Source organism: Corvus hawaiiensis, chromosome 26 (genome assembly GCF_020740725.1).
Source record: "Corvus hawaiiensis isolate bCorHaw1 chromosome 26, bCorHaw1.pri.cur, whole genome shotgun sequence".
Lineage (NCBI taxonomy): Eukaryota > Metazoa > Chordata > Aves > Passeriformes > Corvidae > Corvus > Corvus hawaiiensis.
This window is the reverse complement of record NC_063238.1, coordinates 10,722,338-10,866,516: the sequence shown is the minus strand read 5'-3', so window position 1 is coordinate 10,866,516 and position 144,179 is coordinate 10,722,338.

Genomic DNA, 144,179 nt, shown 5'->3' with positions numbered 1-144,179 from the left:
GTCAGTACATTTATTTGGGGCTTCTGATTTAATTTCAAAGTGAATTAGGTTCTTGGTTCAGAGGAACTATTTGACTCTTCCCAGGATCTTGCTGCTCATTAAAAGATCACTGCATACAGGAGTGTCATTAGCTATTCTACATATCATAACAGGAGCCACTCAAAGTGTTGCTAGGTGCAGACAGATGGTTCAGCAATGCTCTTGTCAGAAAATGTTTCTCACAGAAATAAGCAGTTGGACATTCCAAATAATTCAAAGCTTACAGAGGAGCATGTGAATCCCATGTCCCAGAAAAATCAGGCAGTCATATTTTTTGCAAATGCTGACTTCCCTGCTTCTAGTAGTTTGGCTGATGTACTTGTGCTTGAACAGAGCACTGGAGCCCTACTCACTTCCAAATGAGGCCTGGAGCCCTACAGGTCTGTGGTGATCTGAAGTTTAACCCTTTCTTGCTGCTGAATTTTTGTGCCTTGGCAAGTATCCATTAGAATGCATAGATATCTTAAGGTGTACCAGGACTTAATTATGCAATTATGCTTACCTTAATGCACAAAATTTAGGACCCTGAAACCCATAAGATAGTTTCTGCTTTACAGGTCCATGATTGGAGTGAGGAGTGGGCAAACAGCAGTGCCAGCCCCTGCTGACAGGGAGCACCTGACAGGGGTGATGCCATTTAACCACTGGGAAGTTTTAGCTAGGACCACCTGCCATGGCAACACTCTCACCCCATGGGAGCACTGTTGTAGAAGCTTTTCTTGTCTCTGACCCCAAAGTTTCATCTCAGCTCTAGGTGTTTTCACATATTGGTGATGCAACTTAACATTACAATCCTGTAAATGGTGTTTAACCACTATGCATCTAAATAAATGTATCTTGTTCTTTTCTTTGCTGAATCAGCAAGCTACCATGGCCTGAGTAACAGCTACTCAGACTTCTCCTTCCTTCTGCCTCCAAGTTGTTTTCTTTGGCGAAACCAGAAAGGCAAAGATCAGGGGAATGGGAAAAGGCACAGGGCACTTCCAAAGCTTCCCTAAAGCTTTACATTGTGTTTAATGTCTGTTGCAGAGAGCAACAGACGACTTCTCATGGCTGCCTCTGCACCAGCCCCTCACCCACTTTTGGGGCTGAGATGTTACAGAGACCCTGAAGTGTCACTCAGGTTTCCCAACACTGTGCCAGCTGAAAGGCATCCGGATAAATGTTGAGGATGTTCTCTTGCTTTGGATATTACTGCAGTGCAAACTACCTCCAGGAAAAGCTAATAGGACAGTGGGAGCAGGACTTCAAACAGGCCCATCAGAGGCTACATCTGCACTACAGCTGGTGGCTGCAGAATACCAAATAAGTTTAAAACTGCTGCTAAGAGGGGGGATGGTGCTTATTGCAGCAGTGAGATACCAGGACCTGGTCTATTTGATTGTTGCAAGTACTTCACTGTTATCAGTACAGAAGACCAACTGCAGCTCTAATATAGGTACATAGCTCTGATTGCAATGTGGTCAGTAAGTGAATGTCAGGACCTGAGAGTTGTTTAGCTCAAGTCTATTGCTCTCTGATTATCTCGGTAGAAAAAGCAAACCTGGCAAGTTTTCTGTGGAGATTATGTTGAAGTTAGTCAGATTTTCCATCCAATAAATCTGTGGAGAAGGATCTTTAGGCTAATTTACCTAAAGCTGTCAAATTTAACCCTTAAGATATCACAGTATTTTACCTCGGTAAGGCTTGTTAATAGCTAAAAATCAGGGCCTGGCAAGAACTACCACACAATTACTTGGTGTTTCACTGATGGTATAAGAACAGAAGTAAAGCATTTTTAGTAGCAACTGAAATACCAACATGTATTTTTAAGATTTATTGACTAGGCAATAAGGATGTCAATCCCTCTATCCGTGACTTTGCACTTATCCAATATGCATTAGTGGAACATACATATGATTTGAAACATCTGCATCACACTTGTGGAGTGTCAGCTGGACCCTGACACTTCTCTATATGCAGTTCATAAGTTTTCCCTTGAAGCTTCTTCCAGAGACCATCTTTAACTCAGAGGTGAAACAGAGAATATGGTCTCTTCAAAAAGAGTTTGGGAATGGCTTCCTTAGTCCATAGCATAGCAAGAAGCAACACATCATACAGTTGTTTAAAACAGAAATATCCCTCACTGAAATAAACACCCATATCCTGTTCGCAAGATAAGCCAAAATTTCCTTTTTCTTTGTCCCAGATCCAAGTTACTCATCTTTTTTTGAGGAAAAAGGAATGTTATAATTAAAGTATAAGTGTTCCCAACACAGTGGCAGATTTCTTAAGAGGCTCTTTTTTCAGGCCACTGAAGCTGGGCAGAGCATAGTGTGGTGGACCTTCTCTGCCTCCAGCACACATTCCTGCTGTAGTTTCAAGTGCTAAGCTGGCATCACTTCCTGCATGTTCTCTTTTGCTCCACTCCTTTTGCTGTCTGGCCCTCTGCTTCTTTCCATCTTCATCTCTCACCTTCCTCCCACACTTGCCTTGTGTCAGAGTCTGTTAGCTGAGAGATTTAACTCACCAAAACCAGGAGGGAAATGGCCATGTTTTTGCTGTCTTTCTTGTCAGCCTGGGACATTGAGCTGTCTCAGCCAAAATGCTGCCAAATTGAAGCAGTGGTGCCAAAATGAAGTGGTGGGAGAACGTGGCAGGGAGGAGGCAAGGAAAGAGATTTGTGAAAGGGAAGCAGGGCCTTCCCCCTTGGTAGTGTTAAGAAATGTTGTGCCTAATTCCACTTCCTTCAGGTCTGTCACCATCAGAAGCAGAAGTGAGACTGGAATCATGTCCCCACTGGATTTTACACACTTTCTGCTCCAACTCTTTAACCACAACAAGGTCTCAGTTTCAACAAGGAGCTGCTGACTAAATATACTGTCTGAGTGCCCAGGAAGCAACAACATTTTTTTTTTCCAGTGTTCCCTCTAGAGTTATTAGTATTCCACAATGGCTCCATGGAGTAATAATAGTATTTAGACAAAACACCATAGATTTTTAAGTGCACACCTGAGAGCAATTATGTCACCATTTGCTTCTAAGTGTCCTCAACCTGCCAAGCCTTTCTAGCTGCTTTTCTTTCACCTGCCAGTACCACAGGCAGCTAGGAGAGCCATAGGCATGACAAGGTATGTGATGAACTTACCATCACCTCCCATTTTTAACTCTGCAAATTCAGAATGACCCCCATCATCGTTGAATATCATTTGGAAAGTCAGTGCACAGTTAACTTAAGTGATTAGCCACGTCTGTGTTAAGGCAGAAAAGCTAAGCCTGTGTCACCTAAAATCCTAATTATATATTTACCTGCACAAATACAGGCAACAAAAGTGTATATACCAGATTACATGGCACCTATTAATACATTCCAAGTCTAAACCATAGTTGCCCATGCTCTTGCAAATTATAAAATAAGAATGATTGTCCTTTTTCTCATTTTCTTTGAGAGCTATGAGGTACTTTGGGGGAAAAAAAAAAAAAGTAGTGAGTTGAATGAAATCATTTTATTCCAGCTAAAATGCACCACATATGGCCATAGGTACTTACAGATACTTGGGAGAAAGGCCCAAAGGGAGAAAAATTAATTTAGAAATCTTTTGCAATGGGATTTTGTAGAGAAGTGTAAAATGACTTCCATTTAACAACTCCCTATAAAAATATGGTGGATTAAAGCTTGATAGTTGGCTACAAAGTGACTTCAGTACTTTTCATATAGCCTGGCAGTCCATAAGTAGGATTCATAAATGTTTAGGCACCCCAATATCTCCAAGTATCCTCTGATTCTGTCTAAAGGACCCATTTCATGCAAGATTGCCTTTCCTACATTAGACAAACTTACTGTCTTTCTACAGCTCTGAGTTCTGGTTTTCAAGGCCTTTGGATATTTGGAGATCCTGTTGACATCTCTGGCTCTTCAGCACTGCCTGTCACCACATCTTACTCCCATTGTGGAGCTGTCAGAATGGCTCTAACCCTCTGTCAAGTTACGCAGAGGGACCACAGGCTAAGTGGGTAGCACTGACAGATATGCATTGATGTTGATCTTGCTGGCAAAGTTAAGAACTATTGTTGACTTTTCATTTTTAATATGCACAAACCAGCAAGAATTAAACTGGAAAGTGAATAGCCTTCTCCAGTAACATTAAAAGGTTATACTCCCCAAAATGTTTTCTTTTTTTAGAAATATGAATACATACATTTCGATAACTTAGCTCATAATACCCTATATGTGAGCTCAAAGTTGAGAGCATCAGTAAAACCATTGTCCATTAAAAGTGTCTAAGTGCTTTCTTGCTTTCTTCTGGCATCTGTCCCACAATAAAGTACCTTACTTTGAAGTAATCTCCCTTTTACTGGTAGGGACCACCACTTTGACTGGGAGGATGGAGTCGCTCAGGCAGTACCAAAGCCTATGGCCATCATAAGCATATTTGTATATTTGCATATTTAAACAGAGAACGGAATGGAAAGCATTCCCCCACCCCCCCCTTTTCAGTGGCTGTCGTTTTGAGCATGGCTAGAGGTAGGATGAGGTTAAAAGTTCAGGAAAGAGCGAGAACACAGAATAACATTCTATGCATTCACTGAAACTACAACAAGGGGCTTAAAACTCTTCCCACATATTGTCTCATACAGTACTCACCACAAGCAGCCCCCTAAACTGTCTGGCTGTGGTTAGAGTTCATTTCGGAGCCAGGAATGGGGTAGGACAGTGCTGAGCCCAGGCAGGCTGCTGTGCTTTCAGCAGGCTTTGCTGGATGGATGAGACCCGGCATTCCCAATTAGGGCACTCGCACAAAGCGCCGGCCAGGCCGCGGCATTGCCATGCAGCCCAGCTCCGCAGCGCCGGCTCCGCTGGCAGCGCCGCGCCCCCGGCGCAGCCCCTCCGCGGGACGGGCTGGGCGCCCGGCCCTGAGCCTGGGTGCCATAACCGCGAGGGAACTTATGCTTATTTTCTGTACACACTCTCCTCCTCACAGGGAACTGCACATGGGGATTTCTGTACGGCACCATATGGAGAGAATGTGGAAGGACGACTGGTTTCTCCCAGGCTTGTGAGGAGCTGCCATCAGAAAGCATCATTTCAAAAGGGAAGGAGTGAGTAACTGCGCCTCAGCCACAGCAAACACAGTGGCCCAGCAAGGCAGGGAGACGCCTGCCTGCAGAGCCAGCAGGTATTTGAGACGGCTTGTACGGGAAAAGGGATCTGCTTGTACTTTGCTTGTGGTGGTCTCATCCTTTATTCTGTTACAACTAGAGTAGATTTAATAACGCTCATCAAAAAATAACAAATTATTTGTTTGTGAGTGAACAACACTGAAACACAGTCATTTAGATATCTCCAGATTTGCTAGCCTTGATGTTCTGAGGTTAGAAATAAAAGAATTAGCATACATTGGCAGCAAGGAGGCCAGAACATAGATTCTGTATATTACTGAGTTTCTACATTCCCATTTCCAGCAATAATCATAGAACCCCTGCCTTTTATTTCTGCTTAATCTGTATGTGAGGAAATAATTTTTGATTTCAGTTACTGTCAGGGATTTGTATAGTATCATAATTCACTGGATTAATCTAATCCTAATCTCAAAACTTTGCATGGTAATACGTAGCTGCTGCCACTCCAAGCCTTCTTGCAGCTATCAAGAAAACTGCTCTGGGCTCATGAGTTTCACCAGCTTTGTGGGTCACTCTAAGAAGCCTCATATGCTGGAGAATTCTATTAAAAATAAGCTGATCACTTTCATCTACAGCTCCCCACCTGCAAAGTCCCAGATTTTAGTGGGCACTTTATCTGTTACACTGCTTCCTGACCTCTTTACCAGGTAGGGAATCTGCCAGAATTTTTTAAAAAATCAATATTATTGAGGTTTTTGTTCATTGATAAGAGGAGATCTGCTGTACTAAAATAACCACAGTAAGCTTCTAACAGGTGCTGTGATAATTGTTTCTGCAAGCAAAGATCTAATTCATATGATAACCTGTCATCATCTGGCATTTCATCCTAACTGGTTTTTAATGCTATATTGATCTCAACTTCCATAATTGGCCTCTTCAAATAGTTCACTTTCTTCTTCACAGAGAAAGAGAAATGCAGGTTTTGTTTCTTTTAGTCTCTTTTACTATCTGGTATATGCTGCCGTGGAATTTAATTCTCTGTAATTTAAACCCCACAAAACAAAAGCCAACCCAGAATCTACACTTCCGGAGTCTGAATAAAATATAGTCAACCTGCATTTGATCTTGAAATCCTTATGTAAGCCAAAATTTCTTACATGAGAAAAGAAATAATAAGTGAAGAAATTGAAAGGCTTTAATTTTCCTATCTTTAAAAAGCACTGATTTGATTACTTCATACAAAGGGTGTCACTCCTCATAATATCTCAGCTGGAAAAAAAAAGATAAAGAATTGTCAATTAAAAAAAAGAAAAAAAGAAGAAAAAAGAAGAAAAAGAGAAAAAAGAGATGCTTGCAGGCTTTTGTGGCTATCTTTCTGAACAGTTGTATTCTAACCTGTATAAATCAGCAGCCACAGATGCAGGAGGTAAATTAACAAAGACGTATGGTGCTCTGTGACCCTCATCATCCCAGTGCATCTGGAAACAGAACTCAGAACTATAAGGTTACTGTGAATGTGGAAAATGGCAGGCAGTCAGCTCTTTCACCAGACTTAGCAAAATTGTAAGAATAAACAAAAAGAAAAGTAAAAACATGTAACCAGTACTTTGCACATGGATGGGGGAGAGAGGAGAATTTTAGGTCATCTATCAGCTAATGTAAACTACAGGGTGGACTCCTTCCAGAACTAAGCTTGTGATTACATTAATCAGCTACACTAGAGCTAATGCTATACATTACACTTCCAGGATTTCAATAGAGGGTTAGAGCTACAAAAGAGGGAAACAGTCCCCAATATTGGGCACACCATTAATAGAAATAAAGAACTGGAAAATAATTGCTGAAACAGCCAGTCGGCTGAACACCGGGGAAATAGTGAGTGAGCAATTACCAGTTCGTAATCGATGTGACCATTACCCTCTTCTCTTTTACAGCACATCTTTTGCACCTGGCACTTCAGGCAAACAGCAGCTGAAAGAGAACTCTGTAACATGTCCATAATAGCCTGCTCCCCTGCCTTCAGGAGCAAGTGGCCATTTCAATGGCTGCAGATGTTTGTGTAAGAATGGACACTGCTAGGTACCATTCTCTGGTAATGCCGGAGTCCTTGTAGTCAACAGCTTGAGCTCTTTAATTCACGATACAGTCTTTATGCTAAAAGGTCTCAAGGAAACACTGATAGCTTCTGCTTCAGATGTTCTCTGCAGACTGTGTAAGGGCGGTGTTGGTTTAGAAGGTCACATTGATGTCCTATATTTACTTACAGTAAGGCCTTCACTGTATTTTTCTGATTCTGTCTGCCTGAATGGATATGCATGTTAGCTGTGTAGCTTACTGAATTCTGAACACAGAAAAAAAACCCAAGTATGTTATAGCTGGTTCTCATTAAACTGTTAAATGGAATACTAAAAGGTAGCTTAAAATCAGGTGCGTTTAATAAAGTTATATTTGAATTGGCACACGCATGGGTCCCATGTGTTTTTCAGTTTGCTAATGTTGCAAGTTTATCATGTGTATTACCTATGCTTAAATGTTACTTCACTCCAATAAAAACAGGCATCATTTACTATTTCTCTCAAACATTGCTAAGTCCATGACCCAATTCGTTAGCTAACTGTTTGAGCAGCCTAACACACCCATTGAATTTACTGAGTCTTGGAAAGTGATTTAGGCCTTTAGATTAGATATGGGTTTGGAAGATTAAATAAAACCATACAGGGGCATGAAGTGGGGACTTTTGTAGAAGATACATTTTTAGTTTGTACAGAGCTCTCATTCACCACAGAAGTTGTTCCAGAAAATAAATCACAGGGAGGAGTTTCATCAATGTAATTATATAAAAATTCCACATTGAAGAAATGTGTCATGCGATCTGTCGTGAGAAAGAGTGTTTTCCTGTTTCTTCACCAAAATTTCTTTGGGCGAGAGCACAGACACCTCTGTGACAAGCAGACCTCTGAGTCTCCCAAGAACTCCCTGCCCAGTCCAGGAGGGGGGCTGGAAACCATCCAGGTCTGGCCTCTTCCGATTCTCCGGATGGGCTGTTATGACTCAGGCATGGGCATGCCCCAACTCTGACACAGATCCCAAAACAGATCGGTATCCCAGCAAGACTGTGTAATACTCATTCATAAACAGACAGCCTTGGCCATAATTTGGTGTCCCTGCAAGTCCAGAGACATTGCAATCCTCAGATATGATAGATCTGTTGAAATAGGAATTTTACAGATTTGTCTCATGCTGCCCTTCACATCCACAGTCAGAGAAACCACTCGGGTCTGGAACATCACCATACCTCCACAGGACTTTATTTGGTTGCTTACATGGAAACACAACAGTAGGAAACTATTTTACGTAATCCAGCAGTGAGAAAGAGAGCAAAGGAGCCAGCATTGTGGGATCATCCAGCACTCTGGACCACCATCAGGTTGTGCCTAGAATAAACTTTGGCCACCTCTGCTTTACAGAAGCACCAACATGCAACAAGTTTCTACCTTTCTTTATTCAGGAATGAAATGAAGCTGAAATAATTTATTAGGAAAAAAAAAAGAATAGAACATTTCTAATAATTTAATTTATTAGAAAAAAGAATGTGAATTTTAATCAAGAATCATGCCCATGGTAAGATAAATTTATACTTGCAAAGGCTTCAACAGATGTTTTTCATTGTAATGGCTGCAATCCAGAGTCTTTCTACATTCTTATTTTCTTTCCTCAAACTGAAATAAGACCAGAGGTCACTCCACATTCTCTTTTTGTGTGTGTTTTTGTGTGTGAAGAAAGTGGACATACGTAAAAAAAAAAAAAAATATTCCCTCTAAATAGGAAAATAAATCAGAAATACCACAAACCAGGACAAACTCAGATTTTGTGAGTGATGCAGACACTTGGAAATAGAAGCCAGCTGAAACAGTAATTTAGAAAACATCGCAACTTCTTTTGAAGTGAGATTTCTCAATGAGGAAAGCAACTTCTTTGGCTCAAGGAAGGTGCAGTGGCACCATGAAGCTCGTGCCTTTCCCAAATACTTTAGGAACCTGTACAAACTCATCCAAACCAAAAAGAAAAAAATAAAACAAGGTATTTGACTCACAAACTAGCCACTAAATGTCAACTGGTTACAGAATGCTCCACCTGCCAAGGCTGAAATCTAGGACAAAGATCCCAGAGGGGTCACAATCCTGCAATCCCTACTCAAACCAAAGGCCTGTTAGCTCTAACACTTCCCTAAAAAAGAGAGAAAATACATATATTATGCAATCAGACTAGAGTGGAATATTTTTTATGAAAACAAGATGTTTGTAGAAGGTGCCAGACTGCTAGTTCCAGAAAATAGAAGGCAACTATAGCTGAGGCAGAAGTAGGACTTGCTTGTTCATCAACCTGCCATGACCTGAGGCCAGGACAAAGAGTTCAGTCTCCCTGCCTGCTTAAATCCTGGGCTTGGGAGCTTTCGTAGCCAGCAAGGGTGCTAATTAGAGTCAACTGTGGTGTTGACACACATGTACTGGGAACCAGGAGGAGACCAACCTCAATTTTACAACAGCTTTGCACAGAAAGAGGTTTTGCTTCATTTGATTTAATGACTTGATTAGAATTTGAGCTGGTGATTTACAAGGGATAGGTGTTGTATCCACTGCCAGTCCTCTAAGCCAGTCAGCTTTGTATAGGATCAAATTTATATTACAAACCAGACTCAGCAGTGTCATAAATGAGGGTCTGAATTTCGTGCCAAGTGTAAATGAGTAATAAAGTAGTTACAAAGTAGTATGTCTGTACACTGATTTGGCATTCCCTGTGTGTGCAGAAGCGATTTGGTATGCTATGGGGACAAAATTCAGTCCTGGCATAAATCAATGGGACTCACATCTATTGAACACCAGAACTGAAATAGGACTCAAAGGCATTTTAGACAGCATAGGAATTAGTGATGGGGGGGAAATGTGAAGGGCATATGGATGTGGAACAGCACAGAAGTGCAAAAGAGCAGGAAAGAAGCAAAGAGACAGGAGTGTAGAAGGTGAATAGCACCTTCTCTGTTCTATTTGTTGTTCCTTTTCTTCAGCTGGAACCTGAATATCAAATATTTGAATACTTTTTCCCCTGCATCCAAACTGTATGATAAGTTGGGGAACAGCTTGGAAACGCTTAAAAGCCTTTTAATGATCAGTCACACATGATGAGTAACAATCATTCAGGCCAGTTCTGAACGAGATCCAGAGATCTCTGCGGAATTTCCATCTGCTCGCCACAAAGAGCTACACAGGAATTTGGCCACCAAGTATTCTTGAATCCACAGTGTCCTACTGGAGGTGAACTAAGCCCAACACACACGGGTTTCCCCCCAGGTGATAAAAGCACAGTGACACACACACAGAGACACATGGAATAAAGGATCCTGCAAACCTGGGTGAAAACAGTGTACCACCAAGATGTGAGAGTGGTAGCTGAAGGCAGGCATGGTTTTACCAGGTGGCTAAGACAGCCCAATTGCAACTCATTTTGCCAGGCACAGTTGCATTGCAAAAAGCGAGGGAGAGCTGCACTTCTCTGCCACTCCCCAGTATAAACTGAAGCATTCCTAGCAGTGTTTACTACTGCACTGTGCAGGCCAGGAGCAGAACAGCAAACAATGGTGTATGGTAGGCATTGCCTAACAGGTTCCAGATTATCCAAATAGTTTGTAAGTGGGCATGAGGGAGCAATGCAGAAGTTCTGCAAATTGTCACCATACATTTCAGACATTTATAAGCTCTCAGGTGTTGATCACAGTGGTTTATTTATATACTATGTGCACAGTGCTAAGGTCCTTGGCACTAACAGGGAACAGAAAGCAGCTTTTTTGTTATTTTCTGGTTAGTTTTGTTTCAGACTGAGGACTTGCTACCGGTTTGAGACAGCAGTTTTCCATATTTTAGTAAGGTCTTATGTCACTTTTGAACAAATTTCCACTATTCAAACCTCTACACACACTACAGGCATGGCACTTGTCTCATCATTATGTTTAAATGCATTTGGATTATCAAAATACTCTATGATACAATTTCTGAGGCTTCCCAGATCAGGACACAATACACTTCAGGATAAGGTATGGGTATGTGAAATCTCCACTGTCAGCAAGCTGTACAATTTCATTGCACTTTTTTTGTGCATATCACCTGCATTTTGTTACTAAACCCAGTAGGATCTAATTTACTGTATTCAAATTACATTTAAATTAAGTATCACAATATCTGAAAATATTTTGTCCACAGCATACTGAAACGATAATGCTTATAATTGATGTGGTAAGCCTAAATTTATTACAATTATTCACCTGTTTGATCAATATCCACACACATTCTGTCACTCCTTGTTTTAAGTTTTATCCACACATACTTTGAGAAAAACACTTATACCCACAAAATAATGCCAGGTTTTATCCCAGTGCAAAATCTCTTTTCTTCTGCATTACTGCAACAATTTGTAGAATAAATTAAAATTGCTCTTGGTCCTTAACATCACTCAGACATAGGCTTCCAAAGGCCATCAGAAACATAAACAAACATATTGCTGCACATCACCATCACCTACCAAAACACTGGCTGCTGAGATTTATGAATACTTCCATGGCAACAGGTAAAAACTGGTAACTGAAAGTGAAACAATGATAAATACTTTCCACTGATATAAGGACACTTAAGAATTCTTTTAGATCCTCTGAGAACAGAGAGTATGGAAACTCCAGGGGCAGTTCTTCTTTCTTGTGGACTAATTCACCAGAATCAGGCTGATAAGATTGCCTTTGGTTAAGTTCAGGACATATACAAGCCAGTTTCAAGTAATATCCAGTGTGTCTAGCTCCTGGTAAGACTCCATCAGAGGAAAAACACTGGGTTAAATGATATGTCATCTAAACACTTGCCTGAATTAGAGAGATCTAGGTTAGAATATGCAATACAGTAATCACAAGTTTTTAGCTTGTTAGAGTCTAGGGCAAGGCTTATGCGTGAGCACACAGTAAAGCATGTGCTTTGTCAGAACTGGGCTAGGAATTGTTGCAGAGCTGCCTTGACTCCCAGAGGGCTCCATGCATTATTGACCTTTCTTAGCAGTCATACCAATACACAGAGCCAGAAGAAATTGGGATGAAAGATCATGCAGGATCCTTCCTAACTGGCTCAGTTCTGCACAGCACAAGTTCTGTGCAAGAGTGTATGTGACTCCCCTGCCAGTCTCACAGGTGGTGTTAAAATTCAGTCATAATGGATAGGACAGGGGAGAAGAAGAAATTGGTTGGCATAGAATTATGTTAATCATGGCACCCGTGCATTTCATTCAAGACTGAATCTCGGCAGCTGTGTAAATTAGCTGTTGAAAAGAAAATAATTTGGTGACTAGCCTTGAATCTACTGTCTTTAAGCAAACAGATTTACTTATCAGAGACACACTATCATTTGTTAGAGAATGCCATAAAAAGGTGAGAATTCATTATTTGAAAGCCCTTGCACAGCATTTTAATAAAATATTCTGCCAGTTGTACAGCAAAGTTTCAAGCATCCCCTTTAGATCAGACTTGATTTACTCAAGACTAATGGTTTCTTTTCCTTCACCAAAAAATGTATGTATTACAGGTGTCTTGAGAAGTGAGTTCCTGTGTCATCAGATTAATTATCTACTCCCAAATCACTAAATGCCTTAATGTGCACATTGTCCCTAAAATCAGAAATATCTTTCCCCTCTCCCCCTTATTCTGACTGTAGGTTTGTTGCAGAAGTTGACTGCTCAGTTTTATGCTGGGCTTGCTCCTGGCAGAGAGCAGTGTAGGAGGAGTGTATATTAGAGTTAGTTCAGCTTTAGAAAACACAGAATTATGCCGCTGGCAACTGGGGCCCAGCAGGTAAGACAGCCCAAGAGTGAAAATGGTGGAAATCCTCCCCTTTCTACCATCTCACACAGTATCCTTGTGAAGGCCACGGGACAGAGGAGATGCAGTGTTCAGTTTTCCATTACCACAGTGGGGCATAGTTTGTCAAAGTCTGCCAGGGATCCCTGATTTAGTTTCCCAGGAGAAATCAGCAACATATTCTGAGAAAATCTTATCTGCTCCTGGCTATATAGCATCCAGCTGAGGAACAGATGGTATGATCCTTTAGGAAAATGGACATAGATGGGCTGAGGCAAATGAGACCGTTCAGATCTATTTATTTGATGAGAAATGAAGCCCTGAGCTGGCATCAACCTTTCCTGAGGTGGCAGGGGCAGGAGCAGATGTGAAGATGAGTTGCTGAGATGACAAGATCAAAAGACGCCTAGCCCTGGATGGTACATCTCCATTAAAGCAAGGTTGTATGACTGGCCAGCTGTCTAGCTGAAATTAACACCTTCTTGAGGTTTAGCTATCAAATCTGGAAGCTAGGTAAGACTGTGTGATGCTGGCAGAAAAGAGAGAAATCTGCTGTTAGAGTACCTTTCCAGGGATTATCCACTAACAGGGTTTTGTTAATCTTTTTTGGATTCTTGGCTGTAGCCACAGCAACACCACTTTCTCCTGTGACCAGGCAAAGTGCTGTTCACTCTTTGTTAGTGGGGGTCTGGGCAACAGCTTTTATGATTTGGTTATTTCAGTTCCTACTGTTGAGCAATCCCTGAAAAAGCTCTAGTGAATAAGGAAGTAACATCCTTGCTGAGGTGCTCCTAAAATTATCTTCACCCTCTGAAGTGCCTGTTCAAGATGTCCTTGAATACCTCCACAGAGCTGGTCCTTTGCACTGACTGTAGGTGTTTGTTATAAAGAGAGGCTCCTCAGGTGATTCCCATCTCTTCATCCTGGTGAAGCAGAGTGGTACATAGGGTTACAGGATCAGACCTTGGAGGCTGCATGAGAGCTCTTTCAGAACTGAATATCTGTGTAGGACACTGCACTAGCAAAGCTCCTGCCTGTCCCTGAACCAATGTGTGCAGCTGGGCTTGGGACTCCTGTTTTGTCATAAGTATCTGGCTTTTCCATTCATCTGGATTTAGCTGTGCCATGAGGAGGGTGGCTGGGATGGCACACTGAATCAGGCCCTGTCCCCTTTGCTCAGAACCTTCCATTTTCGGCTGCCCAGTTGGGTAAATGGGGAGAGCAAATGCAAGGACAGAGATGGGTTTCTCCCAAACAGTCTCAGTCCCCTCTCCACTTCCATGGGAAACTAAAACAATTTTTAAAAAAAGGGAAAAAAAAAGGAGAGAGAGAAGAAAAAAGGAAAAAAAGGAGGAAAAAAAGCAGTTGTCTTCTCCCCACAGCAGGAATCACAGTGCGAACAACCACTGAGTGACAGAGAGTAGGAGGTTGGGCTTCACTGTGTATATTCCTCTTTGTGAGCATGGGGCTCACAACAAAGCCCATATGCCCTGATCCTAGACATCTTTAGTCTTTTAAGCAGTCTTCAGCATGCAAGTAGCTCTATTAAGCAGTATTAATTATTACAGCATATGGCTGTAAAGATAAAAATGAGAAATATCTTATCAGCCCTTTAATTAAAATAGCTATACAGCTAACCACTTATTCAATGTTTGCACACAGGAAAAAAAGATAAATTAATAGTCTTTTTGGTGGGTGAGTGATTTGAAAGGCACTCCTGATTTCTGCACAAGCACTCATTCTTCATGGAGATTGAAACAAGAAAGAAGATTTAGAAAAATACCTGTCAAAGTATGAGGTTATCTGTGAATTGTTCATTTTGACCATTCACTATCAATGACATGCAATTTGTCCCATTAAATATGTTCTACTACCTCAATGGATGAGATAGTTTTATACAAGAAAGCAGCTGAGGAAGGCTAGGACAGGTTTGTGAATGCCACCAAGTGAACTGCTATTCAACAAAAGAAATGAGACAGTTCTGCTCCTATTACTCTTGTATTTCTAAGGGACTATTCAATGCAAGATTGATCAAGTTGTCAGTTACAAATGACATCAAACAAAAACCTGTGTGGCTTATTGATGAGTTTATTTGCAGTGCTGCGTTTTCTTTTTCAGTTCTTGCTGAAAACCAAAGCATATTGAATTGCTTGACATAATGAAACTGATTCTTTATCTGCCATATTTTGGTACCGAGCAATTTTATGTATTCATTTACAAATGAAGTTCTAAGGTACAGCTCATTTCTCATTTTTCCTACTTGAAAATGGCAGAAGGTTGTATACTTTTTAGAAGTCAGTTATACCAATGAGCAGTAGAAGTGTCTGATGAGATCTCTTAAATTTTTATTTAAAAATTGACTCAAGAAACAAATCCTTGATGCAGGAAAGCAAGTTTACTCCATATATACATATTGGCACAGGCAGCCCACTCGAGTAGCAAAACCAGTTGTTTAAAGTATTAATCTCATTAGTTAAAACAAAGGAAACTATTACTTCTTGTCCTTGCACTTTAAGAGAAATGCTCACTCCAATACAGGAAGACAGAGACCTGAACATTTCAGTAAAAGCAAATGATAAAAAAATCCAATCCGTATTTTGAAATGTGCCTCAAATTTTGGAAAGAAAATACAGCTGGGCCCTCTTCAGTCTAGTCTGTTAACTAACCTCATCAGGTTGAAATCCAGCCCTTTCCTACAAGCACCAGGCTTTTGTAGTGTTTTCTCGACCCACAGTCAGCCGCCCAGCTCACTAAGTGCTTGCATATGCCTAAACAGAACAAGGCATCCTTCCCCCCGTCTGCCCCCTGAAAGCCTCCACGCTGAAGTAAAGGGGAACCTTTTAAGCAGGGTTTTAATTAGCACCCATTGTTCCCTGGCTGGCAGGACAAGCAGAATGGCCCAGTGGTTTGAAAACGGCTATCACAGTCGGAATCTAACTTTGCAATTGAATCAATCTGCGAACTCCACAGGACTTGTACACTGAAAATAAAAAACAAAAAAGAGGGAGTAGACCAGGGCATTAATTATAGTGGTGTACTCATACTGCTACATTTAAGGGTCTGTGAGCTTTTCTCTCACATATTTTTAAGAGTAAAATAGAATCATATAAATCCACTAGAGAATGAGACCTGGTCATACAAGTCTAAACATAAAAGTGAAATTCAGCATTATGTCTACCACTTGAACTTTAACTTCTAGCATCTGTACTACAGATGGTTATTTCTGTAGATGTCTGAAATGGCTAAATGGGAAAGAGGGATTTTGGGAGGAAGATATTCTTTGGCTTTAGTAGGCTTGGTATATAATAAGCAGGGGTTTAGGTTTAACAGAAATTCCTCCATTTTCAGTAGAGAGGTGCATGTGTGATGATGCATGACATGATGCAGCTGTTTCAAGAAAACCAGACTGTAATCATTGACTTGAACACCCCAGATAAGAAGTTGTACAGGAGGCTATCTTTTCAAAATTGAATGGGTAAAACCCGTCTGACTTTTTTGTGGTTCCGCACCAGCCCAGGCAGGGCTCAGTCCCAGTCATCCTGGCAGGTAATTCACCTAATCATATCAGCTAGTTATCCCCTTTTCAGGGACAAAACAAAAGTGTACCTCTGACTCTTACTTTAAAAAAAAGATGGAAAACAAACACGACCAGTGAAAACAAACCATACCCACGCTTATTATTCAGTACCATTTCTTTGACAGATATACGTAGACTGCAAAGATTTCTGTCTAAATAGAACATAGAAAAAAATTATATGAAGTAAAATCTCACCTTGTTATAGTTATGTTTTTGAAAGATTCATTCTGCATATTTGTTTCATTTCTTGATATCCTTTAGGAAGGATAGGTCTTATATTCCATATGAGAGTTTGCACCATGAACAATGCTGTTTTCAGGACAATAGTCACTATAACTCAGAGACAAGAGGACACTGCAAGCAAAAACCTGTCAGTTAAACTTTGGACAGAATAAAATAATTTTTTAAATGAAAATAAAAAATCATTGGGAATAAACCAGAGTTCTTCAAAAATCTGATTTATGTTGATTTCTGCAGCCAGTTCTACAAGGAATTGTGTCTACTTTCAGTGCCAAAAAATACAATAAGGTTTTCTTATTAGCACAAGTTTTCTTACTTATGTCAGCTGAGGTTCTTTGACATCAAGATGAGGGAGCAGTGAAAAGGCCTGCTCTGAGGAACAGATATATTTATGGACCCTTTTCAGCTGCCTAGAACCTGATCTAAATCAAAACATGGATGTAGCCAGGAGCAATTTGGGAGCTACATGCAAAGCAAACCTCCTGTTGATTTGAAGAACACTCTTTTAATTGCATGTTAAATATATCTTAAAAGTTCACAAGAGCTGGCAAGGAAAGCTTTCACAAGGTGAGAAGTATCAAAAGTAAAATTTTCTAAGTGAAGGTAAATAGAAAGAGGAAAATCAGCTCTTTTCTTCCATTCCTCTCTTTTCATTCAATGCACAGGATGGGCAGAGTTCAAATAATGAGCAGCTACACAGTATTTGTGCCCAGAGGCCTTATTTACTATACACAATTCATATCCTGCTCTGAAGACAGAGTTATTACATTCCCCATGAACTTTTTCATGGCTCTACTCACAGTATTGTATCTAAGGGCTTTGTGAACAAAATGAATTTATTTTTACAGCATGTTTCTGAGGACAGGGACATATTGCAACAGGAAAGTGTTATCATCCTTTCATTGGGGGGGAACTTTAGGTCAGAAGATCGAAAGGATTTTGGCCATATAATTTAAAGAGGCAGGACATGATATTTTTGAGAGTCCTTCACATTAAGAAGAGCTTTATCTATTTGAAGAATTAATTACTTTTTTTACTGCATGTCCAAGAGGGAGTATTTTTTTACTTTATAAATCTGCCCACATCCCTCTAGAAAGGCATGCCAAAAATAAGTGACCATCTGAATATTTTTGTCTTCCTTGAATGGTCACAAATCATAGAGCAACCCCAAATTTAACAACAGGGTTCATTTCCCCTTCTCGCCATTCCTTCTTGCCCTTAGCAAATCAAGAAGTCCCACAAAGAGCAGTGTCTTTGTTAAATAATTTTGATGATATCTCAGAAGAGGTGTAGGTTCTCTGTACAGCGCAGATGATGTTGTGTGGGATAACAGTAGAATCAAGATCATCTGGATACCTTTACATTTAGGCACCTATCTTACAGCTGAGAACCAAGCTCCTCCATAGCCAAGGAAGAGAGGTAAGTGCCTCCAAAGGGAAATTCTGTACACCTCACTGGGGTGGAAGGCTAGTGTCAGTCAGTGTGACTTCCCCTGGATGCCCCTATGAGCCCATTGAATTGGAGGAGGATGGGGTTGTGTACCCAAAGTTCCAGGTTGTGGTACTTGAGAGAAAGAAATCATGCAGGCAAACTGCCTTCTGGCATCTTTCTTTGCTTGGCTTTGCAACATTATAGTCTTCCAATCTGGTATTTAAAATAGAAAATACTTTGGGAATTTACTTTCCTTCTGTTGTAATATCAAAACTTGTGCTGGACATGCCCAGAGCTTGAAGGTTTAGTGCCATCACAGCAACTACTTATACTTGGGGTGTGGAAAACTGCTTGCTGCTATGGGATCTGCACCAGCCGGGGCATGTCCAGCATGGGCAGTGTTGTGGGGTGTGAGAGCTGTGTCCTGCCTGTAGGCAAGCGAGACAGAAGCACCGTGATCTTTTCTTAACCCCCAGAGAAAAGTGTAATGGGGTGGGGTGTGCACAGACCTCCGTCTGTTCCCTCATTTTATCTACCCTGCATCCCATGCAGGCCCAGTTACCTTAAGTCCAAATCTCCTGCCCATCCCAATTCCTCTTGTGGTATTATTTTCCAACCAATTTATTTCCCTCTTTAATTCCTTTTGCTATCTCTTTCTAGTTTTCCCATTGCTGCTCAAGTGTACAAGCCTTTTTTTTTCTTTCATTCAAATACAACACCTTCTTTTTCCATGTTGCTGAGACCTGGCAGGAAATCCTTAGGGACATGGTTAAATGGATTTCATAGCCTAAACAGCCCCAAACAGTCTATTTCAATTACATATCCAACTCAAGTGCAAAAATATTCTTTGGAAACAGAGTTACCAAAAGCTTAGAAAGTTTCAACTGAAAGTACTTAAACTACATTTTAAAAAGGCTTAAAAATTGCCTGGATTTGGGCAATAGAAAAGCAGAGCCCTCTTCTGACACAAGGCTGGCCTGAGTCACTTCACTTTGTGTCAGAAATGTGCGTTGTGGGATGGGGTCCTTTCATATGGGCAACTGAGGGTAGTTTACCTCGGAATACCCTATATGACAACGTCATTGTTTTAGAAAGCTGGAGAACTTTTAGCTGAAAATCATCCCACCTCTAATCTTTGATGGCTGAGATACTGAGAATATGGGACATACATGTTTAAATCCTCTGGAGGAGCAGAAAACTGATTTCAGCTTTCCAGTTCTGGTAGGCTCTCTGAAAAAAAATATGGGAAGTTACCAACCTGTAACTTGCTTAAAACTCTCCTTTATTGTCTTTCCCCAATTAAACGCTAATTAGGAAAACCCCAATTTTCTTGGATTACCTGCAGTCCAAATCCCAAAGATGTTTTCTATCCTTTCTCCTCTCTTCAAGGATAACGCAAATGTTAGGGGTACCTATGATTTCCCACAGGAGGTGACATCTAGATGCAAACCTGGTTCATATGGGACAAAAAAGACTTTTGCAGCAATTCCAATGAACCTGATTTGGAAAATGGATTCTAACACAATACTTGAGAACCTTAAGAAAGGAGGAGTGGAGACAATTTCACAAAAAGCAAATATTTCAGTCACAATTTGTTGAAAACTTGTTTTCCATAGGAAAACGGAAGCGGTGGAAAGTGTTTGACCAATCCTAATAACTACCCTAGTAAAATATACCTTAGCATTGAATTTGACTTTTCCCACCTGAAACACAGATGCACCACTTTTCTTTCTGTCTTATATTTAATTTTTTTTCTATCACATAGTCTGAAAGTAAAGAAAAAAATCAAATAATATCCCTGTCTTTCCTTTGGAAGAAAAAATGCTAAGGAATATTTCATCTTTAGTTCTCTTAATACAGATGGCAACACGTGGCTTTAAAAGTCAAAGTCACATTTAGCTAGTTGTCATGGTGAATGAAAACACGTGGGAAATTGAGCATATAGCATTTAATTTGACTTTCTGGGAGAAGTAACATACAAGAAACCCTGTCACTAAGAGTCTGTGTTTAGCCAGCCCCTGGTACCTTTAACAGTCATCTTTTTGGCACTCGTGTTTAAACACAGTAATGAACCTTTTCCTCTCCTCAGCTGTAAATCAATACCACCAATGTGTCCCTTAAGAAAATCATTAACAAATTTTATAAATGCCTGACCATTCTATAGAAAGATTTCCATTTCAATTGCCCCTGGAAAGGAACAAAACTCTTTTTGCAACATATTCAATGCAAGCTCTGGTTGTGCATTGCAGCTGTTTTCAAGATACATATTTAATAAGACATCACTGACTCAGTGCTAAATCTTTTTTTTTTTTTTAATAATAATAATTTATGTATCTGAGACTTTAAAATGACTGTTTTCTCCAAAGAAGAAGCTGAAATTAGCTAAAAAAAAAAAATAGGGAAATACAATTTCTAGACAAATATTTCTTCTTTTTAAGTACCTTGAAAGGATGCCTGAGAAAAGCTTTCTTCGCAAAGTATCTGAACTACTGTAGATTAGGTTCCCCTAGAGGAACTGTTCTGGTAACTGCCTGCTCTAGGTATTAAATTAAAAAGCTGCCCTGGAAAGCACAGGGGTAGCATTATGAGGAAAGGACAGTGATAGGCATCAGCTGAGGAAGCACCAATATACAGTTGCTGCTTGAATATTCTCTAGAGGCCAAAAACCATTTGAAGACATCATAAATTGGAAAGTGAGGCAGTTTGAATTTTCACTGGTAAAGTCAAGAAAAAGAGCACTTGATGAAAAAAAGACAGAAGAGTGCAATTTTTACAGAGCAGTACAGCAGTTCACAATGAAGTCCTTCTCCTTGAGGGACCGTGGCAGGCTTGAGAGATGATTCCATGAGAACCTGATGAAGTTTAACAAGGTCAAGTGCAAGGTGCTGCTTATGAGCTGAAACTCCCAAGCACAAACGCAGCGTGGTGGAGAATGGATTGAGTACAGTCCTAAGGAAAAGGGATGGGGCATCCACAACTTCCCTGGGCAATCTCTTCCAGTGCTTTACCACCCTCATAGGAAGGATTTCTTCCTAATATCCAATCTAAACCTGCCCTCTTCAGCTTAAAGCCATTCCCCCTTGTACTATTGCTATGTGCCCTTGTGAAAAGTCCATCTTTAGCCTACTTGTAACATCCGTTTAGGTACAGGAAGGTGCTCTAGGGTCTCTCTGGGTTTCTAGGGTCTAATGTCTTTCAGTCTTTCTTCAGGCTGAACAACCCATCTCTCTCAGCCTGTCAATCCTCTCATTTTGCCCCCTGCCCTCAGGAAGGAGAATGTTCCAGCTCTGCGTCAACAGCTCCTTCCAACTTGCTTTGCAGTTTGGTTTGTCCTTTGCTTCTTAAAAAATGATTCAAGAGATAATCTGGCACTATATTTATGTAGGACCACGGTAGGGATAAAGGGACCCTGATTACTAGGAGTACTTCTTAAAATCATAAAACTCCGTATTCCTAGATGGAGTAAAACAGGGAATGAAGAGGAAAAGTGGAATGCAAAAACAAACACCAAACTGCAGTTTATGATGAGATGGATTGAGGAAATACTATTTTCTAAGGCAGGCTCACAATTCTGTATCAAGCTCAGTATTTTAATATAGAAGTGATGAACCCCACATTTTTCCTGGTTATGAGGAGTGCCGCAGCTGACCCATGGTTGTGCAAGAGAAATAACAAAGCTGGTGCTCATGTGAATTCCCTGAGCATGCAGAGACAGAGCGAAGAATGAGCAGGTTTAAATTATAACATCTAGTGACCCCAGAGCACCCCAAGTAGGCAAAAGAAAAATAAGAAAAGAATGAGAACACGGATTTCTAACAGCAGTGGCAGATTCCTATTAATGTGTGCAGACTGCCTCACGTGTAGTAGTGACTTTGGAGCCCTGCTTTCTGACAGCTCGTGCCAGAGCCATTTTGTAATGTTAAAGCTAATTAGTCAAGAAGAGGGAGAAGGGAGCAAGGCAGACTATTGCAATAATTCCAATTAGTCTTGTAATACTTTCTATCATGTACTGCTCATAAACAATAAAGAAAGAAATTTTGTCACATTGTCCTATGCTATACGACCATGCAGAGAGAAGCTCTAATCAGATGTGTGAGCACATAGCAGGGTCCTATGGCTGCTGCTGGAAACAACTAAAAATGCCTTTTGGTTTGGGCATACTGAGCATAGCAAAGGTCCGTTTCATGATATCTCTGTGACTAATATGGGTGTAGGTACCATAGATAACTAGCTATTTCTGTAGTACAGAAAGTGTAGAAAAAAATCGTTTACACAAAGGCAAAAATAACAGTTAACTTCTTCTAAACTGTAGAAGTCCTGTCTCTTTCCATATTTTTAATATCCTTAAACAGTGACAGAACAGAGACAGAGAAATCATTACAACTCTACCCGTGTGGTATTCAGGAAAGGGCCCAGATTCTCCAAGGACAATGTGCTTCAGGTGTTTAAGTGTGACAAGAGGACATAACCTTGATATTAATTGCTCCTCCAAAGTGACTGCTTCTTCCAGCAACTGCAAAAGGAGATAGTTAAGCTTCATTAGCTAAATCCCAACTCTACTTTGCATGCTAATAAAGGATGTGGTATAGCTGTCAGACAGTAATTTTTCCTCCTTGAAATCAATACAGCATAAATTGCCCAAACACTGAGGCTCTGGTCTGAGGGGAAAGTCTTTATAGATGAAGTGTGAGATCAGTGCACAACTTTTCATCTTTCATCCCAGCAATACTATTTCTACATGGCACTTTCAACCATAGTAAAGAAAGGCCTCTCCATCAAGAGAAAAAAGATAACCATGAAGAGAAAAAAAGTAAGAGCATTTTTATTGAAAATGGAGATGTGATGAAGAGTTTGTGCAGGACACAAGAACCTGAGGATAACATGAGCAATGAATCAGAGAGCATGGGCTAGGAAACACATCTCATGGAGGCACAAGGACTGTTGGGGACCAGGATGCAGATGCAGGAGCAGTTGTATTGGGATTAAATATACACGGATAAAGAAATCAAAATATGTAACTTCCTTGTTCCCAAGACTTACTGATAAAAAATATTCATTGAATGGGCATGTTTCTGGTCATGTTGGCATGAAAACTAAATCCAAATACTATTTAAATTAATAGCTTGCAAATACAAAGTATTTCAGACAAAATCTGCACGTAACACCAACATTAGCATATATTAATGAAGACAGAGCACATATACAAAGTGATGTCAACTGTTGGATGAAAAAATCTTTTCAAAAGACAAAATTGTTATGAGTTTTGGCTATTGCAGAATTATAAACCTGGGGCATATGTTAGAATGGCATTCTGAAATCAAGTTAGAGTAGTATCTTGGAAAGCAATCTTTCTGAAATAATTTAGTGTCAAAGTGGGTAAGCAATAAAACGTAAGTGTTCACTACAAGGCTATTACAAAAGGGCTAATATAATCCATGGATGTATAAATGTAGGAAAAATGGGAGACATCTTCATTTTTCTCTGTAGCAAAGATGAATTCATTAGAAAGGAAGATATACTGAAAAAAAAATCGAGCTTTTAAAAGCAGAGTCACAGACTTATTCAAAAGCCATAGAAAATACCCGACTGGGAGAGACTTAAATACTTCAACTGATTTAGTCCATTAAAAATAAAACTGAGAGACACTTGACTACAGTACAGTTAGAAAAGAAAATTAGAGGACCCTTCACACTCAAGAAGGTGTGATAAAGGTTAAATGCTAAAGCTGGACATATTTGTATAAGAAATTATGCACTTTGGCTTTTCATACAAAGTGAGTCATCAGCCTCTGAAACAAGAGACATTTTGAAACTTTTGCTGTTTGAAATCCTCATGTTTTTCAGAGAGGTATGATTGTCCTGTGTGTGTGTGTATTATGGACTAAGTCTAGAACAAAGAAAAGAGAAATGCCACTTTCACAAGTAAACCAACACATGGTACACTTAGTCAAAGCTGAAAAACTGTGGAAAACAGCACTTCAATTTTAGATGTTTTCTCTATTTTTAAAACTTAATGAAGGTATATTTGACCCAAAGCTATAAGGCTTCTGTCAAGCTGAATTGCATCTTTTGTTTCATGTACTGCTTTACCAACATGTTTTGTCTAGCTCTATTCAGCTCAGAGGTAATACTGTGAGATTTAGCGTCTTTGATTTACAGGTCTGATGAGACAATCAAATGATCTTGCCAAATTTACAGTCTATAAATCTATCAATTTATTCTTATTAACAAAGGAACTTTGCACGCTGATGTTTATCTACTGAGGTTTAATAACTTCTTCTTTTCCTAACAATAATCAATGAATACATTTTCTCATATATTTCACTTCATTAGAAAAATATTCTCTTTATCTGCTTATCTGAATTTCTGGAAAAGCACATCCATTCATGCATAAACTATTCAATTAATTTGAAAATAAAGCCTTATGTTTAAATTAACATCCCACGGTCTTATTCTGATGATTCCCTGTCTTCCCTGTAAGTGACATGAATTGTAATACTGGATAATGTGGACTAGTCTTTTAATGACACCACATCCTTTGAAGCAAAAGTAGTTTGACAAAAGTGTCATCAGACTTGTGAGTACCCTGGCAGCAAATACTGATGCTTCTCATGAGAAATTTTCTTACGAACCTGAAAAGCAACAGGAAGAATTTAAAAGCTGGGAAATGCAACACTAAGCACTCAGCAAAGTTCTCTTTTTATACTTAAATTCTGCTCTTCAAGATACCCCTCTGTGAGACAATGCAGGCGTCAGACTTCGCTGTCTGTTATTGGAAAACTGGGTTGCCTAATCTGTATAGGCAGAAGGCATAGCAGAGTTGAGGAGTTTCTATGGAGATGGGAATTGGTGAGGAAGTGCATTTTCTCCTGATTCATCCTGTCTTCCTGATTTCATAAGAGGCCATTATAGCCATTTATCTCTCTCTGAAAAAATGGGAGCAATAGCAAAAGCAAGGTTTAAGTTTCACCTCGAATGAGGATGTCTGGTCTATTTTCACCAGGTCCAGCATTTCAAAATATAGTTCACAACAGGTTTTAGTTCTCAGATCTGACAGTGTCTACTAAATATATATAAGCTTGCAGGCTGGTTTTGACACACAGTAAGAGGTAATAGAAAATAAGAAGCATTTTTCAAGTGACAGTAATCTCATTAACACTAACCATGCTATCAAACAATTGTACCCTACTCAAACTCCCTGCAGAGCAAGTCTGTTGAACACAACTTATTTTTGATAAGTACATGTAGATGCCAAAAATGTCTGAGTTACTAACTAGGGCACACAAGCATGCAAATTAGAGGTGCTTTACATCTGTGTACCTGAGGGATGGCTGGAAAGTTTGAGTCAAATTTCTCCAGTTTCAGAATATATAGAGTTACTTGAACTCTTATTTCCCTGTCTCCTCTGCTTCTTCCAGGGAAGTTTTTTTTAGGAACTGAAATTTGTAACTGGAAAAGGAAATTGTTTGCAGGAAGAGAGTTCTACAAGGCTGTCTTTTTCTTTTGAAAGCCATTTGTTTGGCTGCTGTTACTGTGCTTGAGTTTGAGGCTCTTCCCTTATCTACACATGTATCTTTTGAGAGACTGAAAAACTGGGGAGAGGAGTTAAAACATACCTTGATGGAGTCATCAAAGAGAAATATATGTCTGGCTTCAATTTAGCTAATTTCAGAGATATAATATATGTGGTGGACATAATATATGTGGTGGGTGACACTCATTTTCAAGGGCTTGTAAAGAAATATGTTTCCCAATTTGTATTCTTATGTACAAGTTTTTCCTTTCGAATCTGTAAAGACCAGATGTTTTCTCAGGCTTTGTAGCACAAGCTGAAGAGGCTGAAGGGAGCCCTTTGCCTTCCTCCCCCATGCTCTCCTTCAGCAGCAGTGGTGCAGCAGAGTGGGATGTGAAGCTGATGCTGTGCTCCTCCTGGAGAGCACCAGTGCTGCCCTGCACCCCCACGGGCTCCTTTATTAACACTCCCAGCTCTGCGAGCACGTTCGATACGCTTTTGAATCTAAGCTTGATTTATTTAATAAAATAGGCTTTGCAGAAGAAAAATGTGAAAGTCCCAGTGGGAAGGAGGGAGGTGAGGAGAGGAAGCCCAGAGAATTGCAAATTCTGGTCCACCTCTCTGAAAACTCACACCAGAGCTCAGGGAAGGTAAAGGGCCATCACATAAAACAAGTTCCTCAAAAAGTGGAAGGAGCCAGGGTTAAGAATTTCCATAAAGCCATGTAAATCTTGAGGACAGGAATACATATGTGTATATATAGATACATATCTCACAATGACAGATAACCTGATCGCAGTAGTTTTTTCTGAGCTTATTCTTAAATTGCACATCCCCCTTGGTTTTAACCTTCTGCAGTATTGTTTCACTTCAAATAGAAGCATGACTGTAAAATAAGCTTAGATAATACAAAATAATCCATATATATTTCAAGGAATATAATTTCATACTTTACTTCAGTGTGCAGAAACAATAAAATTGTGGACCATTCAGCTCGCATTAATAGCAACTAATAACTCATTACTGTTTCCAGTAAAACAGATCCTTTTTTAGTATAAAGAAATGATTTTATACTGAGGCATTTTCAAAAGCAGAGAAGAAACAAAGATTATGACCACTGATCTTATTACTAGTTCACAGATTCAGAAGGTACTATTTTCAGTGTAATAGTCTCTGTGTGTTTTAAACAAACACAATAAATCACTTATTATTTACTTATTAAAGCATTTTTCTTTTGGCTCTATTTACTTCAGATTTTTACAACTACACAAAAAGATTTTGAAGCTCTTCTAAATTAGATTGCTACCTTTCCCTTCTTTTTAATAAATCAAAGATACTTCAACTGTTGTAGGCATACAGTGGCTTTTTTGCCAGATCCATTCTCTCTTCTTCCCCTCTCTTCACAAGCCAAGTCCTCAGCTTGCTTGCCAGGACAATTCAGGAGCCACGTTCTCCTTGGGCGATGTGCATCACCTCAGCATTTTGTGGTCATACACATTGTACATACTAAAAGATGCCAAGCAAGCCATTACTAGCTTTTTGTTTGCATGTTTGATTGTTTCTTGGGAAACAGGGACAGCAGGCCTAACCTCATTAGAAGTTACACAAAAATTAGCAGGTCAGCAGGGGAAGAAAAAGTATACAGGAAAATCTGACCTCTAGTAGATACCGATGACAGCATTTTAATATTTTCCAACACAGATATTCACAGTAATATCACAGCATGTTTAAAGAAAACAAGGTGTCACTATGGTGTTCAGACATTGCTTTTGCAACCTACACCCCTCACATTCTAAGAAGCTCTAGCTTCCTACAGCTGTGACCCAGGACAGTCCCCAGTCAGGGGCAGAAAATGGGGGCAGAAGGCAAGGGAGGGGAAATCCAGAACAGGGCAGAAGATGGGTATTGCAGATGACAGAGCTGTATGATTGTGCCTAGTAATCTTGATATCAGATAATAGCATACCATTTTAGAATCACTTCACTTATTATAATAGGTTTCATTATACAGATGCATACACATTGCTGTCTTCTAGTTTCCACATGCAATTATGAAAAAAAAAGTCTAATATTAGATCTTGATGCAGCAGCCAAAACATATGTCACTAACCCAAATTTATAATCAAATTGAAGGAGCTAGAAGGCGTAAAATTAATTGTTACTTCCTATAATTTCTTCAGGATGTGACACCAGAAAAGCCAAAGCAATAACAATTGTTCTAGTCTACATGCAGGAACCATCCATGGAAAAAAATTAAAGCAGTCCATGCTCCAGTCTGATTAAAGATGTACTACGTGAAAACATACTGCAAATAAGCCAAACTCTGCTACGCATGACTGAGAGCAGTAAAATGGACACGTCTCAGCTATACATGTAAATATTTGTAACAAGAGGTAAATGTCATCAGGTTCTGATTTTCTGATAAGGTGTCAATTTTAAAAGATAGAGTATCTCATCCTTTTGTGATGAGCAAACTCTTGAGGCAGCTGCTGTCCTTTATGCCTTACTCATCTCTGCCAGACTAGAGAAGTGTTTGTAAGAACAGCAAACACCAGGAAGAAGAGTAGGCAAAAGGAGGAACTACAGCTCTAGATGTGGCAGAGGTTGGTTCCTGAGTCTCAGTAAGGTATTTCTGCTACCTGTGAGCAAGAGGAATGCCTTCTGGGTCTTCTTCCAGGAAAGTATTGGGGGAACCCTGCAAGGGAAATGCACAGCATGGCAACTTGACCGAGTTATGCTCAGGCTTTCCAGTTCCCTTTGTATCGTCTCTTTCTTCCGTCTCTTCTTTCTCAGCTGGGACTTTTAACAGCTTCTCCATCCATCTATCTTGTCTTATTTCTCCTTGCTTTTCTGTGTCCTCACCTTCCCTCACCTTTCCATCGGTGTATTCTCCTCACAATCTTTCACAGCTTCACTGCCCCTCTAAACATACCATCTTTCTGTTCCCTTCACTTTGCCATTAAACCTCTACTCTGACAAGTCTCTTGTCCGTGTAGTTGGCAAGCTCTTCAGGAGAAAACCACTGGGCCTTCTGAGACCATGTTACCATGAAAAATAACAGTAGATCTGTGATCAGTGAGGTTTTGAGCCAGAAGAGGTCACACGACTGAGCTTTGAGAGCACCTGATCTGGGGTTTATGCTGACTCTGCCAGTGCTGAGAAAACAGGCTGCAGTTGGTTTGGTACCACAGTGGATGGCTGGGGGAAGCATTATTTCATACAGCATCAGCATTTTGGCTCCTGTGGCTCTGGTGCTTTTGATCCAGTAGTGCAAACCCTGAAGCAGGATTTATTGTATTCTTGAATGACAGCCCAAAATTGTGGGGCACCTAGCAAGATGAAGTTTACCTCAGCTTGCTCCTTAGGCACTTTTGGAAGCAGCATTATTTTATTACTAATGGTAATAGTAGTAATAATATTAATAATTACTCTGTTTTTTAAGCCAACAGCCATTCAGGTGGTGCCTAAGTTATTGAAAATAACCTGGAAACCTAATCAACTCAAACCACTCTCTGTGCTTCCTGGAGGTGAAGGCTTCTACCTCCAGCATGGTGCTAGAGAAGGTGAAGAAGTTTCTGTGCCTGAGCTGATTTTATATACCAAGCCCTGCTGAGGAGAGCAGGGCCACTCTCTCACATGGAAATCAGCCAGACCATGTATTTGTCCCAACATGCCTGGAAATTGCCAGGAAAATGAAGGTGGAAGATTGCTCCCTGTCTCTGGAGCTGCTTCACTCCACTGAAATCTGTGGATCAAAATTTCACCATCATTTCCCTGCAATAAATACCAAAAGCCTATAAAAGGCTACAAACATTGTGTAACAGGAAAAAGATTGAACTAAGAGCCCTGCAAGATTATCTGTACTGATGCTGTGCTTGGAAAGGAAGCTCCTGACTAGGTGGCAGAGCATCCTGTGGTTTCAGCCTGCTGGGATTCAATACTTGTTTGAACACAGAGCTGACCACAGAGCTTACTGCTTTCAGCCCATCTCCTTTCCTCTAGACTCCCATACCTCTGTCCAGGGTCACCCAACAGAGCTGGACTATCTGTGCCCTGTGAGGTCTGTGGTGTATCTGTGAGTGCCAAGCACATGGTCCTAGCAATCTGCGGCTGGCCCTGATAAGCAATCATGTTAGCTAAGGGACAGTGTCTCCTTTTTCCATTCAGACAATGGTTCTGCATGGGGGGGAAAGAAAGAAGACAACAACAACAAAAACAACAAAATCCAGAACCCAAAAGGGGTCTCTGAATCTAATCTGCTGTAGTGTCAATGACAATACACGGTGTTGAAGGCAAATGAACTTAACTGTGCTCAGCACATAAAAATCAGACCTTTCCTATGACTAAGATATGAGTTGATTAACCACAAACCCCAGAATCTGTGACAGTTTCAAGCACAGTCAGATTTTATATGTCTGAGTTCTTGGATGGCTGGATCTTGGCTGGGCTGCACTGTGGGTAAAATTAATTGCAGTCCTTTGTCATATTACCTGTGCTGAGGGGTAACACCCTCCTTTGAGGGGGAAACAGATGACCTGAGGGAACAAGCTGTGGCATAGCTCAGAGCCACAACAAATTCTAAGTAACCATGAGCTTTTTCTAGCATATACTTGCATCTGAACTGTGGTACAGAGTACAATGGGATTTAATAACTGCCATTAAATTGGCAGACAGCCCTGCTCCTAGAGAGGGTCCATATATTTAAGAACTATGCAAATTATGCAGTATGCATGTGACCAAATTCTTTGTAGAGGAAAATCCCTGGGACTGTGTTAAATTAAATAGGATTATGGCTTTCACTAATCTGTATCCAGTGTGACCATACAAGGGTATTAGTTTGATAATATTTAAGGACTTAGCTCTACAGCAGCAGCAATCAGCTGTCTAAGCTCAGCGACTGTGTTGTCAGTGAAAATCTTAACTATTAAAGAGATTATTATTTACATTGCCCAAATTAAACATGTGACACTCACCAGCTGGCAAATTAAGCGCAGGAAAGTTATGCATAGGTCAAGCCATTTTTTCCTTTTGGAATATGTAGAAAGAGCAAATAGTGTGATGTGACTCCTGTGAGCAGCACTGCTGAGCCCTGCTCTTCTGAAGCTGTGGGCAGTGCTCCCATCAGCTCGGTGGGAGTGGAGACAAACCAGTTTGATGCTACCAAAAACCTCACCCTTTTGACCGAAGTCTTTTCCCTGAGTGGCACAGATGGATTTTTAGATTATTTAGCAATACAGCATGGTTCCTAACTTGGAAACAGTACTTGTCAACATGGTACTTGTTTGCCAGGAGTTACAATGTTCAGCTGTCTCCAGTCGCTGAAATCAGAGGTAACTGTGGTATACGCTGACAAACACTTTCACTGTAATGGCTCTCTCGAAAAAAAGCAAACAGGTAACTCTCTTCAAGTCCATTTCTGCACAATCACACACATATGTGTATAAATATATATACATATATACATATGCTCAACTGGAAAATACTAAGAGCCCTCTCAAATGTAAATTCTAGTAATGAAATTCAAAAACAATCGGAGTAGGAAAAAGATCTAAGTCACAGCTCAGTTTAAAAGCCACAGAAATTTTCCCACTGATTTCAGTGAAACAAAGATTTTCATTACCTGTATTTAAAGTAATATTATTTCAATAAATGGATGACATAATCGGACTATTTTTTCTATTTTTTCCCATATTGTATTGTGCTAAAGCTATAAAAAGTCTAATATTATACCTTCAATTATCTTGTGTGCATGGAGATTTTACCAAAAATAAAATAAAACTGATTATCTGACTGCTTGAAATGACTCTTACTCCAGGAATGGGTTAAACATGAAAACAATACCTTTTCCATTAGGATGGTGTTCTTAAGGTAAGAAATCTGCAGGTTTTTAACAGGAGAGAAAAAACATTTTTTAGTATTTCCATTACTTCTACAGCCAGCACAGCTACAATAAAGCAGTATGTTTAGCATCTTCCCACATCTCTTTTGTTGTTACTCTACCTGAAGGTCGCAATTTTAAAAGAGACATCTATATAAATCCTATTGAGGATGACTGTGTGATTGTAGCGTGGGCTGCAGAACGATCACTCATAAAAATACAGAGCACAAAAGATGTAGTGGGTTGATTCTTTACCACCCGACAAGGCTTGCAGGACTGCCAGGACAAAATATCCTTTGTGTTTAAATGGAACAGCCATGCAGCAAAGGTCAGTCAGGGACACAAGCACAGGAGAAGCCCAGAGCACCCTTCCAGTCCCTCCAGTTGGGTCTGTCCTTTGCCTAGAGCTATCAAGACAGATCTAATCTGTCTCATCATACTAAAATTCTCATGCAGCTGGCTATGTCATATTAACAGGAAAGATACAATGCCCAAAATAGCCTTACTCATTTGGGCACCACAGGTGAATTTTTCAAGTTGGAAGTTCCCTGCAACATAGAGTGTTCTTTGATCACCTTGCTGAATCACCTCTCTTCTAACTGCACATACAGTTCATATAGCAAATATAGCTATGATCCATCCAGTTACTCTGCACATGCTTCATAATTTTACAGTGAACTCTCTATGATTAAAATCCAGTTTCTTCATTTTTTTATTTAACTCATTTTTATTCTTATCTTAGGATGAGTTGATTGGTTTGCTATGGGGTTGAGTGACCCAGATGAAGTAGCTAGGAAATGTTTGAATACACCCCAGCTAATTTTTCTTCTGGCTTAGTCAGCCAGGCAGGATTTTAAACAAAAGGGGTTAAAGAAATGCAAACGTGAGTTGGAGTCTTACCAAATTTCCTTAGACAGTTTTTCCTAAAATCATCAGGAACGCTGCTTATGCTTCCTTAAGCTTTCAGTATGCTTTCCAGATGGATGTTTTGGGATCCCAGCTCTGTAAGCAACACCATCCAGCTGCAATAAATGTGTGTCTGGACAGGTTCTTCATTGTACCCCGGAGCCACCTGAACTTATGACAACTCCCAAGGATTCATACAGCTGTGCCAATGCTAGGGCTCTTCTCCAGAAGTCACACAAGCTGTGTCTGCTCCTGTTCTATTTTTGGTGGTAAAACTCAGAGAAAATTCTAGCCTAGACAGCACAAGTGTAAGCTAGAAATATTTTGTGATCACATTGACAACAACAATGTCAAATGGCTACATGATAAACTACATTTATTTAAAATAATACTCAACAAGCTATTTGGGAACTCTTTAAAGTTCACATCACTACATTTTTAAAACACCATTAGGCATTTTATAAAGGCCTCATCCTGACTTGAACCACAAAAGTATCTGGCTTCTAAGTAAATTACTATACCGTTGCAATGGCACAACAGTAATACTAGTGAGGGCAGTTTCCAGAGCCGTGTACTGTAGGTGTGGAAAAGGGCTTTGGGCAGGATCATCTCTCCTGGTGAGGAGGGATTCCTAGATACTGGAAAATCTTCATATTGGAGTCACTGCAATGGTGCCAAGGTTCACATTGGATCTCAATGCAGCCAAATACCACAGAGATAGAATATTTTCTCATGTCAATATTGTAGGTTACGGGGGTTCTGGGGGTCCAGTCGGGACGGCCGGACGTAGACGGTGACGGATGGAGACGAGAGATCTCTATAGGCAGGTCTTGGGACACAGCCGGTTTATTGTAAAGGGCGTGGGTATTGGGGCACTGCTCAGAGCTGGTAGACTCAGCTCTGAGCAGGCCCAAGAGAGCAAGAGAGTGAACGGGTGAGAGAGAGAGTGTAAGAGCAAGAGTGGAAGAGAGAGCAGGAGAATAGAATGGAAGAGAGAATGAGAATGAGAATGTCTGAAGTCCTGGTTACAATACAATAAATCATCTTCTGTACTGAATATTCTAATTGTCACTAACCAATCTAATACAAGATACAAATCCTATAGCATTTACATACAGCCTATAAGAGTTCTTATATTACCATAGAGTGTTACATCTTAACTTCTAAAAACTACTCTTTGGACCCCTTCTGCTGAGCTAGTAGGGTCTGCTCTGACCCTTGGACCTGCTTGCAAGCAGAGGGTATTGTTCCATCAAGAGGGGATTACTTCAGTCGGCCATACCATTGTTTTCTAGTTGTTCAGTAACTAAGACCTGGTATTTCAAAAGTGGCTTTCATTTCGATGTTGCCTGTAGTTTTCATATTCCCAAAATCTTTTGTCAGGCAATCATATTTCCAAGGCTTTCCTGTTTCATCTTCCCCAACAAATATTTATGTATTAAATTCTCTGAATTAAGAGAAGAGAATCTGGATAACTCCAACTGGTGTTGTGCATTGATGTATATTCTCTATTAATTACTTTATCTGGGAAAAGATTGCAGTCATTTTGCTAAGACAAGTAGAAAATCCTCTGCCTCCATGCCTGAGAACTTGAACAGAAACACAACAGCTTATTTACATTAAAAAACTACTATCTATCAATTCATTTGCAGCACTGTCACTTACCTGAACAGGAACAGGGCAGAGGTTATGACTGTATGCCTCTTTGTAATTGTTTTTGTACATCAAGCATACTGCCAAGAAACATCTCTGTGTTTTGGCTTAATGGCTTTATCCTTAGGAGATTTTCAAATACCAAGAGAACAACAAAAAAGAAGAGCATCAAACATATCTATGATCTCACATCTAATGTGTCAAAGCAAATCCTAAAGACATGGTGGTAGCTCATAAGTAATTTTGAACATGGAAAAATTGACATTCAGTATTATGCATATATACTGTTAAACTGCAAGAATAGTCTCTGCAGTGCTTTCAGTCCAGGCCAGCTTGAATTCTCCTGGCAGTTTTTGGGCAGAGTCTGGGAGCTGGCACAGTACAGAGACAGGTAGTTTGCAGGTGGTCATTGTTCAGAAAATAATGTAATTGGGTAGATGTGGAATGCTCCATGCCACGCTCTTCAATGCCAGAGAGCATTTGCTGGCACTTTTGAATTTATTAGAGTAAGTATAAGCCATGTGTTCCCTTTTCTCATTGTCAAAAGAATAGGATGAGGAAAATTAAAAACAACTGCCAATATATCAATCTATACTGAGTTTTAAGGTGCAAGGGAAAAACAGGCTGCTAATCACATTGTTATAGGCACAGCTTAAAGGCCAAATTCATCCTTGTTCTAAATTCACTGACCTTTCTTTCTATTTCAGATCAATAATAATAAAATATTGGCAAGTAACATAAAATAAGTTCCTCACAACCTTTGAGCAATGTTTTGTCATCCAAAAAGTTAGGCTGAAATTGAAGTAGTTTGATAAGAATGAATCCTCATAAGATGAATAGGTGTGTCTAAGTCCACCTCCCACGGTGTAATATAGTTGTTTACTTCATTTGTAAAAAGGCTACCATAATTTTTCCTGGTGAAAATTAATTCTCAAGACATTAAAAAAATCAATTACCTAGCACAAAGCTTTCTTCCTAATGATGTTATGTACTGAAAATTCAATCTGGATCTTGAAATTATGGTCAGGGCTTCTTCTAGATTTATGTGTGTACTACTTAAATGTTTTGCAGGTAACCATTTGCTCAGTCCCATTGAAAACGACAGCACAAAAGAGAATCTGACTTTGTAAGCACCACTTGGGTGTGAAAGACAAAATGGGGCCCATTTTTCAATCATCATATTCCTTCCCCCACTGCCACATCTATCATTCACGTTACCAGCTGTAACTCCACAGAACAGTAATAACCTCTTTGTTAAAAAGCCATTTATAAATCACCATTTTTCTGATTCAAACAACATTTTTTTTGCATAAGATTCTTATTCTAGCTATGAATTCCCAGCTGTTTGAAGACAGTTTTATACCCAAGTTGAATGTCATGTATTACTTATAGAGTTTGTTAAATATGCAAAAGACCAAAACTGACTAGCAGTGATTTATGGGTACAGTATTTCTCATGCAAAATTACACAAAGAAACCACAGAATGTCACATGTTATTTAAACTTAATTCATTTGCAATGTGACTTTGGCTTTTTGGATGTGTACATACAAAACAATTCTACGCAGGAATTCCATCAGAGCATGAACTCAAAGGACTTCAAAAGATGTCAATTGCAAGTCATTGTAACTCATTTTACCTTAAGCACAAAGCTTGGTTTCACTGAGTTGTCTCCACTGGTAGGACCTCTCTAAACCACAGTACTGGCATCTCCCCTGGTAAAACTAAACAAAATACTCCAGTATTTTATTATTTATATAAAATGTTCCAGTGTGAGCATGATTCAAGCAGTTATCTGGACCTGAGGACACACTATCAAACCGACACAACAGGAAATGTGAAAAATTACCAGAGATCATAGCAAACAGTGGTATTTGTGAAACAATAACTTCTTCTTAGACAGTGTTTATAAACATACACTGTTGATCTGAATACTTCAACAGTGACCTAACATTTACAGAACAGAGATATAAATACTAACTCATCTTCATGCCACAAAGTACATCATTTACCTGTTGATTTACTAAGATGAACCTCTTGGCATTCCTGTGCTCTCAAAAGACAAAAAATTTAGAAAGATGTGGGATTATAATGACGAGTGATTAAAGACAGAAGTAAAAGATGGGACTTTCTGATAAACTACTTAGGAATTTTGAAATTTAGGGGGAAAATAAGGATAGATTTTAAAAAAACCAAAATCACTGCCTGAAACCTAGAGCAATTATTAGGAACACATCACACTAAATCTCTGTACCAGAAGATTACAACAGCTCTACTTAAAAGTCAACTTAAATCCACTGTAAAAGGAGTCTTAGTTGAGACTAAGAGGGATAAAAACATAGCACCATTTCATTATCAAATTCTATTAGAATAGTTAATTGCTCACATTTACAGTGATTTCATAATCTCCCATTATGGCAGCTGCAGGGAGGAGACAGAGCAGAGTGACACGTGAAGTCTTGGCACTGAAATCACAGAATCTATGTTAAAGGCTTATTAAGACTATTTAATCCCTTTCCCTGCTGATTATGGATTGTCTTCCATTGTACACTTCCTAGTGTTTTGTCTAACCTAGTTTTAAATATCTCAAGCAACAGGAACGTCTTCAGTTCTCATAGGAGATTACTTCAAGGCTAATGGATTTCACTGGCAGAGATGCCTTTTCATCTCCTGCCTACATTTGCCCTTACTTTTTTCTTTTTGATTAAGAAAGTTTCTTTCCTTCCCTCTTTTTTTTTTTGTGTGATAGATACATGATAACCCATGAATATTTTTACAGTGATAGGCATTTTTTGAGTGAGGGATCTAGAGGATTTCTATCCCGATAAAGCTAGTAGCAAGCTGCCAGCAGTGCTAACAGTCAGTATAGTCATACTTTGGCTGCTTCTGTGCCACTAGAAGTGGTTTCCATATGCAGCCCTCAGCCAGCTACTTGTCACCACCCTCTTCCTGGAGGTTATGCATACCCTCCCACTCCTGATTTTCTGGCTGAACTATTGCTAGAATAGCTGCTTAAAATGAGCCAACTTACTTAAAGTCTGTTTAAACAGTGAATTATTGCTTACCCATCTCTTTCTGGCTGACACGGGCTAGACAATCCTCCCAGCTCCATCTCATCTTGCCCAGGGAGAGATGGTAATCCTCAGCAAGGCAGTGGTGACCTTTGATGAAGCAGAAAGGGAAATGCAAAGCAAGCATTCACATTTGCCTTCCTGCTCCTGGTGTTCTGTGGAAACTGGGAATAACTAGTGATGAGACAGTTAGAGACTGCAAGGAGACAGCTGAATTTTTTCCAGACTGAAGGTGCCTACCTGAGCTTTGCACAAAAGTCACTCCGGTTTGTGTTGTGTAAACAACTTGCTTTTTCACCTACTTTAATAAGATTACTTACAGTAAAATTACTTTCTTTTGAAAAAAAAAAATCCATTTTTTGTTCACTACAGGTGCTGACCATAACTCTGAAAAGGAGGACACACAGAGGGTTAGGTGGTGCAGTGCCAGGTACCATGGTTGTTCACACTGTACCCCCAGCCTAGCCAGACTGAGGATAGGAGACCCAGATTTCAGCCCAACAGAAGATTCAGTCTGCCCCTCAAAGTGTTATGCTTCTGTAGAACAGTCAAACTGTATTGAGTTATTAACATATTTTATAAATACTCTAGATGCCATCAGCAAAACTATGAGACACCTCAGTGACAGAAATCACTAAGAATAGGAAGCAGTGCATTTTTAATAAATGTAACAACACACTGTCCCTCTCACTGAAATAAGAATTTCTGTCTGCAAAGTATAACTATTAAGAAAAATGTAAGTATTTAGGACTCTTTAATGCTTTGCAAATGGCTGAGGATGGGGTGATAAATGCATTTTTTTCCCTGGCCTGTTCCAAATTATAATGTTTTGCCAACATAGCTATGTCAGTTGCTGGTGTGAAGAATTCACGTCCCCAGCAGATATTGCTATGTTTGCAGAACTCCTGGTGCGGACGTAACTTTGCCAGAAGGAGAGAGCTTTTATTGGCTCAACTTACATCACTTAGGGAGGTGGTGTAGCCATGCCAGAAAAACTCCTTCTGTCAGTTTGAACAGTGTGTGCTGTGGGGTGCTCTGCCAGCGACAGCAATGGCAGAGCTGTGGGGTAGACAAGACCGTGATCGCTGTCGCTCCATACATTCCCTTTTAATTAGCAGATTAATCAACACGCCACATTTGAGAAAAGCATCTCATCAAAGACTGCTGCATTTATTGACATCCTCAGTCTGCCTGTCTGCTAATATATCAGAACTGCTACTTTGATGCCTGTCTTGAAACAAGAAACCATGTGCTACTCAAATGTGTGTTCTTGGAAACCAGACAGCTAAATTATGACCTCCCTAGGTGTGTTGGCACCTTTTTTGCAGTCATATAATTTTATGTTTTCTTGTTTCCCTTCTTGGCATCTATTGGCCTCCAGACCAGTATTTTGGAAGTATAGTTCATCCATCCAATCCATCCAATCTCTCCTGACTCTGTCAAAGATATTTTTTCACTTATTCTGACATAAGCTTAATTGAAAAATATTGTTAAAATAAAAGAGAAAAGAATTGTTCCATTTAATTCTCTGAAGTGTCTTTAATACATCCTTGATGTACTTTTCTCCAAAATACTACGTCTTCTTTCACATGACTCTGAATGCTACTCGTGCTTGTAATGTATACAGCTAGATACTGATTTCAGCAGTTGTTTTCAGTATCAACCGGTTCCTTCCTCTAGCTAGAGCATGCGTGCCAGTTCTTTCCGGTGCTGTGTGACCTCCGTGTTTATGTCTAATATCCTGTCTCCATTTACCAGAGAGCTGTAATATCATGCACACTTGGTAACATTTATGAAAGGTATACAAGCAATAGAGGTATTGCTTAGGGAAGCAATAGAAAGGAAAGTATTGCCATGGGAGTGTTCATTTGTACTTAGTTGGTTTGGCTTTACTTTTCATAACTGTGACAGAATGACAAGCAATAATTCAATCTGAGGAGAAATATATGTCTGTCTAGAAGATGGCAGTGGTACCTGGCCTTTAGGAAAACAGAAGAGACATCTATCATTGCTACTATTATTACCATTATTACTGTCCAACATGTTTCTGCATGCCGCCTTAAAAGCAGGAGAGCTCATACTTACAATGGGATCTAGAACCAGCGCGTTGCAAATTCCCGACAGGTCATTCCTCTTTAGATAATGTCATACAAGTGGTTTTGAGACAGCAGCTGTTCCACTCCCACTGCTCATCTCTTTTTAGGTGCAGTGTCATCTGTGCTATACCACTGGTTGTGTTTGTTGAAGAAAATATAAAGCATCACTGGAAGCATCACAACCTCAAAGCATCCCTGAATTTCATTATGTCTTATCAATGCGTATACCAACAGGTCTGGAATTAGAACAAGTGGAACAGAATTTAGTTGTAGGAAGGAAAGTGTAATGATAAATGGCCTTAACAGTTCTGACAGGTCTTTCTGGAAAGCAAACAAGAAGAGCAGTACTACATTAGATACACATGGCATTAGCGCTAGCTATTGGCATGTGTAAATATCTTGCACTAGCAGAGGATGCACTCAGAACAAACAAAAATTATTATCTTTGTGATCAGCTATCTGGAAAAGTTTTAGATTAAGGCCTTTTTTTCCATTCTCTAAAACACTGTGAATAGTACCCTTAAACCAGTATGATCATATGTATTTAAATAATCATTCATTTCAAAATAAATTGCACAAAGACTATGATAAAATTAATGAAGGGAGCGATTCTAGGCTATAATTAATGCCAAAAAAGACCCACGCTGAAAGTAAACTGGGACAAAAATTTCCAGTTGCACTGTGTGTGGACATTAGTGAAAGGAGACTATAGTTTCTTTAAATCGTATAAAGAAGCAAGATGACTATCATGCTATTTTTTACAGTGATTTTTTTCCTGAGAGTACAGGTTACTTTAAAAGTTTGCTAATAGCTTAATTAACTAATAAGCTTAGACTCTAAGGCGCTTACTCCTGCCAGTCTCTGCTTTACACAGCTATGGCTGTATTAAATTGGCCTTGTCACAGAACTGTTCTCTCTTCCTCCATCCCCTTGGTGTGACACAATCTTAATTTACAGGCAAACTTGAATAGGTCCTTTAAAACTTGATGATGGGATGCCTCTATGCCTTAATTATGCAGAAAGCTATGAAAGGAGTTTAAGGAAGAAGAAATCTTTTAACCTAAATAAAGGCTTCTGATACAGGAAATGAAGCAAATAGTAAAACTCTTCTACACACAGAAGATGTGGAAATGCAGGCAGGTCACCTTCTTACTGAGTCACTCTCGCCAAGCAGGACTGTTTCATTTCAGAGCACAAGGATATTCGGAAAGAATAGCAGGGATCAGCCAATTTGTTAACCTCTCTGCTAATACTGCAGGCTGTGGTGGTGTTTGTAACGTGGGCACCTGTTCAAAAAAGAGCGGAACAGAGGCAACTCCCTTTACACAAACTTTTCCATTTTGTGAACCACATCTTAAATGAAACCACATCCCTCCCGTACAGACTGAGGGCCACCTCCCATCCCACCAGTAACCAGCTAATATTTCTGTAACAGCTACAGTAACTGAGTTTATGAACTCAGCTGGGAAGTAAAAAAGAAATAATAATAGTAAAAAAATAAACAGACTGGAATGGAAGGTTTTAGTTTCCTTTCATTCTATTTGCTGTCTAGAAATGAGACAGCTACAGCTCTCTCCAGCTGACAGGTGTCCTCTCTTTGACATCTGTCAGACTGGGAGGTACTTTGTGCACCATCAGTAACCTCTGTCTGCAGAAGACAAGGACAGGGCATGATGACAGCTGAGCTAGATGTCACCCAAGTGAGGACATTTAACTGCAGCACCTGTGTTACGGTGCTTGTTCCCTGTATTACCATCAGAGAGGGCAAACCACCTCCAGAATTAGATCTGGAGGGAAAGAGTCTCACTTAGATTTATCTGTTGTTTCCATGCACCGCCAAGGAACTCAGCCATGCAACTTAGTTTTTCTCACCTCCTGCATTTGGCACAAGCCAGGGGACTAAAATGTGGCCAGCTTTACCTATCAGCCAGTACTGAGATCTATGTGCCAACAGGGAAAATACAATAAACCATAAAAACTGCCTTGCAAAAGCCAAAGATGCTCTGGGAACTGTCCCAAGGTGAACTTGCTGCGGGGACGGAACTTGCTGCAGCTCCAGGGATTCCTGCTCCAACACGCAAACATGTGATTTACTGTATCTGTTGCAATTCTAAGTTTAAAATGTTTACTGCACTCCTGATGTTTTATCCACTCTGAAAAAAAATATTTTCCAACAGAGTGTTGATCTGTGGCTAACTTCATAAAATGTCTGTTGGTGACTTACTGGGAAATGAACAAATAAACAAACCAAAAAAATCCCACCTCCAGACCATTAACAACGCAAAAAGACAAAAACAACAAACCACCAGAAACATTTAATTTCCTCCACAATGAAGATGAATTCCTCCGACTCTTTAAAAGTCACTCAGTGCTCACTCTCCTCCCCAAACCCTCTCTTGTCTCCATAACATGTTATATTTGAAGCTCATTTTCAATCGGGCAAATAATAAAGCCAAGCTAACACAATTGGGGGTTTGATTATTTGCTTGTTTGCAGGGTTTTCTGGCGTGTTCTAGCTGGGAAATTCCTTAAGACTCATTTGACAGCTTCCCTCTGGTGGGGGTCCCGTTGGGTTCCCAAAGGCACGCCGTGCCCGGGCGGCTGCGGCAGAGGGGCTCATCCCGCGGGCGCTCCCCGGGGCGGCGGGGAGGATGAGGAAGGACGGGGCGGACTCACGTCGCGGCGGGCGGAGGCTGGAGCCGGGCAGGGCGGCGGGGAGCGGAGGCGCGGAGCGCGGCGGAGCCGGGCGGGCTGCGGGCTCCACCCGCGGGTGCCCGGAGCGCTGCGCGGCCGCGCCGGGCCCGCGCTGCCCTGCCCGGAGCGCCGAGCGCGGCTCGCCCTGCCCGGCTCCCGCGGCGCTGGGAAGGTCACGCTGCAGCCTTGTTTGCTCTTTTATTTATTGCTAAGGCACCGTGGTGCACCTTGCTGCAATTTTGCGGGAATATGACAGCTTGCCTCAAATGATATAATTTCATATGAGTTGGGTTAGTCTCAGTGAAATTTTTCGATTATTGAAACAGATTTGGTTTATAAAGCTATTTTGTCTTGATAGCTTCCTATAATCTTGGGAAAAATCAAGTACAAGTCATGCCACTGTATAATGAATCTCTTAGAAAACATCAGCATGACTGATATTGTTGGGTATATTTTTATAGAAAAGACAAAGATATTCTCCAGCTACAGGAGGGAGAACTCTAATCTAAATCAAATCTAACTCTAAACCAAGTTACTTCTGGGAGGTTATGAGGTGATGAGGATAGACATTTTACTAAGGAACTCAGTGTACAGCTGCACTGTAGAAGCCAGAAACATTTAGCGAGTATTTTTTTTACAGTGGATTTGCTTTTATAAATAGCTTATATGGCTTTTCCAATTGCAAATCTCCACCAGTCTTGACATTTTATTTCAGCCACTGGAAGATTATTCATTAAAAGAACCACAGCTGCTCTGCAGGCAGTCACAACTCATTATTTATAATTAATATCCTTCTATATGCGGACATATAAAAAAATTTTTTCTCTTTGTCCTAGTGTTTATGGCAGTGATGTGTCAGACTGCCAGTAAATTTGAAACCTGAGGAGTTTGCTTTTGGAGTCTCCAGTGGAGATCAAAGTTTCAATAGTCACTCTCTCACTGAAAACTTTTGCCTGTGTCAGGCTTATTGGTAGAGTTGCTACTATAAGTACTGAGCAATATCTCTTTTATGAAGGTTGGACTGTTATAACAGCAAAATAAATTCTTGCTGTACAAAAGTAAGACACAAAAATTTTCCTGAACTGGGGACCAATATACTTCAGCAAACACTGGCTGCAAAACAAAGAAACAGTCTCCTTCTCTAGCTCCCACAGACATGGTTTTCCTCTGATACCTTGGGAGGGAAGGTGAGCTACGGCTACTTCCTGACTTGCAGGACTTTGGAGGGGCCATTGTCCTTCAGCAAGCCAAACCTTTCTGAAATACACCTATTCACATACACATATAACACATTAGCACAGTATTTATGCACGACGTTTTCTTGACTCCGTCACCCTTACATGGCCAGAGTCTGATTTTCCATCTATGTCAGTCTAACATTGCTCTACTTCAGAGAGCCCCTTCATTTTCGGCAGAGCACACAGAAAAAGACTAGAGATATTTACACTATTTGCAGCATGAACAATCATTCCCACTGTGTCTGATGACAGAAATATTTCGTAAAAACTTCAGTGTGGATGAAAAGGGCATTTGAAAGGATCCAAGCCACCCTTAGACTTTCTAATCTTTCCTACTTCATCAAAGTAATTCTAAATCTTCCTCACTTTCTAAAGCTAAAGGACAAACATATTTTGAAAGCCTTTCAGGCATTTTTATATTACTTTTCTAGTAAACATAAGATAATGCTGATTAAAGCATAATAGATTACCATCCATACATGCAAAGCATCTGTCCTTGGTGTGTGAAAGTTTTGCATTCTGAAGATGTAAATACTTTCATCTTTAAGTTTTTCTGTGGATGTTTTTGGCTACAAGTTAATCAGATAATTGTGGCAGTATTATATGAATTTTGACCTGCTCCAAAAACACTCCAGAGGACATCCCACACTGTTGGGTGGTTTTTTTTCACCTTAACATTGACAGACTGATGATGAATAACAGTAACTCTCCAGTTCCAACTTGGCGCACATGTGCAAATACTCTTGCCTGTCACGCCTGTCTCCCAACCCCCGCACCTGCTCTAGTACAGTCCTGTGAGCTTCATCAAATACTTCCCAGTATCACAACAGGTCATCCAGTGACTCTGAAACACATCTCAGCTGTTGGCAGAAGGCCACATCACTTTTGAAACCCTCTCACTTCTCCCAGCCCTGGAAAAAATGTGCTTGAAAGAAATACTAGAAGATGAAGAGATTTCCATTTTCGTTGCAAAAAATTCTGAGTCCGTGCACTCGATCTCTATTTAAGGGAGTGTAAAATACCCCCAAGCCAATGCCCCCAGCAGCTGACTCTTCCTGGATTTCAGTTATGTCACTGGAGCCAATAGGGCTGGGCAGAAGGAGGAGCTGAGGAATAACTGAATGAAACAGACCCGCCTGGTTGGAAAGATGCGAAATATCTTGACACACTTTGTCCTCTGCTACTAGTCAAGGACAGCCTTCCTTTCCATAAATCTTATAAAGCCTTTCTTATGATTTTCCTTTCCAGTACCAGCCTGGCCATTTTCTCACACTTGTGCTGCCACATAATGCTATGGAACTGCTGGATTGATGTGGTGCTAAAAGTGCCTATAAGCAAGGTTATCAAATGAAAGGTGCTGCCTGGTTATTTTTTGGAATGCCTTTTTTTTCTTTTTCCTCAGAGTAACTAGTCAAATGTAACAATTCGTTACTAAATTTACTTCAGTGCTGTTGCCAATCTGCTGAATATGACAGATCACACTGTGTATGGACACAAGCTTAAGACTGGATTTTACAATCCCTGCTTATTCCATTCATAACAGACATGGGAAATACATGACAGTCTCTCCTGCCTCTTGATTAAGAGGTCGCTCTTCAACTTGCTTTCCCTACCTGCCTGCCATAGAATAGGTTATGAAATTAAAATGAGTTTTAGTTAATTCTAACTTTTAACTGTAATTATGGAACATTTGACAGGGGAAAAGGCTAGTGGAAATAGTGAATCTGTTTTATCCAAGTGGGCTTAGGCTATGTAGCCATAGCACAATGAAAGACAAAGTTCTTTATAAGAATGAAGCAGAGTTTGAAATGTGTTTGGTGTTGAGTGAGGTTATACTAATTTATGATGGGAAAATAGTATGTTACTTCATTGTAATGCACTTCTAGGTGGATTTTGCACATTACAGGTATGACAGCAGAATTTGTACACAAGAATAACTTTACCTCATCCTTCTTTCACAGAAATACCATCTAGTAGAAATCATATACAGATGGCTGAATTTCCAGACTTTGTAACAGGATGCTTTTCATTATTATGCAGGCAACGTTATTGGAATGACCAGAAGTGGCAATGAGGAAAAAAATAATGCGCGCGCGCACACACACACACACGCACGTCTGTATGTGTGTTTGCATTATGCATGTGTGCATATATAGGAATCTGTACACTGCTACTGCAGTTTCTCTGGCCTTGGAGCTTCCCTTCAGCTGTTCTAAGGTAGCCAGCAGTTTGCAGCAACTATTACTTTGTCTGTTGCTTGCTGCTTCAAAACATTTTCCTTTGATTTCTTTTACTAGTTCTCTCTAGCTGGCAAGAAAATATGAGTTTTAGCTTGATTTTAGGGATTTAAGGGATCTGATCCTTATGATCCTTATGGTCTGAGGATTTCTGTGCTCTTCTGTCTGTTCCTTCTGTCAGTAACTCTTCCATGCCCTATCCTATGTCATTACTGAAGCTAGAATGCTATCCCCTTTAGATTCCTTCCTCTAAATCCCTACTCATCCTGAGATGCTGCTATAAACAATAGACCATGATGACAAATTACCATAAGCACTTTGAGTTCACCTCTGGGTTTGGTTTGGTGGGGCTGGGTTTTTGTTGTTGTTGTTATTGGGGGTTTTTGTGTTTGTTTGGGGTTTTTTTGGTTTTGGGGTTTTTTTTTGTGGTTTTGTTTTGGGTTTTTTTTTAGTCTTAATGATCTTCCTCCTTTTTAATGGCTATTGGATATGGTTAAACACCACCAGATCCACTTGATATTTTACCATCATACCTCTCTGGGAACATATTTAGTCCATTGGTGACTAAGCTTTGCTCAAAACACTCAGAGATGGCTCTTTTGTTCAATTTAGAATACAATCAAATATCAAAATTTTGCACTGAGGAAAAGAAACTTGCCAGTCCTGCTATCTATTATGTAGATATTTGCTTTTTTATGCTGTAACTTTCAATACTTAAGAATAACCGTAGTTTGAAGAAAATACAAAAGAAATTGATAACTAGCCCATATACCAAGAAAATAGCCATGTAGGGTTACATTCTGCTTTACCTTTATGATATTTCTCATCTCTAAAGCACATGCTTGATTTATGTCTTAAAGAAATGAATATCCAAAATTAAAGGGCGATGTACTGCTTTGTCATCTTTGAATACCTTGTTACTTTACAATGGCCAGGCAACTTTCCATCTGTAGTTTTGCAAAGAGGCTCCCAGCTGACCCAAAGTTATATGTTTTATCTTTGTTGGTCTCCAAGAGCTTAGCCAGGTAAAGTAGTGCAGCTTGATTTACTTCATCCATAAGCCTCCTTTTGAAGTCTTGCCAGCTGCCTCCTTTTGTTTTGAGTGATTTGGCAGATATTAGGAAAAAATAAAATCTTGGCTATGCCATGAAATATGTCCACCTTTACTTTGCTGCAAGAATGATGTCCCTGTCACTTGAGTTGAAGAAAATTGCTAGCTGAACTTCTTATAAACTTGCTGTGGTGAGATTTTCTGGGTGGTATTGAGTTAGCATTGCTGGCTGCATCCATGAGGCAACTAGGTCAAAGAAAAACCTGCTTAGGATTTTAGAAAAACTCAGACTTGGTCATGGATTGTGTACTGAGATTATGTCTCATTTCTGTGACTCAATTTCTTTTGTTGATTGTGTACAATCATAATAAAGAGTGACATATTAAGTGTCATGATAGCTGCATTTGTTTTAAAGTGTTCATGAGCAGGATGAAGAAGCCTGAAATAGGAGATATTGATATGGAAATCTTACAGGAATAGCAGACCATACACATCCCATTTGGAAATGCCATTCTCCAGCAGTCATCTACTGACTACACCCCTGCTGAGCAGAATGCCCTTAGGGGTAGGAAAGGAGAAGCAGCAACGACTTTACAGACCTCCCAGGTGATATTTGTGACAGAGAAAAACAAAACACCATTGTCACTTATCAAACGCTGCTGATGCTATGGCAGAAATAAATTAGAAAAGGGAAGTTAAATTTCATACCCTGAGATTAGTTTTTATCATGGTATCTTCTGCCCAAAGGTGGACTGTGCATGGAAATGGAGACAGCAGATTCTGTTGGATTCAAAAGAAAAAAAGGCAAAATAGGAAATAAAAGTATAAGCAAGCAACAAAATCCACATGTGGATTTGTAAATAACTATGTGAGAAAATTAGGATTATTTTGCCTTATTTTACAAACAAGAACCCAGGCACAGAATGTAGTCCTAGTTTAAATTTCCAATTCCCTTATTCTCTCTTAATAGAAGTGCCTGATAAGGGATGTCAGAGGTGCAGAAAATATTCTACATGAAGAGTGATTGAAACTGTCTGTGACTTCTTTATTTAGAAAGGAGAGAAATTGGAGAGGCTCAGTTGGAGAGATTCAGAATGGTAAAATGGCTAAACAAAGGCAGATAGAGCCAAGAGAGTTCCCATTTCCATGGAAGAAGAGGCCATTCTTTGAAAGTAAGAGAAAACCCCAAACCAGTAAAAACAATTACACTTCTACAAGTCAAATTGACAATGACTAAAGCTTGTCACTACAAGTTACCATTAAGCTAAAAGTCTTGGGATAATTCATAAGAGAAATACAGATGAAAGGCTTCCTGTCTAAAATGCAGAAGAATGGGAAGAAAATAAGCCTACCCACTAGGAAAGAAAACTTCTGCTTGAAAATAGACGCTAGATTCAAGCCTAATGCCTATAGGAAGAATTTCTTCCTAAAACCGTGTTATTTGGTACTGTCTATCTATCACAAGGTCCTCTGCTTCAGACAGCATTTGACATTAGCTATAGCTGGAAACAAGAGTCTTACTCAATGGACCACTGCATAACCTTGCTTGTGTTGCACCTCATAGCAAGATGAATTTTTATAATTCATAAAATACTTCTAATTTCTTTTTCCTGGAAAAGACTCAGCACATCTTTGCCCTGTGCTGGGAAAGGGATGGACACTTATGTGATATGGGAACTGGTTTTTTTCATGGCTGTTTTGGCCAGCTGTTATTTCATCTCAATAAGTCTCCTATCTTTTAAATGTGCCTGTCTTCTTTACAGTCTTTCCATTGCTCTCAGGCGGCTTCTTCTCTCCTACCTAACTGCTTCTCTATTCCTCCTTCCTAATCACAGCTTGAAACTACCATTTCTGCCATGCCTCAGTCTAAAGGATTAAAATTATACTAAACATCATGTGACTGGTAATTCAGGCATTATTTTAAAGACAATGAGTTTTCTGGTCTTTTTCTTGCTCACCCAATCAGCTGCAGTGGGCAACTTTTTGTACAAGATCAGGATGTCAACAGCTTGCCAAATAAAACAAATTAAATGTCTCTCTAATGAGTTGGGGGGTGGAATGGTTTCAGGTATTGTTTTTTGCTTAAGTCCAGAGCAGACACTAGAACTATGTTGGATATCCATAAACCACCAGGATGAAAAGAAAGTGCTATTCCTAAGCTTTCTTGTTCAGGTGAGAAATAACAGATGGAGTGAAATTAAAAAAAAATGGAGGAGCTGCTCCCTACTGTGTATAGGGAGTTTTGTGTGTGTGTGCAACTCTATGATCTGCACAGTGCCACAGAAGCACAAGCTAATCACAAATAAATAAAATTCCTCCCAAAAATTACCCATAGGAAGCTGCTCACAACTTCAAATGAAATGTGACTTTGAGTTCCTCTTTATTATTTGTGCTCTGTGACTGATTGCACAATAATAATGACCTCTGTTTAGCTTAATGAATACTAAGATTTATGTTTATCCTCTAAAAATCAGTGTCTGAATCTTCAGAAATTTTTTGGTAAAGTTAGAGCTTAAAAGATAAAAAAAATATTTTCAATGGAATGGAAAATATTGAGATAATAGTGTTTTGCAGTAATACTGTTCAAGGTTTCTTTCAGCTGATCACTAGGTGTGAGAGTGGATAAGAACCAAGAAAGTGAAGTTCAGAAAGTGTTCCAGTCAAGGAACAAAACCTTGGATATTTATGAAGACATATAATTTCCTGTTTCTCATACATAGTTACCTAATGAATCCTTGTCTCTCACTGCATCAGTTTGTATAACTTTGTATAACTCCATTCTGCTTGATATCAGTGAGACAGCAGTAAAAGAGTATGAGCAATATATTTTCTGCAAGAGAAAACCTTTTTGATTGACTTATAAAAAGTACAGGAAGCTCAACAATTTACCATTCAGACAATAAGCTATTCTCATGGAGATTTATTTCTTTTTCAGTTCATGCTATGTGCTAGCAAACACACATAATCAGCAAAATATAAAAAAGTAAAGGACTTATAGAAGCACAGTTTAACCTTTTCTGAAATACATTCTGCATTATCCCATGAAATGTGGATCTACTGAACTCTGGAACTGTGAGTTGGCCACAGGCTGATGTTTGTGATGGTTGTGAAAACACTCTTTCCCCTCAGGGGGAAATGTTAATTAACATATCTACTGTTTAGATAGAAAAGAATTACCCCTGGCTTCAACTATTACTTATGATTGGGAAGAAAAGCACAAAATGTTGCTAGGTCTTGTAAAGCAAAATACAAAAAACCACCACCACTTCCCCCCCTCGCCCCCCCGAAAAAAACCAAAAAACTCACCCACAAAGAAAAGTACACAAGAAAAAGAAGTTACGTTTATCAAGATCCATCTCTCCAAAGAAACCTCTAAAATGTATCCAATAAATCGCCCAGTCTTTTCAAATACCACTTTTATGTTCATGAAAGTGACTGTCATCCAGCAGGACAGCGTCCTCAAATATCTTTGTATCTGCATTGAAAAAAGTGAAAATGTCCAAACATACAAGATAGGATTCTTGGAAGTTAAAGGACCAGAATCCAAGTGTTATTTTGGGCAATATACACTGTATGTTTTGGAGAAGACTTGGAGAAGTAAAAGAAAAATCCTGCTAGCAAGAGAACTATATACTTTATTGGATTTGTGTACCTGACACATCATGGGGGAATTCTGCAGTGTTGTAACACCAGATCCTCGTGTCTCATCTTTGAGAAATAAAATACAAAAAGACTGCTAGGACTCATTTACTGCATTAGGAATTGTAGTTGTTATCTGCAAGTTTCCTGAAAGATGTGGAGGCTGAAGAAGAACCAGATATTGTTAGCTAACCAAAATGAAGTAAAATAAAATGAAATTTAACAACAACAACAACAACAAACAAACAAACAAAAAAAACCAAACCAAAAAACCCCCAAAAGAACCCCAAACCAAAACACCGAAGAGGTGACTGGGAAGGACTCTGTTTTAAGCTGCAGATGAATGCTCGCTTGGCAAATGGATGGGTGTTAGAATTTGACACTACAGGAATGCAAGTAGGGATTAATTTTATGGGGGTTTTAGCTTCTATCACTACATAACTTCACAATGATAAAAATGAGTAGTTGGTTAGGATGTGCTGCTGTGGTATCAGTTGTAGTGAAGTAATACAAGTAATTGAAATAATTTTTAGTAGCTGCTTTGTAAATGCATAGAAAAATGTCAGTTCCCAATGAACTTATTTTATATGATACATATCAAGCACATTACTTAAAGAAAAATACTGTGGGGAAGGAAAGTCTTGGATTTTAACAAAGAAGGGACAGTTAAAAGACAATCTACCTGTGATTTTCTACAAACTGTGCTTTATGTCATTTGTAATCTAATAGCATCTGGAAATCTCAGATCACACATGCTTCCGTATTTCCCCTGTGCTTGTCACATCTTAAATGTTCCCATCTTTTTAAGTGGGGCTTTAGGACTCGTACAGTGCTAATCTTCCCCAGAAAATGTTTAAGTGTTTATGTTTAGTGGTGGATGACTTTGGGGAAGATGGAAAGATCGCACTTCTCCAGGGTAACTGGTGAACACAGCAATACAATCTACACTGAATGTCTGAAACATCCCCATCATTAATGGCTCTATTGAAGACTAAAACATGGAAAATTTCTGCAATGGCAGCATAAGCCTTTTACATACAATACGTTGATCATTATTTCAAATAACTACTCACATTTTTTTTCCTGTGTCAGCAACTTTTATTTTTGTGCCAGTGTGTTTTTCTTTAGATTTAATAGAGGAAATAAGTTCATTTGAAATTGTCCCAGTGCATAAAAATGAACAAGTTTCAAAGTACTTACACTGTTTAAAGTAAAAAATTAAATTATCACAGACATGTTTTCAAGAAATAACTGAGTCTTAGGCTTTTATTGCCTAAAAGTTTCTATTTCTCATATTTTTTCTTCTTGAAGTCATTATGCAACTCATGAAATGTGCAAACTTAAGAGACTTAGGGACTCAAATTTTGCATTATCCAAGGAACAGAGACAGTACAGTACAAAACTCCACACATAGTTTCATCAAAGTGTTTTAAAGCTGACCCAAAGGCTGTTAATGCAGACTGCCTCCATGGCTTTTAGAAGGGGACATCTCTGTTTGAAAGAACTTTGTACTAAACCCCAGACATTTTAGGAGTTTGGCAATGGGCCTTTGTAAGGATATTTATTTGCAGTGATGAAAAAGTGTCACAATGTCAGTGTCTTCTGGGATTCAGTCCCTCTTGATTTATGTTTCGTATTGTCACAAATTGCAGTCTGGCATCTTATGCCAAGCTGCGATACTCCTTTCTGACCTCTGCCTACCTTTTATTGTTAACCAAAATAGAGTAAAAAACCTCACATAATCTGATACATATTATCTTCCCAACTATGAATAGGCACAACTGGAGCATCTTATTATAAGTGTAAGTTATCCAGGATCCACTTGCAAAGATTAACTTTTTCCTTCAAACTGTGATCACTTGGGATAATGAGTTTCTGGTCACGATGACTTAATTTGTGCTGATTCAGAAAAGATTCCTAGCAGAACTGGGCCAAAATCTTTGCCAAAATTATTTTGTTATTATATTATTTTCAAGAAATAAAAATTAGCTCAACCTGAAATGTTTTATTAAATTGTCCCAGTATATTTCTGCAGTGAAGGAATATCAATTTAATCACTGAATTCTATCTCACTGGTTTCTGTTGTAATTTCTCAATTTTTTTTTTTCAGATGTTCAAGAATGAAATAACTTTCTTTTAGAAATTTCCTTCAGTTTCAATTTTTAATCTCAATACTTGACTCAGAAACAAAACATTCTGATTTTGTCAGGAAGAAGGCATGCTTAACAGGAACAGAAACACCAAAATTACACGTTATAAATAGCAGCTAGACAACAACAACCAACACTAGTAATATCAAAACAAGAATAATCATATTTTCCAGTTAAGCTAGATGTAATTATTTCCTTTAACTGTCAGTGACTCTGGTGTGAGCAGTCATAAATCAGTAATTCAGAAACTTTTATTTCTCAGCATTGGACTTTATACACTGGGGTTTCCTCACAGTGGCTGTTTATCAAAGACAATCTTGAAGCTCTTAAGACACAACTAGATTGTCCTGGCTGTTTTCTTGAAGAATGCAGGACACCCTCCAGAAGCTGTTTCTTACCCCAGAGTCAGAGAAAACATCTGAGACAAATTAGTGTAACAGGAAAACTCACATTGAATAAATAATATTTGGTAAGTTGATGAAAAGAAAATTTTTGTGTTATCTTTAGTAGTAGGATTTTGATGTCATGAAGTAACCTGAGATGTAGTGAATTAATTAGAGTTAATTATCTCCCCTTCTTCAGTAAATAGTACAGTACCTGCTTTCAGATTTTTGTGGTAAGTGGTCTACAGTAATTTTAAGGAGCAATAAGCTCACAGAAAGAACATTTTAGATATTTTACTGGTATCTGTGGCACCTCAAAAGTTATTGGATCTGCATAACACTTTGTCATATAGTAAATCACAACTTTTAAGAACGTGTCAACATTCTTACCATGCTATAATTGTAAACATGAAAATATTGCTAACACAAGACATTTAGACTTTTTTAGATTTCTTAAATCTGGCATTCATGTGTCTCTGAACCAATGCCTCATGTTCAGTCACTGTTGATTTGGTTTTTTCACTGTTTCAATTCTATAGGCTAGTAGACCGCAAAATAAGATTATGTTCTAGAGTCTGATCCTAAGCCAGTGAATTTAATAAATGAACTCCCTTTTGTTTAAGCTAGGTTTAGGTTGGACCCTCAAACCTAGTAATAAACAATACGGACAAAATCTTCATCTTGTCTAGTGCTTGCTGCCTTCTTTTACCAGTGCTCCTTATGACAAATTAATTCCCCATATCTCTTCTCACTCACTTTAAGCTATGAGTAGAGGTAATTGAAATCAATGTGAAAAAAGGACATTTTGACATTGTACCAATTCTAATGTTGCCAACACAATTAAACTGATCTTAGGAGATAAAAAAATACAGGTTTACTAGATCATGGTGGATCAGTGGGAACCTTACACTGGGAAGACATGAGTACATTGAAGGGAGTACACATGGGCCAACAAGGGAAAGTCAGGACTGTTGTGAGAAGAGGGTGGTGATGTGGGAGGCATAGGCAGCTGTACAATTATTGAACTAAAGACAGTGGAGAAGACTTGTATCTGAAATATACTGACACCCTCAGCCACCTTGTCTGTCATCAGAGCTGCCCCTGCGGGCTGTCAGAATTAAACTAAATTTCTGAATTTCCTTTCAGGATATCCTGAACCTCCAGTTCTGAAAATGGATTTAATTAAGACAGTAGCACAATTCTTCCCCTTATATCTGTGTAAATGAACTTCTGCCTGCCAGAATTTTCCTTTCATTACGTAAAGGTATTTTTCGAGTGTCTTGCTCAGCTGGGTGGACACCTCTCACTGTATTTCTTTGTTGACTGTAAACAAATTTATGTATGCTCTGCAAAAGTGCCTTTTCCTGGCAGACATAATGGTGGTGCCAATTTGCACTGCCTCTGTGCAGTTGTGAGCCCAAGTACGTAACTCTGCACAACATGACTTCTGAAATGCCATCATAAAACATAAATGAGAGCAGTGAATGGGACTCATTAGCTCATCTTAAAAGAAAATATGTAGAAAAAGATTACTGCAACTGGACATATGATCCTGGGAATACTGGACATAAATTGAATACCTTTTGTTTTGCTGTCTTCAAATGAACATATTTGGAAAAGGAAGTAAACAAAGCTTCTCTTGGATACACTGAATTCTCATGTCAAGATAATTGAAGAAAATGTGTGTTTATTTTTCTTGCTAGATCTCTGTGTTCTGCTTTCATAGCAAAAATCTTTAGATCCAATAAAAAGCACTTCACCCATAGATTAATCCCCATGTTGTATTTTCAAGTTTGAAAACTAGCCAGTGTGAAGGGCAGTTTGTGTAGTCCAGTAGGAATGAAATAAGACAGACACCCACAATAACAGAAGGTCTATTTAATCTCTATTCTTTGTGGCAAGGATCGATCAGATGCATCTGGAATAGCCCCTTGAAGTTTGTGCCAAGTTGTTGAACAAGGCAGTAGGTTTGTTAAAGTGGTTAGCAATCTCCTCTATGGAAAAAATTGTGAAATAAAATAAAATCTTTTATGTCCTCTAATCCTCTAGAGTGGTGCCCATTATAAGCACGAAAAGTCACCCATTTCTTTAGCACCTCCCTTTGCAATACAAACAAAGGTGTCATCTCATGTGAAGACTTTCATATGCTATTTGGATTCAATATTTCATTTGAGAGTTCCTGCTGGACTAGAACAGTCAACACATGCTAACATAAAGATAAATGTAGACAAATTAAGAAAAACAGGGATGATGAAATACCTATCAGATAGACATGAGGTCTCCTTGAAAGAAACAACAGATACTATGCCCAAAGGACACGGTACTGTGTTTTTCTGCTACACATGGTGTGTATAGTTTTTATAACTCTCCCATGCCTGCATGAAATTTGGTCAGACATAGTTCCTTCACTGTTAAACTACCACAAAATGCATTACAAAAAGGCCAGAAAGAATGAACTGTGGTTCCTGTAACTTCTCAGAGTAACAGAGCAACTGTTATATGACCTCATTAGCAGCTTATGCATAACCTTGGCCATTACAACATGTTTCAGTAAGAGAGGGAATGTTGGGAAAGCCACTGGACTTTGTCCATAAACTTTTAGCAAATGTGCAGTACAAATTCCCAGCTTATTCCCTGCTGCACAGCCAGCAAGGATAAGCGTAAGAGACTGTAACTTCGATCCTTATGCCAATGACTGCTCCCCTAACACAGACCACTACTTTGTGTGAGGATGCACAGGAAAAATCACCACTTACAAAAGCTACAGGAAGTTTTTATTCAATTTTTTGAAATTTATTTTAAACTGTCTGCAAACAATGGCAGGCAGCTGGTTTGCATTTTTTAAAATTTGTATCACATTATCTGACAAAAATGTTGATGAAGTCAAGTTTTGGGACACTCTACTGTGACTTATGCTCAGTCTGGATTTAAGGACAATATATATTTATATCCCCCTTTTACATACTTCTGAATAATAGGATTCCATGATCAGTTACAAAAGTTCCAAATGTGAGCAGTGTCATTACCAAATTACCACATTATTAAAAAAACTCCCACAAGTTTTCCAGTCTGTGCCCTGCTAGCTGTGTCTGTGTCTGGCTGGTTGGATGAACCATTAGCTAAGCCACTTACCAGGGAGGCAGGTTCGTCATGCAGCCCTAAATAACAGACATCTGTTTGTCAGGTGAGAGACAATCAGCTACAATACGGAAAGCATACAGTGGTGATTAAAAGTGAACACAGACCAGGCACTACAGGATCAAACATGATGGCAGGGTAACGCATTGGTACCACATTCCAGTACTTGGAAATTAAATTATTAAAATTGACAAGGAGCTGGTAGTGCTGTACGTTCTGGTCATGTTGATAGAAAGCCCGCTTCCCCCAGACAGTCACCAGCTGCCCACTTTGAGCATGGAAAGAGTTCCTCTAAGATCAACAGCTCTAAAGCACGATAGAGGAAGAGAAGATGTGACGTACTCCAGCCAAAAAAGAGGGAAATGACAATGACTGTATGAGGAGAAGCAACTTTGAGGATAAGATCATTGTTCACCTCATTGCTCTTACCTAAATTTGAGTAGCAGCTTCTTTCATGAGCTGGGGAAGGATCAGTGTGCATGACCATGAGTTACTTGTTCATTAGGAGCCATTTATTGGAGCTACAGAAAGCAAGTGTAGTCAAAGGTGTATTAGAAAGAAATCAGTGTGAGAGGGTTAAAAAGCTTTGCACAGTGAGATATTGGGCCTCCTTTCTTCCAGATGTAGACAACGAACCAGCAGCCTGTGGCAGGACACAGGAGCATGGAGAGCAGCTTCTGAGGGGGTACAGTTTGGGGGCTGTCTTGTTAAGCTGCCCCTTCTCACATTAGCCATATCAATTTGTACTTTCTCAACCTTTCCACTAGTTTCTAGTTCTATGCCATAAAAAACCAATTTCAGCCTTCAGACTGGAAGGAGATGTAGGAGCATGGTGTTTATTCTGCTGGTGCAAAGAACTTCTCTGGATTTACTGTACTCCTGGGGCAAAGTTATTGATGGGTATTTGCTGAGGACTGCTACTTTATGATTATAGCTGTTTAAAAATTGTCAAGGATGATGGAAGAAAGATAGTATGAAAAGAATTCAATAGTTAAATAGCAAGTATTTTTTTTCTTGGAAGCATTTCACTTCTCTATGAATACAACTGGCCACAGATTTATGTTGGCTCTGTGAATTCCCTATAAATATGGCCCTCCAAAGACCATATTGATCTGAAATTAGACAACTCATTGAATTAACGTTTAATTTTTCTTTGTTATTTCATTTATAGACTTAATTCTTAAACATGGAAAAAATGTCTTAAAATTGTTTTATTTGAGTAGTGAGCTGGAGTATATCTCCAAAAATGTTATTTTTTAAATGAACTAAGTAAAGAAAAGCTACAGAGTGGTAAAATATAACCAAATTATCCAGAACGTCAAAAATTCTCCTCTATGATCAGAGGAAAGAACTCTGCCCATTTAGCGCTTCTCTGAGGAGAAATCTGAGTAAATAAATGGCCTTTGTAACATGACCAAAAGTCAACAGCGCTCAAGCTCTCTCCCAAACCCACCAGTGTTTGTGCCTAGGAGGGCATCGTTAGGGCAATTACTTGATTAAACAGCCAGTCCATTTTGTTTATTTGTGACACTCCTCAAAGAAGGGCCGTTCACTCTCCCAGGAGCATTTGTGTATCCAGTAAATAGAAGCAGGTTAATTACATGCCTTAAAATCACAGGGCAGAAAATGCTATTCCTTTGTCTTCTGCTAACCCACAAGCAGGAGCACAGCTGGAGAAAGACAAGACATGTCTTGCCTGCCTGGTTGTAGGTCTTGCATGTCTCTGAAGGTGCACAGCTCTGCTGAGGATGCAGTTCTCTTTTCACAGAGTTGTAGACAGATTTGCACTATATGAATATCATAAGATAGGTACAGCATTTATTTATGTCAGTTAAACATTATTACTACTTACTACTTTTGAGAGATGGCATTAAGAAGTGTTCATTGTATCTCAAAACATCTGCCGCTCCTACTGGTATTTACACACCTTTTCTTTCTCCTGGACTCAGATCAATTTATCTTTAAGCAAGATTTTCTTTCAGGTTATTTTGTCCATATATTTTTACTTTTAAAAATCCCTCATAATTTAAACCAAATCTGTGGCAGTCAACATCCAACACAAGTACTTTCTCTAGGGGGTTTGGAGTTTTTTCAGGATCACGTTACCAGTCTTTGGCTTTGTCAATATCAGTCTTAAGCCTTGAAGAAGCCAAAAACATGGCATATTTCCAGCTCTGCTTGTCTCCAGTACAAGACAACTCTCAGGCAGCAGTTACAGTGATTGCAGAAATGCTTGCAGGCAACCTGCAGATAGAGTATGGAGGTGTTCCTGAGAGCATCCAAAGTGCCTAACGCTGAGCTAACAGCACATCAACAGTACATGAACCTCTAACTGTGCCTGAGAGGTGGTATTTCATCTTGTCAGGGAAGCAATACCCACCTGGAGCCATGTTTCCATGTTCACTATCTGGGCATCTCTCAAAATACAACGTAAAGATATATACTCTGGTTTGTGGATTTTTTCTGTCTTTTTCCTCTCATGTCTCTTATTCTCATCTTTCTCCTCTCTTACATATCTAGAACTCTCTCTCTCTCTCTATATATATATATAGTCCTAGAAAAAATAAAGTTCTTGTTGCTTCATTTTCCCTAGGTCTCACATTAAAGTAAACCAGTATCAAAACTGTTAATAGACAGTGGGATTAAAATAATGGTATTTACCTGAAATTAGATATATCAAAGTTTAAAGGTGTGTGATTAGCATAAATCCATAAATCACTGAAATATTTGGAAGAAAAGCAGATTTTTAAAACAATTTTATATGTGGTTGTGATATATTTCTGTTTCCCTGTTCAAAGTTATATTTTCAGATATATAGAAAAAGAAATGCATAATTCCTTTCTCTGGTATAAATGCAAGAACCTCTTCTCCAGATAAGAAAAGAGTCTATCTAGAGACCCACTGCTAATATGCTGATTAGAGATGTGTTACAATGCTGGAGCGATTCATAGAATCATAGAATGGTTTGGATCAGAAGGGACTTTAAAGATCATTTACTTCCAATCTCCCTGCCCTGGTCATGGTCACCTTCCACTAGAGCAGGTAGCTCAGAGCTCCACCCGACCTGGCCTTGTACGTTTCCAGGGATGGAGCATCCACAGCTTCTCTGAGCAGCCTGTTCTTGTGCCTCAACATTGTCACAGAGAAAAATTTCTTCCCAATATTGAACCCAAATGTACCCTTTGTCAATTTAAAGCCATCAGCCCTTGTCCTATCGCTTACATGCCCTTGTAAAAAGTCCCTCTCCTGCTCCATTGTAGCCCTTTTAGGTATGGGAAGGTGCTATAAAATCTCCACAGACCCTTGTCTTCTCCAGGTTGGACAACCTCAGCTCTCTCAGCTGTCTTCATAGGAGAGGTGCTCCAGTCCTCTGAGCATCTTTTTGACCCTTCTCTGGACTGGCTCCAGTAGGTCCATGTTTTCCTGTGCTGAGGACCCCAGACCCGGATACAGTACTCCAGGTGAGATATCACAACAGTAGAGAAGAACACAGGGAGGATCATCTCTTTTGACCTGCTGGTCTTGGTTCTGTATGAAGTGCATTTTAAGGTGTATCACTCAGTCTCAGCACGTTCTCTGCCTATGCTAAGTAAATCTGATTCTTCTGCCTTATTTTTCATATACAGAGTGAGGGGTTTCTATGTATTGTACTAGACCATATCCACAGGTGTTTTGACTCTGGAGGCTCTTTCTAAACAGGGCTCACACTGAAGACAGCAGAGTGTTTAACTTTCTTAGCCAACCTGACAACAAGATAAGGAAGGAAGCAGAGGTGATACAGGAGTATGACTTCATTTAGACAAATGTTCCCTGACCCCATGAATGTACTGCCTACATTCAGGGGACTGGAATTTTGCTTTTGGTAAACTTACAACTTTGAGGAGAGAATTAGCTGTGCACGTTCTGCTTACATTTTGCTACTTTGCTGTGAACTCAAAGTCCCTCAGATTAACTTATATTTTTTCATTCACACTTTTTCTTTCCTTTTTTTTTTTGTTAGGGATTTGCTCACATTTCGTTAGGTGAAAGGTGACTCTAATGTCCTTCTATCCTTCTTCACAGCTGCAGTACTTTGGCGCCAATAAAAATATTTGCTCTGTTATTACACTTGGGATTTCAGTGATTTGATTCATTAATTGATCAACATAACTATACAATTGACTTAATAGCATTTGATATCAATCTTTACTGATTGCAATAAGTCATGCTGAAAGTGAATCTACTTTATTCATCTGGAACCATAACCAAACTGGTAGAAGAAAGCTAATGCTCAGGATAAAGAGCAGTGCAAAAAGCATGACAAATCTGTATTAAAAGTATAAGTATTTACTCAGTTATCTTTTTCATCTTGTATTCAGCTGTATCTTTTCAGAACTTTGAAACTGTTTCCTTCCCTAATCTTTTCAGCTTTTTTAATTGAGGCAATACATTTTTATCCTGTAAAAGAGTGGAGAGTCAACCAAAATGAATGGTGAGTCTTAACAAAAAACTACTGTGAACTGGCAGACCAATAGCTCTGCAGAACAGCACTGAATACTTGTAAAACTTCAACACGTCATATTAGTCATTCAGATGCTTTGATCACAAAGAAGAAAAACCTCATGGAATATCTTCTGTTAAAAAAGGGGGGGGAAAAAAGGAAAGAAATAGTTGATCATTAATTGAAGAACAAGGATGAATGAAGTCATTAAATTAAAAGCTGCTGTGTCTTATGAAACAGGTATATTCCCATTCAAGTTGTTGACCCTCAATTACAACTATTTTCCCCAAGGATAAGAGTCTTTAAAGCAGACAAGAGATGTTCAAATCCCGTGCAAGACAGTGAAATAAACTCCCACAGGAGCTATGAGACATCATTTCTTTGACCTAGCTCTATTTAACACAAACACTTTGCTGCACGTACATATGACAGAGTAAAATCTTTCAGAGAAAAGTGTTTTACTTCATGAACAATTTCTGCTTTGGGGAGAGGATAAAAAGATTAAAACCCCATGTGGCAGGTGCCACTCATGTCTCACAGAGTATTACTGGCAGGCACTGAGAAACCATGCTAATGAAAACGCAATTGTAACCCACATAAAGGTCTTGGCAAGAAATACCTGTCTGAAAATAAAGGGTAGTACACACCAAAGCAACTGATTGTCCATCCCTTAAAAATTGAGTTTTAGCATTAGAGTTTGAAATAATCAAGTCTTGTTGTTTCGTGGTCTTTAAGAGAAGATGAAAACCAACACAATGTGGAACAAATTATCTTGAGTGTCATGACATAGCATATATATGGGAGCATTGGTCTGTTGGAGGGCAGGAAGGCTCTGCAGAGGAATCTGGACACAATGTATTGATGGGCCAAGGCCAGTTTTATGAGGTTCAATAAGATGAAGTGCCAGGTCCTGGACTTGAGTCACAGCCACACCATGCCTTGCTACAGATTTGGGGCAGAGTGGCTGGAAAGTGGAAAGTGGCTGCCCATTGGAAAAAGACCTGGGGTGCTCGTTGACAGCAGCTGAACATGAGCCAGCATGTGCCCAGGTGGCCAAAAAGGCTAAGGGCAATCTGGCTTATATCAGAAATAGTGTGGCCACTAGGACCAGAGCAGTGACTGTCCCTCTGTACTGGATGCTGGTGAGGCATCACCTCGAATCCTGTGTTCAGTTCTGGATCCCTCACTGCAAGGACATCAGGGTGCTGGAGCATGTCCAATGAAGGGAAAGAGAGCTGGGGAAGGATCCAGAGCACAAGTCTGATGAGGAGCAGCTGAAGGAACTGAAGTTGTTCAGCCTGGAGAAAAGGACTCAGAAGAGATCTTATAGCTCCCTACAACCCCCTGAAAGCAGGCTGTAGCAAGGTGGGGGTTGCTGTCCTCTCTCCAAGGGAACAAGCAGTAGGATGAGAGGAAAGAGCCTCAAATTACACCAGAGGAAGTTTAGATTGGATATTAGGAAAAATTTCTTCACAGAAAGGGTTTTCAAGCATTGGCACAGGCTGCCCAGGGAAGTGGATGAGTCACCATCCCTAGAGGTACTTAGATGTGGAACTTAGGGACATGGTTTAGAGCTGGACTTATCAATGCCAAAGCAACTGTTAGACTTGATGATCTTAAAGGTCTTTTCCAATCTAAATGATCCTGTGATTCTAAAACCTGCTCACCTGCCCCTTCTTGTCCTTTTTGATAGAAGAATGTTAGTGTTTGGATAACGCTGGTCTGCATTTTAGTGTATCTATCAAACAGGTCTCTTGGATGAAGTAGCTGCTTTTATTTACAGACTTGATTCTGTGACCTTCTGTTTCCCATACAGAAGCAGTTGGCCTTGAAGATATTTTGGAGTTGAGTCTTGGGCTGTTCATCTTCCCTGGAGATCATGTTTCTGAAACATTCCCTATGTTTAGCAGTAAAAACGAAATTCTACTTGACTGCGCCTGCCTTTGGCGCTATGACACCGTGTAAAAAAGTGTTGGTAAATCTCACTGCCCCTTTAAAATCTTTGGTGTTTAGGAGAGTTCTAGAAAAGAGGTGGGAGCAGGTGTACCCTCACTCTGCTGGCTAGCTGGCTAGCAAACCAGACATTTAGCATTTGTTTCTCTTTCTACAGCTGTGATATCTGAGATTGTGTGTTTACTGTTGAAATTCTGGCTTCTCCCAGCTGGACAGTGCTAAAAGGCACTTTTAGGGGATGAGACCAAGGTGGCAGAAAAGGAGTTAACTCGTGGGCCCAGTTTCTGCAATATTCCCTGTTGCTGTTGGGCTCTGTGCTGCAGGTCATGTTTGCATTGCAGCATTACAAGCATTCCTGACTCTGCCTTTTTTCCTTCCCATTCAGTACACCAGTATTAATGACCATCCTGTTATCCCTTGACATCTTCATGGAAATATTTCATGTCTTTCTTGAGAACAATAAAGTCTTTAAAACCCAGAAAAACCCCTCCATCCGTGAATGGTCTTTGACATTTGCAAACATGGCAGTAAGTAATGTTAAGTACTTTTCAATGTCCGTGTTTTCCTTATAACTCTAGAGCACATCCCTCTCTGGTTTTACTTCACTTTAAACTGAAGAAAGCTTCTTTTAATGTAGTGCTAGCCATGGGGTACTCTAGGAGACATGTACTGTAATTATGATATACACACATAAAATAAACAGACTCCAGAAGTTGAGAGAAATCACGCAAAGACAACATTTTCATAACTGTGAGAATGGCCCTCTAACTGTGAGAAAGATGTGCATTTAAGATTTTAAAAACAGAAAAATAAGAGTCATAGGATCCAAAATCTTTTGCAAAATCACATTTTTTTCAGATTAAACATTTAGATATTCTAAGCGTGGCAATCCTTGGTATTAGCAGGTAAAAAGAGAAAAAAAGACCTCACATAGAAGTTATGTATGTTATCTTTCTCATGTCTCTTGTAGTGTCTTTTTATATACTTGGAATCTGTCAAATGGGGAAGTCCTTTCTTACCCATATACCCCTACAAGTACAACTACACAGAACTATGAAATTGTATGAAACTTTACAATGTGAAAACTGTCTGGATTGTACTTTTTTCCTGTAACTCTTGCAGAAAGCATTCTTCAGCCAAAACTATTTGCTCTTATAGAATTAGATACATGGGTAGACAACAAATACACATGCACCCAGTACTCATCATTAGTAAATTTAGGCATGGATGTTAATTGTATTTCCAAAGAGAAAGAAACTTCATCTCAAATAGCACTAAAAGATGCTTTCTTAATGATTCCTGCTACTTTAAAAGCCTGACTGTTGACTATCTTCTAAATCTCTTCTTTGAAAAAAATACTTTTAGAAATAAGGCAAGAGCAGTAAAACTGACTGAAATTAAGGTTTTGGCAACAGTTGCTACTAAGCCGTCAATAGTCTGTGGAAAACTTCACAAATATGAAATTAATTTTATCCAAACATTTTTTTAGGAAAACTTTATACGTGTTCTGGATTTTCTTTACCCTCATCACTGATTTCTAAGGAATATGTGTGCAAAATTAAACAAATCTGTTTCTTCTCTTACTTTAGCTATTTCCTGGTGCTGCTTTGGCTCTGTTTCATGATGAGCTGTTGATATTGCAAAATCTGGCTTGTGGTGCACAAAATAATTCAGTTAGAGAAGTTAAATGATTCAAATATCCCAATACTCAGCAAACTGAAGGAAACTAAGAGACCTGTTTAAAACAACTTGCTGAATTTTCAGAAAGTTGGTACTTGTTAGCATTCCCTGAACTTCTTTTTCTGAGTTAAAGATCTGAGTTATTGAGAAGAATTGGTAACACTTCAGCTTTAAGAAAACAATCTTTATTTCTTCAGTCTTCAGAAGCCTTTTGGCTTTTGATCTAGTTATAAAAGACAAGGATTTTAAAAGTAAGTGTCTGCTTTTTTTAATTATCTTTTGCTAGGAATGTGTTCTCAATAGGGTACTTTTCACATCATTGGGAGCTGTAATAAATCAAGAAAGATGGCCCTGGAAAAACAAGGTGTTCTCCTTGGAGGTTCTATTTGGTAGCATTATAAAATCTCAAGTCCTAGAATCCATTCTAATGTAGGCAAAATTAAAACAAAATCCATGTCTCTGTTTCGATGTTTTGATGAAAATGCTGTCATGGTAATGGACAGAATTGCCATCTAGAAAGTTTGCTGTGTTAGGAAAAAGAGGATATAGCTGTGCCGTGTTTCACACCTTCCATAAGGATAGATGAATGCCAATGAAAGTCAGGAAGGAAAATTATTAGATTCATCTAAACAAATGAAAGAAAGCTCTTCTATTTGAAAAAGGTGAATTTTGATTTAGAGATGGCATCAGGTCACAGAGTAGAATTAAAAAAACCAATAAAAAACATCTGGCCATAGAGCATCAACTAACCTGAGTTAGCTGTTTTCCATTTGAAGAGTGTGAACAAGACATCACACACACATTGGCTCCATAGGAATATAATCATTGTTATAATATGATATACACATTATTTAGTTAGAGTACTTGTGCCTTTAATGGTTCATTTCTAGAAACTCCTTATTTTTGCTTTCCAAAGTGGTTTTGGATTTCTGTATAAGTAAAATATTGCAGTATTTTAGATTTATTTGAATTGGAATATCCAAGTGACACTGTGTAAATCTACTTTTTTGGCCTAGGGAGAGAAATTGTCAGAGTCAAGGCCTGGTAAAATTAGTTGACAGCTGGACTCGATGATCCTTGTGGGTCCTTTCCAACTCAGCATATTCTATGATTCTATGACTTTAATGATCTCTGATTTTATTAAAAAACAAGCCTTCCAAGATAAAATACACTCAAAATTGGGTTGTGTAGAACTTGATGAGATAAAGTTAGTCAATTCCTTTTCATCAAACACATTACTTAGACAATAACTTTCATCTGGCTGGAATACAGATGTGTGCACAGCTGGCAGGGACACAACTACCTTGGTTAGTATCACTGTAATTCTAAAAGACTCCACACCATAATCCAGCAAAAGCCTTTTACACCATTAGTGGTCAATAATCTGCACAATCATTTACTTAACATAAACACTGTACTCAGCATCTTGTGGAGGAAATGTCTATGTACAATCTGATAGTGAATAAAAGTGGAACTACGGAGAAGGATAGAAGACACCATTATTTTAGGACTGCAACATGTGTCTATTAGAACTATCCTTATTGTGGCTATGTTCATGCTTCTTAGACCTAAAGTTATTTTTGCACTTCAGGCTCAAATGAATAAATTATTTTGTCTACTTAAAATAAAATATGACCACCTAAAAAATATCAGCAGTATAGATTTTACAAATATTGCTTTTCTCAGATTATTTATATCATAATCACATATATTCTTAAGATTGAATTGTATGCCAACTGTAAAAGGGAATTTCTATTTGATATTTTTCATCTCTAGGATGAATAATTTTCTCTTGTTGTCTTCGTCCATGATTTATGCTGCACCTTAAATATAACTAGGGTGATATTCAGAATGACAACACAATGTATGCCCACAAATACTTGTGTTTACAATGATCAGGAAGTCGGAAATAGTTAGCATCAGCTCCCAGATGATGAAAAACACTGAGGAAAATTCAATACAGAATAAGAATGAATTTTATTCTTAATTTTCTGCTCTTTCGTTTATAATCAAATAATTTGCTGGTTTAGAACCCTAGTTCTAAGAACAGAAGAAACAACCCTCTTTTATAATTTACCAGTAGAGGTGCTGTATCACTAAACTTCTGATTAGAATGGTAAATCCATTGGAAATGCTGTCACTTAGTGTGAGAGAGCTGGACTCTGGTTACAAATCAAAAAATGACATCTGTTTAGCACTGAGATAGTGGAATTGGCAGTAGATAGACCCATACTAAAGAATAACCCAAGAGGATTGTGACAAGAAGTGGCAGAGGAGACATCAAAGGCTAATTAATTCTAACCTCAACTGGAGAACGAGAGTATGCAGGGGAGATACTACGGGAAGGATACGTGTCAGCACAAACTCACAAACTGCGGGTAGTTTGTGTGACAGAAACAAGCCTACAAAGAATATAACTATTTGCATTATATACAGCAAATACATATAGTTATATATATATTATTTAATGTACACATATATATATACACACACACATATATGTATACTCTGCTTTCCCCCATGCACTTCTACATTATTATCTATCTGAATTTAAGAGATTCTTTTTTGTTTTTTCATAGTAAAAGAAGAAAGAAATACAAAGAACAAGCAGTCATCTCACAGGTCACTTTCATGGCTGTCCCTGTGTGACTGGACAGCCACCAACTGAACCTCATAGCTTTGAGACCTGATGGACCAGCATCACTTTTCTCTCTCCATCCAAAGGCACAGCTCCTGTTGATTTAATGTGACTGCAAGTGAAAACAAGGAACAAAGTCTTGAATAGACCTTGATGCAGCAGTAGGTGGAACTGAAGAAACAGTGAAGCTAGGAGATTTTTGAGGCAAGCACTAAGCCAGCCTCCCAAAAGGAAGCTGTGAGATGACTGCCTTGTGAGAAAGCAGAAGACAGCGTCAGGTGACAAATATGCACATTTGACTTGCTGTTTACTCTACTTTGAGGAATAGAAATACAAAGCCTTCTAGTTTAAAGTCAAGTGCTGTCTTGAAAAGGCAGCTCTGTGTGATTGTGAATTACTATTGACCTTCAAGTTTCCAAGTAAGGAACCTCAAAAGGATGTAGGCTCACATGGCAGAAGACTTCAAGAGCACCACGCATCAAAGTCAGAGATACAGACTTCATCCCACTCTGCCATCAAGGTGCAGAAATTATCTCAGATAACCTTAGCTGGTGATTGAAAGACAAGGTTTTTTGGCAATTTACTTGGGAATGACATTGGAATGGAACTGTAAGTCAAGTCCTTCCCTTTATGTTTATAGCACAATCAGTTGGAATAACAATTCTCTGCACTGCAGTGAGAGTGAAGGTCTTGTCCCAAATGCAAACAAGGTAGCTGGATAGAGAAAGATGCATCATTCCCACGTTTTCTACTTGCCTACCTTCCAGCAACAAAGAAGTTCTAGCCCCAGATTTTTTCATGTCTCTAAACTGTCAGAAAAATCCACAGGAGCTATAAAATGCCTGAAGTTTAGTCATTTGCTCATGGAAGCTCCTTTGCAAAACAAGAACATGGCTTAGAGCTGCTGTGGAATTAGGGCCTGGCCATGAGGAAGGATAAGATTGTGCACTGAAGCACCTTCTTACGAAGAGAGATAAATCCCAGAAGACCATAAACCAGCCTGTGAGACAGAAAGCCGAAATTATGCATGTATGAGTAGATAAAGAAGATATCAGAGAACTCAAGAAAGGCCTCCGTTTAATCTGTTTTGTGGGGCTACTCCACCTCTAGTACAAGCTGTGATATCCTGCCTGGCTTCATTCTCATTCCTCATGGGTTCTTTACAAGCAAAGGCCAGTCTGGCCACACACTCGTGGCTGTTACGCTGTGTCACAGGTTGGGGGCCAGTCTGCTGCAGCCTTTTGCAGTTGCCCCGGATGAGAAAGCCCACTGCATAAGGGAAAAATGTGGGGGTATACTTCGGTTTGCCTTTATGCTTCATTCACTTGCCAGAAGGATTTTAGAAGATTTAAGAGTAAATGAGGAAAAAATCTGCACACTTTAATATATGGTTCTTCATATAATCTTAATCCTTCTTTTGAGGTTAAGATTTCATCAGTATAAGACATTGCATGTGCATTTAACAAAGTGTGGTTTACACCAGCTGACACTGTTTCTGAATTTGGCCCCAGATATGACACCCGTTTTACACTTAATCTCCCCAGTATTTACTTCACTCTGAGAAGTAATTTACCACAGGAACAGCTCCATTTCTTGGTGTCAGGTAACACGATAACATGCTTGGTTAATTAAGTAAAAAAACCTAAATAAATATTGTAAAAGTTCCATTTTGCCCTTAACAAAACCCCAAATAAACTTGTGCAGATAGATAATCTTCTAAGATTCTCACTTTGGATGTCTTCCATTGACTTCTTACAAAACAACAGCTTCTTGTTGCCGATGACCCGTACAGAAGAGAACATACTCTTCTGTATTCTGTGATAAGCAAGAGCTGCAGAAAAGGTGTGAATAAAATTCAACTTCTTATTTCTCATGAATGAACAGGTACACCTCTATTTGATTGTGTCCATTCTGTTTATACATCAGCAAAGGTGACAAAGAAATAGATGTATCCCACTGTTTGTTAGGTGAAACCCAAACAAACTAGATTTCACATTCTGTGCTCCCACAGAAATATTTTTTATCATCATGAGCTCTTCTAAACCCCTCAGTACAACCTTCAATTACATGCATTATCTACTGAGTAGATTTGTAAATACTACCATTATTCAATAAAATGAAACAAGCTCTCTAAAAGTGATCAGTAAAATTTTTGTTTGAAAAACACCAGTCTGGTCCGAAAGCTCAGAAACAAAGTAATGTACAATTTTAGGGAAATGGAAAAGCATAATTTAGTTTCACACAGAATGTAAAAGTGCTTCTCAACTATGTGTATTTTCACTTATCCACTTTTACCAGTATAAACCTATGTACTATTTAAAGATTTTTTGATAGAGCTTTTTTTAAGCCAGAACAATTTCATCAATAGAACATTTTGTTTGAGAAATGTCCTACTATGATGCATTTTTGTGAATGAAGAACAATTTTACTACTCAGAGGTAACACACTGTATTAAATGTATTACTGGCTGTATTAAATGAATGAATGTGGTCTAGAAATATGATTGTTAACATAAGCAAAATTTAGAATAGTTCTCAGTTTTAAGTATTTTATCTCCAAATGCATTCAGAGATGTGTCATACTCCTGTGTTGCCTGAATTGTACTATCAGGGTTTTTTTCACTTTTAAGCCTTAATAAAAGCCAATAATACTTGTTTGTTTAAAGGAAAACAACCATAAAGAGTAAAGATGAATATCCAATAGCTGTATTGTATATTTTCATTCAACCTGTCAGGGAGGAAATGAATGAAAGCCACAATGTGTAAAGTTTACTGAAGTGTGAAGAGATTTTAATAAATCGTTAACCAGCCAGTACTTCAAATTAAGTTTTCAAAATCCTTCTCCATTTAGTCATATCATAGAAGGTTAAACTCCTGTATTGCATAGTAAGACACTTTTATTTCTTTGTTCAGTCTTCTAGGACATATTACATGATGAAGATATTTTGAATGAACCATATTCATTCTGATTTTGCTGAAATGCAGTTTTAAAAAAAGCCCTCATCTAAATACAGTTATTTTTCTCTAAAACCCATTAAATAATGGTATTCCTCAATCAATTATGGACATTAAAAATACTTTTCCTGCCCTACTATCTGCCAAAATAGAGTTGAATGCGATTTCCTCTGAAATGGCGAATGTTTTAAGTTAAAAAGAACCATTAAAAATAGTTTTAAAAATTACTTGTCATCTTTGACCTTCCAAAGTAAGTACTTAATCAGATTTTCAAAATATATGTTTGTTCTTAGTGATCCCAAATTGCATTTCATAATCCAATACTAGAAGCCAGCCACACTTTTCCACATAAATCCCAATGATCTTGTCTATTTTCATGCTACATACTAAGGAAAAAGAGAAGGCATATTTATCTTTCCATTAGAGTGTGCAGGCAAACCAAATGAGCTTTTAATTCGTTGAAAGAACAATTTTTTCAAAGGCGTACAAAATGGCAGAATCAGTAAAAACAGGCTGCCAGAGGCGGTCAAAAGATTCATTTTGTTGTGTTTTTGTACCAAACAACCTATAGTTTTTTGTTTGAGAGCTTTCTTTCCCCCTTTTCCTGAGAATGTAGTGCAGACCACAGGAAATGAAAGTATGTTCATTAAGCTGTCTCCAACATCAGCTATATAATTCCAAGGAAGATATAAATCCCCATATTCACTGAGGGAGGAGGAGAAAGGTATTAATTTTTTATCCCCAGGGCAAAGTATAAAAACAATGAAAGAAGAGTCTTTCTTAAGCTATTCTTGATGCAGTGAAAACTGAGTTTTGGAACTTTTCACTCCAGGATTGCCAGTACATTTAGTTCTACCTAAATTTTACACAAAACTGAGTATATTGGCAAAGAGTCACAGGTTCAGGAACAAATGCCAGGGATGCGCCACGAATCCAGACAGAACCCAGCGCCCAATTTCCTCTCTGATAAGCTAGGGTATTTCTGGCTCCAGGTAGGAATTCCACTTCTTTCTGCAATATGCTGGAATCCTGCCCATTTGAAGACAAAGAAACATGCTGCAAAGTACTTCAGACAGTTGTTTTGCCCAGAAAGAATGATTTGGAGCTAAGTGAATGGCAAAACCATACAGAAACATTGGGAGCTTGTATTCAATTGCTGAACCAAACAATATAACTTGCATGTTATAACTACATGTCCTCAGTCTGAATATATGGAAAAAGGAGGCACTGGAGTGAGACCACATTTAGAAGGTGCTACTTTAGGTGTGCTGTTGCTTGATAAGAATTTGCCAGGGCAGACTAGGGAACAGGAACTTCACCTAGCCTGAGGTGTTCACTACAGAAAGATGAAGAACAGGTTAAGCAAAGCTCTGCCTAAGGACTTGCATGTTCTTCCAGAGCCCTCTGACTCATCTGTGCCTTTTTAACAGCAAAGTGACTAGGGTTAAGAATTTTTATAAGGCTATATTCATTGCTTGCTTGACAAATTATATTTGAAGATGTTTAAGCCAGAGGCCAGAGTTCCTAGAGTGGGATGAAATTCAGAGGAAAATATCTGAACCACTGCAAGACCTGAGAAACTTGAGGTGTAGGTCTGAGCGTTCTGGAGCCCTGTGTCTCAAGGAAAAATTTGAGAAGTACAGCTCTGTTTAGTACCCTACAGACCTCACTACTGAAAAAAGGTGGCGAAATCCTTACTAAAGAAAATGTGGTAGGCTATCACAGAAGCATTGAACAGCCTGGGTTGGAAGAGACCTTGAAATTCCAATCTAGTTGCAATCCTCCTGCCATGGACAGGGGCACATTCCACTAGACCAGGTGGCTCAAAGTCCTGTCCAATCTGGCCATATACACTTAGAGAAAACCACATCCACAACTTCTCTGGATAACCTGTTCCGGTGCCTCACCACCCTGACAGTAAAGAATTGCTTTCCTAATATCAAATCTAAATCTACTCTCTTTCAGTTTGAATCCATTCCCCCTTGTCCGGTCACTACATGCTCTTGTAAAAAGTCTCTCTCCATTTTTCTTGTAGGCCCCTTCAAGTACTGGAAGGCCACACTTAGGTCACCCTGAAGCCTTCTATTTTGCAGGCTGAAAAATCCCAATTCTCTCAGCCTTTCCTCACAGGAGGGGTGCTCTACTCCTCTGATCAACAGAAGACAACATTGTGTTTGGAAACAGGACCTGTGTAGCTGCATGCAGGGGTGATTTGGGAGTACTCAGTCCCCTTCACAGAGGTCTATTGCACAGATATGATTTAGTTCTTTGTTTCCTTCTACAGTTGATCTTCATTGCAGGGCCCCATGCTTCGGGCAAGAGCAGGATTGCCCAGTCTCTGCTCAGAGGCTTCTAGTCACAGCTGGAATGAGCAGAGCAGTACCATTCAAAGGCAGCATACAGCCTGCCAGGGACCGTCTTTATCTTTCCACCACACTGAGTGACACTTACTTGGGTCCAAGTCAAGAACTCATGCGCAGGTCCCAAAACTTAGAGTGTGTACTGATTCATCCCAACTCTCCTAATTATAGCCATTCCACACCAAAGACCCCACAATGTGTTCTTCCAGCTATTGCCGTGCATGGTTTTGTCATTTGCAACTGCTAAACTCTTTGCATACATATTAAAATGCAGTAGTGTTACAAGACATCAAAGTCATATGTGATTCGCTAAATCATTTTCCTACAAAGTGCTTTATAAATGATGCATTAATTCTGCCAGGATGCAGCCCTTCAGCATGCCTCATTAAGTCTGGCAGTTGCCTACTTTTCTTTTGATCATCTGCATGGGGAAAGGAAATAAAAGCCATTTTTATCTCCTCAAGAGCATTGCCTACCACCTGCCCTGAAAAAGAACAAACAACGTTTTCCATTTGAAGAGGACATTTTCTCCTATCAGCTGAGAACTTCTCTCACCTGAATTTACATGAAGTATATTTTTAAATTTATAGGCTTTTGGCATTACTCTTTCTTTAAATGAAACTGCACTCTGAGCCATAATGGTGACCTGTAGGCCTGAAGAACATTTAACATTATCCCAAATAGGTAGCAGGGGTATTTTTCCAAAAGAGAATGGTCTGGTTAATGTAAAGCTCAGTCTCTACTTGACAAGTCTTTCACAGCAGGTGAGGACCTGAACCATGTGATTAGAGCTGCATTCTGCACTCTTGACAAGAAGGCAAGCACTGGTAAGAGGATATGAATTAAGCGCAGTTAGTTAATTTTTACACAATAGGTCAGTTGTAAATGCTGTTATACAGAAACTATTAAAAGGTCATATGCATTTTGATTTCCAAGTGCTTTCACTTCAAACTTTGTCAAATGAATTTTCTGTGTAAAACATACTACGTCTTTGGCAACAATCCTATTATTTTTCAGCACTGCCCCTTGATAAGGGCTTAACAAGCAGAGGCCCAAATGACAGCAGCTGAAAGCTGAAAGCAGCTCTGGTTATGTGTGGTCAGGCTGAGCCCAGCCAAGTGAAGCATTCCTCCGCGGATGGCCAGCAGATGCAGGTGTCAGAAATACATCAGCATCTCAGAGTGCCTCCCCAGTGGGCTGGTTGGGTTTCATGCAACTGTCTCCACATTGTCTCATCAAATCCCCTTTCCAAGGGGTAGACCAAATATCAAGACTAGGAAGATGACAGCCAGGTTTCTAAGCTTCTCTCTCTTGTGTGGGTGTGCTGCTGCCTGGCAGTTTGTGGCCCACTTGAGGGAGGTTCCTCTCTCAGTCACAGAGAGCAATGTGATGGCGTGTTTAGTGAAGTGGGGCTCGGTATGCTGCATGCTACAGTGGTTTAATGAGCACGTCAAGGATGCTGACATCAGGAGATAGGTCAAATGTCAGATTTTAGACTCCCAAAATTGTAAAAGGAAGCTTGTTGACAAAATGAGATTTAAAAAAAAAGCCATAGTAGAAACCTGAGGAGAGTAGATTACAAATTACTGGATAATGAACCTAAACAGCTATGCCTAGAGTAGTCTAAGCAGAGCCAATACTAGATCTGAATTCTCAAAATGTTATGTATAATTATCATAGTATACTACATTTATAGTTTGACAGGACAAAGGGAAATTGTTTTAAACCAAAACTAGGTTTAGGTTAGATATTAGGACGAAATTATTTACTGTAAGGGTGATGAGGTACTGGAACAGGTTGCCCAGAAAAGTTGTGAATTCCCCATCCCTGGAAATGTTCAAAACCAGCCTGGATGCAGATTGGAGCAATCTGATATAATGGGAGGTGTTCCTGCCCATGGCAGAAGTGTTGGAACTAGATGATATTTAATGTCTCTTACAACCAGTCTATAATTTTATGATTATAAATACTTATAAAGGGGTATAAAAATAGTGATATTATTGATAAATGTGTCACTCTAAACCACATCAGTTTCATGCTAAAAGTCATGCTTTCAGTATTACTAATGCTGTTCTCAAATTTTCACAAGATTTTAATTCTCATATTTGCCTTTTCCTTTTTGCATTATTTCTCATGCATAAGCACAACCACTTTTATAGAAATAGAAAAAATTATAGATTAATCTATATGAAGGACCACCAGTAAAGCAGACCAAAGAAGTCCATCCCAGTGTTCTCAAAAACCACAAGCATGCTGAAGAAACTTTAGAATCAGAAATACTAGGTATTAGTCATGTTGCAAATTACACTTGAGTCAGTTTGGAGTCAAGATTCCATACAGAATACTCAATTAGTCACAATTGCTGAATTTCAGCTACAGAGAGCTGTAGATTATAGACAGTGAATATTTAACATATAATTATCTAATAGAGATGTCAGCAAATAGTAGACTCAGCTAATTCAATTAGTTGTTTAAAAATGTGATCCTGTACAGGCGTGTTTTAATAAAAATTTGAAGAACTTATTTTTAATACTGTTCCAGCTTTCTTGATACTTTTTGTGCTACATGCCAGAAGCAGTGGGTAATGAAGATTAGATTTTTTCTAATTGTACCACTATATATTGCTTCCATTAACTAACCAATACAGAAAAATATGATACTTGCATTTGTCTGAAAAACGGTAGTTCCTTTCTTCCTGTTTTATTTTTCAGAAGCTCTTTACATCTCACACCAGCTCTATTTTAGGGTCTTTTTAACAGAAGTTGTCTACGTCGTCTATCCTACATTGCGATGTAAAGAGGAGAATATTTTCTGACAGCTCTAACACAGTCATTATGTGAAGAATAATCTTGCCTAGGAAGTAATGTCTCTGGTGCTTATATGCAAATGCAGCACCCAAATACGACTCCACCACAGTCATCGCCAGTGTTCAATAGATTCACACTGGAATGTGCTGCCTTACTTCATCCACTGTTCACACCACAAGTATTTTCCACCAAGGACAACTGCAGATGTTCTTTCATAGATGACATGAGGTATGGTGTAGCTCTCAGTGAATGACCTTCTCTTTGTAGTACACCAGTACAAGCAATAAACATAAAATATTTTAATTTTCCTGTAGCTTAATAGAGAAATATATTCATTACTACAAGTCACAAGGTAGGCTCTGCAATCAAAGAATTTTTGTGAAATTTATGCAGCACTATTAATATGGGAAAGACCAACATGAATTATAAAATACTATCTTGGGAGAAATTTAAATTTGCCTGTTAAAAGAAAACTAACCTTTTTCAAAATAACAGCTAAATGGGATCAGAACCATCTCTCAGCGTAGCTGAATATTTTGGGGTTTTTTCCCCCAGGGTTAGGAAAACACTTTTTCCTGTCATGAAAAAGACAAATCACGATCAGTCTGTCACATATAATATGACAATTTGCAATGCTTGAACAGCAGGAGACCAAGGTACATATTTCAAACATTGCTACTGATAGAACAGTTATACAGTAGCTCCCAATTTCCATGCTGGATAAATGTCCTGGTTAAAACCTGTTGTATAACAGATAGCCATGAAGGATTGGTGCACTGGAACCAAAGGAGTTGCCTGATTAGTTTTGCTCTTCAAGTTGATAATTTTTTAAACATGCATGAGAAATCAACTACTATGCTCCAAGGATCAAGCAAACTAACAGGTGTACATCTTGGCACCTACAAATGCTGACTAAAAAAAGGAACCTTTCTGCATTTATTAAAAGTTATGGCTTTAAGTAAATGGGTAGCAATTTATGCGTCTGGTATTTGGACACAAAAACAGGTAAGTAAAGCTTGCGTCTTCCTCTGAAATTTCTCAAAATAACTTAAAAAAATCTCCACTTCTTGGAGATAATGGCCATCTTCAAAGTCAAAACTGTCAAATAATATTGAAACTACATTTGTTGGACCTATCGGGTGACATGTCATAAATAAACATCTTTCCACTGAGTCACAATTTTATATTGCTTGATATACAGAAAAGATTAAAAGAAAAAGGAGATAAAGAAGATCAAAACTCTTCCTGCTTATGTAATGTCAAAAAACCCCAAAACAAAATGAAACTAAACCTGAGTGTGTCATAAATCCTACAGCTTAAAAATACTGAGAAAACAGTAGCAATATTGCTATTAAAGCAGGTAAGGCAAAAGTACAGCCAAGTTTCTCCTTGCTAATTTATTGTTTGGCTTTATTCTGAAAACCATGGCATGGAATTTCACACTGATTATTTCCCCATAATTTCCACATAAAGTATGTTCAGTTTGCAAGTAAACAGATCATTTTTTTCTCTTCCTACAAAGCACTGGAAGCACAGCCTGCCCTCTGAAATGCAAGCCAAGTCTGCAGTTTCTTGTGAATAATCACCAGTTAAAGGCTCAGCCTGCTCTGTCACACGTATTCACCAGCACTGCATGTGAGAAGCTGACTGGAACAATTCTATTTGCAATGAAATAGGAGGACAAATTGAATCTCCTTCATTTCATTCCAATTAGCTGCAGTGCAGCTCCCTCCTAACTTGGTTTTATGGGACTTGAGAGATAGGAAAAGCAAGAGTTAGGACAGTTTCTGCTGGAGGAGGAAGCAGCTGAAACCAGTGAGCATCTCTGTAAATGATTTTTATGAAAATGGTAGCATATTGGAGATAGGATGAAACCTTGGTTGGTCATTGCTCCAGGCCCTGTTGAAATGCCCAGAAATATTCTCTTGACCAATTCTTGAATTTATCAAAATTATTTTGAAAAGAGACTATGGCAGGTCAAAACAAAACTCCACCCTCCACAGCTGATGCTGGCAGTAGCAAAGACTGGAAAAGTGTAAGATCAGGTCAAGCTTTAACATTGCTTCTCCAGGATACTGGCTTCTCTCCAGCAGCAGACAGCTCACAGATTTTCTGAGCCAGGTCTGGCAGCATCCTGAGGGAAGGAGTTACACATCTTGATTGTAAGCTACTGGCAAACAAGCTTCCCTTGTTTCTGTGTGGAATCTGTCCCATTCTAGCTTCCTCTAATATCTTTTTTTTTTTACTGGTAGAAGCAGTAAGCAATTGATACATACCGACCTTGCTTATATTTCATACACATCTATTATATTCTTCCTTATTAATCTTCGACCAGGTTGAAGGGTCCTATCCTAATTTATTGTGTCTTGCATGGATGAATGCCTTTCCAAATCCCCAGGCATCCTGCCCCAAATATTTACTTGTTGCTACATTATCCTTCTTGATATGGAGGAGGGGAAACAGGATGGCACACCAGTGTCCAAAACGTGTGCACGTCAGAAATTTGTGGAGAGGTATAAAAAAGCTCTCTAAGTTGTTTGTTCCTTGTCATCATAAGGTATCAGCCTAACTGAAGCCTCTTGGCTCTTCTGACCATACAGAATTGGTTGGGCTTTGGGGTGTTATTATAAACCAGAATTCTAATTCTTAGATCCCAGAGTACTGTTATGATTTCAGAAATGAGAATTTTATCAGAAAATAAGTGAGACTGCAGCCCTCAACCTTTGGAAGGCTTGGCTGAGAACAAAATAGATGTGGAGGGCAAAAAGAAAAGTAAAAGTTATTACTTTTTTTTTTTTTCAGTTGAAAGACTTATGATTTAGCCAGTTTTTGAGTAAATATAGGACTGGTGGGTGAATAATGGATTCCATTTTCCAGGGAGTACATAAGTCATAATACGTACATAATCACATATTATTTTCTTTAATACATTTACCAAGTTCTATCTTAAAACCACAGGGGTGCTTTTAACACCCATTAATAATATAAGAAGACTGAGCTAGAAATCTTCTGATGATTAAGATCTTTCCATCCTACATAAATTACCAGCCCTTTTACTCTCTCCTCACTGTGATACCAGCTGCATCCTTCAGTTCACTTAGCTTTTCCTCTTTACTGATAGAGAAAAATATGCTTTCTCATCAGTCATTCCCCTACACTAAAAACAAGCCAGCTTTTTTGCTTGACTTTTCAGTATTTTGCTCTGCTAATAGCTTTCTTCTGCTCCCATTCCAGCTTGAATTAATCTAGAGAGAGAAAAGCAGAATAGTGCACACATACACCAGACTGGGAAGCTCTTCTGAAATTCCCCTTATTTAAAAAGACCTCTGATAATGGCATAACTATGACAAACCTCCTAGAAATATTTCACAAGCTCCCACATAAGATTACAGCTATTTTATTAAATTTTCTAGCTTCAGAATACTTCATGATACAGACACATTTTCATCTTATGATCCATTAGTTCTCCAAGATTAATCAGCTTCACATTTGTTTCAGTCATTTCATCTTACAGCAGAAATTCCAGTTCACCAGTACTCAGTTTTCCACTGTTGAACTATTACATGTATTGCACAGGAATTTTTGTGTACTCAGAATTATTCATCCCTTCATAAGATATTCCTGTCCTTCTCTTTATAAACAGCACTTTCTAACTTTGTTAATAAAAAATCATTGCATACTCCTACTTTTTTGTGTCAAGGTCACTTGTGGAACCACTCAATTTTTGAATAAAGATATTTTGATTCAGAAAAGTCTGGCAATTCTTAAATTAATTTAATTGTCTCTACCGTAACTAAAGACGTCCTTTACATGAAGTCATATAAAATTATTTACTGAATTTCTAAGAAATCACACTGATTTTTATCTCCCTGTCTTTGGAAACCAGTTATCTAAAAACGACATCATATTGATTTGGTGAAATGCAAGTTGGGTAAGTCTATGCTGCATTCCATTTTCATTTACCTCTACGTTTTTGAAGTGTTCTAAAGTCTTGCACATAACTAATGTACTATGGTGTCATATATGCCATTATTTATTTTCTAAGTGCATATCCTATGTTGGCAGTTTTCCAGTTATACCTTTCCTGATTTAAGACTTTTGTTTAAAAGCTCTTCTGCTGGATCTGCAACTTCACATGTGAGTTCATGCAGCACTGCAGGGAGATTATCTAGTTCCCCCAACAAGAGTACATTACGTTGCTTGACTTTTGGTTTCCACTTCAGCTGTTGTCATTTCCTTTTCCACATTTCCACTGCCATCATGATTCTGTTCCACATTCAGCATCACTATTCTTATTGAAAATTGATCAAAATCTCTTAGAAACATAGCTAGTGACCCACACTTGGCCCACTGGAATCAAAAAGTTCAGAATTTTATAACCACAAGTAAAAACCTAATAAAAAAAGGTTTGAGGCATTTCTGTGACAAATACTGCTTCCCAGTGTCTGATAGCTGAGGACTTACATAAGTTACATTGGATAGAAAAACCAATCCAAAGCTGTATTATGCCACAGGCAAACAGAAGAAAACAAAACCACTGACAACCCCAAAGGACCCTGCAATGGGAAAGAATGCAGTTTTCCAGAGTGCTGCTGGACTCCGTGAGATTTTTAATATTATTAAGGAATGATCTTGCCCCATGCAACACGCTCAAATTATGGCAAGTTTCTGAATCTGTAAAAGCAGGTCATTAGCTACTGCTTCTTCCACTTGTTCTCCCTCCCTTATAAAGCAAGAGGATAACATCTTCTTGGTTCCTGCTGCAACTCAAGGAAAACTCTGAAGTCTTGGATTAATAAAAAATATAAACCATAGGCAAGAAACATATGCAATGGAGAGAAATGTCTTATTTCATCTTTTTAGAAGACTTCTTAAATCTCTGTCCTAGGCACAATGTAAAACAAAGCCCACTCATTCTTCTGGTTTTTTCTTTATGTGTGTGCTGAAAATTCAGGCCTAATTACAGGAAGCCTGAAAACTGTCCTTATTACATACTAATACAGTTTTCTATCAACAGAATACCTTCATAAAATATTTACACTGCCCAAATTTGCCTCAGATAAGGCCTTAGCCCGTGAAAAGTTTTAGGACCTTGACTATGGGAGAGGTGTTGTCTTCTGTAGAGACAGAATAAAACCTGCATTAGCTAACTCTTCATGTCCCTTTTAGCTCTTAGTAATGAAAACTGGATTTATTCAGAGGAAGGAACTAGCCCTGAGATACTGCTGAAAGATCTGTCCAATAATATTTGTAATTTTTTCTGTCCTCTATTTTTTTAGGTTGGCACACTTTCTAATTGAGGGATTATTTAAGAGAATTTGAATTTAAATCTTCAATGATAATTATTTTTTTGTTATTTACGTTTATTATTTTTCCAAATTCCTCTGACTCTGTATTAGATAACTTCACTATACTTTACTCATCCTGTAGTGAATTTTAATTGTATTTACAAGAAGCTGTCATTTTCTAAGAATTAATTCTGAACCAGCTGAATACATTGTTAAAGTCTGAGGGGACTGTGAATGGAAAACAGGTCAGAAAATAGCTCCTTGCAAACAAGTAGGAAAGTAAAAAAAGCCACAAGATTTTTAAATGTTGTTATCCATGTATTATCATTGGAGTTTGTCTTACTGCACCTTTGGTATTTGGTATCACTCCTTTCTCTTGGTGTTTACTCCACCTTCATCACTGAATTAAGCTGATCCAATTGGAATTTCATCTCACTTATTTTCTCACTCCTGTCAGGAACACTTGATGCTGGCATGTATGGCAACACATGGGAGGAAAGGCTTGTTTTAACAACCACATTGACTTTTCAGCCTCTCTGTTACCACAGCCATCAAATTCCAATTTACTTTTCTAGGGGCCCTCATCATTCCACAGTCCAGTGTGGACAAAAAGAAAAATAATTTAGTTACTTAAGAGTGAGAAAGTCTATACTCCCAAAACAAAACCAGTCAGACAGCTATCTCAAAATTTACAGGCTCTGTTGACTGACTCTTTACCTCTTCCCTGACTCCAGTCTTCCCAGTGCCTCCCCTTGCTTCTCCCTCGCCACCCTCCTGCACTTTTTCTGGGGGCTTTTCAACAGTTCAGTGACTGAATCATGTGAATACAAATAAATGTGAGGTCAAACAACACTCTTTTTCTTTTTTGTATCAAGATTATTTTGCCTACAGATCAAAAACTGATGGGAAGTAATATTTGAGACCAGCCCATAAGAAAACAAGAGGAAGATAAGAGCAATAAAAGCTCATTCTCACAGTCCCTCCCTTCCAAAAGGTTAACACTCTGCTTAACCTACGCATTTTGCCTACTGAAAAAAAAGTACAAACCCAAAGAAATTATCAGGCAACCAAAATTATTAATTCAAATACTAAAAGATTGTTAAGTCATAAAGTTGATATGCCACGCCTTACAGGCATCTTAGCTCAAAGGTGCATAGTTAATTTCTGCAAAGATTTTTAAAGAACATGGAAGTGTAAATGAAACAACAGCTTTTGCTAAGGGTGTCATGCAACTACAGTTGTTATGGGAGAAACAAAATCAGTATTTTAAAGACTTGTTTCTGACATGGTCTTTTTCTACCAAGCCCAGACAGTCACAGGTAAATTAATTTCCTACATTTTTGTCTTCATAAACAAACCTTCCCTTCCATTTCCTTTTATATCTTTTGATTTTTTATAAGTGCGAGAAAAATGCACTAAATTTTAAATTTTTTCTGTCACTGAATATTATTAACTAGAGTACATAGAGTTTGTTTTATTTTACTAGGTATAACAAATGTATGGTAGAAAAGTGCATTTAGAAATGAATACTGTTCATGATTCAACAGCAAAAGAAATCGTGGAACTCAGATTTAATTTTGAGCATTCTTAGTCTACAGTCTTTTCACTATCTCAGAGGCCTTTGCCAATTTAGGAGATTTAAAAATCATATGCATTACAAGACCTAAGTACAAAATATTCCTAAGAAAGAAATTGCAACTCTTATTTATTTTAATGAATTCCAAATTTTTTCTATGTACCTCATCCCTTAACTTTACTTTCACTTAAAAAAATATTAACTTCCACCACCCACTGATCAAGAGAAAGAGTCTGGCTTTTGAAGCTGGAGGCGGTTGTCATCTTATAACTTAGTAGCTTCTGTGATGTATGATTTCTTTCTATGATGAAACTGCACCTTTTAAAAACATTTAAAACATATGCATGATAAATTGGTGAGCTAAAACCTCCCAAACACATATTTTGCTTTCATATCATCCTGTCCCACATTAAGCAATTATGGAAAAGAACACTGACTACACCACAGATATTTCCTAATTAAGTGGATCAACGGAGACACAGCTGCTAATGACTTTTCTTGTTTATTTGTGTGCTATTTATAGTCTGCTATGCTAAATATAGGCAGTAAAATCTTAGTGTGAATCTAAATTCATTTACCTTAAGAAAGTGTTTATTAAAAATTGCTTGGAACTCCATTGTTACAGAACTGTAATTTAACATAGACTACATGTGTGCCTTTAAGTGTCAGCTCCTGAGCTTCACTTCTATGTTCCTTCTCTACTGTTTTGTGTTTTTAACAATCACTGTCTAATGTTTTGGGGTTTTTTTTAAGACTCGCTCTTTCTCACTCTTTTAATTCCAGTATCCCACCTTCTGCTACATAAAGGTGTTTCAATATGGCAGTTGTTGTTCACTTCACCCATTTGGGTAAATATTTCAACATTTTAGTTGATTTTAGTATTGTCTACATTCATCTTTTGACAATATTTGCTAAACCTTCATAGAAAATTTCTTCTGATAACCTCAGACCTCTTCCTGACCCAAATAATAAAGTTAAGGGTGCATTTGAGTTTGAACCATAGTGTACTTTGAAACTGATGTCCCAAGTGTCCCCATTTGTCATCACTGAGTCATCTTAGAGGGTGTATGTTGGATACTTTTGCACAAAATTAAGCTGGAAGACCAGAAATACATTTAATTTGTTCCAACCACAAATGGCCACTCAATACACATGATCAGACTAACACTAGCAAAAAATGAACACCCAAATTTTATACAGTGGTGTCTTTAGCTCCTTAGCCTCATTGCATTTTGTCAATCCACTCTTCTGGGTCTCCCTGCTTGCCAGTGTAAAGCTGAACTATGACACTCAACAAATGTGTGGGTGGAGTTGTCTTTCATTCTAGTACCACCTTCTGGTTTTGAATAAACATTCGTGGTAAATGTCACATAAAGAAAGTGCTGTTCTTTGAATGACATTATAGGAAAACTCTGAAATGCCTGCAGGTGAACAATTTAATTAGTGTAATAAGGAGAGAAAATGACAGTTGGGATTTTGAAAACTTTATCTGTTGAGGCATACAGATGAAAGGCAGGTGAATGAGGGATGCAAAGAGGGGCTCCAAGGAAAGCAGTATGGTTCCTCAGAAAGAATGAAAGGACTCCTCCTGAATGAACAGACTAGCCTAATTATGACCTGGGACACCTTTGAGGACAATGGAGGATGGACATATCACAGAAGAACAGTAACATACTCTGAGGGTTTGCTTTCTTCAGATACAGATAAAATCATTAGAAAAGTTCCCCACTAATTAATTAGGCTTGAACCAAACATTGTTTTTCATTCTAGCATGTGAAGGACTCACTCACAATTTGTGGCAAAGATTTAATCACAGTTCAGAGTTGTCATCCCAGCCCTGCTAAATTCCCTTGAGTTTATGCAGTTGGTTCCAATGTGTCCATAAACTTCAGCCACGATGGCGGTATCTAAATAAGAAAATTAAACACTCTCAGGGTCCTGATAGGCTAAATGATTATATTTCTAGAGTGGTCACTGCTAATCTTCTTACCTGCATCATCTTTATCAACCTAAATATTTCCCAAATAGCGTTTGGGAATATGCCCAGACCTACAAGCATTGTCAACTGGCAACCGTCCACTCCTTACCAGAGTAGCATTATACAGCATGATCATGACCAGAATATGCCAATGATCCAGGCTGGGAAAAGGGGCCCTGGAAGCATTTAATTTCCTAATATAGATTAGCTGCTGAATTGAAGAATGGCCTTTATACTTTTTCTGGTTCAGTCTAATGGAGTGTCTCCAGAGGGATAGGGTATACAAATTAACCCTTCCAGTCTTTAAGGACTACCATTTCAACTGGGAGGACAAATCGGTAAGAAAAGAGAATATCTTGGTGAATACATACTAGTGTAACAAAAAGGTGGACATTATTTCACTCATGGTTTACACAAAAGCTAGGCATTTTTTTCCTAGAAAGAAATTCCTGTTTAGAAATTTTAAAAGCCAAGAGAGCAGCTTTATTCAGAATAATGCTACTTGTTACCAGGGTTATGAACTTAAAATCTGCAACAAAAGCAATGATCCACTCACAGTGGATGAGTTTGACTCAATTTTGACTCACTAAAAATGTTTCCATATTTGAAAGAACTTCAAATGTATTTATAATCAGAAGTATGATGAATGCTGCTTCTCTGTAAGTATTTTTCTATCTTTCATCACCTAGGATATTGTGTTTTCAGACTTGTAGTGATGAATGATATAAAAGAAAATAACTTGATATTTATCAAGGGTAGTGAATTATTAATGCTCATAAAATAGCAAAGATAAAAAAACAAACTCAAACCACATTCTTATCAACATATCCACATGAATGAGCAGATAACTATGAAAGTAAAGTGTCTGGACAGCCATGGCACAAACTCCATTCCTTTAAAATTTTAATACAAAATTAAATGCTACTTTTAAGAATGCAGGCAGTTCAGAAAATTTATATCCCCACAAATCTGTTACAATAAAAAAAATCCAAAAGATTTGTGGATAGATAAATAGGATACACTGATAGATAAGTTCCTGCTCCAAAACCTTTATAGTCCAGCTGAGACTGGACTCAGCAAAAAAAAACCAAGACAAAAAGATGAGGTATATCATACGCTAATGACAGAGGGAAGGAAGTCTAATAGAAAAAGGTGACCTTCACAGATGAGACTGGAGCTAAAATGCTCTGGAGGTCCTAAAGTAACACTAAATATGCTTGAAGATGTAAGAGACTAGTGCAAAGAAACAGGACCATGCATACAAGAATGTCAGAAGGGAGTTCATGGAGACTCCAAAGTCCTGGGTTATCTTCTCTTATTTTACTTCTTGGAAACAAAAGAAGGGACTCAGGTTAATGCTGACAGAATCATCTGTTCACAGTCTGCTGAGTGTCCTTCAGTGTTCAGCGATGGGTTGAACAGAGTTCTTAGGAACTCACAGCTCAGTGCCAGAGTGTAGTTTGACTTGTCCTTCCTGGAATCATGGATCCTCCATATCCAGTGGAATTGGATGTCTAGCATGTCAGATCCATGAATGCCATAAAGATTTTAAGGTAAAATAATATATTTATTGAAACTGTAGATGGATGTTAGAACACCTTCATAAAAGGAAAACAGATCCTCAAGGTTATGCTTAACAGCAAGGATCCTCAGTAGCAGGTATAATTCCTCCAGTAGTCTCTGAGGCTGGCTAACAAGGCTCTACAATCCTTTTTTTGAGGTGTTTGGTGTATCTACTCTGACCAAAAGAAACAATAGGGTTATGCTGAGTTTAAGCCTTTAGAAGTAGAGGCCAATGAGGCACATAGATTGCATCACTGATGGACTGAATGCAACACTACATGTAATCTTCCTTTGCTGAAATTGAAGCAGAACTGATTGTGTTAAAAGACCTGCAACAGATAATAGTACAAATAGACCCTTATTCTAGTGAATTCCTATGTTCGATGACCACTACACATTTTTTATGAGGAATAATTTCATACTGCTGCATTGTAGGAATGTCTAATGCCTTCATCTTCTGCTTAGAATATTCTTTCTGATGCTCAAGGATCAAACACTTAATGTGTCTTTCAATATTATCTATTCACTGTAAGGGTAGAGTAAAAGCTTCATGGAAAAGAGTCTATTTGACCTAACACATATATTTTTATATACTAATATGAATTCCATATTTTGCCTTTTGATGTATATTCCCATATGTGGTCCTTATGGAGCCCTTTCTAATTATTTCATTATGGTGCTAAATCATTCCTAATCAACAGATAGGGATTATGTCTTCAAAAACATGATTTAGACATTTCAGAATGCATGGAAGAAAAACATTAAAACCAAACAACTATGCTTATTTTCATGCACAATTAATACAAAAATTTCTCCAAAAAAAAGATATAATTAACATTTAATAAATGAGAGGGAGGAAAATGTAGGTTTTGAAGCAGTTTGGAATTTCAGCTCTCATTTTCACTGCTGCAAACTGGCTATGATCAGATGCCTTGCTAGTGCAGAACTGAAAGTATCGAGTTTTGTATTGTAAGCCCTAAATAACCCAGTCTGGTAGAAGTGATCTGTTCAAACATGATTTGAAAATTACAGTTATAGTAACTTTGGATATTGTATTTTTTCCTTGCTTTGAAAAACATATAATTAAAATTATTATTTAAACACAAACACATTAAAAGATTATAACTCCAAGGGTTCACTTCTGCTCCTATATACATACATATACTCCTATTTCATAATAGTGGTTTGAAACACACTTTCAAGAACTTGCCTATAAAATGTTCTTTCCCTTTACCTAAGAACTGGACTGATTCATCGACCAATTAATTATAATTTAATCCTTCAGCCTATTCCAGTTTTTATGTAATAGTAATTATTGTATCTCTGAATAATACAACATAACACAAGATATATTTCTTACGTCTTCCTTATGATCTTTAGAGATTAAACTTTGCATTCTTGTTATAGATATCAACTTTATTATGGGGTCTAATGTGCTTTGTGAAAATGCTGGGCTGAAGAACAGATGGTATTTTCCATTTTTGTTCTCTGACAGTCCTGTGAGGAGACTAGTGTAAACCTTTGTCATGGTTTAGGAATGGCATTCCCCAGTTTAGTGCCCCCTCTCTGAGACTTGCCCAAACCAGACATCACTCGATTGCTGCTGCCCCACACCTTCCCTTCTCACTCCAGGGACGGAGTTGAGAATTGGAGGCACAAAAAGGTGAAAATCATGGGTCGAGATAAGAAACAATTTACTGGAAACAGCAATGAGATAAGGAAATGAGCAGTAACAGCAGTAACACCAATAACAAAAGTATACAGAAATACAGAAAGATTCATGTGCAAAAACGCTCACTGCAGAGCCCAACACTACTACACTGCAGACATGCAGACGCAGACGTATTTTCCCAACTGGAAAAGGGACAACCTTTCTTCAGGGAAGTGAGAGAGAGTCCCCTTCCCCTGCCCCCTGGCAATGATGTAAGATGGTACTGAAAGACATTAGGGTCTTGGCTACTTGGTCCACTAGGACAGCCTTCCTGCAAGCAATTTACCAGAAACTCTTCAGCACACTGTATGTCCTTAATGCTTTTGTGCTTTTGTGCTTAATGGAATTTGTGTTGCTTCAACTATTTAATTATAAAGCAGAATGTATGTGAGTGAAAATAGTTTTCTTTCTTTTCTTTTTTCTTTTCTTTTCTTTTTTCTTTTCTTTTCTTTTCTTTTCTTTTCTTTTCTTTTCTTTTCTTTTCTTTTCTTTTCTTTTCTTTTCTTTTCTTTTCTTTTCTTTTCTTTTCTTTTCCTTTTCTTTTCTTCTTTTCTTTTCTTTTCTTTTCTTTTCTTTTCTTTTCTTTTCTTTTCTTTTCTTTTCTTTTCTTTTCTTTTCTTTTCTTTTCTTTTCTTTTCTTTTCTTTTCTTTTCTTTTCTTTTCTTTTCTCTTCTCTTCTCTTTTCTTTTCTTTTCTTTTCTTTTCTTTTCTCTTCTCTTTTCTTTTCTTTTCTTTTCTTTTCTTTTCTTTTCAAAGTTCAGCTGTTTTAACATGCAATATTCTTAGAAAATGCCTTGATTGCATTCAGTCGTTTGTGGGTGATTGCTTCACCCACAAAGAGGGACTTCAGTCACATTTTGGAAGCACTGATAACATTAGATAGCAACTTGGCTGTTGTGCTTTTCACTAACTGTGGAGTCTGAGAAGGAATGTTTGGTTAAGGTATTTTTAGAGATTCCATATCTAATAAAAGATAATTGCTATGATTTCCTCCTGGGATGATGGTTAGTCAGCAAGTCTGAGGCTGAGCAAAGGGATTCTTACACACAGTGTATAGAAAGCAACACATTTGGTGATTTGAACATCCAAGAAGCAGAAGTGTGTCCAAATGTATCTTCCCAAGGAGGATGTGCCCTTACAGAGATGATTCTTCAGAGAACAACTTTGTAATCATTTCATTCTCTCTGCCAACATCACCTAAATCATCCTGAAGTTACCTTCATCCATATGTTCTTTATGCAAGTGTTGATCCCAATCAAGCATTAGAACATCTGGCAGTCTGTTCTCTTTACATTGAACCTGTATGTGCTGAACAGGCAAATAATTTTGGATATTGTTGATGTTTTAGTTCACAATGACTTTTCTACAATTATAATTTCTACAAATATAATTTCAAATAAATGTTGAACAAAGAAGAAGAGAAGATTATTTGGTTGATCAACCTTTGATGGTATAAATAAAATCCTGTGAAACTGAGTTCTGTTTGATCTGAATGACCAAGGCCACGTCCTGTGAGTGTGCTAGTCTTTCCCATACATTCACAGACTGTCTGACTGAAGGCTACAAAGCTTATATGATAAAAGTCATATAAGTCTAGCACTGGGAATATGAGTATGACTATGAGAAATGTTACAGATTTGACAGTCTCCTTAGTGTCCGTCACTTGAATAAATACTGAATGAGTGCTTCATGCCTCCATGCCAGTAAGGTCTGGAAAATGTCCAGTCTGTTTCCAGCTCTAGACTTTGAACAGATTGTTTTTGGTCTCTTGTCTTAGTCTCTCAGACTCTGTATTTAAATTGCCTCAACTCCTGAAACTATCATTCTTGACTGGATGACTCTCTGTTTCATATGAGGCAAAAACTGTATCTCTGGGAACAACCTGAATTCTGTTTAGACCCTTAAGGCCATGAAATATGCTTCATAGTGCACAACTTTGATATGAATTTTTAGAATTTTTGAGGAAAATTGTTTTAGGATTATAGTGATTTTTAATGGTCAAGTATAGAATGGACACTCTTACAAGCTATGATCATCTTGTCTCTTGTGAGTAATTAGGTCCAATCTTCCTGTCAAGGTGAAAAGGCATTGCTGATTCCTTATTTTCCATTATCTTTCTGATTGCCTGTCATGTTTGAGGCATGAGAGAGTGCAGCAAACTTAGAGCAGATAAGCATTTGGTAAATTTTTGTATGAACCACTGATCAGCTTCACATCTTAGTCAGATAAACTTCACTTAGTTTAGCTGCTGTCTCTGGAAACTTGGCTTATAAACAGCAGTTTAAATGTCCCTGCATCACAATTCCCAGTTCTTGTGGTAGTGGAGTTAGATCTAGATGAAACAAAATCCTGGGGTTTACAAAGGGGTGAACTCTTGGGCATCAGCTGTTCTAATATTCACAGCCTTAGAAAATCACACTAAAAAACCAAAGCCGTTTGTTGAACACATGTAGCGTACTCCACTTATCTCCAATTCAGTTTCTTAATAGTGGTTCTTGAGATATTTGGGGGAAACTCCTTTTCATTCCTGCCACTAATAGACTTGTCAGTGAGTGTCAAATGTCTCTCTGTTAAAGTTTTAATCAGGACACAGCATGCTGGAGGACCTGGAGATGACACATTGTGGTTACTGGGGTGCTCTCATCAGACCTCTGAGGCTTCAAATGCAAGGCCACGAATTTCTGGCTTTGAGAAGTGTGTTAGCATATTACCCCTTAACTTGAAACTTTTCTATATGGTTATGTCCAGTATTATTACTCATTCCTGAACACAGAAGAGTTACATATGTTATTAGAAGAAAAGTATTTCTGAGGGAAGAAAACTAGTTTTCATTTTCAAGTATAAGGAATGTTACACTATACCTGTAACAGTACTGATAGTGAAGGAAAGTGTGTCTACAAGAGCCAGAGGTCGCAGCGTGACCTAAGTTCCTCAACGTCCAACCTACTGCCTTTTTTATGTCTGAAATATAAATCCTTTATTTCACTCAGGACTACATAACTGAGCAGAATAATATTGAAGTAATTCTAAAAATCCTGCAAATCAATTACCAGTTGCACCTCCAAAATAAACAGGCATCTTTTAACTATGCAGCAGACAACTCCATAACAAATGAGACTGTCCAGAAACTGCCTGCAAAGCTGTTGAAGTTATATTCAGTACAGGGGTCCAGCATGAAAAAACAAATGTCCATGTTAATGATTTCTTTCAGCTCCAGTAAGTGGAACGATTGGAGTTCTGGATGATTGATGATTATTCTATTAGTCCTAAAAGCCATCTAGAAATTACCCATTTAGTTTAAAACGAGTACTTAGTTTTCTCTTGCTCCAAAGCCACAGAGTATTTGATACACAACTGCTTTTGTAGTGCAGCAATTTTGCAACACTAACAATTTGATCTGGAAAATTTGTTAAATTCTAATTATCCATGACAGTAAATAAATTTTAGTTTCTTGATCCATACCAATAACTAAAGTTTTCATTTACTGAAGTTTTCACTTAAAAATTTCCCATGCAGTTTTATAGCAAAATGAAGGTCAATAATGCAATTGGTATTCCAATGATATTTCAAATTATTCTAGAATCCTTGAAATTATTAGATCCAATTTATTAACTTAATTTCTTTGACAACTTTACAAAACCTTAAAAAGATGAAATTTTTTAAAGTATATTTAATATTATAAAGAACAGGACATTTTTTTCTTCCCCAAATCTTAATTGAGGGATATTTTGGTCATTTTATAAAAGGCAATTAGGCAGGAAGCAAGATGACATGAAAAGAACAATTGCAGGCTATATAGTAGCTTTTAAAAATCAAATTAATGAATAAGTGTCAGAATTTTTACTTTGTAGCTTGATTTTAGTCTTACAAGAGCTGCCTTACAAGAGCTATCTGAGCTCGAAAATCAAATTAGATAACTGTTGTAGTTGCCATAATAATGTTATCTATGGTCTTCACAGACACGCATTTTTCTTGGATGTATTCTTCAAAAACTGATTGACAACTAAGGAATAAGACCAAAATAGAACAAAATAACTCTGAATTACACTCTATATTAACAAGTAGTCATTCAACTTTCATACTAATAAGCTGGATACAGAACCATATATGTTGATGTGCATATGCATGCTCACACATAATTATGTATACATACACACAGACTTCTGAAATTATTTCTGTGTTAGCTGTTTTTATTCTGAAGTTTTACAGTAGATTTGAGTGTTACTGAAAGAGCACTGAGATCCCATGTTCTTCTGTTGCTTTGCAGCTCTTCCCATCCTACTCTCACAAATGTGAGCATCAGAAGTTAATTCACCAATTCTGTGTTAATCTATACAGGGGACTGAACAAATAAGACTCTTCTTTAGTTAGCAGGAAGTTGTCTGGCAATGTGGGATGTTATACAGTTTTCACCTAAATGAAAATATAACACGTATGAAAACTTGATCTGGATTTGAGACATTCCTTGCAGAATTCTGGATACATAAACCAGTGAATATACTATGCTCGTTAGTATACGTGCAATTCTTAGGTGACAGTCTAAATATCAATAAGTTTAAGCAAACAAGTTACAATCCCTGCTAAAAACATTCTTTATTTTACCTTTTTCTCAGTGTTTAGTGTATGAAGACAACTGAATGGAGGTTGTGCTTGCCAAATGGAAGAGAGGTTTCCAGCATTTTGCCTCACACCCCCGAGTATTTATGGCTGTGTAGCCACAACATGCCTTTCTTATCATTTACCCACAGGCTGTGCAAAACCCTACCAGGTTCTTTTTGGTATTTAACCCATTAATGAAACATAGAAATTATGTAACATTTTGAGGTTTTGCTACACAATGCCTGGCATTCTTCAAACAAGTGGCTGTACATCCAAAAAAAAAGGGGCCATTCTAATCTTAAGAGGTAAGAGGGGTAGGTGAGGTTGCAGAAGAGGTGATGCAGCAATTCTGGGCTAGAGCAAAAGCAGTACAACATACAGAGAACAATCACAAAGAATGAGACTTGATACTAATCCCTCCTGGTGTGGATTACAACTAAAACGTAAAGCTGTGTGCCAAAATTGACAGGTCCTGCAATCCACCCACAAGGGAAAATAATTTGGGGATATTTTGATCATTTTGTAAGAGGCAATGAGGCAGGAAGTAAGATGACATGAAAAGAACAATTGCAAGCAAGAAAGCTGGCTAACCAACATAGTGCTACCAGCTGCATTTGACCATTCCAGAAGAAGAAAGACAAAGCAGAAGAAACAATAAGAATGGTGGGACATGTTTTACAGGAAAGAGCTTTTTCATCTCTGAAAAACTGAGGTTTATATCATGGTTAAAGGAGGATTGCCACATGAGCTGTCAGGTTAATACAGTACCCATGGTAAACAAATAGAGGAATGAGTCCTTCCAAATTTGTCTATAAGAATGCTGTCCTCCTAGCAATTTTCAAACAGCACAAAGTTAAGTTTTCTTTTGTTTCTGAAGCAGAATTGAGGCCCATCATTTGTTTTTGTGCTCCATGAATCTTACACCAACCATCCTGAAAATATCACAAAAATATGAAGAACTGCTCTTGAAGTGATTACTCCATTTAATGTATGGACACAGTTCATTAACTGCCTGCTGTACTATAAATGAGCTCGTATCACTTCTAATACTTTGGCTGTTTGCTGACAGGGGGAAAGAACATAATTTCATATTTTATCCTTTCATGTACACTCTGAAAGAGCAGTTACTTTGTTCTGTCAGCCACAAGCAAAACATTCTGCTGCTATCCTCCCCTGGATGAACTCCCCTCTTCCTCCTTGCTGGGTTATAAAATGCACACTGGAAAATCCTGTCTATTGCTGTAACAGTTCGATATGAAACAATACAGAGAAAAGTAGAAAAGTTACAACAGAAACCTTGAAGCTTAACTGAAAAAAAACCCTTCAGTGCATCACGAGACTCACAACAATATCCAGAGGGGATGTAGTCTGCCATGTGTTTCACCTGTGTGGAGTTTATTACAGAGTTGGAGATTACATTTGTTGTCTTAGAACAGAACAAGTATTGATTTATCCAGGATGAAATGCATTTTAGCTCTCTCCAATTTATTCTAAAAAGTAATCTGAGCCCCTCAGTCAATCTGAAGAGATGTAGGTAATTCCAGAGGGCAATTCATTTTCTCCTAAAGGCTCTAAAATAAGCAGGATATTGTTCTGTACAGCGGGAGTCTAAATGCTAAATACCCCTAACATTCAAAAGATCTTGCAGAACCCTCCCTGATACTTAACAGCTTAATCCTTTTTTTTTTTTTTTACAAAAATAGAAAAAAAAAAAGAAAATACAAATAAGAAAATAAATAATAATTACCAGGACAAATACCTATAGAGTTGTTTAAATGCTTATAGATTCGGTGCTAGACTAACTGTAGATAAACCACACAGTAATGTTGTGCTCTACAATGCACATTTCACTTTACCTGAAATAGATAATTGAAGAATAGAGTGCCTGTTTTATCCAGATACTTCATTTGCTACTGTGATGTTTTTAATCTTGGTAAATTATGCTCCATCCCAATTAACAGCGAGACTCCACGTCCTCCCAGGTATTTTGCTGTGAAGTTCAACCCAGTATACCTGCTCCTCTATTCTACTCTAATAATTGGGTAGCAAGCTGATAGCTTCCAAACAGGAAGCTGTTATCCCACTCTTCCTCCAGTCCTGTAAGAAAAAAAAACATTTCTCTTGGCCAGAGTCTCCATTAACATGCTTTCCTTGTCACTTTTGCTTCTGGTTTTTATATTATCTCAAATGGAAAGCTTTGGTGGTGTGGTAGGTAACTAACCCAAAATGGTTATTGAAAACATTCACAATGTTGTGTGGATCCCTGTGGTCTTGATTCAGAAGTGCCAGAAGGTGCTTCTTCCCTGTAACAATCCTAGGTGGCATGCACTTAGAGCTCTGTAACTCAGTCTTCAGATAAAAAAAATCTCAAGGTGAAGTAATCTCAAATGCTTGTTTTCATTTGCTCTTATAAGGAAAAGGAAATTTTCTCATAGGAAGAGCAAATTCATCACAAACCACCCAAATGCACATGCACTTGAAAATCTGTGCACCCCTTGAGAGCTGTGGTGTGTTTCAGGTGAATTAGCTTCTCTTTCTTCTCTGTCTAACACTTACACGTCTCCTCTTTTCCTGGCCATCTTTCTCTCTTTTTCCTACATTTCTATCTTAAACTGGCTGTACTCTCCTACCCAAAACTGGGCTCATGTGTGAGAAATCGAATCAATTAACTCTGAGCCCTCTTTGTGCTGAAGGCGAGAGTTACATACAATAACAGATGTTATTATATCTGTATATTTTTTCTCTGGAACTTTCAAGTCCTACCAGAATATGTACAAAGCTTATTAGGAGCACTTACCAAAGTCTTGCATAAACTTGTGTATTCTACAGGTTCCCTGTCTGGAATGAGGAAGATCTCCTCATGGCCTGTGGGACTGCCTCATGTGCTCTTGCATTTTGCAAATTACAGTTGAATCTATCCACTTAGAACACATCTTAAGTATTTAACATGGAATATTATGAAAAAATATTTTCAAGTCATCTGAAAGGACTTTTTCAAGTAGCCTTCAGAAAATTAAAAGCATAATCATTCATACCATTTATCCTCAGGTATTTTTTACCACAAATGCAGTATAAAATTTAATCAAAAGTTTCTTAAGAGTATACCTATCACTGGGAGAAAAAATGATTTGTAGTGTACATAAAAGAAGAGAACACGTTTTTAACATCCCTCTTAACAATAACATAAACTGAAACTTATCTACTTATTTTTATTTGATGTTATGTTCAATGGAGGAGTGGACTGAGGAAGATTTTCTTGGGTGCAAGACCTAGTTCCATAAACTCACATTTCCCAGTGTTCTAATGGGGGATGACACCAACCCTGACCGCTGGGCATATGTGTTCTCAAGGGCAGTTACAACAGGGCTGCAGCTTCCACAAAAGGCACCAGGCACAGGATTTGTCACAGAGCAGAGAGAGGCATCACTGACTGCACACAGGGCAAACTGGAGCTCCTCCTCCACAGACAAGATTGCTATGGGCCCAGTGCCAGACATGTTTCAGACAGTAAATAATATGTAAAATTGGTGAATACACTTGACTTTCTCCATTCCACCAGTTAGGCAGCCGATAAAAGAAATATTGTTATTATTCTATTTAATTAGCAGTGGAATTCTGGTTCCAGAAATTCTGCTGGGTAAAGGAAAGTCAGGAAAACTGAAGGGTTACTGAACAGCCTTATAAGAAACAGGCTTTCTAGTTGTCACAAAAGAGGACTTATTAGAGACATATTTCAAATCCTTCCTGTAGAGTATTTGATTGTATGGCAGTTTTCCTTTCTTTACTTCACTCCTTTTCACACTTTTTTCTGTCATATCTTTAATATATTTTTTCCATTATTTTTGCAACTGGACATCACAAGTCAGTAGGTGAGCTTCTAAAAATATTTCAGAACCATCCAAGTTCAGATTAAATTGACCATTTCAAGTAGACAAAGCTTTATAAACCATTTTGCTCACTTGAATCAAAAATGCATGGCTGAAAACAAGAGCATTTATATTTAAAACTCAGAACTTTAGTTCTAAAAACTAAAGCTGGAATTTCTGTACATTGTGTTAAAATTTTTCTAAATATAACCATAACACCTCAATGGAGTATGACTCTTTTCCATATTTTTTTTAGTAGCGTCATGCTACCTTGTTACATGAGCCAGTGTTCTATACATGCATATAAAGTGGCCTGTGCTCATGATAGGTTTGGAAACTTTTTTCATAAGAAATGGTTGTTTATTCAAACTTTCTCATTTCTCTGTATCTCATCTGATTATTTCTCATAAGTATATTCTGTCTCTTGTTGAAGACCACACGTGAAAAATGTCATACTCAATACTTTTTTTTCTCAAAACTGATACACAGAAGGGTTTGGGCTTTCAAAATCAAATGTGAAAGCGAATTATAGCTGTAACCATGCAATTGCTACCACAGCATTATAAAACAGTATAAAAGTCAAACTTTCAGCACTTGAAAAGAAATCTTTATTTTAAAAATCCTTCCATGTGTTAATCAGATGTTCACACTACTTTATTTTATTTTGATGTTAAATCTACCCAGAGACGGATATTGTTATATTCAACCACCATCAAGTGGTATTAACTTTCTGGAGAAAACTGAACGGATACAAACGTGTATTTATCATGTATGTGCTAAATGGAGCTTTGCTTTGTTAAACCTCCTTGGAACAATTATACTGCTGAGCGGGAGCCACATAAAGAAAGACATATATGTGCAAAAATAATGAGAACAAAACTAAAACTAGTTCAGGGACCTTCAGAGTTTTTTCCAAATCTTGCAGTATGACATCTACTGGAAATTTTCTCAGGCAAATAAATAAGGAAGATTAAATCACTGATTAAGAACTTATTTATAAGGGAGGAGGGGAAAAGGAAAGTAATAGACATCAAAATAAAATAAAGAACAGTAAAATAATTCTGTTTGTCCTAAGACACTTCGAATTTTATCTTATTCCATATATATCTTTCTGGAAGTCCACCTCTCTGCATTTAAGAACATTTAATCAAAGTGAAAATCAGCCGCAATGCACACAAATAAACAGCAAAATTATACAATCATTGTGATTCCCATGTAGCACAGATTGTTTAAGATCTTTGGTTAGTCATTCATTTATCAGAAACTGGATTATAGCACATTTTTTCTGATAATCCTGACGCTGCTTCAAACATGAAGTATTTTCATGAGAAGAATTTCACACTAGAATTCTCTGTTGAAACTGCCCACCAGTTTAAGTTTTTCCTTTTAATAGCTCCTATCTTGTTGGTGCTTTAATTTAAAATTAACTTTTCAAGAGGCATTTGGTCAAGGCCTACAGATAGAGATTTTGTACACTTTCAAAAAACATAAAGCAGCAAAATTTTATTCAGACCAATAGAATAGTCTTCAAGCAGAATAAGATATTCATAGGCATGGGCAAAACAAGAAACACTTGTATCATTACCTCATCATCCTTTCCTGACCACTTTTGAGCAATATATGGGATAGGATCCTCTCAGTGTCCTTCTGCTGGGCTCAATTTCTCCACAACATGGAGCTTCCCTCATCTTGGCTTTCTCTCCAACTTCTCTGAAGCTGGTGGAGTCCCTTTGATATATAATTAGAAGTGCTTTTCTTCATCTTTCTGACTCCAAAGTCCTTTTATGTGTGACTAACTTGGTCAATATGTTTTTTAAGTGCTTTACTTTCCCACTGAGAAAAATGTAATTGGGACAAAACCTACTCTTCTGGAGACAAGCTACAGAAAAAAATTAGCTTCTTTAGGTACTCTTGTATTTGATATGGGCCCAGTGTACACACATCTACTAATATAATTCCATTATAAATATACAGACATGGAGAACACTCTTCATCTATTTGCATAACACAAGGAGTTTGGGGAGAAAACACAGCAGCCTCTGTAGTAGCCTTTAAAGACACCTTAGTCTCAACTGCTGTTCAAAAGCTGTGGGTTTTGCAGTCTGAAGCATCACGTACTACAAATTTGAAGCCACTGTTGCAGTCTTTGTCTATTGATTTAATCAGGAAAAGGATAACATTGTTCCGTGCTCTCCCTGATCCAATATGACATGCTTAAAATAGTACTCCATGTAGTAGTTTCTCTGAATTTTCCTCACAGTTGTCAGGACTCATGCCATACAGGAGAACTTGGTAAAAGAGTGGAAGATAAACTGAGAAGAGCATTGCTTCCTAAGGAAATGGGTATCATGAATTAAGGACTAGAGTTGGTTTAGCTAAGAACAAAATAAACTGATCTCAAAATCATGGGGCAGGGTTTTTTCAACCACTAGGAGTCAAATACCTGTTTTTGGGGAAAGTGACGTGTGCTCTCTTGGATCTGAAAAGTTTTAGAAGTTTTGTAGGCAAGTTCATGGGGCAGATTTAGCTTAACTGACTTGCTGGGAATTTCCCCTTTCTAAAGTCTGGCTGGACTACCACCATGCTCCAGCTATATCCAGCAGTCAGAATAGCTCTTCGTGGCTGTTGGGGGATATCAGTGTGAAATTAACTGTGAAATGAAAAAGACCTATAACTGAACCTTTTCTGGCAGTTTGTCTAGTCCAAAGCAAGAAGCAGTGATTAAAAAGATTGCTATGAACAGTAAGAATACCACACCCCAAACTATTTGCTTGCACTTTGAACCAGAGCATTACAGAGCAAATGCATGACTTAGGTTGCAGCTTCATGTTGTCTCTAGGAAATCTTTCATAAGGTTACTGGATACAGCTGTCACCCTTTGAGACAAAGTGATCATCTGAGTTTAGGAGAAACTCTGCAGCTATTGCACTCAGCTTGGGTTCAGACTTTTAGAACAGTTCAGGCATCTAATTCCCACATCAGTTTTTCTGGACAGTAATATAAGCAGAAAGTGAGCAACAGCTTCTGGGGCTAATGACCAGATTTGCATGGTAATACAGCTAAAAATACAAAGAAACATGGGTTCCAAACCCCAGTACATCAGGGACAAACAAGGAGAGAAGCCCTGTGCTGTGCTTAAGTTAGTGTTTTTCTCTTATGAAGTATGAACTACAAACTCATGTTCTGAATGCAAGTATATTTATTGTAAGTAATAACACCAACACCATAAGTAATAACAGCAACATCTTGAGTGAATCTTGACCATTATAAATTCATTTTTCTTGAGTAAAGTTAAGTGAGTGAGTAAGTTATCAGCTCTCACTCTCTCTGGCAAGGAAAATCCACTTGCAGAAAATGTGTTTAATTATAAATCAAAATTTATGTATTAAACTCTTTAATTTCTTTTCTTAATAATTTCAGTTGGTTTAACATGCAATATTCCTTCTTAGAAAAGCTTGCTTCACAAATAGAAATGTGGACCAAGCAGGCTTATTTCTCAGATCTTCACAGTTGTAGTGACTTTATTAACAGTATGATTTCTAATTGTGACTGTGGTCTTAACAGAGAGGAGAAATTTCAGTCCCCCGGACTCAATATGATTAGGAATACTACTGGGAATGGAAAACCCAGAAAAATTTACCTCATGACTATCCCCATCCTCAAGACACACAATGATATCAGTTTCTAAATCTAAATCTCTTTGTAAATCTCCGTTCTGCCTTTAGGGCTTGTTGCTGTAGGTATTCTTTTTTCTTTGCAGAATTTCTGATCTTTATCAGCATTCAACATTTCTGAGTAAAAGGCATTTCTCCTGAATGGCCTGTGTACCTTCACAGCTGTTTGCAGCCTTACAAGTAGAAATACTGAATGCTCTTTCTTTTCTCTCCATTATGCTTTAAATGATGAAAGAAGGAAGAGAGCTCATTGCCAGTAAAGATGCAATTGAACATACAAATTACCTTGTCCCACATATCAATTAAACCCATGTGAGCTTTTTATTGAAAAAACCCCAAAGATCTTAATTTAAATCCAACTAATTCAGTTTTCACTTATGAGCTAGCAATAATGTTCTTGAAAGCTCAGCTCAGAATGAAATATTATTTATTTATAGTAGATCTGAGAGAATGAAGAAGCAGAGGGACAACAGGGAGGGGAAATACCATTCACTGGACTGAGCCAGGGTGGCAAAGAGAGTAGGGTAAGAACTTCAATAGGGGAAATGGCAGCTAAATGATGCTGAGATGTGCAACTTAACTTGCAAACACACTCTCTAACATCTTTTTATTATTGTGTTCAGTTTTCCAAATAAAACAGGATTGTGCAGTTAGAAACTTCTTATCTGATCAGATAAATCTACTGACAAAGTAACCATAAACTGAGAAAATTGACAGCTGCTATTGTGGTTGCTGGAACTTGGGAGCTATTTCCTCTTGTGAGGTAATGTATTTTCATGGCATATAAACTAAAATTACACACACAAAAAAGAAATCGAGTTGAAGTTAACTATTGCAATAGATGTTCATGGTTCTGAGGAAAGGTGATAGCACAATTTTGCTTTAAATACTTATTTGTATTTTTTTCATCAACAAAATCACTATGGATTTATCTGTAAGAATTAGGGATAATTACTAGGACTGCACGATCATTTAAATCCATCCTTAACAGTAGTGGATTTTGTCATAGTGACTGCACTGGAGGACCTCATTCTTCTAATGTAATCCTACCATGTACTTAAAAGGAACCACTGACATAACCTCTTCTAAAACTTCTTTGCATCTTCACAGTCTCGGACTTCTCTTGGTATTCTTCTTTTCTTTTTTTGATTTCTGTATTTTTACTTTTTTTTCTTTTTGTTTTAATCATTTGGAATTCTGTCCCTCCTTCAGCCTACAAAATCTAAGGATATTCTTCCCTAAATCTAGCAACAGATGAAGACAGCTGCAGATAAAGTAACTTACTGAAATATCAGCTGCAGCCAGCAGTTCCAGCTTGTTGGAACGCCACCATCTATATGCTTGAGAGACTTTCTGGAACCATACAGCACTACGGATGACTGCTAGGGGAGTCATAACATAAGACATGCAGATGTTCCTGCTTACTCCACCCAGTCCCAGTTTAATACACTGAACTGTCTTAGCTTCTTAAGGAAGCAAGAAATGATGAGCATTAAAATGCCATGGACTACTAGTTCATGACACGTACTTCTCCCTTGGACCAAAAATCCTGATACCATGAGAGCAAAAGAACAACTGCGGTCTTACTTCTATGCAACATCTCAAAAAAAGAATACACCTGGGACTTTCTGTCCCTCAGAAAACTGTTTACAGCAGAGCAGAGTTTAAAAAAAAGTGAAGTGAATCACTAGTAAAGTCTTCACTAAATTTGTAAGAGGCCTGAAAGGCTGAAGGAAAATTTTACTGATTGTAGAAGCCCTCTTTCTTTTTCTTTTTTTTTTTTAATGTCTCCTAGCACATTTGAACTGTATCATATTGAAGGGTAAAACATATAAGGTAGATGTGTAAGGATGTTAGGTTTTAAGTATTAAAATAAGAGTGCTGAAACCCTCTCTCCATCACTGTGAATGCTTATGTTCTCAGAGCCGCAGCCTGGGAAGAATAGATAGGAGACAAACAAGAAAAATATGGAAAAAATTATCTCCTCTGTGCTTTTTATACAGGACATAGGGTTTGAAGGCACAACAGAGAAAATTCCGTGTTATGAGGAAGGTCTGGAAAGCCTGTGTCTGTGTGAAGTTTTCCTTTTTGTAGTGCCCCAAATTAGATGACGAACAAAGCTCTTGGGCCAGCCGTTCCCAGCTTCAGCAAAAGCCAGTGGAATGTAAAGCTGTTCAGTTCCACCAGTTTCCTCAATCTGCAAATGCAAATTGGTTTCCAGGAGGGAAGAAAATTATTTATTTCAACATCGTATCAGTAAGAGTCCCAAAACCTTTCTGTCTTATCTTTGCTAAATATCTTGGGAAGACTCATGCTATGAGAAACTCAGTAGTACACAAGTAAAACCCAAAGGAGGCAACGAAAAGAGTTTTCATTTCAGCACAAGACTGATCCACTTACCTCCCTTTATTAAAATGCATCTATTTAGCTTTCAGCCATTCCCTACTTCAGATGATAATGAGTACTAGGAGCTAGGAAAAATAAAATCACAAGCATCTGAAATACCAGAAATAGAGCTCCAAGAGTCAAAACTTCATCTTGAACCTATCTAATCAAGTTGATACATCATCTACCTTAATTTCATGAGCACCACACTGTGACCTTAAAGTCAAGCTCAGAGTGACAGACACCACCATGGCATCCTAAAAGTACTCAGTAGCTGGAGCGTGTTCTCTCCAGTGTCTCTGCCACAGTCACCTGAAAGCTGCTCAGGAGATGCTCTCAAGACCTCTGCAGTTTTTTCTGTCTTTCTAAAAGAGACCACCGGGATTTATTCTCCCTCTCCCTTTTTCACACAGTAGAAGAGTGGTAATTAGGAAGCTGAAGTGCAATATCCTCCTGTCATGCAGGCAGGCAAACCCCCATTTCTCAGGAAGCTCTTTAACCACAAGACTATAAACATCAGGCTATAAACAATGCACCAGGGTGGGGTGGGAGGGGAGAAGTTCCCACTTTGAAGATAAGTCATTGTGAAGGCATCAGCTCTGTGTTCATCATGCCAGAGAGAGAGCATGACAGTGAGCAGGCCTGGTGCCTACCATCAGAGAGAGGGTGGCAGGGTCTCACACTTTGCAGAAAAAACTGTGTATACCAGGTTAGAGCTTCATGTTGCAAGAAGAGAAAGAAATCCCAGATGTCTTTCAGCAGAGTTTGATCCTTTTGTAAAGCAGTTATTAATACTTGCACTTTGCATAGGGATCCTCCAGAAGGATATCTGTCCATCAGATATCAAGTGCCTACAAGTACTTCTTTACATCCCGGAGGCACACAAAATGCCAAGGTCCCAGACAAATATAGCTAGCCTTAGATGGCTATGTTATTTACTTCTGGCACACTGGATCCCTCACCTTTGTGCCAGGCCTACCTCTTATATTAAATGTAGCCCAATGTGTGCTGTGAAAATTAGGTCAAATGTCCATAAGCAGACCTGTTATAAATTGCTGAATATATTTATGGCTGGAAATTTAGCTGTCTCACTGTCCTCCATATTGCAATATTACTGAAATTCACCCAGACACTTTTTAACCATCCTATAATTGGAGGATTATCCAAAGAATTTGGGAATCTTAGCAACCAAGATGTCTGCTACTGCAAAACTAAAAGTTTAAAATTGTCTGTGTTCTTCTGTAAAAAGAAATTTTGCCTGAGTCTGCTCCCACCAAACAATGGATGTCATGCCATTCACTTCAAAGTCTGATCTGGGCTTAGATGTTTAGTAGGAACTGGATCAATTGTTTTACTTCCCAACAGACCAAGGAAGACAGAAGTGCCTGATAGACAGACTTGGTTAAAACAGACTGGATTAAATCAAAATGTTTACATTGACAGGGTCATTGACAGACCCACAGGATCACCTGTGCAACCTCACTAAATTTGGAGAAGGAAAAGACATGAAAATGTGAATAGACATAAAAGCTATCCTGTTTTGATTACCTTTCTTGATAAATCAAAAAGTTAAAACTAAAAAAAAAAACCCAAAAAACCAAAAAAGAAACAAAACTAGAAAGCCTGAACTAACAGTTTAGTTGCACACAATTGCCAAATGAGATCAATAGCAAACTTCCAGGATGGTTGGCAATAATTAGAACAAATGCTAAACCTATTCTAGATTGCTGACACACACATGTCCTGACACAACACAGGCAGTAAGTGAATAGTTCAGAAGAGTATGTTGTGGAGATTGACCCTAGCACAAGTGCAGGGATGTAAATGGATATAGTACTGCTGACAGTCTTTGCAGCATGAGTGCCAGCACACTTGTCTGGCTAGTGTTCCCTCGTGACCTATGGTTACCAGATGTGCAAGAGTTGTCTCATGATAACCTTGTATCTCTGCTTTTCAAACAGTAAGGATAAGTTTTTTTTTAAGAGGTAGCTGACAGTATAGGAAACAGACAGGTTTCTCTTTCAGGATCAGCTAACCACATGCAGATGTGCCTGCCAAGTGCCTTATCCTTTTCATAAAAATGATATCTTATTCATTCATAGCACAGGAATCTCTTCATGTTTTTCCTCCTCTGCCATCTACAATGGTATTTATCCCTCTCTAACCCTTTCAGTCAGCACCCTAAACCACTTCCATTGCAGACCGGGGATGAAGCAAAAATAATTCCCAAGCAAAGCCACTTTTTTCATGGAGGGACAAATGTCCCTTAACTCTCTTTCCAACCAGTATGTAAATGGCTCACAAGTACTGCCTTAACATTCAGTGAAGCCAACTGTTGGACAGGCCTGAATCTAAGGGCATGTTTCACTGACTTCTCTCCTTTGGTAACAGTGTACCAAAATCTAAAAGTCTTGAGTTTCTTTTCTTGCCTTAACACCTTTGGACACAAAGCACAAAGGTGGCCTCAGTCACTAATAGGAACCAGATGACCTTCCCCTTTCACAGGTCTCTTATCGGGTTACACATTTCCAGTAAAGTCTCCATAAAAGTGGCTGAAAAGACTATTCATGAAAACTATCTAATATGTAATGCCTAGTCCATAGATGCAAGTACTGCACCACCACAACACTTTGCAGGCTCTGATATAACAAAATTCACATCATTTGCAAGATTTGCTCACGGCCTCAAACTTTCCTTGGTAGGTAGATACTTCTTTTCTTGTGGTTTGGAATCAAAGACATCTGGCTATGGTCATTCTTTTCATCTTCTCATCTGGATAGTTTTTACAGTTCAGGACAATATGGTACTTACTATTCTATGTTTCTGTATTGAATGAATACACAAGTGCCTGAGGATCTCTCTCCTGCAATTTTTTTTCCCCATTCCATGAACATCACTTGTACCTGCATATCCAGTAATGACTCTGTTTTTCCATAGCCAGAATACAAAGACATTACAAACACATAACTGAAAACATTGGAAAAAGCTTTCTGGGAAAAGATGTAATTTATGTAAATGAAACTTAAGTATTTTTCCCTTTCTCTACTGATTAGTGTTTTTCTCTTGAAGCCTTCTGGCTTTGGGGCTTCCATTTTGGTGTCAACATTCTGGGCTCTGAAAGAGCTGAATGGTTTCAGAGCCTCAGTCAGGAAAAAACAAACCCAAATGTCAGCCTTACACTTATTAAAACAATAAAAGCAATGATAATGCAGAAATAAAGTGTTTACAGATTGTTTGCCATATTACATTACTAGCCTTAAACATAAGCCTTTAATGAAGGAATGCCACATTAATAGGGCACCAGGAACCACTGAAGGATAAAAATGGTGCAAGAACTCCTGACATGGTCAATCCTTCCTTTAGAAAAGCAGACAGTTTTCCCCAGTAGCTTAAATCTTGCAACCCTTCCCTCCACAACCCATCATAGGTCCCATAATAAGTATGTACAGCTTGCCACATAGCCACAGAAGTGGAGAGGCTGTGAAAGCTGAAGGGGAGATTCAGTCTGCTGGGTGGGTTAAGTAGATGTCATGAAAACCAAGCACAAAGGCTGTGGTTTTACATGCCATAATTGATTTCTTCTATGAACAGCAAATTAGGGAACACTCAAAAGGAGAAGCAATTCTCAAGTTCCTCCTGAGACACATGTGAATTGTTCTAATACATAATTATTAATTTTGCCCTGGAAGCTTTATTAATGGAAATTTATTAGGAACCACCAAAAGTTATAGAGACATTTTGCAACAGAGACTTTGAATAAACATCCTATCAAGCCAAATAACCTTGAAAGGAACAAAGCAACAACATCAAGGCCAAACATCAGAGTAAAGAAAGCCAATATGCCAATCATTTAGAAATGGAAGCCATCTCCAACTAGAAGAACAAGAAAATTAACATTCAGTCTAAAACCGTAACAACGGAAAAAGTAGTAAAAGAAGAAAAGCATGGACACTAGTAACAGGACTTTACATCTTCCTTCTCCTATGATGGTGAGTTTTTGTTTCCTAACAGATTTTAATGGGCCTTGAAAATAGACAAAAACATAATATGAAAGAAACAGATAATTTGCATTACTGTTTATTCTGTAATGAAACTTTCATATCATGCAAAAAAATCAGATTAGTTCAAAGCTATCCTGACTGAAAGTACTGCAAGAGGAGTTAACAACATTAGATATTAAACAACAGATGAAAATCTGGGTCAATGAGTAGAACCGGACTTAACTGAATATACAAAATGATAGGTTGTAAATTTGCTGTGACCATTTGACAAGTCTTCATCTATCCACAGCTGTTGGATCATTGGATAATAAATATCAACTGCATAGTGAGGTTCAGTCAAAAAGGCAAACCAACTAGGACAAAGATACTACTGAGGGACTAAGGTTCAAAGCGCTGAATACCTTCAGTGCACACTCTCCTGAAAAACATGTGCAGTTCTGGTTGCCCTTTATCAAAAAGGACACAATAAAAGGTAGAAGTGCAACAAAAATGTTCAATAGTAGTAAATGGTTCTGTGCGAGGGAGAACTTTTCTCTTTGGAAAAGAGATATCTAGTAGGGGATACAATACAAGATCAAAGGAAAACTCAGTTTGGAAGAGACCTCAGGAGGACTCTAGTCCAACCACCTATTTTTTAATAGGGTGGCCTCTGGGGTTTATCCAACTGGATCTGGAAAACCTCAAAAAATGTTAACTGCCCCTCTCTGGGCAACCTCTTACACTGTTCCACCAGCCTCATGGTGTAAAAGCTTTTCTTTATAACTCATCTAACAATTTCTTGTTTCAACACGTCCATTGTCTTCTTGTCCTCACATTGTGAAAAGCCTGGCTCTGTTTTCTCGATGACCTCATCTCAGGTATTGGAAGGTTGTTATTTGGGTCTACATGAAATCTTCTCTTCCATCTTGGGCCAGTAAAATGGTGACATTCATGGGAAACACAGATAATGATCACTCCCTTTTTTTCATAATATGAAAGGCAGCAAACAAAATTTTTTAACAAAGAGTTTATTAAAAAGTATAATCACTCTTGTTTTTCCTCTGAAAAATACATAGTTGTAGATGACGTATAAGTGTGGGCAATTTGAGACTTTGCAGAATTAATTGCCACATGATTTTGTCTCCTAGAAATGGGCTTTTGAACCCTTAATTTGTGTAGAAAGTCTGTAGGAGCTTTAAACAGGTCTATGTAATGTCCATTCATTTGGGAAACACCTTGTTCAAAGACTGTTAGAATCTGGGAATGTTTGCAAGAAGAAGCACCACCCTAAACTTTCCCAATCCTTGAATACTTTTCTGTATTATCTGCTATTTGTTGTTGTTAAAAACAGGGTGGTGATCTGATGCTTGACGCAGGTCTCATGATACTCTGTGGCTTTAGTCACAGACACTGAAATATTGGCACAGGCTTGTGGGCCAGGTGCAAGCTCTGCTCCACACTGTGTCCCTATCAATGCCTGTTGCTTGTTTAGTCTTCTTTCTACTGCAGCAACTTCTGGCTACTGCTGGATTTTCTCCCAAATATACACCCTTGACCAGCTTAATGGGAATATGGTAAACAACAACAGCTTGACTGTGTAAATAGAGAAATGAATGTTTAAAGAACACATCACTGCATCGGAACAACCACAATGAAAATGCAGGAGCAAGCAGGAAATAAACTGATTTTACAGGCTTTTGTTACCATCATGGATGCAGAGAAATATTAAAGTATTCAAAGAGGCTCAGTGCTTCTCTGAAAGGCATTATATTTCCATTTATAATTTTATTTATCCTTTTATCCTTACGCCACCCACAAGAGCTTTTTGAAACAGAGATCTGTTTCCATTCATGATTCAGTATTGTGTGCAGACAGCAGTGGAGTTACACTTCATGACAGGCAATCTTCAAAAGGTTTGTAGGTTCAAAGTTTGCATGGGCTTATCTGAATTTCTCAGGTCTGCGAATCTCATGGTATCAGCCTACAGCCTGGTACTTGAAGCACTTCCTGGCGAAATCCCAGATGGAAACAGAGACATAATTTGACTTCAGAGGGCCCAGACCAAGATATGCATTCAAGCTCCTGATAGGTTTAAAGAGGGGGCTGAAGATACAGTGCATGCTGGCAAAACATGCACAGACCCTTTTGTGCATGCCCTTTTGTGCATAGTTTTTTTGATTTTTCATGAGGATCCCACAGGAAAAAACATAGAAAGTCAATTTCCACACATCAAAAAAGAGGCATTTCGTGGATTTTTCATGATTCTAATACATTCCAAAATTCAACAGTTTCCATAGATAATATTTGCAATATTGGTTTTTTTTTTTACACAAAGAAAAGTCAACAATTAAATCTCATAAAACTGAATGCGCTTTATCTCCCTCATGAGACCAGTCTTCTGGTCTTTCCTTATGTTGTGAGGTGCATTTTGCCAATGACACCTCTGCTTTCTCTCTATCTGTGCACGTCATACTCATCCATTCTGCAGCTGCTCTCACTTGTGCCTATCTGCAACATCCAAATTATAGCAATACACTAGTGACCTGCTGACGTGCCACTGCTTTAGCTTCTGGGTACTTCTCAAGAGCACTGTAAATTTGCAGGAAAGTAAAACCAATGGGGGTGACTATTTTTGCAAATGCAATCATTCCCATACTGACAGCTCTGTAATGAAATATGCCTGTCTTAAAAAGTGTTATAAAGTCTTGTTTTTGCTGAACAGCAAATAGGAAGTGTTGGGGCCGATGCAGCACACTGACCGATGCAGGGGGCGGGGTTAGGGAGGAGCCAAAGGTTTTCATGCGCGCGGGAAGATCCAAGAAGAAGAAGGCAACATGGTGGGGCCGAACCACATGGCCAGGGCCATCTTGGCTGCTATTTAGAGCCGGCACGGTGAGGGTTTTAGGGGCTGGGATAGGGGTTTAGGGGAGCTCCTGAGCCGGGGTGATCAGCCCTAGTGTGGTAAGGGGACAGGGGAGACACGGAAGGGTCAGAACATTTTCCGATCTCTCCTGAGGGTCAGAGGGAGAGAATTGGAGGTTTCTGTTTCCAGATGACTAAGTGAAACAAAACAAAGGTTTCTCACGCACGAAGACCACCCACGCATTGCTAAAATAAACTCCCAAATCTGGGGACACTAAACTTGTATCTTCTCTTGTTAGGAATGGGTTTTTTTCTTGCCAAGGCTTCCATGAGGCGCGACCTCCTTCACCTAGACAAGAACCCACCCCCAACCCTCCACCCAAACCGAGGCAAAAGGATTAAACTAAAAAGAAAAACGATCCCCCAAACGAGGCCATTCCCATCTCCTTTCTGAGGCTTACCAGCACAAAGAGTATCCCAACTCTTTTAACCAGGCCCACCAGGCTCCTCTTCAGGGCTTTCCTGAACGGAGAATCAACTAAAAGCACTCGGTTTAGTCCATCACTGCCAGCCGACCTCTATTAAGAGCGCTACTCCTCTCCAGAGGCTACCGGCTGTCCCTTCAGTTGGGAAATGGCTTCCCAAAGGCAACTAGGCTCTCCAGGGCACATTCTGCCCTACACTGGGCGCCGTTTGTTGTAACCACTACAGTCTGCCTAGCAGGCTGCTGCTCCCTGACAGCTCAGCAAGGGTTTCCTAGGGCCATGCGATCAGTCGCATCCTGGAGTCCATTTCGAACAGCCCCATGATCTGGCTCCGGCAGCCAGCAGCATTACAACGCAGTGGATGGTAAAGAAGGTAGAGAAGGGTCTCTCATGAGGGTTTGAGATGGCTTTAATCACATCTTGTCCCTGCGATGTTCAGAGGTAGAGAGGCAACGAGGTCTGGGTGCGGGGTGGTTTTGTCAGGGGCCCAAGGGTGGTCCCTGGGTGGGGTTGGGGTACAGGAGCAAATAGGGAGAAACTGAGGGAGTGGCCAGGGCTAGGGCAGGGAACAGGGGGAACACATGAAATAGGAAAAGCAATGGGTTAACAGATCCCCACAAGGAAGTACAACTTACTAGTACATGTAATTCCTGACTTTTCAGTTTTATAATTTTAGCGTGGATAAATAACTTGCTGTAGCAGCAAAGAAGATCATTTATATATGAACAATTGCTAATTGAAAATTAATTGCAACATACTACCTGACATACCAGCTCCTTTAAGTGGATCCGGTATTACAAATGACACATAAAATACAGATGAAGCAAATTTCAAACTGCATGATCCTTCCTTTTTCTTCAGATTTTGAAAGTGGGGGAAACACACTAGAAGAGAGTCTTGACCAGAAAATCTTGGCTAGTCCAACAGCAGAATGTGTATATCAGTGTCCATAGTTCCTGCAACATAGTTGTCTTGTTTAGTTCCCACAACATAAATCTGTATCTCCCTCATATCACTTTGACTCTGTTAGAGATTATGTTACAGATATTTTTGGGATTAAAATAATTCTGTTGTGATGTTGATAAAACAGATGTCTTTGTCCTTAATATCAATTTCTCCTAATATTTTTCTGTAGATGCAGTTCTGTTGTCACTGATAATCATTCCAGTTGAAAAGAATTTATCTGCCATGCAATAAGTGCAACAGGAATTGCTCCCTAGTATCATTTTTCTACTCATTTAGTGGGCATCTAGTGACAAAATATGAATTAAGCATGCCATAAGAACATCTCTGTGGAGGTTAGATGAAGAGGTAATTTCTCTGAAATAAAGGAGTAGTATTTGGATAATGGAGAAACACAAACTTTTGAAATACTTACTTGGAAGCTAAGAAAAAGCAGAATTTTGCAAGTAGACATCACTGAGCCAGCCTATTTCAACAAGCTCATTATGCTCAGGTGGTACAGTGTGCTCTTAATACTTTCAGAAGAAGTATGGCTTTTAGTTTCACAAATATATTTGGAGTCATCTTATGCTATGACTTCTTACCAGCAAATAGCTACAGAGAGCACAGCAGACACAGTACACATTTCATCTTAAACCCAGGAACCACAGCACAGAATGCATTCATTTAGTTCATTTTCCAAAGACCGTACATAACATGCAGTTCATCTGAACCTCAGTAAAACATGATTTTGAGAGTTGGCCAGCTTCAGAATATTCCTGGGAATATTTATCACTGGTGTTCTCCATTTCCTTTCTTGATCCTCTCCTTGAAAGTCAGCCAAGCAAATGTGGAGAAATATATCTGATAGTTTCTAAAATGTCTCAGCAACTAATCAGAAATAACTGGACCAGCTCTTGCAAAAGTAAAACTGAATATCTGCCTCTTAATGTGTGGTTCTTAAATGTAGGACCTTATCTTTAATAAACAGGCTAAGTTTTTGTAGTTCATTTAGAGTACTTTTACTGGGTTTTATAAATATACATGAAATTAAGGAGATCCGTATTAGTTGCTGCATTTTGTCCTATTCTAAATATTAATCTCCTTAGTCCATAAAGGAAAGTTAGTCTTTAATATATAATTTTCAATTTTTTACAATCTTAAGATGCCTTTTATTCTGAAGATTAATGGAAATAGTAGAAAAAATGATGAACAAAATCCACCAGTTCATATTTAATGCCTTAATAAAATCCAGATTTTAATTATGCAGATGATGAAGCAGAAAAAATTCTTTCTTTTCATTAAAAGAATACATTAAAAATCCAAATCCAGGTTGCATTCTGTTTTTCACTTTGACTATCATCATTCATATAAATGTGCCTTTCTGGCAAGGACTTTGAAATATAGATGTACTCTTGTGAGATACACTGGCTTTCCTGGAAAGTAAAGTGTTTTATTTCTCCATTAAACAGTTACAACAGTGTTGGACACACCAGCAGTCAATGTGCTTCCACCGTCTTGACCACCAAGAACAGGAAAGAATTAAAAGGTGTTTTCTGAAGCTGTTACAGGTTCTTAAGCTGTTTCTTAAGCTGTTACAGGACTGATCTTTCAGACCCTTTTCAAAGTGAAAGGCCTGCACTAAGGATTTCTTAGGTTAAAATAACTGACATAATATTAAAATGCTGCTACCTTAGAGTCCTTTCTGTTGATCATAACTTCAGTGCTTTTGCCTCATGAGTTAAAGCCACATACTCTCCTGACGTGTTTCTTCAGGATCCTCACCTACTAGCACTTGTCCTCTAGAGAAGAGAGAGAAAGGAATAGTTCTTTTTATGTGCCCCCTAAAAAAAGAATCTCTGAATGAACTCTATATTCTTTCCCTTATTTATTTTTGAATAATATAAATGTAGTAGATATGTTATCCCTTTGTCCTTCATCTCTCTAGAAGCCAACTCACAGAAGTACTTTCAATTGTAATGCCAATTAAATTGTCTTCTTCCTCACAGTAGTAACAGCCCATGATTCGGTAGCAGCAATCCCAAGTTCTACTTGCAAGATCTTGCAGTGAAGGGATCCTAGAGAAATTGTGCATCTTTGCATGCCCATGGCTTTTAGTGGGTGAGATAGGTTCTGCCCAGCAGTAACTCCCTACCGAGGGGAGGGGGAGGTGGTGAACTGTGCAGTCTCTGGCCCTTTAGGTTTGTATGGCTGGGGATGCTGAGATTTATATCTGGTAGTAAAAACATGCCATACTCTTGGGCTTTCCTTGTTCTGCTCCATTGCAAAAAGCGCTTGTCCATACCCACTCTGCACCATCCCTCCACTCCCCAGTTACATTATTTAACAATAACATGATCAGGTATCTTGGGATTTTTCTTCTTGGACTGAAACATGTTTAACAAAGCTTATAATGAACTCAACGTGCTTTTCAAATATTCACATGACAAAAAAGTTCAATACAAAAAACCCCCACCATCAAAAGCTCATTGCATGCCTCTGTGGATTTCCTTGTGGTTACATTACACCCTAGTAGAATTGTAGGCACTATGATAAAATGGAAATTTACTGAAAATGACTACTAAATGTTGAGTACATCCCACCCTCTTGGCAATTTCTGTAATGTGATTTCTAAATACTTCATTAACCAGAATCATTTACAGAGATTTCTATGGGATCTAGTAAGGCTCAGAGAATAAGAGTTTGTAAAGCAGTAATATTAATACTGACTGTCTAGTTTTTCTTTCACTGTGTGTTCTTAGCATATGTGTCAATTAGATTAAGTCTCTTCTGTTGGGGCTTGACTAGAACAAGTGACATGAAAAAGTGAAGTTGCAGAGGTTTAATTTGAAGAGACAGTAAAATAAAAGGAAAATAGACCTAATCCCAGGCATAAAAATATATCATATTACATATTGCCTTGACTGTCCAATCAAGCCATCAAGCATGAAAAAGATTCCTCTGACTTCCATTGCCCAGACTAATTTTATCCTCAGCTGTGTTCAGAGGTTTTTTTATTTTTTGATACAGCATGTCCCTGCTTGCAGGGCTTTTACTACCAGCCTTGAAGTTGGTATTATCATACTTTTAAAAGTGGAATATATATGTGGAAAACAATATCTCTCACAAATGGTACTGCAAACTTTAAGATTTTATGGGAAGTTTCATCATTTCACTATTTACCTGAAGTCCTTGCTCTGAGATTCTTGGGGTTCTAGAAGAATTTTGTCTTTTTTAATGACATTTTAAGTCAGTAATGGTTGTGCAGAAAAAAAATAAAATATGTCCTGTTCTTACTTATCAAAAAAAACTAAAAAACCCCCAAACCACTGACTCCTAGAAGTAAAAGTATTCTTAGAGATACGGTGTGCATTTCACATCAAATTCAAAACAGTTATTCTGAGTATTTGAGTTTGGCAATGTTGCAAATATCTCAATAATAAAGTCAGTATTTTTATCTAAACTTGATCCTTTAATACATCTTTCCATTGGCTTCATGCTGTATAATATGCTGGTCTCTTGCAGTGTTAGTTTAGACGAGCTAACTAGATGTTTATGATATACTCACTACCATGATATCATTCTGGATATCACTGCACCCAGTGGAGATTGCTGAACTTCTGGCATCCTTGCTTTGTATTTCTGGTTCTTGAGCATTTCACTTCATAAAAACATTTATATCAATAGACCAAAATAAGACCTGGTCTAAGCAAATTTAACCTCATTTTAGGATCAACACAACAGTGGATTAGGACCTGTCTGCACCAAGGCTAAATATTTTCTAAAATATTTATTTTACAGTGAAAGCAATATTATGATACTAACTAGGAGTACCACAACCTTTGTCTTTTAAACCTCTTTACCAGCATTAATTACAGGAATTAAAAATTATGTGAATGTAACTTGGAATATATAATCTAAACTGAAAATAACATTTTAATACTTAGAAATACGTCCCACCATGTAATGTTTCTTGGAATGGAGAATTAATTTTTTTTTTCTGCAATAAAGGTAATTATAGTGTAGATATGGTTTTCGTTGCAATCACTGCTATAGGGATTCATAAAACAACTCATAAAGGATTCATACATAAAATCAATAAAAATATAAATTTTATGATAAAGGTTGTACTTACCCCAGTTTGAGAGAGTTCAAGCCACCTAAAGACAAAGCCAGAATACACTGTCATTTAAAGTAAACAGTAGTAATTTTAAAATAAACTTTTAAACTTGTCAAAATAGCCACAAGACACAGGAGAATAGTATTACAGCTTAGTGTAAGCAATGTATTCACTACCTCAAAAAAACCTCTCCCTTTTACAAGGAAAGGAAATAACACAAAGGGTCTTCTATCATCTACTTGGTTTTATCTCCTACTCTCTGTGGGTGCTGATTTTTAGCCTGTCTCACTTCATGACCCTCAAGACTTTATTTGCCCTACTGCAGTAGAATCCTTCAAGATGAGAATCAAAGATTATTCCTTCTTCTCTTGTTAGCTCTTCATCAATACTGTTTTGTTACTTTATCAGAGCTTCAGCCGCCACATTTGCACTTTACAAGTCACTCTGCACTATGATTAATCCATGTTTTCAGTTGTCTTGCAAATGTACCACTATCACCTCAGAAAGCTGCTTGTTTCGCTCCTGTTTTCTGTCTGCTGCTTCTCATTTCTGCACAAAATTCCAAAGCTGATATCCATCTTGTTTTCAAAACTCATTCCCTTATTATCAGTTTAATGCTTTCTCATTTTTCTCCCTCATGCTTTCAAAACTTTGCAGGTCTTCCTGTTCCAAATGCTTACCACTGTGCCTCACTTATCTATTCCTTAATGCCTTTTTTTAAAATGGCTGTCAAACCTTATTTATCTGCTTTCCTTCTTCTTCTCCACTATCTCCCTTGATCTTTTGTAGCTTTTGAGCAATGTCTCTTGGTATATCTTCTTCTTCTTCCTCTTTCCTCATTAGGCATTCCTAAATGGAAAGGGATCTTTACAAATTTTATCTTCCATAATCCACTCTTCCTTTACTACTGAGCCATATAACTCACTGCTCTCACAGTAATATCTAATCTTCTCCAAAGTTACTTTTCTCAGGAATTTTTCTTCCTCTATTACAGTTACCTTAACACTGTCTATTTCAGTTTTTCAGTTAGCATATTTTAATACTTTGTTCATAGAATCATAGAATGCCCAGGTTGGAAGGGACCATAAAGATCATCGTTCCAGTCCCTATGCCATGGGTAGGGGCACCTTCCACTAGACCACATTGCTCAGAGTTCCATCCCACTTGGCCTTGAAGACTTCCAGCGATGAGGCATTTACAACTTCTCTGGGCAACCTGTTCCAGTGCCTCACCACCCTCACAGCAAAGAACTTTCTCCTAATGTCTAATCTAAACCTGTTCTCTTTCAGTTTGAATCCATGGTCCCTCCTGTCACCACATGCTCTTGTAAAAAGTCCCCTCCATTTTTCTTGTAGGTATACTGAATGGTGGCAATTAGGCCACCCTGAAGCCTTCTGTCCTCCAGGTAAACAAACCAAATTCCCTCAGCTTCTTGTCGTATGAGAGGTGCTTCATCCCTCTAAGCATCTTGGTGTCCCTCCTGTGGACTTGCTACAGCAGGTCCATGTCCTTCCTGTGCTGGGCACCCCAGAGCTGGACACAGCTCTCCAGATGGGGTCTCATGAGGGCAGAGTAGAGGGGCAGAATCCCCTGCCTTGACCTGCTGGCCACACTGCTTCTGATGTATGCCAGAACCTTGTTTGCTTTCTGAGCTACAAGTGCACATTGCCAGGTCATTCCCAGCGTCTCACCCACCAGCACCCCCTAGACCCTCTCAGAAGGGCTGCTCTCAATCTGTTCATTGCCCAGCCTGTGTTGAGACCAAGTGTTTCCCCAAACCAGGTGCAGCACTTTGCACCTGGTCTTGTTAAACCTCATGAGGTTCCCAAGGGCCCACTTCTCAAGCTTGTCCATGCACCTCTGAATGACAGCCTGTCTTTCAGGTGTCAACTGCACCACTCAGCTTGGTGTCATCTGTAAATTTGATGAGGGTGCATTCCACCCCTTTGCCTATGTCATTAGTGAAGATTATTCTCTGAACTGACTAGACATACCTTCAAACTGAATGGACAAGTTGTGATCAACTATAAAATCGTGAGGCTATTTCTTCTGCCTATCATGGTCATGTAAGTGAAGAATTATCTGCAGTTCCAAAACTGGTGCCCACTGTTAAAACAATATATAATATCTGATAATTCCTTGGCCATTAAAATGTCATTAGCAGTTAAAAAAAAAGCTTGTAAAATTGTTTGAAGTGAATGACAGTTTATAAATTTTGTTTTGTTTATTTCTAGCAACACAGATGACAACACCGTTCATGTTGAAACACACAGCTCATACGTTGAAAAATTAGCTGAACTTTGAAGTGAAAATTCTGCCATACTATATTTAAAAGACAAAATGCCATATTAATATAGAGAATATTGTACAGATGCAAGCAATTTCTCAATGTAACTTTTAATTCCTCACATAGGAATTGACTGTTGCTAATGCTTGGAAATACTATCCTGCCTCACAGTGTTCTGTCAGAATGTAATATAAACCACAATTTGGCACTATATTCCCGTGGTTTGCAGTTCTACATTTATCGTGAAAGTTGTGTTTTGCTGTTGCTTCAGGTTTGCCTGTCACATTCCATGCTGCTCCATATCCATGAGAAGTACTCTGAAGTGAATAGGTTCGCCGCAGCAGTGAAATGGAAACTCACTTTTTAATGACATTCTATCATGCTCCATCATAGCTTTGTTTGAGAATATTTGAGACTTACAGATGCATGTTAAAATGGCACATGGAATATCACTTCAGCTGCAAACAAACAGCAAAGTACAAGAAAGATTATCTGTTTAGAATAACAGGTTGTTAATGGGGAATATCAATCACAGAACTAGTTTAACTTAAGCAACAAGATCATACTTTATAGAGATGCACAAACTATAGGTGTCCAATGACTCCCCAGCTCTGTGAAATCAGCACCAGTCTTTATAAAAGTATTTTGGAGGCATAATAAAGCAAAGTATAGAAAAGAATCAGCCATGACATATTTTATTGCAAGGTCTTTCTGTCTCCAGTCAAGAAAAACAGCAATGCAAAACAGACTCAAAGAACCACAGTGCTGAAGCTGCAAGAAAATGCACAATGAGTGCATAACTCATTGTCACACTACAAAATTCAAGTATATTGTTAAAACTCCTTCAATTTGGATAAATCTGCATAACCATGTCAGTTAATTCATTGGATCCATTTCTCACTGAAGTACCAGTCAGGGTAAACAGCTCTCTTCTTTGTAAAATAAATACAAACAGTAAATCTTTGAGACACTTATCAGCTAGAGGACTTAGAAAATGAATCACTTTATATGAGCTAGCAAAAAGCTGACCAAAACAGACCACAACCTATTAAAAAATACCTGGCCCATAGCTTTTGAGAACTACTCCTGCTTCTCAGAAGTAATGGGGTAGAAAAAGGAACATCTAAATGATAATTGACACTTAGCAAGGCTTCCCTCAAAACCCACCACCCTATCCACCTTGCAGAGAACTACCCACCTACACAGCCTTCTCCCAGATTTCAGCCTTCCTTTACTATTGAAGAAGAGATACTAAAAGATACTTTTTCAACTTCAGTAGCTTAGATTTCTCACAGTCAAGCCCCAGAAAAGATACAGTCCTTCTGGAATATACAGGCAGCTTTCTTCCTTGGCTTTGAACAAAAAAGTTTGTAGGCTGATGCTATAAGCTATCCTTTCAAGCTTTTTTTCCAGAGAGTTTGCCATACTGTTGTCACACATGCTAAATCCTATCAGCAAAATATTTTCACTCATCTAGATCAACTCATGCAGTAGCAGTCGAAGCCTGCCTCCCGTCAACTTACCCAGAATTTCTTTCTTCCCAAACTGTCTAGCAGCTGAGCAGACTCCCTAGGATCACATGCTCAAATATACCTACTTTCCATAGCACATTTTGACTTTTGGAGTGCTCTTCCATAGCCAGCTCTGCTTACTGCTTTCTCTGTACCATCAAATGCTGTGTTCTGCTAACGTGTTTTTAATAACAGCACAGTACCCCATGCTCTGGGACAGAAATACCACAACAATAAGATACAACTCAAAATCAAATGGTGCATCAAGAGGCAAGTTTGAGTTAAGAGGAGAGGCTTACTGGCCTTTTCCTCACAGCCAACTTGGGTGGCATCTTCCACCAAGGAGGCAGCCTTCTTTTCATTCAGGTAAAGAAATTCTCCTGCCTATTGAAAGTGGAGGGATTCTTTGCAGTCTGAGCACCCAAGTGCATGACAGGATTATGACATACCCAGCCACCCACATTGTCACAGAGTGGTTTCATTTTAAAAAGAAACCACAAACACTAGGATGAATTTTAAGATGGAGAATGATCTTGAAGCACGGTGCTTAAGCAAAAACGCACATGAGGAACTTAACACACAGACACATATCCCAACAACAACAAAAAAAGCAAGAAAATAACAGATCTGGGCTTTTTTTCTGTATAATGCAACTATTTCTAAACCAAATAACCAAGAATAAGTCCTCTCAACATGCTCTCCAGCAGGGTTAAGTATATATAGTTGTGATGTCATAGTCTGTAAGAATTCCCTTGGGAGGGGGAGGGGATTAGGCCAGCAAGGTTGTCCATTTTCTTCTCACAGTCTTTCTGCAAACTGACCTCTCAGAGCTCCCCATTCCCTTCAATACTGGCGAGAAATTGGAATGAAACTACGTTCACATCTAAATCTACAGATTTCTCCCTATTGCTTAAAATTGCTTAGGTTTATTCTTGTCAAGACCTGGGCCAGGAAAGCTTACGTAGAAAATTAGGTAATCTTGCTCCAAGATATAAACTTCTTGCTGCTCTCAACGCCTGACATTGTCCCCTGGGTTTGATGAGGCAATTTCCCATTTGCATTTTTAAATGAAAATACATTTGAGTCATAGGCTGGGACAGGGCTGTTGCATGTGCCAAGGTATCATGCAGTCAGGGCAGAAGGGAGTGTGTGAGAGCAGGCAAAATCTTCCCTTCTCCTCCCTCTCTCCTCTCTGTTCCCACTTTACACAGCCTCTTTACTGAGAACAGTGAAGGTTGCTGAAGGCAGGAAAGCAGAAAAACCACCTTCAGCCTGGTAAAGAAACACCTACTGAGTTCCTGTCATTCAAAACCAACTTCAGGAGCAGGTACTATGCAGGCACCATTACAAGCTGTCTTCAAAGTCAGCAGAACAAGTGTCTTATTGAAATGATTAAATGGTAACCAACTATGTCAGCTTTCTGTAAAGTTCTGTAAAGTTGGCTATTTTTTGTATAAGTTATATAGTTTGACAACTTTAAAATCAAGTTAAAAATAGATCAGAAATGTTTGAATCATGATTCCACATAATTATTTTACTGTTTTATGTTAATCCAAAGCATGAACATAGTTTCTTGGAAAATCAAAGACAGATTTTAAGGAGCTATTAATGTCAAAGCTCATTACTTAAAGAACAATTAATAATTTCCTTGCATCAAACGAAAAATTAAAATAAATGGTTATGGGAAATCTTCTCTTGACTAAACTGAAAAGTTGCCATCTGTCTTTCATTCTCTCTATATAATCTGTCAATAAAATAAAGTAAAATAGATAAAAAAATTCTTATACGTTAGAATAATGCTGTGATAAACTGCTGGTGTTTATGTTAGTTTGCTCTCACTCAGGAATGCACACAATTATAATGCAGCATTTACTCATAAATGTTCAGGCATATGCTGTGAACTTCTTGGCATCCGAGGAATTTACCATAAAGAAGCTGAAAGAAAGTGGGGGTTTTCTTCATTTCAGAAGTAAAAAAAAAATTAGATTCTGTGCTGTTACAGGCTCTGGAACAAACAGAAGTGTTTATGCCGTTGAACAGCACTAGCATCTTGAAATTTGTGTGCACAGAGAAGGAAGAGGTTTTAGACAGGAGGATGTCTCTGATAATTTGTCTGAGGTCCCATGATTTTTATAAAGAGGATACAACTTTTCCATTCTGGGGATCACATGCACACAGTATAAACATGGACTCTCTCTTAATAAACCACACTGGCAAATACATCCAGAATTACCACATCATCTGTATTTAAATCATCTGTTTATCTAGTATCTTAAATGCAGAGAGCAAGGCACATAGCTATATTTTGCATCAACTATTCCCTTCTTTCATATGATTCCATTTAAAGCTAAAGAAGCCTAGCTTGGGCAGCTGTCCTGCTATTTAAGCTGTGGTCACCAAGTGAGATCATCAGCCCATTTCAGTGAGACATCACCATGACTGAATGTACCTAAAGGATGGTAGCCGTGTCTTGAAACATTGACCTAAACATACCAAGAAAGAAGCATGGCCCAGAAAATCAGTGCTGGTAAGTCCATCAGTTTGTCAGGTAAGACATTACAAGGTGCTGCTTGGTCTTAGCTGCTCTGAGAAAACTTTCTGCCCATGTTTGCTGAGTTGTAACTTCCTGTAAGCTTTTCTTGAAGAGCAAGCTTTCCTCCAGGGAAGCAGATCTTTTTCTCCCCATCATTTTACATAGTCCTTCTAGACCTCTTTCTTAGCTGCAAACAACACCTGGTTGTTTCCTGGAACAGGTTGCAGCCTCTTTTCATCTCCCAGGCACAGACCCACTGAGTCTACACATCTGACATAGTCAGGTCCCAGAGCAGAACTGGGAGTACAGCACTGCTCAACATCCACAGTGCAGCAAGGGTTTCCTACCAGCCCTCATTCCCTGACTGCTCCTCAGCATGTGGCTCCATCCTTTGAGCCACCTCAGCTGACACACAGGAGCATTTCAGTCATCAGTAAACAGCATCACCTTTATCACATAAACCAATGCAGGGAGCTTCATACATTCAGTAAAAAGAAAAGAAACTGAGATGCCTTACAAGCCATCAAGTGAGCCTCTGAACTGAAAGCAACTGTAAGGTGCAATATGAGCCATTTTCCTGGCCACATATCCAGGGAGATACTAAATTCTTTGGGAAGAGAAAATCTTGACTTTTGGAAGTGGTGTCAAACCTGCTGTCAAAGCTGTAGCCATTTCTGGGCATCACAAAGCAGAAACTTCTAGAGAAAAACAGTATTAGCTGGCACAGGTTGAGGTAAAGGGTGAAGAATCTGCAACTAGGACTAGCAATACCAAAAATCCTCTGAGGACCAAAAAAATGAAACCTTACCACATACACACACGTGCATGCACACACTTTCAGGAATGAAATCTGGTAACTAACTGGCAAGCTCCAGAAAGAAAGACTCAGAATCATAGAATCATTTAGGTTGGAAAAGACCTCTAAGGATAAATGAGCTTCTGAATGCTAATTAGCATTAGCTCCAGGCTCAGGTGGCAATGTGTGTTATCTGTGACATAGGCACAAAGGAGAGCTGTAATAAACTCTCTCAGACTTCAGCTTCGGGTTTACTCTTCTGTCATGTGTCTTCTCTGTTTTCCTTGTTTTATTATACATGAAATGGCCATTTACATTTGTGGTGTGTGTTTGTAGACTAAATGTGCTTCTTTAAATTTATAGGTATAGTGTGCTTTACAGATTTTGTTCTTCATACAGAGGCTGGTCATTAGAGGTAATAATAGTAAACCATTGCCTCTCAAATTATGTTACAGGACATTATTACAAAGCCTGTAACTGTTCTGTTATTTATAGTCTCTAATTTACTGCTTTTTGTCTAAGCAACCATCAACTAACTGTACTCTTAAATCTTGCTCTTTTGCTGAGATGTTTAGATTACCATTTTTATTGTTACATGCTTTTATTCTTCAATTCATTCCACACACTGTTTAGGTGATTTGTTTCCTGCCTATGTGTACTGACAGGCCAGACACTGAGAACTGGATTAATAGGAAATAACTCATGACTTGGTTTTATGACTGAGAGTCCTATAAATGAGATTTTGATGGCACATATAATTAATGCTCTTACATAAAGTAGTAGTTTTACCTGTGATCTGAGACCCAGGACTAATACTAATGGTTTCTACTTTTTGCCAAAACTGTCACAACAATTTTTACTTCCACTTTTTTTGTCACACCGTCTTTTATCAAGTGTGCCAAATCCAGGAATCCTCTAGAACAGATCATTTCCCAAAAGAAAATGAGCAAATACAACTGGAAGGCACAAAATTGAGCCACAAATTCTCTTTTCATCCTCTATAGGCACACACAGGGATGGAGAAATTCTGAGGCTATGAAAAAAAGTAGATCACTGCTATGATATCATTCTCTGAATGCTTGTCTTAAAATGATAAATTATTATGCTTCTTTTTCAAAAGGAAACAAGCAGTTTCCACTTCCAGTCAAGTGGCACCCTTAGTAATTTTCCATGTTGATACCAGCTGATTAAAAACAGACACAAATTATTCCTCCCATAGTCTGCAATAAAAGAAAAACAAACTTAGTAATAAAATATGAGGAAATCCTCCTATTTCACCTTAAATGTCAGCCAATCCTTTGTTCTCTTGTCATGATTTTAAAGGTCAGTTATGGAAAAAATGTTCTGGAGAAATTGTAAGTACTGAGGTTTTTCTAACAAGAATATGATACCGGGAACTTGTAACATTCATGTTTACGAATTTCTGCTGAATTGCTCATTCACTAGTTAAATTCCAGAGTCAGCAATGGAAGCCTCATTTAAGTGTAACCTAAAACCTATTTGTGGATTGAAAATGTCAATACAAAGGTTAATTCCTTACAGAAGCGTCTTTCAGAAGTGGAAATAAAAGTATTATAGCCTATAAGCTGAAATGAGGCCTTTCTCTCATTTATAATTTTTATGCACCATTTTCTCACTAATTAATCCTTCAGATCACTTAGGAATGCCAATAAATAGTTTTCTCTTCAAATCCAATTCAGCAAGATTCTCAATATAATTTTTTCCTTCTTGTGAAGAATGACTCAAACTGCAGCTTTGTTCTCCCTTATTGGTGCAGGATTGAACTCAGCGAGCAGCTGTACCATAAAAGGCAAATTGGTGGAGTTAGTAAATGACAGACTTCAGAGGCAGTTTTCAAAAACACTTCAGAATAACATAAATGGTCGCAAGATGTATTTTCTCTGCTAGAACTGGTAACTTGGGTGGAGTGGTACCAAAACCTAAAAACAATAATGCTCGTAAGTAGAGCTTGCTTTTTCCTTTCCTCATAGTTTCTGAGTCTTTTCTTACCTGTCTCTTTGGAAGTCTGAAAAAAATCCCATTTACTGGGGTTATTTTTGGTTAAGCTAGTCATCATCCAAGTATGCCCAGTCAAAATATAAGGTAGCTCAAAGTGGTACTTATTTGAGTAAATTTTCCAGGAGACCATTAATTGAAAAACAATGACATAACTTTGTGGAGAAGCCCAGACAGAATTTCAAGGAACAGAACAATTCAGATTATTGACAGTTGTACACATGAAATTCACCTCAACTTTAGAAAGATTTTTTAGAAACAAGGGCAGAAAGCAACAAGGGATTAGGTAGGGGAAAGATACATGGCAGCACTGGAACACTCTGCAGTACACATCCTTGTATGTCTTAGATGTACTTATATTTCCTATCTATTCTTCATATATCCAAAGGACAAAACAAAAGTGCAAAATATTTTTCTCAGGAAACATCCACACTGATGTCATTGAAGATAAAATCAACTGAAGTCAGCTATATGAGAAAAAGCCTAAAAATTATGTATCTTTCCACTATGAAGAAGAATTATAAACACCTATTTTCAAATATATAAGAACTATATTATGATGATAATCCTATATTATGAGCTTTTCCTTCAGAAAAATTGAGGAAAGAACTTACCGCTGATGATGGTTAGACTCCATGAACAGGCCTGGGAAGTTAAGTGTAGGTCTACAGGTATACCTACCCAATTTCTGCAAGTTATGAAGCAGCTTGCCTATAAGATTTTTTTTCTCAAAGCTTCTAACTGGAGGCTGAGTTATACCCTGATATATAAGGTTTCAGGTCCCTTTCAAAAACCCTAGCACTAAAAAAACTTGTGTTGTAACTATTTAACTACATAAAAAGCAGTTGTCCATATGTCTTTTATCCTGCTATATTCATAGTATTTTTTTTTAATTTTCAGAATGCGCCTTTTAAGGCTTTATTATTTTATATGACTTTGTTGTGTCCCCTCATTTTTCAGCTAGATAACCTCAGTCAGAGTTCAAAGGTAGGATACATATTCAATAGTGTACTCATAGTCTTAGACTATAAAAATCTTCCATTTAAATTTTAAAATGAAACAAAAGAAGATTCATGATGCCAGTGGAGCTGGGTGTTACACATACTGCTTTTCATTAGAATGAATAATGAGCATTAAAATTCCACCCCTAAGGATGCTTCTATTTAAGAGTAAACAAAAAGTCTGGAGGCCAGGATATCATCGTCAAATCTTCTACTCAGCAGCTAAACTAACTTATCACTGTTGTTCCGTTCATGTCTTTTAGATAGGAAGGTACAATGACTTGAGTTTGGGTAGATACATAATTTTCTATTGCTTAGAATACATATTTCCCATGTATTTACTATCTTGTAATTCAAATATTCTCTTTTTCTACAAGTCTTTGCTTGGTTTTGATTGTCAATGAAACAAATACAGTTTTCTCTTCTTATTCTTCTAGGTTTTGTGTATTTGTATATTGTCTTACATTCTGACATCCATCCCAAAAATAAGAATTTTTTTCTTTCCTTCAGTTAGAGTTCTTGGTCAACCATAAAGCTATAGTGAGGACAGAAGCTCATCAAAGTTAAAATCAGGGACTTCTTTGCAAGAGCATATTGGTTGTGTTACAGCATCCTGTGAGGACCATGGACAGATCTTACTCATTTCATGGACTGCCATGAGCTCTGAGTTAAAAACTGTTCATAGCTAACATGAGAAGTGAAGTTCTTCTGTATTAAAAAGGACATATCTGAAAGAATAAGAGAATGATGCAATCTACCAGGGTTCTGCATGTACACATAATTAAAAAGGAAAAACATATCAGAATTCTTACTACTCTATAGTTCCCTAGTCTCAAGCAAAACAAAGGACATTAGTGGTACAACAAAACATACATTCTTTGAGTTAACACTACATTTGGTCAGATTCTATCTGCACAAGTGATAATTTGGCCATGATTAATTTTGCCAGTGATTTTTCTCACTCTGTACCTTCCCAAATCTTGGGAAGAGTGCTTTTCAGCAGTTCCAGCAAAGACCATGTAACAGTGGAAGAAGTGAGAGTAGCATCTCCAAGCAGGCATTCACTTTGGACAACAAGAATATGAATTTTTTTCCAGGAAGGAAAGTTGTACAAATTCTTGATGACTTAAAACAATATAAATGGATATTAATATATTTCAGAATTTCCCATAATCTCTGAAAGATGTCTAAATTACCTCAGACAAAACCTCTCAAAGTCACAGCTGTAGGAGGCTGGAGTACGTACTGTGGAGAGATATCTAAAAGGCAGATGTCACAATATGGAAAAGTGCAAAGGAGATAAAACAGCAGCACAGCTACTCTGAACAAAGTGCATTTGTTCCTGGTGCTTTTACTGAAGCAAATCCTGTGCCTCAGTAAAAGCAGACCTTTATTCTAGAAGAGAAATAACTATAATGTAAACAAATTACTTCAATCCCCTATTTAGCTGGCCTCATATGTCCTAAGATTTTTGTTGTTTCTTCTTTAAGCAGACTGAAATACAGCTTTGGCATGTCTACATTCCTAATGTACCACATTCCCTTATGGTCCCAGATATCCAGCCTATACTACTCTATTAATTATGATGCACTAATTTCACACACAAATTCTGTACTGGAATGGCTGTAAAGCAAACTGGCAGAGCTGTCTTTCTACAATCTCCTTTACTACAAAATGACATCATGCAACATGACTGTTCTGGCTCCTACAGAATTACAATTTTCACAGCTCAAGCCAGGGGAGCAAGGTGATGGCATTTTTAATGCTCATAGTTTGCTGGTTTATGAGTTAAAGTAGGTGGCCAGTTGCTATTTTGTAGGCTCATCTGTCAGTCTAGTGCTGTATTTGCAATACCGTGAGACTAAATGAAAATGTTGTGAGGACTTCTTGATGCTGGAAATATAAATGTTTTTTTTTTCTGGAAAGGCTGTTGCCTAGAGTAACAGGAAGTGATCTAATATTGCATGTAATAGACTTATTATTGTTAAAAGGTCTGAATTTAACTTAGCTAGTCAACATCTCATGACATTCACTCCTTCATTGGTAGTACTTGACAGTGTGGCAGAGAAGAAGAGGAAGGGAATAATAACTCACTTCAATCACATCTCATTATGTTAAAAGACAAGTTGGCAATGGAGGACGAAAGTGCTCTGAATGATGGAGTAAGGACTGAGGAGAGATTTGGCATGAAGATCTTCCATTTGGAAGATCTAGGATCAAATGTCATTTTATTCCCACATAATCCCCAATTATATGATGGCAGACACCAAAGTGGAGAGCTAAACCATAAGCATCATGAAGTGGAGAAGTTAGAATCATATTCTTAACACTTGAAGATATAAAACAATATACAAAACAGTAAAGAAAATCAGTAATCTTTCCATTATATAAGTCATACCTTTCAGATGGACACAAGGGCAAAGTGCTAGCCTCAGAACGGGTGGTCATTTAGACAGGATGTAGGCTCAACTTTTACAAAACTTATCTGGAAAAAATAACCCAAATAAGAAAGAAATGTCAGTAAACACAGTGCTTTTGTCCCCAAAGTTCTCATGGTTAAACACCTAGAATTTAGGCTCCCACAAAAGCAATGTGCAGGAATGTTGGTGGGGTTTTTTTCCATCTTGAAGAAGATCACAGATCTTTCTCAGAAGAGTGTCATGCAATCCAGTGCTATATAGCATCACAATGAGGAATCAAATCCTTTTCAGTACTGTGAGTTGTTCTTTGAAGGTAATTAATTTTGCCTTAAGAGGATGCTGCCTAGGCGCCTTAACACCAGCTCTTCAAACCACCTCAGTGGGACCTGTTGCACTTCTTTTGGGGTTGCTATTTGTATGTTTGAGACATCAGCACAATTTGCTCAGAATTTGCCTTAAAAAATGCTGAGCCACATCCAACAGAGGGCAATGAATTGTGCACAGATGAATCAGCCCATGAGACATCTGTCACTGATGGTCCTAAGTGTGCTGATGTGTCTTTAGTCATGAGTCCCTAGGCCAACACCAGGGAAAGTATGAGACATAGGTTTGAAGTCTATTATGAAATCAGAAAATATACTTGTCCACAATAACAATTCTTGTGCACTATTTAGTTGGATGGTACAGAGGAGATCATGGGAACTTAGTAGAAATATGGGATAAATAACCAGATTTTAGTCAAATATCTTTTCATAAGGAGAAACACTAAATATAGTACACACATGCCTAAAGATAGAACAATGCTTCTCTTTAAAACACTTAAACCACAGACAATCTACTACATTTCAAATCAGATGCATGCAATTGACCAAAATATATATGGATATCTCATCAAAATTCATAACATAGATCCTGCTGAAAATAGCAGTGGTGATACTTATACACAAAGGTGTCTTTAGAGCCTGGTTAACACAAGTGAAGAGCTTTTAAGAAAATCAGTGTCAGACAAATGGGACGTAATAGTCTGGACAGTGAGGAAATACTGAAATACAGCAGAAACCTTATAAATTGTGACAGTGGCATTCCTCAGAAAAGAACATGAAATTACCATCCAGCACATGACTTTAAAAGTAAAATACTTTTACTTTCAGAGGGAATAAAAAAGAAATCTACCTTCTGAAATTACATTGTTTAATCTTCACTGGTTTTGAATGAAGAGAGGAGGCACTAGATTTTTAAGAAAGCCAGTAGTCAAAAAAATAGGTAGAAAAGAAGTAAATTGAGACAGTACTTAGAAATACACAGTGTCATTCTCATGTGAATCATATGCCCCTAGTTTCATTATTTTTCATGAGTGTGAGCAAAATAAGTCATCCCTAGATGTTATATCTTCCTAAATCAAGCAAATTTATTATATTTTAAACAGTTCTGAAGTAAACAATGTTGATATGAGTATGAATACATTTTTCACCACAAGAATACCTCAAATTACACTTTTCTGCACAAGAGAACCTCCATCATCTTGCTTTCTATATAATATACGCATTAGGCAAAAGTCTAGATTTATGGGAGGCTGAAACCTTTCAAAACACAGCACTTTGGATATTGTGGAGAAATAGTCAACTCAGAAGAAAATGTTACCTTTTGGTTTTGTTATCAAGAAATTTTACTTTCAGCTTTGACTGACAAAGCTTTGCATTGTAAGCAGTTCATGGAATGTCTAGGCTTTTTAAAGAATTTCATAAGTCTTCTTCTAATTCAATGACAGCAAAAGTAATCACATAAAATTCAGTCAGCTTCCAAAATCCACCTGAAACGAAGGTGTGGTCATCACATCTGCATATCTGATGATTTGCAAAATCCTTAATGGATCCACCCTCCTCCATCTACCTCCTTGTTTAAGGGACCCTTTTGAATTTATTGTTTTACTCAATATATACATTCCTCTCTGTCCTAAAAAGAGATCAGCCCAGGAAAGAGTATTAAGAAGGCAAGGCTGTGCAGGGTTCTAAATCTTCTCAGCATTAATGCAGTTCCTACACATAAGAAAGCTGAAGCTGCAGTAGTTCTTGCATGCGTATATGAGCAAAGTTGATAGGTTCTAGTTGCTATAATGACTGGGGCTTGGAAAACCAAGCTAGATAATCTTTAAAAGGGAAATGCACAAAAAATACCTAAGAGGCCAGAATCAGTCAAAGATTTCTGAGCTGGTCTTAAAGGTAACAAGCAAGTTATTTGGAGATACAATTTCTCTTGGCACATTGTATCAGTAGACACATCAGGGTCTGCTAAGCTGCTTTAGACATTATAGGACTTCATTGCCATATTATTGCTTAATTTTTACTGGTAAAGACCTGGTGACCCGGCAATCAAAACCAAAAAGCCAGACAGAAAGCAGGTATCATTTTCTGGCAGAGTCTAACCGTGTAACCAGCAATAAATGGATCCCATATGGTCCTCATCAGCAGAAAATATGCCATTTGCTTTACTTGGCTGCATTTTGATGCCTTATTTTAGGTGGAGAGATATGAGGGATCTTGACAGCCTGACAGGAACCTCATGAGTTTCAAGAACAGGGTAAGCACTGCCAGCAGATTATTTTTCTCCTCTGTTCAGCACTTGAGAGACTGCTTTTGGAATGTAGCATCCAGTTACAAGCTCCTGATACAGTGGAAGGCCACCAGATAGCTAGGCACCTGCAGAATACAACAGATAGGGAGAGTTGCAGGTCTTCAGTGACTTGAGTGGAAGGTGTAGAGAAAAAACAGAGCCAGACTCTCCTACATACACAGTGATTGGACAAAAGGCCTCAGGTAGAAGATGCAGTAATGAAAATCGTGATTCAGTACAGGAGAAAGGAAATTTAAACCATGAGAAACCCCGTAATTAGAACAGGGTTCCCAAGATGGCTGGGAAGATTGTGGAATCTCCAGTTTTAGAGATATTTGGGACTAAATTAGACAGTACTGTCAACAAACTGGAATAAGCTGTTTTCAGCCAAGGGTTTGGTCAGAAGACTTAAGAGGTTTCTTCCAGCTTTATATATGCTAGGACCTATGACACTCTACTAGCTTCAGCCTGCCTGCTGGAATTTTGTAATGACTAAACTACATGCTTATAAGATTGAACGGGGTGGGAATAGTTTAACTGAACAGAAGCAGACCAAAGATGCAAAAGACCAGAAACATTTTAATGAGCTGTGCTGGTGCTGCTGGTGCTAGGGAAGACCAATACTAAAGAGTTGCCAGTTGCAGGAGACACCAATTACTTTTCAAGCTTCTTCTGAAGCTTCATTTGGAATGTATGTATAAATATACATAAGGTAGCACAGAATAATAAGTAAACCAAAACCTAAAACTCAGTGTTTCCTATCACCTGACAGATGCTTACAGAATTTAGACATCAACCACCAAGCAGTTCACTGCTGTGCTTTTGTTGTGTCAAAGCAAGCTTACTAATGCACAGCAACTGTTTTCAGAGTGTACAAATTGCTCATGAGCTGCTTACAATTTTGAGGATTTTTTCTTCATTATTCAAAATCATTCATTCCAAAATTTCAGCAAACAAGCAGTGGTCTGTAGTTTGTGAATGAGCTGTTTGTTGCCAGTATACAGCATGGACTTCATCCAAATTCTATTGAAGTTGATGGAAAATCTCCCACTGACTTAAGATAGGCTTTGGGTTGGCCCTGTGGAGTGGCAGTACTCGTTTTGATTGGAATTATAGGTCACATGGAATTTTTTCTCCAATATTCAGTGTTTCTGCCAACTTTCTGGACAATAAGAGCATTTGTCTGAGTTTTGACACAAAGAAAATACAGAACAGCCATTAATGCAGCCAGAATGAATTTGTTGAAAAAACTCAACTATTCATGGAAAAGAAAATGCTAGTATCTGCCCAGACATAGTTCTTTTGGATTCACATAAAGGAGAATTTCATGATTAGGGGATTAATGTTTACAGAAAAGTGTACCCTTAGTATTTTTGTGATGAATACTTGTGTGTGTGTGTGTTCCCTTCCCTATGCTTTAAAAAAATGTTTATGGAATAACATTGTGAATTAACATGGATACAGTTTATTTTGATAAGGATCAAAAAAAATGGAGTATTTTTCATTCCAGTTTGGTCAATAAACAGAAGTCTCTCAGACTCTGCAGGCAAAAAGATTTAGTACATGTCTTCAGATTACTAGACCTGAACAAGCTGCAGAGATAAACAAGGAGGCTAGTAAGCCTAAGACACCCCAAATATAGGCTACAATTTCTTAAATTTGAAAATATTATATGCTTCATTTCTCTTGTAGCTTCTCACATTGAAAAAAAATGCTGCTTAGATACTCAGCTAAGTAAATCACGAAAAAGACAATGTCCTTTTTTCCTAATGACTGAACACAGAGCTTAAATCCAACTGCACAACACAAAGTACTTCTGGAAAAAAAAAAAAGAAAAGAAAAAGAAATGGGGACCTCATGTCAACTAAAATATTGAATTTTTTATTTATACTGAAAAGCAACTCTTAAACAAATTGCTATAAAACATCCTATACAATTTTCAACAGCTTGTCTGGGAAGATGTCACTTTCTTAAAGGGAGCTGCAGAAAAATTCAAGGGTTCAGAATTTTGGGAACTGGGTTTTCTTATGAATTTAGGCCCAAATTCACAAAAGGCAGACACCTGAAGTTGGTAGCAGGCAACAGTTATATGTCTGTTTCCTGAAATCCATCAATAACTTCCAGTGTGTTTAAAGGCTGCAGACAGGAGAGGTTTTGATATAAAATCCTGAGATGCTTCAGCTTCTGCTTCACTGTGTGCCTCATCAATCTTAGCCCTGGAAGACAGAGACACTGAGTGCCTTTCTCCCATGAGGTTCTGATTTTGTGTTGTTCTTCCTGCCTACATACTGCAAAAGTTCCATTTGAGCTCATATCTGTACAATTAGGAGCTGCCTACAAGCATTTATTCCTCCTTCTTCAGATCACATGAACACTAGCAGCAAGCCAGTTCTGGGAAATTATCTGACTGAAAACCTAAACCTTAAACCAAAACTTTAAGTTTTGTCTGATCAACTCCCAGAACAAGCTCACATAGTCACTCACATGAAGACCAGATCAGGCATCAAAGAAAGGACAGCATGCATCTCCCAGTGGGACTCAGAGATGCAGAGGAAGGTGAGACCACAGCATCACCAGACAAAACCAGATTGGGCTGACAAAGTGCAGGTAAGTATAGAGAGATGGGTTTTCATTGTATCATTATCAAGACAAGATTGATCTGTATAAAAAAAAATGTAAAAGTAAAACCAGCCAGAAGAGGAGATGGGGGCTCCAGCGGAAGAGCAGCTTCCTCATCTCAGTAGGTTTCCGATCTACAGGGCTCATTCAAGACAGTACTTTTGGCTGACGACTGTCATGGTGGGTGTGTGGAGGGGAACCCCTTTTCTTTTCGTGTCATGAAACTAAAGGAAAAAACCTGGATCATAGCATTCTTCTCCCAGTGAAACCCACCTGTGAGGGAGAAAGGTTCACTTCTGCCTGTGCCAGTAAACTAACCTGTACCATGGACAGGACCTGTTCCTGGGCACCGGTGCTGGAGCATCCACACTGTTGCACAGTCAGAGAACACTCTGGACTGTTTTTGGCACTGGGCAATTTACCCTCCTCCAAACAGATCCTGGACACTGTCTGGGAGTTAATGTATGCCAGGAACAACCCCCACAAGGCAGTTTAGAAGGGTAAAAATATTTGGTAGCCTGAATATGGGTAATTTTTGTGCCATTTGGCCTTTGTGCCAGCAAGCGGTTCCAGGAACATCTTCCTAGAATAGACACTGCCTGTGGCTTTTATTTCTTTTCCATAAAATGTTTGTGCATTTTGTCAAATGGTTGTTTATCACAAAATAAACATTAAGAAATCCCTGAAGAGGGGATCAGAACTTGAGTCTTCTTGCATCAGCCAAGTGCCAAATCAATCTCTTTCCAGACCCTGTGAATCTTTCCTTCTATACAGTGAAAGATATAGAAAATAACACCAAACTAAGTAAATAAGATATTTTATAGGGAAATCTGTGTTTGGTTTTGAGTTGTCTGTTTGTAACTGGTTTCCAGTGAGCAGTCTTTCAAAATGTAATCTGGTTAAAATCTGCTAGTTCAATAGTTGATCTTTCTTCAAATAGACAGCCTTGAAAAGGATCTTGGGAATTGAGCGCACGTCCTCCTTCAGCATGCACAATGAGTGCTTCCACATCCCAGCTGGAAACTACAGCTGGCAGAACCAGAGAATTGAGGCTGGAAACCAGGTGGAGCCAGGCAAGAAGAGAAGGTGTCCACCACACTTTCAGAAAGACCTCCACATACTTTTGGGACAGCTCTTTGTCTTCAATTGCTTGCATGCCCATCCTAAACCTGTCACCTGAGAGAAGATTCCCAGAGAAGAATTCAAGTTTTCAGTGTGGCTGCCATGTGCCTAATGTTTTGATGAGTGTCATAAACTGCCCTGCACCAGTATCCCTCCACAGGGCTGACCTGGAATTTCTGAACTGACTTCATCACAGTTACCTGTTGTGCCAATTCCATGAATCTCCCAGCATGATCAGACAAATATGTAGTATATTCTATCCTTCCTAAATGAAACTAATAATACACATTTCTCAGGTTTTTAAAGCATTTTCATGCTTTACTGATATTTGTTAAAACCAAGGTCCTTTCAGGTATTTATTTATAAGGCATCTCACCTACCAGATGTTCTCTGTTGAGTCACTAGGGACACATTCATCTTCTTGTACTTCTAAACTTCTCTTATAATTCATGCTGCATTTCTATCCAGCCCATACTTTTTCTGAAATATAAACATTCCCTTAGGTGCCCCAGTTCATGTAATTTCGGTATAACCATATAAACGGCAATAAAGTGACTGCTGCACAATTAAAGAAAAAATAGCTCATTTTAAGAGTGAACTGCCAAAAATATTGAAATTTTATTCTGAAAAGATTTTTTACAAAAGCAAAAATATATCAGCTTTAATAATTGATCAATTTTCACGAGCATTTCTCAATCTAGGAATTTTTCAATCTACACATACCTTTTTCAAAAGAGAGAAAGAAAAAAGAGCACAAGAGAAGAAAACACAAGCCAGAACAAGAGAAAGAAAGAGAAAGGGAGAGAGGGGAAGAGACAAAGGAAGGAAGACTGAATTAATAGCCTGCTGGGACCCCAAGAACTAAAATCTTTTAAAGACACTTTTTTTTTTTCATGAGTACAGCCCAGTTTATCTTTGAACTAACTGCATTGTTAGTTAGAACTATAATCGAATAGTTAGAACTATTATTTTCACATAATAGATGTTGTACACCTTAAAAAACAACTTGAAACTTTATCTGATTCTAACTATATAAACCCAGTTTTGATATATTTCCTTTCAGCTCAACGTGACCTCTAAATACACACAAAAATTGTAAGCCCAGTTTCATAGCAAAAGATACAGAAAGATGGGTGTTTTTTAAGTGGACAAAACCTCAGTATTGAAGAAGGATCTCCGTATTAAATAATTTACAGTTTCTTACAATAATAGAGTATGTATCTTTATTGCTTGACCTTTGCATCTGAGATTTTTTTGGCCAAACATCCTGGTTTTCTGGCTCATGAAAGTCGGAGCATAATTTGAAAACACGGGGAGCAGTTATACCCAATATTTTTGTCTTCCCATCTTTCCGCTTTCTCCATAGCTCTTCCATTTGAGTGGCCTTTCTAAGATGATGATGTAATAAGACAACTTCTCCCAGTTCCAGGTAGGAGGCAGGTGCACTCTTGAGGAGGGTCCTGACACAATCAAGTGCTAAATGCACAGCACCCCCAGCCTTTCAGATGGATTGAGGCTGATCCTGTTGCAACCTGCCAAGATGCTTGTCCCTGGTCATGTTCTGAGCAGGAGATGGCAGCAGAGGCAGCTTGAAGGAACTGGGGTGAAAGGAGAAGATTGGAATTGAAGAGGGATAGTTGGCCACCCAAGTACTTCACAATGACTTGCTGAAGTGCTGTTATTTAGCTATAATCTTATATTTTGATTACTCAGGACTATCAAAAAGATATGGCACATTCATTTGCCTTTTTGTGAATAAGCAACACAGGAAAATCCATCCCAAACAAATCCTAGAAAGTGAGAAAAGTGAGGTATCTCCCTAATAAAAACAGTAAATCATATCAGTTGACCCTAAAGGGACTAAAATGGTGGGGGTTCTATTGCTCATGGACCTCTCACATTTGTATGCAGCCATTCTTACATACTTGAAGGATAACCTGCAAATAAAAGGTCTATTTTGGATTTCAAAAAGTGGGATTTATGTAGTTGAGATAAAACAAAAGCAAGATCCAACAAACTGTAACATTATAAGGGACTCCAAAGCTGTGGAGGAGTGATGGAATAACATCTAACAGCACCTCTTTGATACTTCTACTTAGCCTTGTCTGACAGAGAGATGCATGCCGTATTCTAACCACATTTTTGATAGATATTGCAACACAAAGTGAGAAGACTTAGTGCACCAATTCACCTTGCATTTAGGCCTCCTCATTAAATACTTTCTAAATTAATCCTAGGGCAAGACTTTTGACTGTTGGGCAAGCCCTAATAAATGAACTGGCACTAAAGCACTTCATCCATGTGTCTGAAGTCAGGTTGCTCATTCCCTTAAAGTTTCATTAAGGTCATGTAGAACCGATGGAAAATACCAAATTGAATGCCCTAAGTCTTAAGATCCATTTAATTTTAAATAATTCTGAGATGGGCATAACTGAACTATAGTCTCTGAGCAGGGAGTCATGTAGAAAAAAAGAGGGAACCAAATCACAGCATTTGTAAAGCTGTTGACAGAAGAAATGGGCTGGTCAGCACATCTGACAAGATGACCTGACCACTCACATAACCAATTTTTGGTGCAGATTTGTTTGTCAGCCACACTTATTTTTAATAATCTCTTATCGCCCACATGGTCTAAAGGAAAAATCTAATTGGTGTGAGCTATTAATTCAACGGCATGCCAGCCTCCAGCTCACTGGAACCATTACTACCTGTCATCAAGAAGAACTGCAACTCTGAAAACACCTTGCAGGTCAACAGACTTTTAATAACCCACACTTACTCCAGTTATTTGTTGCTTGTATGTCATCACATTAACTGGGTGCTTAACCCCTCACCCTCTTCAAGCAGATATACACTGGGAGGACTTGTCAGTTAGACAATACTCTAATGGGAAGCTTTGCACCTTTGAAAAACAGAGAATGAAATGGCAGCTGAGAAGAATTAAACCTTCTTGGTTTGTAGAAAGCAGATGAAGAGGGAGGGATTGAGGAACTAGCTATAAAAAGTCACATGGAAAGCTTAGCGCCACAACTCAGACCATTTCGCAAAGGATGCGTTAGCACAAAGAGTAGGGGTGTTTGAGGGAGGTTTAAGGAATTGCTGCATTGAAAAAACAAATTATTTCTCCCCTCCCCAAAAATTAATGAAGTTTGCAATAACTTTCTGAATTCATTATTTCATTGGTAAAAGAAACGAAATTGCTTTAACTACAGGAGTTTTTTGCAGTATTTTAATCAGTGTCCATTTGGACTATGTGAAACTTAGCAAAATTTAGGGATAGTTATTGTTTTATTTACTTTTAATGGTACTAATGGCCGTCATAAACACATACATTTTTAATACAGCAATAAATCCCAAATTGAACATTCACAAGTGAAAGCCAGAAATACTGACATTTTTACATCTGTTAGTGTCTAAGTACCACAGACATCAGTAACATCTGGTAACTGCAGCCTCAGGGGTGAACCCAATAAACAGGCAAAAAAATGGACTGTGTCATTCTTTGAAACTTTTACACCTCACTTGATTCACAACCAAAGTATTTTAAGTGTCTGCCATTATTATTTCAGAGTTACAGAATCAACTAGGTTGGAAAAGATCTTTGAATCATCAAGTCCAACCTGTGACTGAACACCACCTTGTCAACTAGACCACGGCACTGTTTAATACCTTTATTGATAATCTGTGAAAAGAAACAGTGAGGTCCCTGCCAACATAGTTAACAATACAGATAATACAAGGAGGGCCAACTTTTGAGCACATGCTTAGAAAAGGGCATGAAGAAGAGATGGCTCCAATTAACTGCACAAGTGACAAAGCAGGATAAGAAATTTGTCGGTATCTACAGCACAAACAGAGACACCAGTCTCTGCTGTTTGTAAAGTGAAATCAAGATGCAAGCTACAAGTTTGTAAATGAAGGTAACTTGACGGTTTAAAAGCAATACAAAACAGGCAACTTGAGCTGCTCAAGTTTTAGGCTTCATGTTTCTCTTCCCTTGCATTTATTGCCCTCTCTCAACTTTGCTGAGAAACTTCAGCCATGATTAATGTTTCCCAGTAGAAGAAATTTATAAGCCTCCAGCTGTAAAAGAGGGTGAATTCAATACCTAAATTTGATAGTTTTCAGTATAATTGTTTTATTGTTGAAATATAATCAGCATTTTCAGTTAACTGACACTTTGCTCATCAGTAATTTTTAGTTTCCTTTCTTTCCAGAGAATGAAACACTGGAAAATATATACACCATTTTACATGGGAGATAGGATTCCTCATTTTGTATCTATCTATACAGGACACAGTTAAGAATGGGTAGAAAGCAAAATTCATCCTGTAAACTAACAGCAACCCAAAATATCACCAAAGGAGATATTCTGCTCGGGTCAGTTGCTAATTTATGTAAGTTGTTACGACAAACTGCATGACAGATTGCTGGACACAGTCAAGCTGCCTTTGAGTGTGTCAGCTTCCTGCTCCTGAGTAGAGCCGTGGCACTTCCTCAGATGAGCACCAGCTCTGTCTGCACTCCACAGACAGCAATTACCCATTTGTCCCCAGCTCAAAGACTGCTTTAAATGGGCCATGGGTAGCTACTTGGTCCTCTTTTTAAAAGGGTTGAAACAGATCTGTTGAATCTTCATTATTACTGCAGGGGTAGCAGAAGACGTTTGTATTCTTGTCATCTGGCCTCATGAGTTCAATAAGGAAATGAAGACTTCTCTTCATTTTCAGGTGAGAGGAATAATCAATACCAATCAGCAGAAGGACCAGCGGTAAGATTACTCAGGCTTGTTAGCTGGCAGGAATGGCACCAGGTGTAAATATGATACAGATTGCAGAAGGGAAGGCAGGAAAGGTTATTTTTTAGGTCTGTTGGCAATTTCACTGCCTCTCCATTAAGAATTGCACCTAAGTGATTTGTGCATTTGTGCCTGATATTGTGCATAAATAACAAGAAAAGCAATGAAGTTGACTTATTAAATAGAACTGCAGTGAATAGGAACATTCTCACATGGTCTGTTAGACTTTGCAATAAATCTGTGCCTGGTCTAGGGGACTTAAAAATTTAAAAATCCAGGGCAATATGAGACAAATACTACATTAGCAACAAATTTGGATTCATATCATAAGAAAGCACTCTCACATAGCCTCTTTCGAATCTAAAGGTATGAGAGTGTTTTACAGGACTGCAGAGAATGATAATGAGTATTACTGCCCTTTGCAGGCAGGGTACTGTCTAAACAGCTCAAGACAGGCCACACAGCAAGATGGGGACACAGGCTGCACAGAACAGCAGAGGCTCAGATCTCAACTTTTCTGCTTTGTCTCTTAAGTGAAATGGTCTAAATAGTTGTTTGTTAGCTCCAAAATAAATCCTCTGAACGCTAAGCATCTTCGTTCCCCTTTAGACAGTCTGCGTATTCGGTCTGGGTAAATGCCTGCACTAAATTTGGAGGTGTTCCACATCACACCCGGCTACAAATTCTTCCATTGACTGAAACTAGAATTGAAAAAAATCACATATATCTCTTCACATGATCAGTCAGAATTAAGTTGTTTATAGCAGAAGAGAAGCTGTTTAAGCTGCTACCACTCTATCATTCTAGCAAATACATCAGTCATTTCAAGTAGATTTCCTGTTCCATTTTCAAGTAAAAGCAGAAAAAATAAAAAGCCAGTCCTTCCGACTTTTGCCTGTGATCTGGTAACAGTGATGAACAGGATTTGGCCGTGCCAAAATGGATACAGTTACATCATGGAGTAATTCTTCAAGGGGCTTTTTAGTTTGAGTTAATTTTGAAATGCTACCAAAAAGGGCTCCTAGAATTACTGGATTAAATTTAAGAAAAGGAAGACATATATCCCTTTCACCAACAATTTGATAGCACTTTTTCTAGGTGCCAGCTCTTGCAATTGAGTTAACATCTCATTGTCTGTTGGGTAAGTTGTCCGTGAACAGCTTTTCAATTTGTAGTACTATTCAAATCAGAAGATCAAGCCTTTGGTTGCTTTGCTGATCTCCTGCTCTTCTGCATCTTAATTCTTTCTCTTTTGGTGAGTGTTAATTTGTAACTTTTTGAGGGCCATCTCTAAGCAAGCAATACTTGTGAGTGTCAATCCTTGGCATTGAACCTGATGTGAATCAGTGCAATAGGTTTCACTTACTCTCTTCTTCTCCCCAAGAACTTTCAAAATTTGAGTTGCATATGTATTTCAGAGTTGCAATACAGATTACTGTCTTTCAACATGTATCAAAATAAAAGTGATATACTCAGGCTACTGGAAAAACTCCTTAGTATTCTGTAACAGTAAAAGAGACGTCTTTATTCCATCCATGAGGTAATATTATTTAGGAAAATAAACAACCTTCATCTACTACAATCTTTAAAAATCTTTTTATCTTGCTTTTGTACTATATTTTAAATTCAAAGAATGTTAGTTTAGTTAGCATTTTCATTTTGTTAAGATCATGACCAGTTCCATCTGATATCTGAACACAATCTCTACTAAAGGACATAAACTTCACTGGCACAGCATTTGCTCTGGCGACATAATGGGTCACTCTGGTTTTAGTCCTGAGATCACCTACCAGCATGACAGGAGCAAATTAAAAAAGGTTAAAAAGGCCATGTGCTCCCTTACTTAATTCACTAACGCTGAACTTGATAAAATGCCGCACTGTGACCGAGTAAACAATAAAGATACATATTTTACTCAATATACCGTGGGCCCACATGTGAGTAATGGAGGCACTTATGCTGTCCAGAGTGTGAATAATGAGAGCACTTATCCCGTCCGCGGAGCAGCGCTTCACCGCGCTCCCATCTGGGAATCCTGTGCCTTCAATTGGTGCATACATCATGGACCTGTCACGGCACCGGGCCAGCCCCTAATCAAGCAGGCACTTTGCATTGGTATCCAACAGCATCACACCCTGTCAGCCTGGCCAGGGATACGATGTACCTTGAACATCAGTGAGATGGCTCAGTGCTGAGCAAGTCAACTCACTCAAGGGGAAGGATGCGGGGAAGGTGTTTCAAATATGCAAACATATTTTCTGCTTTTGATTTCCCATAGTTCCATTATCTCATAAGATTTTTTGGTCCTAGAAATATAAAATATGAAAGACAATGACTTCAAATCACTGTCTGCTATGCCCAGACTGAATAAAGTAGGCAGGTTTACTTGATTGCTTTGCTCACTAGTTATTTCATACATCCAAAACATACTTCAAAAGTTTTGTTACTCCAGCAGTATGTCTGTGATAAATGGCTACATATTTTGCTCTGCCCTACACAGATCACCATGGCTGTTGCATAGTAATTTTAAAGCTTATCAGGGCCTTCCAGATACAGTAAGTCACTGGAGTTCTCCAGTGCCTAAAGAAGTTTGCATTTATTGCTTAAGATACAGAATCAAGTCCCATGCTTATAATTTTTGACTCCTCTTTTCCTGATCCACTAGCACTCACCATAGTTGCATCACAAGATCAAAAGCAGCCCTTGAAACAAAGTACAAACCTAATAACCTGCTGAGTTCCTAGGATTTTTAGGTTTCTGTTTCTCTATAAAATTTCAGCTGATGACCAAGAGATAGGGCTAATATGGGAGTTCTGCAGCCTGCGTTTCTGAGATCACAAAAAAAAACTTTTTAAAAGCTTAAAATTTTGTGGTTTTTTAGAAGTCCTAACAGAATTAATTTCTACAAGGTCTGATGATTCTTGGGAAAAAGTTCTGGGTCTGATTCCTGTTGTATACTTGCCTTAGATCTCCACTATCAAAGGACTTATGAATTTACACAAGAGTCGCCCAAGAATGTTCCAACTCCACAGCAAAGCATTTGTATAATAAAACAACTGTGTGAACAATGAAAAATACAGAAGGAGGTCAGAAAATATTAGGCTTTTTGACAGTTCCATTTGTGCATCTCAAACTGATATTTCAACTCTTTCCAGTCAAATTTTTGCCATTGCTAACAGTTTTGTTTACCCAATGTTAATCCTTTCCACTAGGAAGTAAAACAACCTCATCACAAGAACAAGATCAGATCCAGGGAAATTCCAATACACAAACTTCCATCCTGTATCTTAACAGCTCTTTTTCTTATCTCTGTGGTAGACTGAAACTGAACAATGGGATGAAGTAGTGAAACAGATTAGATGCAGACCTCCACTTGCCTCCCTATTGAACTATTTTATCGTGGTTTAAAAAATCACATTTCATATTTGTTAAAAAAGTCCCCCTATATAAAAAGTAGCATATTACTTGTGAATATATACTTTAAGATTAAAGTGCACAACATTGTTTTAAGTGTTTTTCAGGCACTTTTGTAAGTCTACATGCAGTTGTAGAATTTGTCTCCAGAATGGAAAACTGAAACAAGCAGAATAGGTCTCCAAGATAGAGATTTAACCTGCTGGAATACCCTGAACATTAGGTACCTGTGTCCTCAACACTGAAATTGAAAGAGACCAGATGACTATCTTGGAAAAACAAGTCAGTTGTAAACTACCTGTGTCAAAGTGTTGATTCCATCCTTGGAGTGTAAATGCATAGTGAAAATGCCTACTGATTTCAATCCTGCTGAGACTTCATCACACCTACTGTCTGAAATGCAAGATGAGGTTGACACTAACCAAGAATAATAAAAGCAAATGACTTGTAAAAGGATTTATGTCCTGCAGCCTTTTGGCTCTTTATGGGGCACTGGTAAGGTAACCAGGAAAGGTGGAAAGGAAAATCATCACAACCATTTTTATTTTTCCTTTATCTGGCTGTGTCACCAATCAGGTTTGTAGGGACATTCTCAAAGGCTGGTTTGTTGGATTCACCTGCCAAGTCTCACCCAGGCTTAATCAGATTGTGGTTTTATACAAACTGAGTTGCACAATTCCCCATCTCTGCATACTAAAAACAAAATGCTTTTCCTTCCCTATCTGGCAAAGAGTCTTGCTTCATCCTGTTTCTTTGAATGCTGAGTCCACAGAGGGATCTAAGCCCAGAAGCTGCTGACCATGTCTTGGAAGTCTTCACTAGGATTCAGTGCCTGAATATGTGGCAGGAATTTTAGTGGTGCTTACTTAGGCAAATAAGGTAATTTATATCTCATTCAGGCATAGATAAATAAATAGCTATCTAAATACATGCACAGTAACATTTGCAATAAACGTGGATGTGCATTTAATATTTATAGCTTTTGGGTGCTAAAATCAAAACCCCACTGAAAAAATATTATCCAAAGGGATACAGTTTTCATCCTACAGGGACAACATTCACTTCAGAAAGCTAAATTATTTTTTGTTGTTTTTCCCTGCCATATGCTGTGGCTGAAAAAAGACACAGCTATAAGTACTTAAAGGCTACAGTAGTATTTGGATTGTGTTACTCAAGTAATGTGTCAATGACTGCAACCTGGGGCTTAAAGCATGAGGAAGAATACATTTCTGCAGGCACCATTTCCTAAGTCAAGGACACATGCAAAATCCTACATCTGGGATGAAATAAGAGCATGTAACAGTAAAGGCTTGGCACTGGTGGGAGAGAAAGAAGACAAGGAGCTAGGGGCGTTGGTGAACAAAACCCAGCAGTTTACCTCTGCAGGGAGGAAGGACAGATGCTTACTGGGCTGCATAAGCAAGAGTATACTCTTGCCAGCAGGCCAAAGGGAGCATTTTTTTTTCTATATTTAACACTTGTGAGTCCGCATTTGGAGTGATGCCTCCAGCTTTGGGGTCTGTAGTATGAGAAAGACAAAAAGACAATGAGGAACTGGAGCAAGGCCAGTGAGGGGCCACCAAGATGATGAGGGAGCTGGAGCACCTGGTGTATGAAAAACAGCTGACGGAATGGGGATTGGTCAATCTGAAGAGGAAAAGGTTAGAGGTAGGAGTATTGGTTTTGCCTTCAACTACCTGCCAAGTGGTTACAGAGAAAACTGTGTCTGTTGCCTCTTGTAATAGGACTCTGTGTCTCCAGCTCTAAGTGCAGCAAGGGAAAAACAGCAGGTTGCTTAATAAAGGCTGTTGAATATGCATCCTTGGAGATTTTAAATACTTTCCTGAATAACCCTGAGCAACCTTGTCTGACTGTGAACCCATGATTTCCTGAGGTTACAAAATTATTCTGCTTTTATCCCTTCTCTCACATTCCTCTCCCTAGGAAAAAAAAAAAACCAAGAAACCAAAAAATCCCAAACAAACAACAAAACAATCAGGATCTTTCATTCATCAGCTCTATAACCTCATCTTGCAGAGGAAAATACATCAATTCAGGCACATGAAAAACATTCTTGATCACAACCCTTTCATTAATTACAGACATATTAATGTTTCCCTGGAAAAAAAATAAAAAGACATGGTGATACTGTCACTCTCTGAAGTAATTGAAAACTTACAATGAAAGAGGTTTATTCTGAAAAATATAGCTTTGTGATAGGCCAGTCAGGCAAACTTTTGATGAAAAATGAGTTCTCTTAGGAACTGCGTCTAAATTTTTGTCAGCTCACCTCCTGGGCTCCCAGCATTTCCCTGTCTGTAACAAGAGCAGTCCTTATGCCACAGGTGTCCCAGTGGGTAGGCAGATCTGGGAACTCTGTTCCAAGCCCTGCAACTGATCATTGCTGAATGTCCTCCTAGGCCACCTTGCATCCGAGAGTGCTGTGGGAAACACAGCTAAGTCAACTGCCCAAACTCAGCATTGATTCAACATCACAGAGCAAAATTTCCCACTGGAAACAGGAAAAACCTCCCTATGCATTCGGCCTAAATCCTCATTCCTATAGAATTCTTCACTGAAAGAAATTTCAACTTCGTATCATCTGTCTTTTACTTCAGAAATGAGTTTACATGGATTTACTGTCTCTGTGGTTCTGGGCTTTGAGCATCTCAGCACCCAGCGGTGGGTGAGAGGGCTGTGAATTGCATTGCACATTAATACAGACTATTAACTCTCAGACTCCTTACTTGTGAAATTTCCTTTTATTTTTTTTTGTGAAAAACCTTTTAAGTTTTGTGGGAAACCTTTTAGACGACATGAGAAGTATCATGATTGGTTCTCAAACTGGCATTTGACAGGAAAGGCAAGGGAAAGAAAAAGAAGTTAAGATTAGCCCTAAGTTTTCGATTCGAAGTTTCAAACACATTGGGCACAAAGAGAAGTGTCTTTACCCAGAATCTGAAGTGAAACTCAGCATTGCTTCAGTCAGTTTAACCTTACTTGTCAATATCACTGTTTCTACATTAAATTTCTCTGTTATTGAAAGATTACCTTTCAGACCGAGGATGTCCACGAGTAAATGAAAAATGTCTTCCTTTGCTTTGTGAAATCATTCCTTTGTCTTCATGGACTACAGCCAAGGACTGTTTGTGATAGAGATGATTAATGCAGAAATCAAGTCGAATGTGAAAAGCCCTGGGAACAGTTACTTTATTTTTCAGCTTTTACTTTCGGTT